We start from the raw sequence: 144,179 nt of genomic DNA, 5'->3' as shown, positions 1-144,179 counted from the left end.
AGCAGTTGGAGGCCACGGAAGGAGTGTTGTATGGCATTGAAGCTCGTTTGGAGGTTTGTTATTTTTATTTAATTTATTTCACCTTTATTTAACCAGGTAAGCCAGTTGAGAACAAGTTCTCATTTACAAATGCGACCTGGCCAAGATAAAGCAAAGCAGTGCGATAAAAACAACAACACAGAGTTACATATAGGGTAAAACAAAACATAAAGTCAAAAATACAACAGAAGATATATATACAGTGTGTGCAAATGTAGCAAGTTATGGAGGTAAGGCAATGAAGGGCCAGATGTATACAAAATGGTGTCGTCTGCGTAGAGGTGGATCTGAGAGTCATCAGCAGCAAGAGCGACATCATTGATATACACAGAGAAAAGAGTCGGCCCAAGAATTTAACCCTGTGGCACCCCCATAGAGACTGCCAGAGGTCCAGACAACAGGCCCTCCGATTTGACACATTGAAATCTATCTGAGAAGTAGTTGGTGAACCAGGCGAGGCAGTCATTTGAGAAACCAAGGCTATTTAGTCTGCCAATAAGAATGCGGTGATTGACAGAGTCAAAAGCCTTGGCTAGGTCAATAAAGACGGCTGCACAGTACTGTCTTTTATTAATCGCGGTTATTATATTGTTTAGGACCTTGAGCATGGCTGAGGTGCACCCATGACCAGCTCGGAAACCAGATTGCATAGCGGAGAAGGTACGGTGGGATTCGAAATGGTCGGTGATCTGTTTGTTAACTTGGCTTTCAAATACTTTCGAAAGGCAGGGCAGGATGGATATAGGTCTGTAACAGTTTGGATCTAGAGTGTCACCCCCTTTGAAGAGGGGGATGAATGCGGCAGCTTTCCAATCTCTGGGGATCTCAGATGATACAAAAGAGAGGTTGAACAGGCTAGTAATAGGGGTTGCAACAATTTCAGCTGCTAATTTTAGAAAGAAAGGGTCCAGATTGTCTAGCCCAGCTGATTTGTAGGGGTCCAGATTTTGCAGCTCTTTCAGGACATCAGCTATCTGAATTTGGGTGAAGGAGAAGCGGGTGGGGGGGGGGTGGCATGGGCAAGTTGCAGCGGAGGGTGCAGAGCTGGTGGCCTGGGTAGGGGTAGCCAGGTGAAAAGCATGGCCAGCCATAGCAAAATGCTTATTGAAATTCTCGATTATTGTAGATTTATCGGTGGTGACAGTGTATCCTAGCCTCAGTGCAGGAAACTGATTGTGTATATTGGTTCCTGACTTCCCTGAAAAGTTGCATATCGCGGGTGCTGTTCGATGTTAATGCAGTACGCCACAGGGTGTTTTTGTGCTGGTCAAGGGCAGTCAAGTCTGGGGTGAACCAGGGGCTATATCTGTTCTTAGTTCTGCATTTTTTGAATGGGGCATGCTTATTTAAGATGGAGAGGAAAGCACTTTTGAAGAACATCCAGGCATCCTCTACTGACGGAATGAGATCAATATCCATCCAGGATACCCGGGCCCGGTCAATTAGAAAGGCCTGCTCGCTGAAGTGTTTTAGGGAGCATTTGACAGTGATGAGGGGTGGTTGTTTGACCGCGGACCCATTACGGACGCAGGCAATGAGGCAGTGATTGCTGAGATCCTGGTTGAAGACAGCGGAGGTGTATTTAGAGGGTAAATTAGTCAGGATGATATCTATGAGGGTGCCCATGTTTACGGATTTAGGGTTGTACCTGGTAGATTCCTTGATCATTTGTGTGAGATTGAGGGCATTTAGTTTAGATTGTAGGATGGCCGGGGTGTTAAGCATATCCCAGTTTAGGTCACCAAGCAGTACGAACTCTGAGGATAGATGGGGGGCAAGCAATTTACATATGGTGTCCAGGCACAACTGGGGGCTGAGGGTGGTCTGTAGCAAGCAGCAACAGTGAGAGACTTATTTCTGGAAAGGTGGATTTTTAGAAGTAGAAGCTCAAACTGTTTGGGCACAGACCTGGATAGTATGTTAGAGCTCTGCAGGCTAACTCTACAGTAGATTGCAACTCCACCCCCTTTGGCAGTTCTATCTAGATGTAAAATGTTGTAGTTGGGGATGGACATTTCTGAATTTTTGGTGGCCTTCCTAAGCCAGGATTCAGACACTGCTAGAAGATCAGGGTTGACAGAGTGTGCTAACGCAGTGAATAACTCAAACTTGAGGAGGAGGCTTCTGATGTTGACATGCAAGAATCCAAGGCTTTTACGGTTACAGAAGTCAACAAATGATAGCACCTGGGGAGTAGAAGTGATACTGGGGGCTACAGGGCCTGGGTTAACCTCTACATCACCAGAGGAACAGAGGAATAGAATAAGGATACGGCTAAAGGCTTTAAGAACTGGTCTTCTAGTGCGTTGGTACAGAGAATAAAAGGGTCAGATTCCGGGCGTTGTAGAATAGATTCAGATTCATTATGTACAGACAAGGATATGGAAGGATATGAGTACAGTGGAGGTACACCTAAGCATTGGTTAACGATGAAAGAGGTAGCATCAATGGAGGTACCGATTGAGCCGGTCTCCACGTGTATGGGGGGTGGGACAAAGGAGCTCTCTGAGGCTGGTTGAGCGGGACTGGAGGTTCTACAGTGAAATAGTACAATAAGAACTAGCCCAAATAGCAATAGGCAAGGTATATTGACATGGGAGAGAGGCATAACGCAATCACAGGTGTTATTCGAGAGGGCTAAGACAACAACTGGTAATGACGACGAAAGTTTGGGCTGAGGCTAAACAGATAAACAGGATAGGGTACCGTGTAAAGGAACAGTCCAGCAGGCATCAGCTGTGTAGCTGAGTGATCATAAGGTCCAGTGAACAGCAATAGCTAAGTCCGGGAGCAGTTTGTAGGCTGCTACAGCACAGGCGAGCAGAGCAGGAGGCACGGCTGTTGATTGCGCGTGCTAGCGTGCCGGGGCTAGCAGATGGATCTTCGTGGTCGTCGCAATGGGAAGCCTGTTGAAACCACATCAGACGATTACGTCGGCAGACCAGTCGTGATGGATCGGTGGGGCTCCGTGTCGACACTAGGAGGTCCCGTCCGGTTGACAGAGAGGTAGATAGCCGGGAGATGGGCCTGGCTCGAGGCTAGCTCAAGGCTAACTGGTGCATCGGGACAGTGGTGAATTAGCCAACAACAGCCATTCGGTTGCAGCTAGCTAGTTGCGATGATCCGGTGTTAAGGTCCAGTGACTCAGTGATTCCGGCAGAAAATCCGATATGCTCTGGGTGAATAGCACGCTGTGCAGACCGATAATTGTCCAGGCTAGAGCTGGCTGGTAGGTAGTGCAGGCCACGGACAGTGGTGAAGACCGCTAACGGTGGCTAATAGCAAGTAGCTAGTTAGCTGGCTAGTTTCAGCCGTAGGTTCTTGATAAAAATAAATAAATAATAGAATCCGTTCCACATTGGGTGAGGCGGGTTGCAGGAAAGTATATTTGGTTAAAGGATGGGAAGTGAGATAGAGAAGTATATACGAAAAAAAGACAAAAAAACAAAAAAACAGGCTATTTACACGAGGACACAACACAATTCACGACCACACTGCTAAGCTATCTCGTGTTTTTTTTGGTATCTGTACTTTACTATTTATATTTTTGAAAACTTTTACTTTACGACATTCCTAAAGAAAATAATATAGTCTTTATTCCATACATTTTCCCTGACACCCAAAAGACTTGTTACATTTTGATTGCTTAGCAGGAGAGAAAAATGGTCTAATTCACACACTTATCAAGAGAACATCCCTCATCATCCCTACTGCCTCTGATCTGGCAGACTCACTAAACACATGCTTCGTTTGTAAATTGTCTGGTTGTTGTAGTGTGCCCTCGACTATCCGTAAATTAAAAAAAACAAGACAGTTGTGCCATCTGGTTTGCTTAATATAAGCAATATGAAATGATTTATACTTTTACTTTTGATAATTAATTATATTTTTACAATTATATTTACTTTTGATACTTAAGTATATTTAAAACCAAATACTTTTACTCAAGTAGTATTTTACTGGGTGTCTTTCACTTTTACTTGAGTCATTTTCTATTAAGGTATCTTTACTTTTACTCAAGTATGACAATTGGGTACTTTTTCCACCACTGCTCACATACTGTAGTACCAATAAGAACTCATACAGTATACATAAGAGCTAATGCTGTATACATAAGAGCCTGAAGGACCAAAGAGTGCACATGGTCCCTCATTATTATATCTATCCACTATGTAGGCCTCATAGTTTAATCTTGATTTCACCAAAGATGTTTACAAGTTTGAGTGATGCAGCTCAACTTGAATGCACATGCACATTATATATACAGTGGGGAGAACAAGTATTTGATACACTGCCGATTTTGCAGGTTTTCCTACTTACAAAGCATGTAGAGGTCTGTAATTTTTATCATATGTACACTTCAACTGTGAGAGACGGAATCTAAAACAAAAATCCAGAAAATCACATTGTATGATTTTTAAGTAATTAATTTGCATTTTATTGCATGACATAAGTATTTGATACATCAGAAAAGCAGAACTTAATATTTGGTACAGAAACCTTTGTTTGCAATTACAGAGATCATACGTTTCTTGTAGGTCTTGACCAGGTTTGCACACACTGCAGCAGGGATTTTGGCCCACTCCTCCATACAGCTCTCCAGATCCTTCAGGTTTCGGGGCTGTCGCTGGGCAATACGGACTTTCAGCTCCCCTCCAAAGATTTTCTATTGGGTTCAGGTCTGGAGACTGGCTAGGCCACTCCAGGACCTTGAGATGCTTCTTACGGAGCCACTCCTTAGTTGCCCTGGCTGTGTGTTTCGGGTCGTTGTCATGCTGGAAGACCCAGCCACGACCCATCTTCAATGCTCTTACTGAGGGAAGGAGGTTGTTGGCCAAGATCTCGTGATACATGGCCCCATCCATCCTCCCCTCAATACGTTGCAGTCGTCCTGTCCCCTTTGCAGAAAAGCATCCCCAAAGAATGATGTTTCCACCTCCATGCTTCACGGTTGGGATGGTGTTCTTGGGGTTGTACTCATCCTTCTTCTTCCTCCAAACACGGCGATTGGAGTTTAGACCAAAAAGCTCTATTTTTGTCTCATCAGACCACATGACCTTCTCCCATTCCTCCTCTGGATCATCCAGATGGTCATTGGCAAACTTCAGACGGGCATGGACATGCGCTGGCTTGAGCAGGGGAACCTTGCGTGCGCTGCAGGATTTTAATCCATGACGGCGTAGTGTGTTACTAATGGTTTTCTTTGAGACTGTGGTCCCAGCTCTCTTCAGGTCATTGACCAGGTCCTGCCGTGTAGTTCTGGGCTGATCCCTCACCTTCCTCATGATCATTGATGCCCCACGAGGTGAGATCTTGCATGGAGCCCCAGACCGAGGGTGATTGACCGTCATCTTGATCTTCTTCCATTTTCTAATAATTGCGCCAACAGTTGTTGCCTTCTCACCAAGCTGCTTGCCTATTGTCCTGTAGCCCATCCCAGCCTTGTGCAGGTCTACATTTTTATCCCTGATGTCCTTACACAGCTCTCTGGTCTTGGCCATTGTGGAGAGGTTGGAGTCTGTTTGATTGAGTGTGTGGACAGGTGTCTTTTATACAGGTAACAAGTTCAAACAGGTGCAGTTAATACAGGTAATTAGTGGAGAACAGGAGGGCTTCTTAAAGAAAAACTAACAGGTCTGTGAGAGCCGGAATTCTTACTGGTTGGTAGGTGATCAAATACTTATGTCATGCAATAAAATGCAAATTAATTACTTAAAAATCATACAATGTGATTTTCTGGATTTTTGTTTTAGATTCCGTCTCTCACCGTTGAAGTGTACCTATGATAAAAATTACAGACCTCTACATGCTTTGTAAGTAGGAAAACCTGCAAAATCAGCAGTGTATCAAATACTTGTTCTCCCCACTGTATACAGTTGAAGTCGGAAGTTTACATACACCTTAGCCAAATACATTTAAACTCAGTTTTTCACAATTCCTGACATTTAATCCTAGTAAACATTCCCTGTTTTAGGTCAGTTAGGATCACCACTTTATTTTAAGAATGTGAAATGTCAGAATAATAGTAGAGAGAATGATTTATTTCAGCTTTTATTTCTTTCATCACATTCCCAGTGGGTCAGAAGTTTACATTCACTCAATTAGTATTTGGTATCATTGCCTTTAAATTGTTTAACTTGGGTCAAATGTTTCGGGTAGCCTTCCACAAGCTTCCAACGATAAGTTGGGTGAATTTTGGCCCATTCCTCCTGACAGAGCTGGTGTAACTGTGTCCGGTTTTTAGGCCTCCTTGCTCGCACACGCCTTTTCAGTTCTGCCCACAAATGTTCTATAGGATTGAGGTCAGGGCTTTGTGATGGCCACTCCAATACCTTGACTTTGTTGTCCTTAAGCCATTTTGCCACAACTTTGGATGTATGTTTGGGGTCATTGTCCATTTGGAAGACCCATTTGCGATCAAGCTTTAACTTCCTGACTGATGTCTTGAGATGTTGCTTCAATATATCCACATAATTTTCCTTTATCATGATGACATCTATTTTGTGAAGCGCACCAGTCCCTCCTGCGGCAAAGCACCCCCACAGCAGTTTACATACACTTAGGTTGGAGTCATTAAAACTAGTTTCCAACCACTCCACAAATGTCTTGTTAACAAACTATAGTTTTGGCAAGTCGGTTAGGACATCTACTTTGTGCATGACACAAGTAACGTTTCCAACAATTGTTTACAGACAGATTATTTAACTTAGAATTCACTGTATCACAATTCCAGTGGTACAGCACTAAGTTGACTGTGCCTTTAAACGGCTTGGAAAATTCCAGAAAATTATTCATGGCTTTAGAAGCTTCTGATAGGCTAACTGACATAATTCGAGTCAATTGGAGGTGTACCTGTGGATGTATTTCAAGGCCTACATTCAAACTTAGTGCCTCTTTGCTTGACATCATAGGAAAATCAAAAGAAATCAGCCAAGACCTCAGAAAAAAAATTGTAGACCTCCACAAGTCTGATTCATCCTTGAGAGCAATTTCCAAACGCCTTAAGGCACCACGTTTATCTGAACAAACAATAGTACGCAAGTATAAACACCATGGGACCACGCAGCCGTCATACCGCTCAGGAAGGAGACGCGTTCTGTCTCCTAGAGATAACGTGCTTTGGTGCGAAAAGGGCAAATCAATCCCAGAACAACAGCAAAGGACCTTGTGAAGATGCTGGAGGAAACAGGTACAAAAGTATCTATATCCACAGTAAAACGAGTCCTATATCGACATAACCTGAAAGGCTGCTCAGCAAGGACGAAGCCACTGCTCCAAAACCGCCATAAAAAAGCCAGACTACGGTTTGCAACTGCACATGGGGACAAAAGATTGTACTTTTTTGAGAAATGTCCTCTGGTCTGATGAAACAAAAATAGAACTGTTTGGCCATAATGACCATCGTTATGTTTGGAGGAAAAAGGGGATAGCTGAAGAACACCATCCCAACCGTGAAGCACGGGGGTGGCCGCATCATGCTGTGGGGGTGCTTTGCTGCAGGAGGGACTGGTGCACTTCACAAAATAGATGGCATCATTACGTTTTAGTCATTTAGCAGACGCTCTTATCCAGAGCGACTTACAGTTAGTGAGTGCATACATTTTCTTTTTCATACTGGCCCCCCGTGGGAATCGAACCCACAACCCTGGCGTTACAAACGCCATGCTTTACCAACTGAGCTACACGGGACTAATCCTTCATGAGGAAGGAAAATGATGTGTATATATTGAAGCAACATCTCAAGACATCAGTCAGGAAGTTAAAGCTTGGTCGCAAATGGGTCTTCCAAATGGACAATGACCCCAAACATACATCCAAAGTTGTGGCAAAATGGCTTAAGGACAACAAAGTCAAGGTATTGGAGTGGCCATCACAAAGCCCTGACCTCATTCCTATAAAACATTTGTGGGCAGAACTGAAAAGGCGTGTGCGAGCAAGGAGGTCTACAAACCTGACTCAGTTACACCAGCTCTGTCAGGTGGAATGGGCCAAAATTCACCCAACTTATTGTCGGAAGCTTGTGGAAGGCTACCCGAAACATTTGACCCAAGTTAAACAATTTAAAGGCAATGCTACCAAATACTAATTGAGTGAATGCAAACTTCTGACCCACTGGGAATGTGATGAAATAAATAAAAGCTTAAATAAATCACTCTCTACTATTATTCTGACATTTCACATTCTTAAAATAAATTGGTGATCCTAACTGACCTAAAACAGTGAATGTTTACTAGGATTAAATGTCAGGAATTGTGAAAAACTGAGTTTAAATGTATTTGGCTAAGGTGTATATAAACTTCCGACTTCAACTGTAGCTTGCTTGCCAACAGCCGCCATCAGGGAATGAGTATGTATTACCTGGTTGACTAAATAGACCGCCATATTATGGTTGAGTGAGTCTAATTGTTGCAATATCAGCTGATGCAAATAGTCTGGTTTCCTGTCTGAACTTGTCTTCGCTCAGTTTAGATAGAAGGCTTTCCGAACATACAATATACTGTAAGCCATATAGCTGAACATCACCAACGCGTACCACACACATATACAAATACAACATTAACATGAGTACACAAGTTGAATATCACATTACTATCAATTATGTATCAATATTTTGATTAAAAGGCAAACAATGAGAATTTCTCACAAAAAAAATACAATAGACATTTACAGCTATTCAAAGTGAAAATACCTGTTAGGAAGTTGAAACTTAAGTAGAAAACAGTGACACGTAGAGTAAGACAAATACTACGTCACTTGGTAAAAATGAATAGTTGTTTTTCCAACCACAAGACGTACTCATTACTCCGTATCAGTATGAAGACAATGTACTCAGACCATAATGGTTTTAACCTACTAGCTATCTCAACTGAAACCATAGAATAATAACATGTAATGTAAAAAATGGCTTATATCCTAGGTAATGCATGATGTACCTGATAAGGTTTAGGCGTCTAAAATATTTGTACCCATGATAAAATGTAATAAGTCTTAACAAACTGTTGTCGTTTAACGTTCAAGCTCTTTTGACTTTTTGGCAGACTCCATGCACAGGAACAGCTTCATGAGTGGTCTACAGCATTGTTTAGAACTAAAACCAATATAAATCTTATCACCTGAAAAAAAGTATAGGTAGAACTCCATTACTATCAACTGTACACCTTATGGACTAAAACAGGGATATTCAACTGCCGGCCCGTTTAGTAATTTAGACTGGCCCTTTGATCAATTCTGAACATTCATAAAAGATTTGCACCAAAATCCGACGTCCAGTGCCAAAGTGAAAAGCACTATGGTTGTTGTCTGTTATTTATTGAGATGCTTCGTTTTCAGATGATTTTCAAATCACCTAATTACTTTCAAGAATCTTTTAATAGTTAAAATGGTGAGCAAGCATTGAGCGTTTTCCTTTTCAATGATGAGCACATTTTTTGGTTGCAACTCAACTCACGTTGATTGAGCACTTTCCACTTCTTCCCTAACTACTTTTAGCAACATTTAATTGGAAGAAATGTGCTTTATTGGTGTGTGTGCATCGCATGTGGAAAATGTCCAGCCCCCCTGCAATGAACCTTTTTTACATCTGGCCCCCGTAAGAATATAGTTGAATAGCCCTGGACAAAAACATTGTCTGTTCCCTCCTTCCCGCTGGTCTTATGTTGAAAGACGAATACTGTCCATATAGAGATTTTATTCACACACATACGCATGGTATGGCGCAACACACTCGCACACAGAGATACAGTAATTTACTACTAAGACTTGCATTGAGGCTAGAACTGTGAAATACAGCAGAACAGGCTTTTCAATTCTGAGAAAGCAAAGAAGCAATATTCAGAGAAAGCATTTGAAGAAGCTACTCAGTGTTCCAACTTCCTGCTTTGGTAGACACAGAATAGGGGTCTGATTCTACTAGCTGAGTCTCTGGCGGAGAAGTGTGATTCCTGGCCATGTCTACATAGACCGAGTCAGGAAAGACCTGGGGTGTGTATCCTCCCTGGTTACAGCACCTCTTCACCTGTGAAACAGGAATGTTGCTTCATTAATATCTTCTAATGTGCTACAAGCAATCAATAATTTTTACTAATTCAACCACTTATTAATTATTTTTGGACATTGTTTAAAAAAATTATGCATCTACTGTATATTGCCCTTTGTCCATTTCAGTCACTGCAATGACTGGCATTGAAAGGACATTGTGTTTTGACAGAGTTTAGAACAACATGTAGATCTGCATACTGTTATTATGACCCAATGTGTTTAGTAGGACTAGGACAACTTTGTAAATAAGGGAAAATATTTTGACAGAGTTTGACACATACACGTGATTGACCCATCGCCTGGAAAACCTTCAGCACACTCACCTGAGGAGCGACCCAGATGACGAAGATGACAGTACACAGCAGGGTGGTCAAGATGCTGGTGATGATGATGATGTTTACCCAGCCAGATAGGCACGGCTTCTCGTCGGCTGGGTGAAAGGGGGTCAGCGTTACCGCAGTAGCTGTAGGGCATGGCAGCTGTAGGGCATTGTCTATGGAAGACATCACCAAATGGGAAAATCAAATCAGTATGCTGCAGCACCCACACAGAATAACTATCAGAGACAGACTTATACAAAATAAAAGTTACTGAAGAACAGTGTTTCTTAACTTTTTTGTACGGGACCAGCAGGCTATGGTTGTTTAGATTGAAACTAACACTTGAGAGCTAACTAAATTGGTCTGAAACACCTCAGGGACCGCTGCCAGTCCATGAACCACAGATTGAGAAACACTAGTCTGGATTCTGTGAAATGTACTGTCCATTGAGAAGAGTAAAACATATCACATCCCCTAGAGTGTAAACATACACCTACCATTCACCACGACCTGAGTGGAGCCTCTTCCTTGGTTGATATCATTTTCGAATCTGGCTTCATTGAATTTTGTGTAAACACACCAGTAGACTCCTGTGTCCTCTATGGTCAGGTTACTGATGGTGATGGTCAATTGGTCCACAGGTCCCTCAGTCATCACTCTGTCCCAGTAGCCTTTCCTGGGGGTCAGCTTGGAGTCACGCTGGTGGTAATACAGCACCTCAATGTCCTTGTCCAGCCCAACATACAGGTACATTCCATCCTGGTCTTTTAGAGTGGTGGAGCAATTCATGGTAAACTGCTCCCCTGTATTCACCCTAAGGATGGTTTCTATGGAAAAGAGAGGGAAGAAAGAGAAACCATGCTTGTTAGATTAGGTGATACATATGTCCAATACTGATGATTTAACACAGAATCAACCTTGATTGGTGGGAAGAAACAGCTTTCCTTACCTGCTGCTGTTGTCAGTTCATTGAGTGACAAGTGGAACAACAGCAAACACCTCAGCAGTGACATCACCATCACCACAGCTGGCTGTGTACTGCTGTCTGTCTCTGTCTGACATCTACTTATAAAGACAGGAAATAGGATACATCTGACATCACAGTCCCTCACAGTCAACCACACCTGCATGCATTACTGCAGTGATTCCTAACCTTTTGCGATTACTGTACCACCAACTGAATGTTGCTCTGCCCGGAGTACCCCTGAAGTACGCCCTCATGAATTTAAGCAGTAAGCCTATGTTCTAATGAGCCTTCTTAAGTACCCCCTGTGGATAGACCAAGTACCCCCAGAGGTCCTAGCACCCCTGGCTGAGAACCACTGCATTACTGAACACTATACACCATCAGATCCTTCTGTAAATCAACGTTATGGCATTCACATAACTACAGGCATGTTAAAGCATATTCAAGTTACATCATGTTGTGTTCATGTTATTCATCTTTCAGATGTCCATTTTTCTCAATGTTAATCAAACTCAGCTCATATCTCTTCTCACGCTTTGCATCAGAATTTGAATGTGAGGAGAGAATTCCCTCTAGTGGACATGTTGCCTTCTGTTCAGTGTCACATCTCTAACTTGAATTCAATCAAACCAGGGTTGTAAAACATGTGGAGGAACCACCTAAAATGGACCAATAAGAAACATTTGTTTTTGTTTTCCGTTGCAAACGGTTTTGTTAAGTTTTTACGTTTAAGCTAACGTGCGCTAATGTGATTAGCATGACTGTTGTAAGTAACAGCAAACTTTCCAGGACATAGACAGGTTTCATATAGGCAGAAAGCTTACATTCTTGTTAATCTAACTGCACTGTCCAATTTACAGTAGCTATTACAGTGAAAAAATACCATGCTATTGTTTGAGGAGAGCGCACAACAACAAAAAACGTATCACGGCAACTGGTTTGATATATTCACATCTGAAGGTAAATAATGTACTTACATTCAGTAATCTTGCTCTGATCCTAAGGGTCCCAGAGATAAAATGTAGCATCGTTTTGTTTGAAAAAAATCAATTTTTATATTCAAATGTAGGAACTGGGTTCTACAGTTTGAACCCCTGCTGTCTCTGGCTCCACACCCACCCCGCCCGGCCATCTAGATGTGTGAAAGTTAGTGTATAAGCTAATGATCCATCATGTATGAAATTCCTGGGAGTGTGTAAAGTTACATTTTGTATTACCATGTAAATATCATTTTTGTATGTTCTCTATAGTTATGTACTTGAAAATGTATCAATTGACCAATTCGCCAGGTTTGGGCAGACTTGATACAAAATAGTCCAATATTGCAACGCTTAACTGGATCAATCGGAAACGTTGCACACACTGCTGCTTTCTAGTGGCCACAATCTAAATTGCGCCTAAACTGCAATATTATATTGTGGCCTTTCTCTTGCATTTCAAAGATGATGGAACAAACAAACAAAATAGAAAACGCATGTTTTTTTGTTTTTTATTATATTTGACCCTCACGGTCGAGAACATTCTGGGCCACAACTGAGCGGTTGGGATTGGACCCGCAATCAGTGAAGACGGACGCGAGCCTGCGTTTAAATGTGAACTGACAGGTAAGCAATCCGCTCAGCCATAACATTTGTTAACGTTACTTGTTTTTGTTTAAAACGTGATTTGTTAACTTAGTAAACGGGTAAGCTACCTAGACTCAATGGATTGAATATTTTACCGATGGTAACATTGCTTGTCTGGCCAATAAAACTAATTTAGCAAGAGCTAGAATAGCTAACGTTAACACTGATGAAGTTATTTAATGTTGCCTGTGTGGCCGTTTTACAAAAGTAAGTCAATTATCAGCGAATTCGCAGTTTCAACGCAAAGATACGTATGTTAAAGCCAAACCGCCACCATAGGTCACAAAATCAGTCACTTACCCAAAGTTAACTTCTGGGTATAGCCATTATGATGTTAGCTTACGTAAGCCACGCTAGCTCACGGTTAGTATAACAATATTACAAAGCCTACATTGACTTAAGATCACTTGGCTAATAAGACCCATGTAAGTCGTTAGCTAAGTAACATATATGAAAGGGGGCATAACTTACTTGAGATGAAAATGAACACATCTAGTGCAAGGGAGTAAGTTTATTAATCTATGTACTAGGTTGCTATCTTTAGGTTACTGGTTTTGAGCTAACTTTACTACAGGCTAGCATCTAGCTAGATGTGTGCGCCTCTAGTTAGTTGCCGCCATACTTTCCTGTGGATGCAATTCAATAGTTAGCTAGCTAACAATGGTGGAAAAAGTACCCAATTGTCATACTTGAGTAAAAGTAAAAATATGTTACTAGAAAATGACTCAAGTGAAAGTCACCCAGTAAAATACTACTTGAGTAAAAGTCTCCATTGCACTAAGAACACACTCTAGAGGTCCAACCATTCCCTCACTGCACCCAGTGTCTGAAAGCTATATTTGAACAGTTCAGCATTGCCACAACTACTGGGGACAACTGTGTTATGGTTAACGGAGACCTTGGACTGGTACAGAACATCCTACGAGATGATCGCACAGGGGAGGAGTACATTATTTTCAGGAAGTTCTTGACATTAGAGTCAATCTTCTCCAGTCCCCTGGATTCATAAGACATTGGCATCTATAAAGCACGCCATCTTCAACTAAGAGACCAAGTTCACCACCTATTGGACATGATGATAAAATGTTTTGATCCCAATGTGCACAGATTGCTCAGCCACGCCCTTGCTGCATAGTCATTAGAGGTTTAGTGTGTTTTGTTTGACCTATTTACTGAATTTCCCAAACTCTTATTTTTCTATTGTCCTACAGAGATCTATATTGTTTCCTAATGGCACAGTATCACATTGTGGAGTTTCTGGATTATTCAGTTAGGCTTGTTAGTAGTACATGGATACAGGAGGACTCATCCAAAACTTTATGGCCACCTTATACCGATCCGAACAAATGCAAGAGAGCTTTAATGACTCATGAAGTACCTGGTGAAACACATATTTCATATGAGATGACAACTTTAGTCACAGCAGGTAGGCATTTTTTCTAAATTCTTTCTGCAAGTAGGGTCACCCACAAAAATACAATAGGAACATGCAAATAGCACTAGATTTTTGACCCATATGGTGTGCTGAAAGAATAACGTCTTGAACAGCATAATGTCATATTAAGCGATGAATATATTTGTTATACAGTACATCCCACAAAGTGCGAACAGCTGCCAAATTAAATTAATTTGTCTTTCTTAGTTGATTATGAAAAGGCAAGATTCAAAGCTAGAGAAGCAGAGACCAAAATGGTTTTACTAAGCGACCCAGAAGAACTTGAATGGTCAAGACTGTAAGATCTATTTATTGTTTCCATACCCTCTGATTTATTAGGACAATACAGTATATCTTGAATAATTATAGACACCTCATGAAAATTGTGTTATGTGATGCACTTCAACTGTGTGTGTCCTGCATGTGGTATGATATTTACACAAGTTGTGGGCAATTTTTGGCTTGCGAGTGCTATAAAATAAATAGCGGTTATAATTACAGCAAAGTTATGTGAAGCATCTTTACGTTCATATTTTTGTGGTGAAATCATTTTCTATTTTCACCAGACAAAACAAGGCAACAGACTTTTCCAAGTGCAAGTCACCTGTGTCCAGTTGTGTCTGTGCTTCTAGTCCCACCACCAACAAATACATTTGCCAATACCTTCACCTCCCAGTAACTCTCCGTCTACCAGCAACCCTATGAACCCTGTGAGCCACTCACTTCCTTTGAGTCACCCCCAATCTGCGAGACTCAAAGTCATCTTCTAGTGCTGAGAGACCCGCTGCCTCCGAGCCACCCGCTGCCTGCTAGCCACTCTCTGTCTGCAGGTATGTCTTGCAAAATTCTTTGCTAAGCCTAAATTATAAAAATAACGCAATTAGGCTTTCAGCCTCGCTGAGTACATGTGGCCAAAGTTTGTGATTAGATGCTTTCTTGTCAGGTATTGATAGGTACTTGGTCAATGCGCTTGAAGAAATTAAGGACAGACTGACAACCTGAGAGAATGGTGTCAGGTCTCTCTCGATCAAGTACAGCAGAGGCCACTTTATCTGACGACATCAGCCTACCCTTACAAAACTATGATGAACTTGATGAAAAATGGAGGACCACCAAAGTCGAAAAGACTTGGTAAACTCACTCAATACAGTAATTAGTCCTCTGTAGCTCAATTGGTAGAGCATGGCGCTTGTAACGTCAGGGTATAGGGTTCGATCCCCAGGACCACCCATACGTAAAATTGTATGCGCACATGACAGTAAGTCGCTTTGGATAAAAGCTTCTGCTAAATGGCATTATTATTATTATTATTATTATTATTATTATTATTATTAATTACTTTGGTACTAATAGTGTCTCTTTCCATTACATTTTAGTTTTTATTTATTTCCCTTAATTTTAGATTACATATCTGGGGACCATTGGAGGTTGTGATGTCCAAGTGACAACAAGAAGGATAATGGCAGCACTGATAAGTCATGCTCTGACAAGACAGCTCAACTGGAAAGGCACGAATGACAAAAGACCCTTTCACAACCTGGGGCTATGGAAGGTTGTTGCAGGTACATCTGGGGGAATCTCACAAACATTTTCACATTCTTTCGAGCACTTAGACATCTGTGATTTAAATGTGTGAAACTGCAACTGTTTCAACTCCATCTCCGACTATGGCCTGAAATGGTCATTATGTAGAATATCAATGTGTCGCCATGGGAACCTTGTCGGCTATAGCAAGCATAACACATGCTGCTTATGTGGGGGGTGAGTCTATCGTAGCAGAAACCACATTTGACACTGTCTTCCTACTAGACACCCGTAGCTTTCTTGTGATATATGGCGATCCTACGATCTGACCACTGCATTATGTCTGTATACTCTAGGGTCTTCAACTGGACCTGTCACTGGGTCCGCAGAGTCTGGTCATCATATTGCATACCATACCCAGTTCATTGTTAAAATTTGAATTTTTTTTCAGATGTAGTCAGGAAAAGCCCTATTCAACCCAGGCCTCAAGATGCAACAGTTGAAGGGGAGATCAAGATCTGGTTGAGGAACTCGCGTGACCTTGCAGGTGGACGCAAGGAGCGGTTTGAAAGACATCGGAGGCAACAGACACAAGACTTTGGGGAAGAGTGAGCTCAGTAAATTTGCTATTCGAGAACTGACTGGTAGAGGTGAGTTGACATTAAACTTGGGTCCGGCAACCGAACGTTTAGACTTGAACCTCAAGGACTAGGCTGATACTTGGCTGTTACGTATCTGTACACAGACAGCCTCCGAGACAAAGTAGTTCCAGTGTTCTCTCTCTCCAGGTTTCCACCCCTACTCTTTCTCCTGTGTGACCTCTACTGTGTAGAATGTTTTATTCGAAACCAAGTTATTTGCCATCTACAGACCATGTGTCATAAAATATTACACGGAATGTGCAGGTTTACCTCCACCTGTTGCCCATGCAAAATATATGAAATTGAGGGACACCGATTAACATATGTCACGAACCTGATTGTGAGGTCAGTGAGTGTGGGGTTTGTAGTTGATTTAGAATTGGTACTGTAGTAGAAAGGTAAATAATGATCATTAGAAAAACTACCACAGTAGCTACTTCACATTAACTGCCATACAGTCACTCTGTTCTATTTTTTTTCCCATTTTTTACTACCAATTCTAAAACGACCAACCTCACATTCACTCACTATCCTATACCCTAAAAGAGACTTGTCTCACACTAACAGAGGGTATAGTTCAAGTGGGTGACTGTGTGGTGCTCACTGCAGAGTTGTCAGTGAGGTGGCCTTTCACTCACTCCAACAGACTGAGAGATTCCAATGGGAGGAGCTAACTACACACTCAGACAAGACTGGTGAAAGAGAGCAAGGGGAGCACAAGCAAATCTGAGCTGTTGCTAGCGTGGAACCCCGTATTATGGGCATATTCAACAGCGTTTAAGAAATATATTACCTTCAACAGTGTTATCTTGTGATCAAGCCATCAAAGTTTTGTGATTATTGGTGTCGTAAAAATGTTAGCTAACAGGTTAGCAATTAGCATGTTTGACATTTCAGTGGAAATACTATTATCAGCTTTTTGATAAACGGTTTAGCAAAAAAAAAATACGTCCCCGTATTATCGGCATACGGCCCCCAGTATTTGGACACCTTACTATTTTGTTCAATTACAAGATATATCAGTTTAATTTTGTTGAAAAAAGAGACACCAACCTCGTATCCGAAGTGTTTACTAGATAGTTGACTAGTTGGCTAGCCTTCTGGTAAAAAATTATGACTTGCCTGTCAACTTTTCACTGCGTAGCCCGGTGCGCCCTCCTGTGGACTCTTAAAAAATTGTTCTTCACCAACATATTCAGTGTTGTAACCAAAAAATGTCTCATCATTTGTTTTACAGATTAATCTTATGTTTTGAGAAAGTAGATAACAGTTGAATACTAAAATATAAGTATTAATAATTTACATCAAATAAAACTTTAATTTCAGTTATGTGCATTGACATAAACAATGAAAACACTGTTGGAGTTTGTGTTGCAGAGGTGCACTTGGAAAGTAAAGGAAGAAATACACAAGATGAGTTGAATAAATATATTACATTTTAGAATTTTTTTTCTTTGTACAAATAAATTATTTCATATGAACACAAACAAAACAAACAATTAAATCTCGACCTCCATCCCTATATTGTCACAAATCACAATAAAAATCCAGCTCCACCGCTACCTCTTGATCCCACTGCAGACACCAGCAGTGGAACCAGTGCTGGCAGAAGTCACAGCACACCCATGGCACCTCGGATCTACACTCCTGAGAGGAGATTGCAGGCGGATCATGCTCCCCGCAGCGAGCACAGCAGGTGGTGTCTTCTTTTATTTAAAAAATAATAATAAAAATTGATTAATATGGTTTTGCAAAATGTAGAAGTTCTTCAACAACAATAGTAATTGATACAACTGAGAGCGAGAGAGAGTAACAGATTATGAAGTACCTGAGAGCGGTGCCATGGGTGGTGTGACAGATGTGACCGGTGGAGCTTTTCTCTTCCTTTTCTATGCTGCAGTTTGAGAAAAAGTACTGTTAGACAGAGCATGTTTCATGAAAACCCTTTTCAACTTTTTTACATCAATACCTCTGGAGGAAGCTGCAGGGGTTTTGGAGGAGGTGGAGATGACTTGAGGGCTGGTGCTATGGACTGTAGATATGTAAAGAGTTATTTTTTTTTACATTGCTGTTTTATAAAACAGATAAGTCATTTTTTTCGTAATTTAACATGTGTTTACCTGTGGAGGTGGCGGTATTCAAATTGCAGGGGGCAGGGACACCAGACAAGGCTGCTATGGTGGTGTGACCAGGGGAGACAGAGGAGGCAGTTGGTACAGAGGAGGCTGTGTTGGTGGTGACAGACGGGGGGTGGTGTGGTGGTGGTGGACAAAACCGCCGACGATGGCTTGGAGGAGCTGGTGTTTGTAATGGTGGGGTTGAGAGGCCGACGATGGTGTGGCCGGGAGAGTAGGCACGTGGCCTTCTTCTGCAGCTGGGGACTCCGGCGGCTCCTACAGGTGTTGCACACTGGGAGGCACTGGTATTGGTGATACAACCGTCAGGAGTGGTTCCAGCAGGTGGTCCAGCAGAGGCGATGGCATCAATGGTCTCATCCATGGCAGACCTCTCCTGTGCCCTCTGTGTTCTGAGGGCTGCCTGACGCTCTTTCTCCTCTGCCTCGGCCCTCTCCTTCTCACCCCTCTCCTGCCACTGGCGCGTGTATTCCTCCCCGGTGAGGCATGTGGCGACCACAGGGAGTCTTCTGTATCGGTTCAGCCGATACTTCAGGACAGTAAGGATGTGCCCCAGGTCCTTCGCTATCAGCCCCCCCTCTATTAGGGGGTGCTCTTCTAGAGCTTGGGCTGGAGCAGGGGCTGAGGGTCTTCACTGGGGAGGAGGTGCTGATGGACGGCACAGTGCTGCTGGTTCCAGGAGAGGCGGTGGTGGGACCCGGTAGGTACCGAGACGGCATTAAACGGGACCCTTCAATGGCTGAAAGGTCAAAAGGGAAGAGGCCACACTTCTTAAACCCTTCCACCACATAGCGCATGTCCTTGCATCGCTGGTACGGGTAGCGGAATACTCTGGCAAATTCTGATTTGTTTACCATGTAGGAGTGGTCAAAATGGCTAAGGTCTCCAGCTACCTTGGAGAACTCAGCCTTTAAAGGGCCAAAGTATGCCACGTCCAGCGTCTGCAGAACATGGGTTCAGTGTGGTGGAAGACATAGAAGTATAACCCCTTCCCTTAGTGCCGCCGCGAGCACCTCCGGGTCCATGTGGCTCTTGTGCCCATCGAAGAGGAGAAGGAGAGGGCGCTCCTTCACTGCATGCTTAATGAAGTGCTGAAACCACTTCCTGAACAGGTCCCTGTCAATGTAGCCAGTGTTTGACAGTCCATACAAGGCTTGGGGGGAGGGGGGGGCTCCCAGTGTGTAGTGGCCACCGGGGAAACACTTGGGGTAGATGATATAAACGGGGGGACGTCCTCCCCAGCTGTGTTGAAGCAGGCCAGCACTGTGATGTGCTCCTTGGTCCCCGGAGCCTGCTGGTACACATGTTTTGCGCCCCGGGGAGCCAGCACTTTGTGCCTGCTCTGGTGTGTGGTCTGTCGCGCAGTCGAATTTTACAATATGCAGCGTGTTCCACAAAATGTGTACATGTAAAACTTTTTTGAAAACTCTCAAAACTTAACTTACATAAATTGCACTGAAAATCGGTGGTCAGCTAGTTAGAAGGGTGTTGTTAGTCGCAAAACTTACCATTATTTTCCAGTCCATTTAAATGTTGAGCTCGAGGTGATTTAGTCCAACCGCTAAAGAGTGTCCATAGTTAGGCGGTGTCCGATGTTGGGGGAGAATTAGCTACACAGTAGAGGTCAAAGGAGAAACAGTAGGGGTGTAAACCTGGAGAGAGATAACACTGGAACTACTTTGTCTCAGAGGCTGTCTGTGTACAGATACGTAACAGCCAAGTATCAGCCTAGTCCTTGAGGTTCAACTCTAAACGTTTGGTTGCTGGACCCAAGCTCAAGGTCAAAATGGGGATTGTGTTTAAATTGTAGCCCCACAGTCAACCTCTGCTTTTTCTGATGTGAACACAGCCTGAGAAACTGTCTGTCAGCTCTCACAGCTGCTGGACAGAGTATACATGAGAATCATACGTTCTGTATACTGTCCAGCAGCTGATATGTTTGTAAATGTCTGGTGTGTCTCTGTATATTTAAACCATGAAATGTTCATGTTATGTTAATGAAATATCAATGTTGTGCATGTTGAAGTTGTAAACTCACTTTGAAAGCACACTCTTAATTAATATTTTATTGTACTTTGAAGCTAAAGACTCCATTCAAGTCTTAAATACTCAATGTTATACTTATTTCTTTGAAAAACGATTGTATATTTATATTCATTTTATTATATTAGCCAATTGTTAGAAAATCTTGCCCTTTTAATTGTATTGTATTTACTGGATATTAACCTAAGACTCCATTAAGACCCTGAGGTACTAAACTGTTATTTAATATTGACAAAATCTATTGAATTTGAACATGTGGTATTTAATGTTTATTAAATTTATGGGACTTAAAATATATATTTTATACCTGCAAAATTAACAGGTTTACTGCAGCTGTTTGGGTAGAATGCGGGTAATATTTGGGAATTGATCATTAGGCCATCAAACTTTAATTTGGACCGTAATGGGCCCAACGAGGGCAGGCCTAATAACATAAGGGCTTCTTGTGGGCTGGTACTGGGCTGCCCTCACTTACTTGGTGCTGAATAAGGGCTGCCAGCAATTAGGTGGCAACTATTTGCCCATGAGCAAAAACCCATGGGCCCAGTACCAGCCCAAGGCGGGCCTTTATTACAGCCCAAAGTGGACCCCTACGGTGCCAACCTGGGTGTGTTTGCTGGGATGGGTTTCCTGCTGTTGGTTCCTTGAGCTAAAGTTATTCAAACAGTTAACATTTTAGAACGCAGATTAGCCTCCCCATCAATTATGATTTTAATATGTTTAAAGAGTGTAATAATTAAAAATAACAATTGAAAACCTTCTGTGACAGTCTGTCACTGGCCGCTGGCAGCATTTGGTAAACTATCACACCCACACACACTCATCTCCCCCCCGCTCCGTTTTCAGCTATGTTAGCAATGTGGGTCCACACACAAGTTAACTTAGTGATCTCAGTTAATACATTACACACATTATTCTTACCCTCCCTTCAGTAACAGTTTGGTATGGTATAAGGAATACGCAGACAGGCTTTCATGTTTAATTTAAGTGACGTTTAATGTACTTATCAATGTTGTGGATGAGTGCTCTGTTTGTTTGGCTTCTTCTCTCGGTCCGGGTATGCTGGAATCAGGACCGAGCTGCTGCTTCGATGAGGTTTAACGGCGGTTGGCATCCAATAAATGTTTCATTACCGCCACCTACTAGACTGGAGTATAACACCCTTATACTTTGCTTAAAATAAAAATACAACAAATACCCTACCATCTAACACTACACTCAATTTTTATTTTATTTTCATTAATAAATACCATACTCCACTATTTAAATCTATTTAGTACTACTTCAGGCCAACAGCCTGAAAGGATGGGACACCACCACTTAACACACCCTGTAACTCTTCTGACATGAAGTCTTGCACACCCAGAGACCTCTGCAGCTGCCACCACAACTTCTATTTTCTGCGACTTAGGTTCCATCCCTGCAGTACAGTTGATAACCATTGCTATAAATGTCCAAAATCCAATTTTACTGAAACATATCGCTTATTGGTTTATCCCTCTGTACTGGTACAGATCTACCACTCACACCACTCCTCTCAGGATCCCTCCCCCTTGACCCATTTTCCTCTACTTTTTTCACTGCCTCAGCATATGACAACTTCTGCACTACTCTAACCCTGTAAACCTCATCCTGCCTCTGTCGCACGGGACATTTCTGATCCCCAGATCAGACTCAACATCAAAACTCAAAAGAACAGACAATGACTCTTCTGTTTCTCCACTCACGCAACCCTTTCTGCGTCGCACCAAACGACGAGCATCACAAACACCGGGAATCTTCCCCTTCAGTTGGTCAACTTTCACATTTACCGCTACCCCAGTAATCACTCCTTTCAATGGCGCCCTTTTCTTGAGCGCAAAACAATTCACATCTCTTGTCCCCATTCGTTTAACACGGAGCGCCTGCTCCCTCTGACTAACAAAAACAATTATCATAAGACCACTTCTGGTTACCCATTAGGACCCGAGCTAGGCAATCGGGCTGGCTTTGTAGTGCCTGTCCCGAAAGGCGAGTTCATGTGAATGGGCATATTGGAAGACACCATGTCAGTAGTGATGGGGTTCTGTAAATGATAAACCGATTGCAAAGGTTAAAAAAATATAATTCATGATATGTTTAGCTGAGTGGAAAATGTAGGCTTTGATGTTTGTAATGGCTTAATTAATTAATGAGTTTGGTTAAGATCTGAGCTGTTGGTGGGGCAGCACTGTTTTGCTGTCCCCATAATGTATACTTTTGGTGGCAGGACTGTTTTTCTTTCGGAATCACTATGTAAATAAACACACTTGCACTGAAGTACTTTTGCAGCTCCGCCATCATTTTATTTGGTATAGTATGTTTCAGTTAAGGTTTTTCAGTTTAGCCTTCTGGCCTACTCTAGGCCACACCTTGCTTTCATTCCATTTACAAAACCTTCCGTGTAACAACTTTCTCACTGCCCTACAGCAGTCCCTTCTAAGTATATAGAGAAGTATAGAAGAGTAGTAGAGAAGTAGCCCTGTAGCAGCCATTACCTCTAAATCAAGCAAAAACTAAATAGTGAACTGCTCACATAGAGAAATAATCCCTCCTATAACTGTGAGTAATGATCTTAACAGCCTCATTTCTGGTTTAGACCAATTAGTATATTGCATTTCTATTGCATGGTTGGTCCTTTTGGGTCCAGTATTTGTTCTGTTTAGTGATAATTAACGTAGAATGTAAACAATAGGTCCATATGATCCCCAATGATATCCCCAAATCAAAACGTGTGTCTGTGCCCATTAACGCATCACATGCCCAACATTCTGACATTATTTATAACAACTTTTTTTATTCCTGCACAAAGCCAAATGCTTTATTAGCAAAGTAACCTCCTTGTGTCTCAAGTGGTTTATTTATCATCATTTTTTAATTACTGCAATCAAAAGTTGCTTGTTACCAATTAGAGAGATCAGAACATCGACCCGGCCTACCAGAGGGGGGTGCTGAGAAGTATTTGTAAAAAATGTTTTTATTGCAATTGAATTACTGCAGCACCCCTATTTCCCGCAGCTATGATGGCGATAGCAGCCTTGTTTTAGTTTTTAGGTCTACCCCTGGTCCCGAGTCACTCATCTCTGAAATTAGTGTATTATAACATTTTACTGTCACTTTAATAATGTTTACATACTGTATTCTAGTCAAGTCCATCCTATTCAACTATTGCTGTACATATACTATTCTATCCACGTATTCTTCAGATATGCTATATATTCTATCCACGTACTGTCCATAATGTCTATACATCCCATTACATATATATAGTGTGTATATATATATATATATATATATATATAACTCAGCAAAAAAAGAAACGTCCTCTCAATGTCAACTGCGTTTATTTTCAGCAAACTTAACATGTGTAAATATTTTTATGAAAATAACAAGATTCAACAACTGAGACATAAACTGAACAAGTTCCACAGACATGTGACTAACAGAAATTGAATAATGTGTCCCTGAACAAAGGGGGGGTCAAAATCAAAAGTAACAGTCAGTATCTGGTGTGGCCACCAGCTGCATTAAGTACTGCAGTGCATCTCCTCCTCATGGACTGCATCAGATTTGCCAGTTCTTGTTGTGAGATGTTACCACACTCTTCCACCAATGCACCTGCAAGTTCACAGACATTTCTGGGGGGAATGGCCCTAGCCCTCACCCTCCGATCCAACAGGTCCCAGACGTGCTCAATGGTATTGAGATCCGGGCTCTTTGCTGGCCATGGCAGAACACTGACATTCCTGTCTTGCAGGAAATTACGCACAGAATGAGCAGTATGGCTGGTGGCATTGTCATGCTGGAGGGTCATGTCAGGATGAGCCTGCAGGAAGGGTACCACATGAGGGAGGAGGATCCTCCCTGTAACGCACAGCGTTGAGATTGCGCTCCAGAGTACAGGCCTCGGTGTAATGCTCATTCCTTCAACGATAAACGCAAATCCGACCATCACCCCTGGTGAGACAAAACCGCGACTCGCCAGTGAAGAGCACTTTTTGCCAGTCCTGTCTGGTCCAGCGACAGTGGGTTTGAGCCTATAGGCGACGTTGTTGTCGGTGAAGTCTGGTGAGGACCTGCCTTAAAACAGGCCTACAAGCCCTCAGTCCAGCCTCTCTCAGCCTATTGCGGACAGTCTGAGCACTGATGGAGGGATTGTGCGTTCCTGGTGTAACTCGGGCAGTTGTTGTTGCCATCCTGTACCTGTCCCGCAGGTGTGATGTTCGGATGTACCGATCCTGTGCAGGTGTTGTTACACGTGGTCTGCCACTGCGAGGACGATCAGCTGTCCGTCCTGTCTCACTGTAGCGCTGTCTTAGGCGCCTCACAGTATGGACATTGTAATTTATTGCCCTGGCCACATCTGCAGTCCTCATGCCTCCTTGCAGCATGCCTAAGGCACGTTCACGCAGATGAGCCTGGGCATCTTTCTTTTGGTGTTTTTCAGAGTCAGTAGAAAGGCCTCTTTAGTGTCCTAAGTTTTCATAACTGTGACCTTAGTTGCCTACCATCTCAGTTGATAGAGCATGGCGTTTGCAATGCCAGGGTTGTGGGTTCGATTCCCACAGGGGGTATGAAAAAAATAATAATAATGTAAGTCGCTCTGGATAAGAGCGTCTGCTAAATGACGTAAATGTAAATGTAAGCTGTTAGTGTCTTAACGACCGTTCCACAGGTGCATGTTCATTAATTGTTTATGGTCCATTGAACAAGCATGGGAAACAGTGTTTAAACCCTTTACAATGAAGATCTGTGAAGTTATTTGGATTTTTACTAATTATCTTTGAAAGACAGGGTCCTGAAAAAGGGACGTTTCTTTTTTTGCTGAGTTTACTAATACTATGCATGCCAGTCTCTCTTAGCTATGAGTTGAGGAAACACTGACTGCAACACTTCTTGTTTTTAGAAGAAACGATGTTGGAAATTCCAAATTGTTTGCATAGTCAAACAAACACAAACACACACACTTACCCCAACAGACATGCCACCAGGGGTCTTTTCACAGTCCCCAGGTCCAGAACAAGGAAACATACAGTATTATACAGAGCCATGAGTGTATGGAACTCCCTTCCATCTTCTATAGTGCAAGTGAACAGCAAAAAAATTATAAAGCAACACCTCACAGCACAATGCCTTTCCCCCATGTGACCTACTTGTTGTGTGTATGTACTGACATAACTGATAGATGCACACACACACCACGTTAATGTTTTTAAATGTATGTAAATTGTAAAGTCTTTTGTCTGTAATGTATTTTTCGTTATGTGTCAGACCCCAGTAAAAGTAGCTGTCGCAGTTGGATTCGGCTAATGGGGATCCTAATAAATCAAATCAAATAGGACAGTGGAGACCGAATTTCAATATTGAAACAATTTTGCAAATGTCGAGAGACAGACAGCAACGTTTGTACACACCCCCGTTGTTGCAAACCAAATGTTAGGCTATAAGCAAGGGGAAATAATGTCTAGATGCTTTTTACAGTGGCGATCAAGCTAATTAATTGGCTGGCTGGGCTGATGGGACAGTGGATGTGCAGGGATTTCTCAGATGGAACAGAAAACAAGATGCCCATTTTTGCGTCATAGGTCTAACCGTGCTAAACCGGTTCTTTAGTATGGCTTAGAGCGTGTGTCAACCAATCACAATGCTTGTTTTGACCAACCTGTTTTAGAAGACACAATACCACCTCGGCCATAAGTATTCTGATTAAGAATACGATTTATACGTTCAGAAAAAGTTTTACTTTTAAGACACACGTCTTTCTCAACGTGTCTCTCCAAAATAAATAACTAGTAGAGTGTATGAGAATAGGGGTACATCCTGCGCTCCATATTCATATGCTCTGTGTGTTTGGTCACTCACTGTGGTTGAGAAGCACATGGTTTCGGGTATGGTTTCGCATGTGTCTGCTGCCACCACATCAGAAGCCACTGTCACCAGCAGCACACTGAGGTCTGGCTTACAGGATAAGTGTCTGTGTGACACTTATAGAGTACTTGACTTATGGTTAGTGATGAGCGGCAGGCGAAGTGAGTAGTCATGCTGTACTTCGCTCCGCAGGTAATATGACACATTACATTACAATGGAACGATTTGATTAGTGTAATGTTAGCTAGCTACATAGTTGTATTTGTATCAAAGATAAAGGTGTAGTATAGAGAAACTATCGAGGTTAGCTAGCCATCTACATTCGTTCGCAGCGACGCCGTTTTTCAAACAAAGTCAACACCGCAGCCATTGCTAGCTAGCCAACACTACCAGCTAGCAGTACTGTAGCAACTAAATACAATATCCTTTTAGCTAGCTACATTCGTTCGCAGTGACGACGTTTTTCAAACAAAGTCAACACCGCAGCCATTGCTAGCTAGCCAACGCTACCAGCTAGCAGTACTGTAGCAACTAAATACAATATAATTTTAGCCAGCTACATTAGTTTGCAGCGATGCCGTTTTTCAAACAAAGTCAACACAGCAGCCATTGCTAGCTAGCCAACACTACCAGCTAGCAGTACTGTAGCAACTAAATACAATATCATTTTAGCCAGCTACATTCGTTCGCAGCGACGCCGTTTTTCAAACAAAGTCAACACCACAGCCATTGCTAGCTAGCCAACACTACCAGCTAGCAGTACTGTAGCAGCTAAATACAATATAATTTTTGTCAATGAGAATTTTGCAACATAAAGCTTCCCTTTCTGAACATTCGAGATGTGTAGTCCACTTGTGTAGCTAGCATGACTGACTTTGTGCTAGCTAGCCAACGTTTAATTATTGCTGCGTTATGAAAGGAACTAGACACGGACACAAATTATCTGTTTAGTGTGTTAACACACTATTGGTAGTTTGTTGTAACCAAGTATTGGTGCTAAACCGTGTGTTATTGGATGCTAGCATGCTAGTTAGCTATGGCGTCATAGGATACGGTGCCCTGGGCGGTTTTCATGGAAGAATACTGTACCAAGTTAGCTAGCTGAATAAAGTAAGTTAGAGTCTATTCCTAGAAACATTGAACCGCTGTAGTTTACAACAATTATAATTTCTAAAGTGGAAGTTGGGAGAGTTATATTTGGGAGTTGTGGTGAGGGAGGCCCCGCTCTCTCCTTTCCCAGATGTTTAGTTAATTTCATTCCGATCTCCTCTGCATTATTGTAGCCATTTGCTGCAGCCTGTCAACTATGCCTCTGCCTATCCCTGTTCTCTCCTCTCCGCACAGGCTACACAAACGCCTCACACCGCGTGGATGCTGCCTCTCTAACCTGGTGGTCCCTGCACGCACCACCCACCTGGAGTTCCAGGTCTCAGGCAGCCTCTGGAACTGCCGTTCTGCTGCCAACAAGGCAGAGTTCATCCCAGCCTATGCTACCCTCCAGTCCCTCGACTTCTTGGCGCTGACGGAAACATGGATTACCACTGAAAACCCTGCTACTCCTACTGCTCTCTCCTCGTCTGACCATGTGTTCTCGCATACCCCGAGAGCATCTGGTCAGCGGGGTGGTGGCACAGGAATCCTCATCTCTCCCAAGTGGACATTCTCAATTTTTCCCCTAACCCATCTGTCTATCTCCTCATTTGAATTCCATGCTGTCACAGTCACTAGCCCATTTAAGCTTAATATCCTTGTCATCTATCGCCCTCCAGGTTCCCTTGGAGAGTTCATCAATGAGCTTGACGCCTTGATAAGTTCCTTTCCTGAGGATGGCTCACCCCTCACAGTTCTGGGGGATTTCAACCTCCCTACGTCTACATTTGACTCATTTCTCTCTGCCTCCTTCTTTCCACTCCTCTCCTCTTTTGACCTCACCCTCTCACCGTCCCCCCCTACTCACAAGGCAGGCAATATGCTTGACCTCATCTTTACTAGATGCTGTTCTTCTACTAATCTCACTGCAACTCCCCTCCATGTCTCCGACCACTACTTTGTATCCTTTTCTCTCTCGCTCTCCTCCAACACTACTCACTCTGCCCCTACACAGATGGTAATGCGCCGCCGCAACCTTCGCTCTCTCTCTCCCGCTACTCTCTCCTCTTCCATCCTATCATCTCTTCCCTCTGCTCAATCCTTCTCCCTCCAATCTCCTGATTCTGCCTCCTCAACCCTCCTCTCCTCCCTTTCTGCATCCTTTGACTCTCTATGTCCCCTATCCTCCCGGCCAGCTCGGTCCCCCCCTCCAGCTCCGTGGCTTGATGACTCATTGCGAGCTCACAGAACAGAGCTCCGGGCAGCTGAGCGGAAATGGAAGAAAACTAGACTCCCTGCGGACCTGGCATCTTTTCACTCCCTCCTCTCTACATTTTCTTCATCTGTTTCTGCTGCTAAGGCCACTTTCTACCACTCTAAATTCCAAGCATCTGCCTCTAACCCTAGGAAGCTCTTTGCCACCTTCTCCTCCCTGCTGAATCCTCCTCCCCCCCCTCCCTCTCTGTGGATGACTTCGTCAACCATTTTGAAAAGAAGGTTGACGACATCCGATCCTCGTTTGTTAAGTCAAATGACACTGCTGGTCCTGCTCACACTGCCCTACCCTATGCTTTGACTTCTTTCTCCCCTCTCTCTCCAGATAAAATCTTGCGACTTGTGACGGCTGGCCGCCCAACAACCTGCCCGCTTGACCCTATCCCCTCCTCTCTTCTCCAGACCATCTCCGGTGACCTTCTCCCTTACCTCACCTCGCTGATCAACTCATCCTTGACCGCTGGCTATGTCCCTTCCGTCTTCAAGAGAGTGAGTGTTGCACCCCTTCTCAAAAAAACAACACTCGATCCCTCTGATGTCAACAACTACAGACCAGTATCCCTTCTTTCTTTTCTCTCCAAAACTATTGAGCGTGCCGTCTTTAGCCAACTCTCTTGCTATCTCTCTCAGAATGACCTTCTTGATCCAAACCAGTCAGGTTTCAAGACTGGTCATTCAACTGAGACTGCTCTTCTCTGTGTCACGGAGGCTCTCCGCACTGCTAAAGCTAACTCTCTCTCCTCTGCTCTTGTCCTTCTAGACCTGTCTGCTGCCTTTGATACTGTGAACCATCAGATCCTCCTCTCCACCCTCTCCGAGCTGGGCATCTCCGGCGCGGCTCACTCTTGGATTGCGTCCTACCTGACCGGTCGCTCCTACCAAGTGGCGTGGCGAGAAGCTGTCTCCCGCACCACGTGCTCTCACCACTGGTGTCCCCCAGGGCTCAGTTCTAGGCCCCTCTCCTATTCTCGCTATACACCAAGTCACTTGGCTCTGTCATATCCTCACATGGCCTCTCCTATCATTGCTACGCAGACGACACACAACTAATCTTCTCCTTTCCCCCTTCTGATAACCAGGTGGCGAATCTCATCTCTGCATGTCTGGCAGACATATCAGTATGGATGACGGATCACCACCTCAAGCTGAACCTTGGCAAGACGGAGCTGCTCTTCCTCCCGGGGAAGGACTGCCCGTTCCATGATCTCGCCATCACGGTTGACAACTCCGTTGTGTCCTCCTCCCAGAGTGCGAAGAGCCGTGGCGTGACCCTGGACAACACCCTGTCGTTCTCCGCTAACATCAAGGCGGTGACCCGATCCTGTAGGTTCATGCTCTACAACATTCGGAGAGTACGACCCTGCCTTACACAGGAAGCGGCACAGGTCCTAATCCAGGCACTTGTCATCTCCCGTCTGGATTACTGCAACTCGCTGTTGGCTGGGCTCCCTGCCTGTGCCATTAAACCCCTACAACTCATCCAGAATGCCGCAGCCCGTCTGGTGTTCAACCTGCCCAAGTTCTCTCACGTCACCCCGCTCCTCCGCACACTACACTGGCTTCCAGTTGAAGCTCGCATCTGCTACAAGACCATGGTGCTTGCCTACGGAGCTGTGAGGGGAACGGCACCTCCGTACCTTCAGGCTCTGATCAGTCCCTACACCCAAACGAGGGCATTGAGCTTCATCCACCTCTGGCCTGCTGGCTCCCCTACCTCTGCTGAAGCACAGTTCCCGCTCAGCCCAGTCAAAACTGTTCGCTGCTCTGGCACCCCAATGGTGGAACAAGCTCCCTCACGACGCCAGGACAGCGGAGTCACTCACCACCTTCCGGAGACATTTGAAACCCCACCTCTTTAAGGAACACCTGGGATAGGATAAAGTAATCCTTCTACCCCCCCACCTTACCCCACCCCACCCCCCAATTTTTATTTATTTATTAATTAAAGTAATTGTAAAGTGGTTATCCCACTGGCTATAAGGTGAATGCACCAATTTGTAAGTCGCTCTGGATAAGAGCGTCTGCCAAATGACGTAAATGTAAATGTAAATGTAAAAACAACCTCATGATGCTGCTCATGTATATTGAAACTATTTATTGACAAGAGTAGCTTAAAAGTGATTAGATAGAAACATATAATATACTATAAGTAAGCCATAAAGCTGAACATCACCAATGTGTACCACATACATATATACAACATAAACATGAATACACATGTTGAATATCACATGACTTTATAAATGATCTATCAATATTTTGATTAAAAGGCAGTAAACAGTGAGAATTATATTCGTCTCCCTCAAAAAAATTCCTTACACATTAACAGGTATTCAAAGTGAAAATACCTGTTAGGAAGTTGAAACATAAGTAAAAAACTGTGACTCGTAGAGTAAAATGGTAAAAATGAATAATTGTTTTTCCAACCACAAGACGCACTCATTACTCCGTATCAGTATGAAAACAATTTACTCAGACCAATAGTAACAGACATAATTGATTTGGTTAAAGCTACTCTTTCAACAAAAATAATATAATAATACATTATGTAAAAATGGCTTATGTACTGTATAAACAGTGCATGTGGTACCTGAAAAAAGTTCAGGCTGCTAAAATAATAATATAAATATAATAAAAGTTTTAATAAACTGTTCTTGTTTTTACTTTGACGCTCTTTTGACACTGTGGCAGACACCATGCGCAGAAACAACTTCCTGAATGGTTGGACGGAAGGTACTGTAGTTGAGTGTTCCAGTGACCTAAAAACACTACAGCCTACGCCATTGTTTAGAGCTGAAACCAATATAAATCATATGACCTGATGTACTGTTATTGAAAAAAGTTGTACTGTATGTAGGCATCCATTGCTATCAACTGTACACCTTGCAGACTAAAACGTTGGCTGTTCCCTCCTCCCCGCTGGACTTCTGTTGAAAGACGAATACTTTCCATATAGAGATTTTAATTAAAAACACGCATGCACGGTATGGCGACACGCACACACGCACGCACACACACACAACCACTAAGTCTTGCATCGAGAATAGAATTGTGAAATATAGCTAGACAGGCTTTTCAATTCTGAGAAAGCAAAGAAGCAATATTCAGAGAAAGCATTTGAAGCTGCTACTCAGTGGTCCTACGTCCTCCTTTGGTAGACACAGAATATGGGTCTGATTCTACCTGCTGTGTGGCTGGTGGAGGAAAGCGATTCTTGCCCATGTCTACATAGACCGAGTCAGGAAAGACCTGGGGTGTGTATCCTCCCCTCTTCACCTGTGAAACAGGAATGTTGCTTCATTCATATCTTCTAATGCGCTACAAGCAATCAATAATTTTTACTAATTCAACCACTTTAATTATTCTTGGACATTGATTAAAAAGATAATGCATCTGAATTGCCCGTTGTCCATTTCAGTCACTACGATGACTGGCATTGAAAGGACATTGTGTTTTGACAGAGTTTAGAACAAAATGTAGATCTGCATACTGTTATTATGCTCCCAAAGTGTTTAGTAGGACTAGGACAACTTGTTAATAAAGGACAATGTTTTGACAGAGTTTGACAGATACATGTGATTGACCCATCACCCAGGCAACCTTCAGCACACTCACCTGTGGAGAGACCCAGATGACGAAGATGACAGCACACAGCAGGATGGTCAAGGTGCTGGTGATGATGATGATGTTTACCCAGCCAGATAGGCACGGCTTTTCGTCGGCTGAGTGAAAGGGGGTCAGCGTTACCGCAGTAGCTGTAGGGCATGGCAGCTGTAGGGCATTGTCTATGTAAGACTTCACCAAATGGGGAAATCTAATCAGAATGCTGCTGCACTCACACAGAATAACTATCATAGACAGAATTTTACAAAAGAAAAGCCACTGAAGAACGGTGTTTCTCAACTTATTTGTATCTGGACTAGCAGGCTATGGTTGTTTGGATTGAAACTAACACTTGAGAGCTAACTAAATCGGTCTGGAACACCTCAGGAACCGCTGCCAGTCCATGAACCACAGATTGATTAACACTAGTCTGGATTCTAGATTACACAATTTATGTCTGCATGTGAAATTGACTGTCCATTGAGAAGAGTAAAACACATCACATCTAGAGTGTAAACATAAACCTACCATTCACCACAACCAGAGTGGAGCCTCTAGCTTGGTTGATAACATTTTCAAACGTGGATTTGTTGACTTTTGTGTAAAGACACCAGTAGACTCCTGTGTCCTCTATGGTCAGGTTAATGATGGTGATGGTCAGTTGGTCCGCTCTTGTTGTTTACGGGTCTCGTCCCCGTGTATTGTGTAGAGGTTACACCTCGCTCTTTTGTTTGGTGTATATATACGTGTTTGTTTTGGACTTCGAATAGAGGCAGCCCAGGGAGAATAGAGGCAGGCACAGTAGTATATATTGAAACAACAAATCCTTTTCATGTTTACAGTTTCATTCCATTTTCAAAAGTATCATAATCAACCACCAGCTGAACATTTCTATGTTACACTTGAAACTGCTACCAATTCTCTCAGATTAATAATTGAATCTTGTCCATTGTTTTTCAGGTTTACAGTTGCGTTCCATTCCACTGCCTTCATGGAGGCGAGTCCTGAGCAACATATAGATATAGATCTGAACGTTCCACCAGCAGATAGCGCGAGATAAGAACAAAGGAGAAAGAGGAAGGACAAAAACTAAAACATCGGTGGTAGGAGCGACAGGCTGGCGTCTGGTAATAAGAATGGTTATTGTACAGTCTTGCGAAACCCTCTTTCAGAAGAGAAACAATTTTTACTACATGTTTTCAGAAAAGTGCAGTGCAGGTTCGCACAACCTTAGTATTGAACAGTGTGTAAAGTTAGTGATTAGATGGTCTGGTGTTACAGTATAGTAATAACAACCACTATGGTAGAATCTACAGTATTAGAAACGTGGAATGTTTACCCATGCACCTTGTGGTATAGTGTGTAGAGTGATCAGATTACCTAGTATTACAGTATACCAATGTTCTACAGTGGTAGAATCTAGAGTATAGTGACACCATGGCAACCCTGTATAGAAACATTGATATATAGGGCAGTTACAGATAATTTGTAATCAACCACAGACCTTAAAGGCTGCCATCATCAGTAGATTATGAAGAAACAAATGCCTCAATCAGATTGACCTGAGTGCCAAAGTGACTGGAATGCTGGTCCTGTGGACTGTCACTGTTTAGACCTGCAGAGAGGGAGAGGGAGAGGGAAGGAAGGAAGGAGAGAGAGAGAGTGAAAGAGAGTGAGAGACCAGAAAGACAGACAGACAGACACACAAACAGACAAAGAAGGCGAGAGAGAGAAAGATAGAGAGAATGAGAGAGAAAGAGCATATTGTTACAAAATAATAGAAAGTAAAAACAGGAGAGACACCACTAATCATTACAAGGAGCAAGGACAGCATGTAAACTACATGATAACTACAAGGTTAACTACAAGATAATCAATCATTTAAAAAACATGTCCCCCATGAAGCTATGATGCTGAATAGAAAGAGAGCTATTATAAATACAGTAGATGTAGATAGAATATATTTTAGGTAGATATATTCATTATAGATGTACAATATGAATATAGATATATTCATTATAGATATAAATATAGATATATTCATTATAGATGTACAATATAAATATAGATATATTAGATGTAGATACAACATACAGTAAGAATAACTTTTCCTTCTGCCTCCTCATCGTGATGTCTGTATGTTGGATGGACACTGTGACCTATAACCGACAAGGACAAGTCAGAAGCTGATCTGTGACATATTGTGGAGGAATGTCATCTAACATTTAAATCTCCAGAGGAGCATTGCATCCTCCAAAGTTCAGTGAAATTAAGAGTTGGGCAGAAAGAGAAAAGTTAGTCAAGAGACTTGCAAGACAGCAAGTCTTCCCTCAGTGCAGATAGGCCCATATTTCACCCAACATTACATTATTTATTTTTTTATTTTTTATTTCACCTTTATTTAACCAGGTAAGCCAGTTGAGAACAAGTTCTCATTTCCAACTGCGAACTGGCCAAGATAAAGCAAAGCAAGGCGATAAAAACAACAACAACACAGAGTTACATATGGAAAAAACAAAACGTACAGTCAATAACACAATGCAAAATCTATATACAGTGTGTGCAAATGTAGTAAGTTATGGAGGTAAGGCAATAAATACGCCATAATGCAAAATAATTACAATTTAGTATTAACACTGGAATGATAGATGTGCAGAAGATCATGTGCAAATAGAGACACTGGGGTGCAAATGAGCAAAATAAATAACAATATGGGGATGAGGTAGTTGGGTGGGCTAATTACAGATGGGCTGTGTACAGTGGGTTTGGCGACGAATATGTAGTGAGGGCCAGCTGTCACGATCGTCGACTGAAGCGGACCAAGGCGCAGCGTGATAAGCGTACATTATTTTAATGAGTACACAAACGAACAAAACAATAAACGATACGTGAAGTCCTAGGGTTAAACACAAACCTTACGGATCAAGATCCCACAATACAAAAGTGCCAACAGACTGCCTAAGTATGGTTCCCAATCAGAGACAACGAGAATCAGCTGCCTCTGATTGGGAACCACCCTGGCCAACATAGAAATACAACGATCTAGAACAGAAACCTAGAAAACTATAACATAGAACCTACACACCCTGGCTCAACATTAAAGAGTCCCCAGAGCCAGGGCGTGACACCAGCCAACAAGAGCGTACAGGTCACAATGGTGGGTAGTATATGAGGCTTTGGTGACAAAACGGATGGCACTGTTATAGACTACATCCAATTTGCTGAGTATAGTGTTGGAGGCTATTTTGTAAATGACATTGCCGAAGTCAATGATCGGTAGGATAGTCAGTTTTACGAGGGCATGTTTGGCAGCATGAGTGAAGGAGGCTTTGTTGCGAAATAGGAAGCCGATTCTAGATTTAACTTTGGATTGGAGATGCTTAATGTGAGTCTGGAAGGAGAGTTTACGGTCTAACCAGACACCTAGGTATTTATAGTTGTCCACATATTCTAAGTCAGACCTGCCGACAGTAGTGATTCTATTCGGGCCGGTGGGTGCAAGCAGTGTTCGATTGAAGAGCATGCATTTAGTTTTACTAGCGTTTAAGAGCAGTTGGAGGCTACAGAAGGAGTGTTGTATGGCATTGAAGCTCGTTTGGAGGTTTGTTAACATAGTGTCCAATGAAGGGCCAGATGTATGCAAAATGGTGTCGTCTGCGTAGAGGTGGATCTGAGAGTCACCAGCAGCAAGAGCGACATCATTGATATACACAGAGAATAGAGTAGGCCTGAGAATTTAACCCTGTGGCACCCCCATGGAGACTGCCAGAGGTCCAGACAACAGGCCCTCACATTGAACTCTATCTGAGAAGTAGTTGGTGAACCAGGCGAGGCAGTCATTTGAGAAACCAAGGCTATTTAGTCTGCCAATAAGAATGCAGTGATTGACAGAGTCGAAAGCCTTGGCCAGGTCGATGAAGACGGCTGCACAGTACTGTCTTTTATTGATCGCGGTTATAATATCGTTTAGGACCTTGAGCATGGCTGAGGTGCACCCATGACCAGCTCGGAAACCAGATTGTATAGCGGAGAAGGTATGGTGGGATTCAAAATGGTCGGTGATCTGTTTGTTAACTTGGCTTTCAAAAACTTTTGAAAGGCAGGGCAGGATGGATATAGGTCTGTAACAGTTTGGATCTAGAGTGTCACCCCCTTTGAAGAGGGGGATGACCGCGGCAGCTTTCCAATCTCTGGGAATCTCAGACGATACGAAAGAGAGGTTGAACAGGCTAGTAATAGGGGTTGCGACAATTTCGGCAGCTATTTTTAGAAAGAAAGGATCCAGATTGTCTAGGCCAGCTGATTTGTAGGGGTCCAGATTTTGCAGCTCTTTCAGAACATCAGCTGTTTGAATTTGGGTGAAGGAGAAGCGGGGGGGGCATGGGCAAGTTGCAGCGGAGGGTGCAGAGCTGGAAGCGTGACAACAGACAGACATGTGTTCCGGGTGAGTGGCCACTGTTTCACAGTTTTACTGACTAAGGCTGAGTGGCTAGTTTCACAAACCAAAAACATGTGAATGCTTTCCTGGTCAAATGTCTGTTTGTGCTACTCTTGCCAACTCCATAGATCATTGTCAAGACAAAGATGCTAGGCATGACGATGAGTGACGAGTTGGCATGATAGCCCAAACAGACTGGCAATTTGGTTATGTGAATGCATTATGAAGCGTTGTTTTTGTCTTGTAATCATTTGTTGAGTTATACTTTTTATCAAATATTCCAAATATGATGTAGGTCATTATAAAGTATACAGTGGGGAGAACAAGTATTTGATACACTGCCGATTTTGCAGGTTTTCCTACTTACAAAGCATGTAGAGGTCTGTAATTTTTAGCATAGGTACACTTCAACTGTGAGAGACAGAATCTAAAACAAAAATCCAGAAAATCACATTGTATGATTTTTAAGTAATTCATTTGCATTTTATTGCATGACATAAGTATTTGATACATCAGAAAAGCAAAACTTAATATTTGGTAAAGAAACCTTTGTTTGCAATTACAGAGATCATACGTTTCCTGTAGGTCTTGACCAGGTTTGCACACACTGCAGCAGGGATTTTGACCCACTCCTCCATACAGACCTTCTCCAGATCCTTCAGGTTTCGGGGCTGTCGCTGGGCAATACGGACTTTCAGCTCCCTCCAAAGATTTTCTATTGGGTTCAGGTCTGGAGACTGGCTAGGCCATTCCAGGACCTTGAGATGCTTCTTACGGAGCCACTCCTTAGTTGCCCTGGCTGTGTCTTTCGGGTCGTTGTCATGCTGGAAGACCCAGCCACGACCCATCTTCAATGCTCTTACTGAGGGAAGGAGGTTGTTGGCCAAGATCTCACGATACATGGCCCCATCCATCCTCCCCTCAATACGGTGCAGTCGTCCTGTCCCCTTTGCAGAAAAGCATCCCCAAAGAATGATGTTTCCACCTCCATGCTTCACGGTTGGGATGGTGTTCTTGGGTTTGTACTCATCCTTCTTCTTCCTCCAAACACGGCGAGTGGAGTTTAGACCAAAAAGCTATATTTTTGTCTCATCAGACCACATGACCTTCTCCCATTCCTCCTCTGGATCATCCAGATGGTCATTGGCAAACTTCAGACGGGCCTGGACTTACGCTGGCTTGAGCAGGGGGACCTTGCGTGCGCTGCAGGATTTTAATCCATGACGGCGTAGTGTGTTACTAATGGTTTTCTTTGAGACTGTGGTCCCAGCTCTCTTCAGGTCATTGGCCAGGTCCTGCCGTGTAGTTCTGGGCTGATCCCTCACCTTCCTCATGATCATTGATGCCCCACGAGGTGAGATCTTGCATGGAGCCCCAGACCGAGGGTGATTGACCGTCATCTTGAACTTCTTCAATTTTCTAATAATTGCGCCAACAGTTGTTGCCTTCTCACCAAGCTGCTTGCCTATTGTCCTGTAGCCCATCCCAGCCTTGTGCAGGTCTACAATTTTATCCCTGATGTCCTTACACAGCTCTCTGGTCTTGGCCATTGTGGAGAGGTTGGAGTCTGTTTGTTTGAGTGTGTGGACAGGTGTCTTTTATACAGGTAACGAGTTCAAACAGGTGCAGTTAATACAGGTAATGAGTGGAGAACAGGAGGGCTTCTTAAATAAAAACTAACAGGTCTGTGAGAGCAGGAATTCTTACTGGTTGGTAGGTGATCAAATACTTATGTCATGCAATAAAATGCAAATTAATTACTTAAAAAATCATACAATGTGATTTTCTGGATTTTTGTTTTAGATTCCGTCTCTCACAGACAGTTGAAGTGTACCTATAATAGAAATTACAGACCTTTACATGCTTTGTAAGTAGGAAAACCTGCAAAATCGGCAGTGTATCAAATACTTGTTCTCCCCACTGTATGTATTGCTTTTACAGGGAATTCTGTGAACTGTCTAGGAAAGATGGGAAACCATAAACCCAAAGTGACAAATAAAAATTATATATTTTAATAAATACTGAATATTGAAGGACATACTCATTAATGGCAAAGTGGACTGCCTTCGAGCCCCTGTGAAAAAATGACAGAAAACCAACTATTACAATTTAGCTTAAAACAAACTATACTGAACAAAAATATAAACACAACATGTAAAGTCTTGGTCCCATGTTTCATGAGCTGAAATAAAAGATCCCAGAAATGTTCTATATGCACAAAAAGCTTATTTCTCTCAAATGTTGTACACATTTGTTTACATGCGTGTTAGTGAGCATTTCTCCTTTGCCAAGATAATTACATTTACATAATTTAGCAGACGCTCTTATTCAGAGCGACTTACAAATTGTCAATCCACCTGACAGGTGTGGCATATCAAGAAGATGATTGAACAGCATGATCACTACACAGGTGCACCTTGTGCTGGGGACAATAAAAGGCCACTCTAAAATGTGCAATTTTGTCACACATCACAAGTGGCGACTCGTCATTCAGGGCACACCTGTTTTGAGCGCCAAATTTGACCAAAAAACAAAACCAAAAAAAAAAATAGTTTTGGGGGGGGGGGCAGTTGCCTGTTTTGCATGTTATTTTGGCATTAATACGTGTCACATATCAGTTTGCAAACAATGTAAATTGTTTTTTACAAATCATTGAATTAATAAAGCTGCATACAAACATGGTCTCTTTTTTGCTTTCTTGAGTAAGGCAGCTCCAAAATGCAGGTGTTTCAGCCTAGCTCAGTGCTTTCTGTTGTGGTGGGGCAGCCAGCAGAAAATACGGAGCGTAGGGGATGGTAATGTTCTCTAGTTGCGCCGTGATTGGCTCAGTGTTCTGTCACTAATGGGAACACTATGTCATTGCCAAATCAAAGGGTAGAGCTCGAGAATTCAAGCCCCTTAGGTGCTGCCATAGATTTACATTAGAAGTCAATGGAAGTCTTGACTCCCGAGTGGCGCAGTGGTCTAAGGCAGTGCTAGCTGTGCCACTAGAGATCCTGGTTTGAGTCCAGGCTCTGTCGCAGCCGGCCGCGACCGGGAGACCCATGGGCAGCGCACAATTGGTCCAGCGTCGTCCAAGGTAGGGGAGGGTTTGGCCAGCAGGGATGTGGGTTCGTTTCCCACGGGGGCCAGTATATAAAAATAAAAATAAACATGTATGCATTCACTAACTGTAAGTCGCTCTGGATAAGAGTGTCTGCTAAATGATGTAAATGTAAGTGCCCATCCAAGAAGGCTCAAGGTCATTGGCCACTGATAAAATGAAGTCAAATCACATTATATCTACAGTAGCTTTGATTGGACTGATCATGTCAACATCGTACTTTCTAAATCTTAGCTATCAGTTGTCATCATGAATCAAGTCAACAATCTACTGGCAAATCCTTTTTAATCCTTGTCATATGAGAAATCATGAAGAGGAATTATAGATAAAACATATCGTGCTCTATAGCCATTGGACATAAACATTTCACAACAAGTTGGAAATCACAAATTCAACAATGAGTGGGTTGGAAGGAATCAGTGGCTAACTGCAAGCATTGCAAAGCAATCACTAGCCTGCTATTTAGTGGAGTGGGTGAGTGGTCCCAATTCTGGGTTTAAGTCTCTTTTCCAAGTTTAAAATGATAAACATTTAACATTGGCCATGCTGTCAATCCAGCATGATTTCTGCCGCGCTCAAAACAACTGTTAACTCGGAACTGGGAAATCTGATTTCTGTGAGTTCATGACAACTGGTAACTTGGGAAAAAACTAGCTCCTACTGTGAAAATATGATTTGAACGGTCATCCAACTCGGAATTGTAAATCGGGAACTCTGGCCTCTTTCTAGAGCTAAGACCTGAAGATCACTGACGTCATCATGATTCGACCTTTAAAGCACCATAAATCCAGATAATGCCAGACTTTGATGACAAAATTATCCCAAGAAGGACTGCCGCGCCACGTTCCTGTTCAAGTGAGCACAACAAGGTGTAGATTATGTGGTGACGTAGTGTCCCCATGAGTGACAGAACACTGAGCCAATCACGGCGCAACTAGAGAAGATTACCAATGCCTACGTCTTTTCTTCTGGCTGGCCCTCCACCACAGAAAGCACTTAGCTAGGCTGAAACACCTCAATTTTGGAGCTGCCTTACTCAAGAAAGCAAAAAAGAGACCATGTTTGTATGCAGCTTTATTAACTCAATAAAACATTTTAATTACATTGTTTGCAAACTGATATGTGACACGTATTAATGTCAAAATAACACGCAAAATGTTTTAATTGTTTTGCTAAACAGGTGGGGCTCGCCGCTGTGGCATTCACGAGCAATGACTAAAATAGTCGAATATTATAGAATACAGTATATACACATATGAGTTGAGTAATGCAAGATATGTAAACATTATTAAAGTGACTAGTGTTCCATTTCTTAAAGTGGCCAGTGATTTCTAGTCTATGTCGATAGGCAGCAGCCTCTAATGTGCTAGTGATGGCTATTTAACAGTCTGATGGCCTTGAGATAGAAGCTGTTTTTCAGTCTCTCGGTCCCAGCTTTGATGCACCTGTACTGAGCTCGCCTTCTGGATGATAGCGGGGTGAACAGGCAGTGGCTCGGGTGGTTGATGTCCTTGATGATCTTTTTAGCCTTCCTGTGACATCGGGTGCTGTAGGTGTCCTGGAGGGCGGATAGTTTGCCCCCGGTGATGCATAAGGCAGACCGCACCACCCTCTGGAGAGCCCTGCGGTTGCAGGCGGTGGTTGCCGTACCAGACGGTGATACAGCCCACCAGGTTGCTCTCAATTGTGCATCTGTAAAAGTTTCCGAGGGTTTTTTGTGCCAAGCCACATTTCTTCAGCCTCCTGAGGTTGAAGAGGCTCTGTTGGCCTTTTTCACCACACTGTCTGTGTGGGTGGACCATTTCAGTTTGTCAGTGATGTGTACGCCAAGGAACTTGAAGCTTTCTACCTTCTCCACTACGGTCCCGTCGATGTGGATAGGGGGGTGCACCCTCTGATGTTTCCTGAAGTCCACGATCATCTCCTTTGTTTTGTTGACATTAAGTGAAAGGTTATTTTCCTGGCACAACACTCCCAGAGCCCTCACCTCCTCCCTGTAGGCTGTCTCGTCATTGTTGGTAATCAAGCCTTCTACTGTTGTGTCGTCTGCAAACTTGATGATTGAGTTGGAGGCGTGCTTGGCCACGCAGTCATGGGTGAACAGGGAGTACAGGAGTGAGCTGAGCATGCACCCTTGTGGGGCCCCAGTGTTAAGGATAAGCGAAGTGGAGGTGTTGTTTCCTACCTTCACCACCTGGGGGCGGCCCGTCAGGAAGGCCAGGACTCAGTTGCACAGGGCGGGGTTCAGACCCAGGGCCTCGAGCTTAATGATGAGCTTGGAGGGTACTATGGTGTTGAATGCTGAGCTATAGTCATTGAACAGCATTCTTACATAGGTATTCCTCTTGTCCAGATGGGATAGTGTGTAGTGTGATGGCGATTGCATCGTCTGTGGATCTATTGGGGCGGTAAGAAAATTGAAGTGGGTCTAGGGTGACAGGTAAGGTAGAGGTGATACAATCCTTGACTAGTCTCTCAAAGCACTTCATGATGACAGAGGTGAGTGCTACGGGGCGATAGTCATTTAGTTCAGTTACCTTTGCTTTCTTGGGTACAGGAACAATGGTGGCCATCTTGAAGCATGTGGGGACAGCAGACTGGGATAGGGAGAGATTGAATATGTCCATAAATACACCAGCCAGCAGGTCTGCGCATACTCTGAGGATGCAGCTAGGGATGCCGTCTGGGCCAGCAACCTTGCGAGGGTTAACAAGCTTAAATGTCTTACTCACATCAGCCACAGAGAAGGAGAGCCCACAGTCCTTGGTAGTGGGCCGCGTTGGTGGCACTGTGTTATCCTCAAAGCGGGCGAAGAAGGTGTTTAGCTTGTCCGGAAGCAAGACGTCGGTGTCGGCGACGTGGCTGGTTTTCCTTTTGTAGTCCGTGATTGTCTGTAGACCCTGCCATATACGCCTCGTGTCTGAGCCGTTGAATTGCGACTCCACTTTGTCTCTATACTGACGTTTTGCCTGTTTGATTGCCTTGTGGAGTAATGGTTGAGGGTTTTAGCTGTGCGAGTACAATAGTCGATAGAAATTCGGCAGCCTAGTCCTCAAATCAGTCATAACACCTGATGAAGGTTTTGATCCGAAACACATGAAAATAAATAAGTTGTTGTATTGTATTGTATTCTTCTATTGCCCTCCAAGAGTGGCTGAATATCTCACATGTTCAGTTTGCTTATTTCATGAACCTGTGTTGAAAGGTGTTTATCTTTTTGTAATCACACTTGGTTGAACTGTAGACAGTACAGGACTCACCTGTGACACTGAGGCTGGTTGTAGCTGTGGCATCACCACTGTCTGTTTCCACCATGCATTCATACTCCCCCTTGTCGGCCATCTTGGTATTTGTCAACAACAAGGACACATTCATATTCTTCTTGTTCCAGGATGGCACAGCAAATTTAAATCCAAGTGTTGAGTTATTTTCTTCTTTATGGTATTCCAACAAAGATGCATCACCTCCCACTCTCTTCCAGGTCACTGTCAAGATGGTCGTGTTCTGAACAGTTTTGACATTACACTACAGCAGTGACTGCTGATCATGAACCCCATGGTATTCTTCTTTACACTCCAGTTTGACAAAAGCTGTAAGTAAAATATCATTACAGAGAAAAATTGGCATTAATACAAAAGAGAATTACTGTTATAGTAGTCAGTTGTATCATAATGTGACCAATCTTATTGAACTTTTAGTAAAAAATATACAGTTCTCCCAAACCATAAAGTTAACAATCAGCTGAAAACAATATATCTATTTTTGTGTTTTTTATAACCATTATGGCATTTATGGCACAACTTACTCTCAGAGGAATTTCCAGCTCTGATACATGCAAAATGGATTGCAAGAAACAGCAAGCTGGTAGCTGAAGTCATCTTTGGTTCCTGAGAAAGAAGAGAGAAATGTACAATGACAACACTTGTCACAGCAGTATGAGGTAAGTCTATAGACTGCATGAGGTAGGTCGTTAGACTGCCTGTCACTCACAATGGCTCTGGACTGTCATTTGAAAATAAAGACATAGAAAGTTGCTAACAGAAACAAATCCAGATCGACTAAAGTAAAGTACTGAATAGGTCTTAACTAGCCCTTCTGTAGCTCAGTTGGTAGAGCATGGCGCTTGCTAAATGACTAAAATGTAAATGTAACTATACTGAATAAAAATATAAACGCAATATGCAACCATTTTATTGAGTTACAGTTCATATGACGAAATCAGTCAATTTAAATACATTCATTAGGACCTAATCTATGGATTTCACATGACTGGGAGTACAGATATGCATCTGTTGATCACAGATACCTTAAAAAAAAAAAAAAGGGCCTCATCACAGTATTTCTGTGCATTCAAATTGCCATCGATAAAATGCATTTGTGTTCGTTGTCCGTAGCTTATACCTGCCCATACATAACCCCACAGCCTCCATGGGGCACTCTGTTCACAACGCTGACATCAGCAAACCGCTCGCCAACACGACGCAATACACGTGGTCTGCAGTTGTGAGGCCGGTTGGTGGTATTGCCAAATTCCCTAAAACAAAATTTGAGAGAAATAATATTTTTGTGTGTATGGAACATTTCTGGGATCTTATATTTCAACTCATGAAACATGGGACCAACACTTTACATGTTGCGTTTATATTTCTGTTCAGTGTAAGTACATTGTGAATGAGGGCCTAACATAGGCAAAACAGGCAACGGTCCCCTATTTAGCTATCTACTGGTCACCTCACATCTAGATTGTCAACATGCCTGTTTCAACTATTTATCTGGCAGACAAATGCAATAAAATGTGAACATTATACAAATAGACAAAAGAGCATAACATTTTAGTCATTTAGCAGACACTCTTATCCAGAGTGACTTAACAGTTCATCTTAAGATACACTATATATACAAAAGTATGTGGACACCCCTTCAAATTAGTGGATTCAGCTATTTCAGCCACACCTGTTGCTGAAAGGTGTACAAAATCGAGCACACAGCCATTCACTCTACATAGACAAACATTGTAAAGCTCGCCACCATTGGACTCTGGAGCAGTGGAAACACGTTCTCTGGAGTGATGAATCACGCTTCACCATTTGGCAGTCTAACAGACAAATCTGGGTTTGGCGGATGCCAGGAGAACGCTACCTGCCTGAATGCATAGTGCCAACTATAAAGTTTGGTGGAGGAGGATAATGGTCTGTGGCTGTCTTTCAGGGTTCGGGCTAGGACCCTTAGTTCCAGTGAAGGGAAATCTTAATGCTCCAGCATACAATGACATTCTAGACAATTCTGTGCTTCCAACATTGTGGCAACAGTTTGGGGAAGGCCCTTTCTTGTTTCAGCATGACAATGCCCCCATGCACAAAGCGAGGTCCATACCGAAATGGTTTGTTGAGATCGGTGTGGAAGAACTTGACTGGCCTGCACAGAGCCCTGACCTCAACCCCATTGAACACCTTTGGGATAAATTGGAACGCCGACTGCAAGCCAGGCCTAATCCCCCAACATCAGTGCCAGACCTCACTAATGTTATTGTGACTGAATGGAAGCAAGTCCCTGCAGCAATGTTCCAACATTGCTGGAAAGCCTTCCCGGAAGAGTGGAGGCTGTTATAGCAGCAAAGGGGGGGTCCAACTCCGTATTAATGCCCATGATTCTGCAATGAGATGTTCGACGAGCAGGTGTCCACATACTTTTGGTCATGTAGTGTAGCTAGGTGGGACAACCACATATCACAGTCATAGTAAATACATGTTTCCTCAATAAAGTAGCTATCAGCAAAGTCAGAGCTAGTAAGGCGGGAAAAAGTCAAGGGCAAGTGTTATTTCACAAAAGGCTTTTTTTTTTTTACACACTGAAGGAAACACATTCTATTATTAAGGAAACTGTGTGGGAGATGACAGTACTGTTAAATTAATTAAAGTGGCCACTAAAGCTGTTGGAGTTATTCTCCCCCACAATATCCTCATTGCGTCTGCAGCCAATGCAGCTGAAGAATGCCCAAAGGAATAAACAGCTGCAATGGGATAATAAGGAATTTGTTCCTCCCTGGTGAAGGCTCCTGGAAGGACCTTTTATGGAAAGATGCATGAAATAGGCCTGCATATGCGAAAAGTCATGCAATGATCAAGGGATTAAAGTATTCAGTACCCCGCTCTTCAATTTAATTTAACACACTTCTTGTACTCCAACTGGTCTTTGATTCTAAAACTTTTTCAAGTAGATTTCAACATTTTCCCCCCAAAAAATTATAGTGATCTAGGCTATGTCTGTGCCTTTCTGTTCACAGCAGGGTTGGGCTCAATTCAGAATTCAATTGAGAATGCTTAATAAAAACAGAATTAATCTTGATTGGAGGGAAAAAACTGTTTGCCTTACCTGCTGCTGTGGTCAATTCCTTGAATGAGAAGTAGAACAACAGCAAACATCTCAGCAGTGACATCACCATCACCACACCTGGCTGTGTACTGCTGTCTGTCTCTGTCTGACATCTACTTATAAAGACAGGAAATAGGATACATCTGACATCACAGTCCCTCACAGTCAACCACACCGGCATGTATTACTGCAGTCTAATTTAGAATTCTAAATTGAATACAATTCTATATACAGTGGGGAGAACAAGTATTTGATACACTGCCGATTTTGCAGGTTTTCCTACTTACAAAGCATGTAGAGGTCTGTACTTTTTATCATAGGTACACTTCAACTGTGAGAGACGGAATCTAAAACAAAAATCCAGAAAATCACATTGTATGATTTTTAAGTAATTAATTTGCATTGTCCTTACACAGCGCTCTGGTCTTGGCCATTGTGGAGAGGTTGGAGTCTGTTTAATTGAGTGTGTGGACAGGTGTCTTTTATACAGGTAACGAGTTCAAACAGGTGCAGTTAATACAGGTAATGAGTAGTGAACAGGAGGGCTTCTTAAAGAAAAACTAACTGGTCTGTGAGAGCTGGAATTCTTACTGGTTGGTAGGTGATCAAATACTTACGTCATGCAATAAAATGCAAATTAATTACTTAAAAATCATACAATGTGATTTTCTGGATTTTTGTTTTAGATTCCGTCTCTCACAGTTGAAGTGTACCTATGATAAAAATTACAGACCTCTACATGCTTTGTAAGTAGGAAAACCTGCAAAATCGGCAGTGTATCAAATACTTGTTCTCCCCACTGTATATGTTATTATAATTTCAATGGTTTATTGTGTTAGACTAAAAATATGGTGAGTGGAGAGTTTAGATGGATTACATTGTTATAAAAACACAACAGACCCAACTATAAATCAACTTTATTGTATTCACATATCTACAGTTATGTTAAAGCATATCAACATTACATCATGTTGTGTTCATGTTATTCATCTTTCAGATGTCCATTTTCTCAATATTAATATAACTCAGCTCATATCTCTTCTCACGCTTTGCATCAGAATTTGAATGTGAGGAGAGAATTCCCTCTAGTGGACATGTTGCCTTCTGTTCAGTGTCACATCTCTAACTTGAATTCAATCAAACCAGGGTTTTACTCACAAGGGACGAAATGAAAGCCGATGTAGAGGGACCACCTGAAGTTAAGATAAGAATACGAAACATTTGTTTTTGTTTTCCATTGCGAATTGTTTTGCTACTGTGTACTAATGTACTGTCGCTGGGCAAAAAAAATTGTCTTCAGGTACATAATGATGAAAAAAATATATATCTTTGTGCAGTAATTATATACATTTTCCTCACAATGGGTTTCCCGCTTTTGGTTCCTTAAAACGTATTAAAACAGTTTAGATCTTAGAACATGAAAGAATGCAGATTAGCCTCCCCATCAATGATTTTCATTTGTTTAAAAACTGTAGTAATTAAAAACAACAATTGAAAATCTCCCATTCATTCTATTTACAAAACTTTCCATGTAACAACTTTCTTACTGCCCTATATTTAATGTACAGTATCAAGGTGTGAGATTTGAACAGGAATTTCACAGTGTGAAATATACCCAAAATTATTATACAAAAGATGATTTACATGTTTTATCTGAACAAAGTAAAAAAGCTTTAATCTCAATGATCTCATTAATAACAAACAAAGTCACATATAAAAACATACAAAATGTAGCAACAATAAAGTCTGTTATATGGGGTAAAGGGCGGAGTAGGCCTCAAGCAGGCATATCTATCGGCCGAAAACAGGACCTTGTCTTTTTTTTTTACCTATTAACAAATCACATGATAATCACTTCATATACAGACAGGAGTCTGCTCTCATCTCGGCCTCTTACATTACGAAATAACATGTCTTATTTTTGTTAGAAATGGGAAATAAACGTAACTTTACACACAAACATCTCAAGCCACCATAGTAGATCTAAGCAAAGATCAACAACAAAAAAGTCCCTGACTAGTGCCATGCAGGCTGGCATAGAAATAGGTTAATCATATCTTTATCTACAGTGCCAACTGCGAAGTATGCACATAAGCAAGAAGGAGCAGATACTGTAGAAGATTTGGCAGGAATTGTGGGAGGTGGAGTCTTGTTGTGGACGGCATTCACCTCAAGTTGCCACAATAGAACAACAGATTTCTCTGTCGATATGTAATGCCATCACCAGCAACATGATATCAGAAAAACCAAGGGAACTGAAACAATCATTATATAACTATAAGACAATAGCTGCCTCTTGCATAACACAAAATATTTTAAAATGGTTTTCCAAAATTATCATAATCAACCACCAGGTGAAAATGTCCATGTTAAATTGAAACTGATACCAATTCTATCCGATTAATAATTGACTCTAGTCCATTGTTTTTCATGTTTACTGTTGCGTTCCATTAAACTGACCTCATGGAGGCGAGCCCTGGGCAAGACATAGATATAGACACAGATCAGACATAGATATAGACACAGATCAGACATAGATATAGACACAGATCAGACATAGATATAGACACAGATCAGACATAGATATAGACACAGATCAGACATAGATATAGACACAGATCAGACATAGATATAGACACAGATCCTGATTTTCCACCAGCAGAAAAAGGAAGGACAAAACAAAAGAAACTGCTGCAGTAGAACTGTTGAAGCAACAGGCTGGCTGTTGGTAACAAGGTTGGTTAATGTTTAGAGATTACACAAAGTCATAGGTTGAATTCCAAATGGCACCCTATTCTTTCTAGTCAAAAGTAATGCACTATTTAGCCTAACATTTCTTCCCATACACATTGTAGCAGAATCAAAGCTCAGGGAGCATAGTACCAGACACAGTAGTATCCATCAAAACCTGATGATCAACAAATCTTTGGTGAAATGAAACATGTCATGTTGTACAGTCTTACGAAACCAATTTTACTTAATGTTTATGGAAAAGTGCAGTGTTCACTCATTAACAATGTTCCCTCTAAGCTGCACGTGGGTGCACAGATCCCCGGGAATGCCGTGCAGAAGAAATATCAGCCCATGCAGAGAAGCACGAGATGGAATTTCACTTAAATTTATCGTTTTCCCCGTTAGTTAACATTATCAACGTTTCCCTTTACTGTGGGAATTGTGATCGAATCAACGCAATAATAGCTACTTTCAATGCAACTTACCGAAATAAAATTAACTTTATTTTGTAAAGTGCTTTCTTGCATCAAACACAACATTTTCAGTCACCTCCTTGTCTGAAGGACAAGTGGATAAACAGGTTAATGTCTCATTGAATGTAGACCCACATTGAACACCACACATTGGCTGCTACTGTAGGCTGAACAATAGAACAGCTATTTCCATGTTAAAATGTTATGGGATGCATTTCCTCCATTGTTTTTTATGGTAGGCCACTCTGGTAGGCCTACATTATGATAGCCACACTAGCCTACTTGACCACTGTTAAAACAAACTTAAAACGGGTACAGCCTCAGTGTTCACAGTAAACGCGCGCCAGAAGTTGCACAGAATTTTTGCAACGTTCAAGTTTGTGCTCAGCAGACCTGAAATTTGCTCTGTCATGAAAAAAACATTGCTGTATAGAACCATTCATGTTAGGCTTTTAAACTCATCAACCACAGTCATCAACCACAGTGCTTAATTAAAGGCTGGTATTAATCAGTAGATTAAGAAGAAACAAATGCCTCAATCAGAATGACCTGAGTGCCAAAGTGACTGTCATCGGACACTTAACAGGAAACAGTCCACCAAACGATAGTGATGGTGACAAGCCCCTTATTGATCGTCAAGGAAACAGTTCCTTCCAGAGACTGCCAGTTAACGAATCAGTTACTAGAGACTGGAATGCTGGTCCTATGAACTGTCACTGTTTAGACCTGGAGAGAGGGAGCGGGAGGGAGGGAAAGAGAAAGAGAGTGAAAGAAAAAGAGCGACAGAGACAGACAGAGAAGGCGAGAGAGAGAAAGATGGAGAGAATGAGAGAGAAAGAGCATATTGTTACAAAATAGAAAGTAAAAACAGGAGAGACACCACTAATCATTACAAGGAGCAAGGACAGCATGTAAACTACAAGATAACTACAAGGTTAACTACAAGATAATCAATCATTTAAAAAAAACATGTCCCCATGAAGCTATGATACTGAATAGAAAGAGTGCTATTATAAATACAGTAGATGTAGATACAATATACTTTAGATAGATATATTAATTATAGATGTACAATATAAATATAGATATATTAATTGTAGATTGAACACATGGACACAGTACCTTTTGCTTCAACATCTTCATCATGCCTGGTATCTGTTTGGTGGCCACCTAAAAAAGAAAAAGACTAAGTCAGTGATCGTGATGTCTGTCTGTTGGATGGCCACTGTGACCTATAACCGACAAGGACAAGTCAGAAGCTGATCTGTGACATATTGTGGAGGAATGTCATCTAACATTTAAATCTCCAGAGGAGCATTGCCTCCTCCAAAGTTCAGTGGAATTAAGAGTTGGGCAGAAAGTGATGGAGATTCTTTAGTGGACTATGAGATAAAACTGGGTTAATCACGAACATAGAGTTAGAGTTCTTTGTTATTGGGCCAGGGACTTAATTGGATCAATTGACCCCTGTGGTCCTCTGTAGCTCAGCTGGTAGAGCACGGCGCTTGTAAAGCCAAGGTAGTGGTTTCGATCCCCGGGACACTTATATTTAAATTTACGTCATTTAGCAGACGCTCTTATCCAGAGCGACTTACATTATTATTTTTTCATACCCCCTGTGGGAATCGAACCCACAACCCTGGCGTTGCAAACGCCATGCTCTATCAACTGAGCTACATCCTTGCCGGCCATTCCCTCCCCTACCCTGGACGACGCTGGGCCAATTGCGCGCCGCCCCATGGGTCTCCCGGTCATGGCCGGCTACGACAGAGCCTGGATTCGAACCAGGATCTCTAGTGGCACAGCTAGCAGGGACCACCCATACACAAAAATGTATGCACGCATGACTGTAAGTCGCTTTGGATAAAAGCGTCTGCTAAATGGCATATTATTATTATTATTTCACTGTGTGTGTGGGTTTGTGTATGTTTCAAGCCGGGGTTGAACAGAGTTTAAACTAAACATTAGTGTTTTTGCAAGATAAGGGATTGATTGATGGTATTATTATTGATTATGAACTGAATGAAAGTCGAATTTAGCCGCCACCATAGACAAAGGGAGTGGGTGGAGTAATAAAAGAGCAGGAAACTGAAGAGGGAGGGACTATACAGCTAGGGTGTGTGGAGGGCACTATATAAGATGGAGAGAGGGCGGGGGAGGCTACTCTGCAGACCAGCTTCCTTTTATTGAAATTCAATAAAGTAAATCTTCATTCAACAAAAACTATGTAAGAACTTTCATTGTTAATAAAGTATAGTGATGAATTTCCACAACAAAAGAGAAAAGTTAGTCGAGACAGCAAGTCTTCCCTCATAGTGCAGATAGGCCCATATTTCACTCAACATTGCATATTAGTAAGACCCAAATAAATAATCTCCCTTCACCACAGCCACGCAGCTAAACTACCTTAGTTGGGACAGGGGTGAGTCAATTCTTACGATTTCCCCATGAGAACAGTACAAAAGCGGAGTCATCATCATCGCCAACTGGTTTGGTAAACAATTAGTAATAATCCAGCCTCCATTTTATACTCCACTTGTGACGCATGTGATGAAACACTTCCCTTTGACCTACATTCAATCACCCTAGTAGTCATGTTTAATAGGATAGCTAAGACAGATACTGTGTGTACAGCATATCAGATATTATACTGGGACAGATACAGGGATGGACTGGGACCAGAAATCAGGCCCATGTTTGCCCCTGGAGGCCCCCATACCTGCCCTAGACTGATAGGCAGACACTGTGTGTACAGCATATCATAAATAAGGGCCCAATGCAAACAAAGTATCTCCCTCTGAAGCTACAGTAAAAAGGGACAGATAGAGGATGTGGTTAGTGAGTAGATTTGGAAGGGTGACAACAGACAGACGTGTTCCGGGTGAGTGGCCACGGTTTCACAGTTTTACTGTCCAAGGCTGAGTGGCTAGTTTCACAAACCAAAAGCATGTGAATGCTAGCCTGGTCAAATAGCTGTTTGTACTACTCTTGCCAACTCCATAGATCATTGTCAAGACAAAGATGTTACGCATGACGATGAGTGAGGAGTTGGCATGATAGCCCAAACAGACTGGCACTCAGGCTATGTGAATGCATTATGGAGTATTGCTTTTGACTTGGAAAATGTAATCATTTGTTGAGTTATCATTTTGATCAAATAGTCAAAATATGATGTTGGTCATTATAAAGTATATGTATTGCTTTTACAGGGAATTCTGTGAACTGTCTAGAAAATATGGGAAACCATAAACCCAAAGTGATAAATAAATATAAACTATTCAATATTTAAATAAATACTGAATATCGAAGGACATACTCATTAATGGCAAGGTGGACTGCCTTCGAGCTCCTGTAAAAAAAGACACAAAACCTACTATTACAATTTATCTTCAAACAAATTAAATAAAAAAGATCATAATTAAACCAAAAGTGATGTTGATGAACAATAGATAGCCTACTAGTGCAGTTAGTACTTAATCCATTAATAGATAATAGTATTATTATAATATTATACACTGAGTATACAAAACATTTAGGACACCTGCTCTTTCCATGACATAGACTGACCAGGTGAATCCAGGTTAAAGCTATGATCCCTTATTGATGTTTAAATCGACTTCAATCAGTGTATGGGAAAAACAAAAGATTTAAGTGTCTTTGAATGGGGTATGGTAGTAGGTACCAGGCGCAACTGTAGAACTGCAAAGCTACTGGGTTTTTCAAGCTCAACAGTTTCCCTGTGTATCAAGAATGGTCCATACTTCTCCCATGGGCAAAGAAATTCAAAAGTGGTGATGATATTAATTAATAGTAATTTCGATCCGAATGTGCAAATTATCCAAATAGATACACAAGGTAGATGGATATTTTAAATATGTTATTGGACCATAAACAGATATGGCTCATTAACCTTTATGGACCAAATAATGATGATCCACACTTCTTTGACAATATATATAATAAATTATCAACCCTGCAAGCAATTCAAGACAATATTATTATGGTGGGGGATTATAATACTGTTTTAAATAGCTCAATGGACCATAAAGGAAATCACACTACAAACAATCACCCACATGCGCTTAAGGAAATCGTGAATGTCATGGATACATTAGAACTAGTAGATATATGGAGGCTTAAATATCCTGATCTAGTGAGATATACATGGCGGAGACTCAATCAAGCTAGTCGTCTTGACTTCTTTCTTATCTCATTCTCGTTGGCACCAAAAGTTTAAAAAGTATTGATAGGGGACAGAATGCGGTCGGACCATCATATAATTGGCATATACATTACTCTTACTGAATTTCCACGTGGGCGAGGATATTGGAAATTTAATCAAAGCCTTTTGGATGATAATTAATTTTTAACTAGGACAAAGGAATTTATAACTGACTTTTTCCGACATAACATAGGTACAGCAAATCCCCTTATTGTATGGGACACCTTTAAATGTGCCTTTAGAGGCCATGCAATTCAGTACTCATCTCGAAAACAAAAGCAATTTAGGTCAAAAGAGTTTATACTAACAAAGGAAATAGAAAGTCTAACAGAACAGATAGATGGCAACAAAAACTGTAACATAGAGGCTCAGAATAAATTAGAGGAAAAACAAAAAGAAATGGAGAAACTTATTCAAGAAAGATCAAGTGTAATATATTATAAAAATAAAGCAAACTGGATGGAATATGGGGAAAAATGCACAAAATTATTTTTTAATCTTCAACATAGGAATGCTACCAAAAATAAATGTATGAAACTGGTTACAATTGACGGAGTCACCCATGATTCACCAAATTATATATATTTTGAAGGAGGAAACAAAGTACTTTAAGCATATGTTTTCGTTTCAGTCGCCTCCATCTCCTCTAACTGAAGTTAATTGTAGAGATTTTTTTTTCTATTGATAATGTAAAATTAACAGCCATACAGGAAGACTCATGTGAAGGTGAAATTACAGGAGGAACTTCTGGATGCAATTAAAGACTTTAAGTCCAGGAAAACTCCAGGGTTGGATGGCATACCAGTCGAGGTATACCAAACCTTTTTTGATATACTAAGAGGACCGTTATTAGCACGTTTTAACCACTCCTATGTAAATGGTAGATTATCTGACACTCAAGAAGAAGGTCTGATGTCATTATTACTGAAACAGGATACAAGTGGAAAATATAAAGATCTAGTCCATTAAAAAAATTGGAGGCCCCTTACACTTCAGTGTTGTGATGCAAAAATTCTAGCAAAATGTATAGCGCATAGAATTAAAAAGGTATTGTCGGATATTATTCATTCTAATCAGACAGGTTCTTCACATGGAATATACATTGGAGATAATATAAGGCAAGTATTGGAAACAATAGAACATTATGGAAAATCTGGGAAACCACACCTGCTATTCATAGCAGACTTCGAAAAGGCATTTGATAAAGTACGACTGGGGTTTATATATAAATGCCTGGAGCATTTCAATTTTGGAGAATCTCTTATAAAATGGGTCAAAATCATGTATAGTAACCCTAGGTGTAAAATAGTAAATAATGGCTATTTCTCAGAAAGTTTTAATCTGTCAAGAGGAGTGAAACAAGGTTGTCCACTATCGGCATATCTATTTAGTGGCCATCGAGATGATAGCTATTAAAATCAGAACCAACAATAATATCAGAGGATTAGAAATCCAGGGCTTAAAAACAAAGGTGTCATTGTACGCTGATGATTCATGTTGTTTTCTTTTAAATCCACAACTAGAATCCTACCAATGATATAATATACGAAGATTATACCTTTTCTACACAGCCTCATAGAGGATCTAGATACATTTTCTAACCTCTCTGGATTACAACCAAATTATGACAAATGTACTATATTACGTATTGGATCACTAAAAAATACAATTTTTACATTACAATGTAGTTTACCAATAAAATGGTCTGATGGTGATGTGGATATAGTCGGAATACATATCCCAAAGGAAATAAATGATCTCACTTCAATAAATTATAATAGAAAGTTAGCAAAAATAGATAAGATCTTGCTACCATGGAAAGGTAAATACCTGTCAATTTGTGGAAGAATCACCCTGATTAACTCTTTAGTATTATCCCAGTTTACCTATTTGCTTATGGTCTTGCCTATGCCTAGCGAACTGTTTTTTTAATTATATGAGAAAAAAATATTCAATTTTATTTGGACCGGCAAGCCAAACAAAATTAAACGGGCCTATTTATATAATGAATATGAATTCGGAGGACAGAAATTATTAAATATTAAAGCATTAGACCAATCACTAAAAGCTTCAGTCATACAAAAGTTATACTTAAATCCGAACTGGTTCTCTAGCAAATTAGTAAGATTGTCTCACCCAATGTTCAAGAATGGCCTTTTTCCCATTATTCAGATTACAACCACTCACTTTCAGTTATTTGAAAAGGAAATAATCTCCCAAATATCACTATTTCTAAAACAAGCCACAGAAAGTTGGTTGCAATTTCAATTTAATCCTCCAGAAATGACAGAACAAATAATGCAACAAATATTGTGGTTAAACTCAAATATGCTAATTGACAAAAAAACTTTTTCTTTGACAAAATGTTTAAAAAAGGTATAATCTTCGTATATTATATCATTGGTAGGACTGGTGGAGTTATGTCGCACATGCAGCTAACAAAAACATATGAAAATGTCTGCTCTACCCAAAATTACAACCAAATAATTGCAGCCTTACCGCAAAAATGGAAGAGGAAAGTGGAAGGGGAAGAAAGTAAGGACCTTGTCTGTCAGCCTTGCATTAAATAACATAATTGGTTAAGGAAAACTGTGATAAATAAAAAAGTATATCAGTTTCATTTAAGGACCAAAGGATTGACAGCCGTCCCATATAGATTGCAAAATAGTTGGGAAGAGATTTTTGACGTACCGATCCCATGGCATAGTGTTTATGAACTGATACGCAAAACGACACCGGATTAAAAAATTTGAATCTTTCAATTTAAATTATTATATAAAATTATTGCTACCAATAGAATGTTATTTATATGGGGGATACAATCTTCCCAGCTCTGCAGATTTTGCTGCGAAGAGACAGAATCATTAGATCATTTGTTTTGGTACTGTCCATTTGTAGCTTGTTTTTGGACACAGGTCCAGGAATGGCTAAAGGATTGCAATATTTACCTGGAGCTAACCTTGCAGATAGCATTACTGGGTGATCTGAAAAGTCATAGTCAATCGAGCAATAATATAATAATACTTTTAGCAAAAATGTTTATTTTTAATTCACAATCTGTTGAAACAATGAGAATAGAAAGGTTCAGAATTTTTGTACAGTTGAAATATATATGGCAAATAGAAATCCTATATGGATGGTGTTAAGAGATGGATGGGAGGTGTTGAATGGAGTTGAAGGATGGGACTAATAACAACTAACAACAAAATAATAACAATATATTAACTAATAATGTAAGCATACTGTGCCATAATAAGTATATAGGTTTTATGTTGGGAGCTTTTGGGAAAGAGCACAGTTAGAAAGATATGGCATATAGAAGCAAACCGGATGGACATCATGAAAATGATCGGAGAGGTTGAGAGTAGAAGAAGTTCAGGAGAAAAAAACAAACAAAATATAATTATTGTAAAATTGACTGTGTCCATAAAATATAGATAGTAAGTATAAGCTGGATGTAGAGGCCTAACCATTGTTGTTCACTAGTTTACCCCAAGTAGGGAAAGGGTAGCGGGGTTGGAAAGTAATAAAGGGGAATATATATATAAAAAACATGGGGGATTGGAAGTGATGCAGACAATTACATTGATGGAACTTACAATCTATCTGCAGTATTTTTTTAAATAAATAAATTAAACAAACAAACAAACAAAAAATATGAATGGTCCACCACTTTGTACAGGTTAATCTAGCACCAGCTAGCATGACAAACAGATACATGATCAGATACATTATCAAAGCTCCATGTAATGATATTTGTTTATACAATAATATAATATAATATGCCATTTAGCAGACGCTTTTATCCAAAGCGACTTACAGTCATGCGTGCATATTTTTATTTTATTTTTTTGTGTATGGGTGGTCCCGGGGATCGAACCCACTACCTTGGCGTTACAAGCGCCGTGCTCTACCAGCTGTTATACACACACACACAACAGTCTCTACTGTATGAGTATGACAATTCATGTACTTACGTTGGGCGGAGCGCCTCCTAAATATCAGCAGCGCAGTAAGGAGTCCAACGATCAGAGATCCTATGACTACAACCGGGGCAAGCCACTTGGGGGTGGACACAGAATCCAAGTCGTCAGCTTTCCTACCTGGACAGACAAAATTGACAAAAATTGGGAGTTACAAAATAAATAGGCAATTCATATGAAGTCAAGAGAAAAAGGTTAGCTATGCTTGGGTCAAAGTCAGAATCAGGGCATTTCAGACACACAGACTTGAGCTCTGTTCTAATCTAAATGCATCTTAATAACCTTTTACTGCAGTGGGCTAAATCAGGATCACACAGAGAGATTATTGGTAGTCTTAAACAAATCTAGAAGACTGGAATATAACAAAACCGTTTGACATAGAAACACTGGATTTTCGTTGTTTTTTAAAATAATATCACATAAATACTTCAAAATTCACAAAAGGTTACGTTAACTGATGAAGATTATCTCATAGAACAAAACGTATAAGATCTCCTAAGCCTATGTTTACCACAGACCTTATTTTTGGCGTTTATCCAAAAACCCTACAAAAACTCCACTCATTTACTCCATAGCCTTTGTCCAACGAACAATGGTGGAGTTAGTGCCTACAAAAAGACACCACTACTATTGCACTCTATTGTTTCTTATCCAAACCAAGACAAGCATTTTCCTGTTGTTCGAGTTTCAAGGAAGGTGTTCAGTCAGATTCGGGAGCATGTTATGGCCTGATCTAGGGCAGTGTTATAATTCTCTGTATCTACTCCACTCTTCAGTGACATGTTGTTCTCTCATTATAAGGCTGACTTTTATTGCGTTCAGAAATCTGATAAAGACGTCGTAAAAAAGACCTATGCTAATAAAAGTAGACTAGATTAAGGCTGAATTGTTTACAATTATCAGGGTCAGGATGAGGGAATAAGATAAACTGGCAGGTTTTAGACTTCGCCCTGCTTTCACAAAGGATGATATCACCAACATATTCATACCATTAGGTAGCAGCCATGGCAGAACGTACCTAAGTCTCGGGACACAAACTGGATCTCAAATGATGCCTTCCCCTCCAGGGCTCCATTGACATTGAGCACTTTGCACGTGTAGTTCGTGTAACTGGATGTTGCCTTCAGCACTGTGAATTTACTGGCGAGGCTAAACAGACCATCGTCAGTCTCTTTGGCCACCAGTTCAGCACTGCGCGTCCAATTGTTGCCAGACTGATCAAACCACCAGATCAACCCTTTCTGGTGCCCGCCTGTAGAGTTGCAGAAAATGGTCACATCTGTGTTCTCTTGGATGTTGGTGTCAGGGATGGAGCTCATGGTTGGAGTTTTGTATTTAGCTGGAAGAGAGAGAGAGTAAGGGGAAATTATATTATACATGTGGGTGCTATTTGGTACATCAGTAGTTATACAACGTCAGCGGGTAAACATTGTCTAGACGGACTTTGCACCTTTTCAACGTCAATCCAACGATTATAACTTGGAATGAGATTACAGTAGGAGTGATTTTAATAAACTGGAATGACCTTTCTTTTATCACTCAGATGTTCTAATTGAGTCTGTGTACATTATTTGTAAACATTGATTGCATGCCATAGGCAGAATGGCATTATGGAGGCTATTTGTGGACGTGGTACTACTGTGTACCATTTGAGCACTGTCATTCTGAAACAGAAAGTAAACAACGCTCCTGCTGTGCTGTCCAATCACACACTTACAAATAGATCTGAACTCCCCCTGAACATATTCCAGAATATATATCCTTATCAACTTTGTATCATAACTGTATGGAAGAGCTTTCTCAGAAATGAAAAGTCTGTTCTACTGTATTTCACAATTCTATCCTCGATGCAAGACTTAGTGGTTGTATGGTTGTGTGCGCGCGTGTGTGTGACAACAATGGAAGTTGAATAGAACTTTCCAAAGGATTTCAGCATATGGGTATCATAACCTATGAGCCGAGACACATAAAAAAAAATAAGTTGTCTATTCTTCTATTGCACTCCAAGCTTGGCTGAATATCTCACATGTTTAGTTTGCTCCTTTCAAGAACCGGTGTTGAAAAATTTGTATATTTTCCTAAAATGACACTGTAGACAGTCTATGACTCACCTGTGACACTGAGGCTGGTTGTAGCTGTGGCATCACCACTGTCTGTTTCCACCATGCATTCATACTCCCCATTGTCGGCCATCTTGGTATTTGTCAACAACAAGGACACATTCATATTCTTCTTGTTCCAGGATGGCTCAGCAAATTTAAACCCAGGGATTGCGTCCATTTTATCTTTATGGTATTCCAACAAATTAGCAGCAGCAGCTCCCACTCTCTTCCAGGTCACCGTTATGATGGTCACATCCTCAACCACTGGTTTGACAATGCACTCTACAATTGACTGCTGACCATAAACCCCATGGTATTCTGTTTTACACTCCAGTTTGACAAATGCTGTTAGTAAAATATCAGAGAAAAAAATTTACATTAATACAAGAGAGAATTACTGTTATTGTAGTCAGTTTTATCATGTGACCAATCTTATTGAACTTTTGGTTAAAAAAAGAATACACAGTTCTCCCAAACCACAGAGAAAGGTAACAATCATCAGAAAACTATTTTTTAATATAACATTTTATAACCATTATTATGGCATTCATGGCACAACTTACTCTCAGAGGAATTTCCAGCTCTGATACAGGCAAAATGGATCACTAAAAACAGCAAGCTGGTAGCTGAAGTCATCTTTGGTTCCTGAGAAAGAAGAGAGAAATGTACAATGACAACACTTATCACATCAGTATGAGGTCAGTCTATAGACTGTGTAAAGTAGGTTAATAGACTGCCTGTCACTCACAATGGCTCTGGACTGTCATCCGAAAATAAACATAAAACAGTTGCTAACAGAAACCAGACAGAAATTAATTATAATCCAGTGCTGAATATGTCTTAACCAGTGCTTGACTGTCCGGAACTGTCCGGAACGCCATACTGCCAATTCTAATTTTGGGGGATTTGCGTACAAGCTCCTCTGTAAAAACAAAGTAGCCTATCGCTGGCCCAGATTCACACACCGAAGAAAAAAAGGTTAATCAAACCGGATTTGTTTTTGGGTGTATTTTATTAGGATCCCCATTAGCTGTTGCAAAAGCAGCAGCTACTCTTCCTGGGGTCCACACAAAACATGAAACATTACATAATACAGAACATTAATAGACAAGAACTACATACATTTTGTTTTTAAAGGCACACGTAGCCTACATATCAATACATACACACAAACTATCTAGGTCAAATATGGGAGAGGCGTTGTGCCGTGAGGTGTTATCTGTTTTTTGAAACCAGGTTTGCTGTTCATTTGAGCAATATGAGATGGAACGGAGTTCCATGCAATAATGGCTCTATATAATACTGTACGCTTTCTTGAATTTGTTCTGGAATTGGGGACTGTGAAAAGACCCCTGGTGGCATGTCTGGTGGGGTAAGTGTGTGTGTCAGAGCTGTGTGTAAATTGACTATGCAAACAATTTGGGATTTTCAACACATTAATGTTTCTTATAAAAAGAAGAAGTGATGCAGTCAGTCTCTCCTCAACTCTTAGCCAAGAGAGACTGGCATGCATAGTAGTTATATTAGCCCTCTGATTACAATGAAGAGCAAGATGTGCCGCTCTGTTTTGGGCCAGCTGCAGCTTAACTAGGTATTTCCTTGTAGCACTGGACCACACGACTGGACAATAATCAAGATTAGACAAAACTAGCTTGCTTTTTGGAGTGTGGTGTCAAAAAATCTGAGCATCTCTTTATTACAGACAGACCTCTCCCCATCTTTACAACCATTGAATCTATATGTTTTGACCATGATAGTTTACAGTCTAAGGTAAAGCCAAGTAATTTAGTCTCCTCAACTTGTTCAACAGCCACACCATTCATTACCAGATTCAGCTGAGGTCTACAACATAGGGAATGATTTGTACCAAATACAATGCTCTTAGTTTTAGAGATGTTCAGGACACACTATCACACCTCCTCCATGCTTCACGGTGGGAACCACACATGTGGATCACCCTACTCTGCGTCTCACAAAGACACGGCAGTTGGAACCAAAAATCTCACATTTGGACTCATCAGACCAAAGGACAGATTTCCATCGGTCTAATGTCCATTGCTCGTGTTTCTTGGCCCTCTTCTTATTATTGGTGTTCTTTAGTAGTGGTTTCTTTGAAGCAATTCGACCATGAAGGCCTGATTCACACAGTCTCCTCTGAACAGTTGATGTTGAGATGTGTCTGTTACTTGAACTCTGTGAAGCATTTATTTGGGCTGCAATTTCTGAGGCTGGTAACTCTAATGAATTTATACTCTGTAGCAGAGGTAACTCTGGGTCTTCCTTTCCTGTGGCGGTCCTCATGAGAGCCAGTTTCATCATAGCACTTGATGGTTTTTGCGACTGCACTTGAAGAAACTTTCAAAGTTCTTGACATTTTCTTGATTGACTGACCTTCAAGTCTTAAAGTAATGATAGACTGTCGTTCCTCTTTGCTTATTTGAGCTGTTCTTGCCATAATATGGACTTGGTATTTTACCAAATAGGGCTATCTTCTGTGTACCACCCCTACCTTGTCACAACGCAACTGACTGGCTCAAATGCATTAAGAAGGAAATAAATTCCACAAATGAACTTTTAACAAGGCACAACTGTTAATTGAAATGAATTCCAGGTGACTACCTCATGAAGCTGGTTGAGAGAATGCCAAGAGTGTGCAAAGCTGTCATCAAGGCAAAGGGTGGCTATTTGAAGAATCTCAAATATAAAATATATTTTGATTTGTTTAACACTTTTTTGGTTACTACATGATTCCATGTGTTATTTCATAGTTTTGATGTCTTCACTATTATTCTACAATGTAGAAAATAGTAAAAAAGAAAGAAAAACCCTGAAATGAGTAGGTTTGTCCAAACTTTTGACTGGTACTGTATAAAATAATGACAGACAGACTAACTAGATCACCAATTTAAAACATAACTTGTCGCAGTTATCTCGCTAGGTAACTATAGCTAACTAAGCATTCATTTCGTTGTTGCCCTTCCACCGACACTGTAGAGCCTAAATAGATCTACACTGTTGGAAAGCGGGGATTCCCTTCTATTAAACAATAGCCATGTAATTGCGACAACGTTAAAAATATTCTAAGAATAGCTTAATTGACAAATAACTGGCTGTGCATTGATCTCCCCCGAAACATGAATATTTGAGCCTAATATATAAACATGTCTAGTTAGATACCTTGCTTTGAAATAACCTACCTTATCCATTTGATCCCTGATTTATAGAATGATGGAATCATTTTATAAAGACAAAAGTATTTGGTTGTAATGTTGAAAAAGCCACGCCTGCACACCCAGGAGCTCTCCAGATGGAGGGTTGACCACCTGTTGACAACAGTGCAGTTCTATGTGGGGGGGCTAAGTCCCTTGATCAAGGGCACAACGGCAGGAGGAGGTAGGTCTACATGGGATCAGATACAGCAGCTTTCCAGTGTCAATAATGCTTACTTTTTCATGTAGACTATAATAATAGTCATGGAAATTTGGTTAAAAGTGATGGAGAATTAATGGAAAATGTGTATAAACCGTTAACAGTGCATAATCAGAGGTCTCTATAACATAATGTAATTTGTGAATTTCAGTGAACATAGTCTAATGGACCGACTTGGAAAAAGACAGCTCCTGCACTTCTTCCATCCCAAGTCAAGCACTGGTCTTAACTAAGTGCATTGTGAATATGGGCCTCACATAGGCAACTGTCCCCTATTTAGCTATCTACTGGTCACCTCCCATCTGGATTGTTAACACGTCTGTTTCAACTATTTATTCGGCAAACAAATGCAATATAATCTGAACATTATACAAATACACAAAAGAGAATAACATTCACTGAAGGAAACACATTCTATTATTAAGGAAACAATGTGTGGGAGATGACAGTAATGTTAAATGAATTCAAGTGGCCACTAAAGCTGTTGGAATTATTCTCCCCCACAATATCCTCATTGCTTCTGGAGCCAATGCAGCTGATTTATGCCCAAATGAATAAACAGCTGCAATGGGAGAATAAGGGATTTGTTCCTCCCTACAGAAGGCTACTGGAGGGACCTTTTATGGAAAGATGCATGAAATAGGGCTAAAGATGCTAAAATGCATGCAATAATCGAGGGACAAATGTGCAGTACCCACCTCTTCAATTCTTTATTTAGCACACTGGTTGTACTCAACCTGGTCTTTTATAGTATTACACTTTATTGTGATATAGGCAGTGAGTGTATTGCCTTGCACCTTTGTGTTCCCAGATGGTTGTGATGCAATTATCAAATTCCCTTTTTACTAAATTAGACATTGTATGGGTGTAATGTGAATTGAAAAAAATCTTATCTGGCATAAACCAACCAGTTATTGAATACATGTTACAGTAGAATCCCAGTACAGCTCACTTAAAGAGGAAGTAAAGGAGAAGGAAGTTCTATAACTATAATTCAGCTTATTAACTCAGCACTTAACTTGTTTGTGGTTTAGGGACAAAAACGAACAAACAATTCCATTTGGTATACTTGACGTGGAGAAAGCGACTAAATGTTTGATAACACAAAAGGAAACATAAGATGCATTTGAAGGACTCAGAACATTCACTATGCAAATAGATAAAGAAGTCGTATAGCTTGTTCGACTAGGGAAAGTCCACCATGTATTTTGAGGGTACTATTAGCCCTAAGCAAAGAAACATTACTAATACCTCACAAATCTACCCCTCGTGAAGCATAGCCTAACAGTACCCATAATGGTTTTGTCAGTGGCAAACAACTCACAACAACCGCCTGTAGACAATCCGAGTTTTTCTCAACTCCTCCATGAGTACATGGAGTTGAGAAACCCAACTGTAGGCAGGCTAAACTTTTAAATAGTTGAACATACAAATATTTGTATTTCGAACACAGTAACATTTCCAACATAAAGCCCAATGGCATAACATTTTATTTTATCACGAGTGCTTGACAGTGACCGTCGTGGACTCGTGGTTTAATCTGTAAACCAATATCAACGGGCAACAATTAAGGATATTTATTCAGAAAAACAAAACATAGGCTACAGACACGGAAAACGTTAAAATCTTACCGCGCAAACCCTTCAGGCTGTTGACGTTTAGAAGATGTCGAAGGTCTGAGTGAATCTCATAAAGATCGTAACATTGACAGGCAACAGAATGTATGCCTACTTTCGCTTTTGCTGTTATTAGTATGGGTGACGTGCCTTCAGAAAAGGATCGACACCTCTGGACTTTTCCACATTGTGTTGCGTTACAGCCTGAATTTAAAATGGATCAAATATCGTTTTTTTGGCACTGGCCTACACACAATACCGCATAATGTCAAAGTGGAATTATGTTTTTTTGACATTTTTACAAGTTAATAAAAAATGAATAGCTTAAATGTCTTGAGTCAATAAGTATTCAACCCCTTTGTTATGGCAAGCTTAAATACATTCAGGAGTAAAAATGTGCTTAACAAGTCACATAATAAGTTGCATGGACTCACTCTGTATGCAATAATAGTGTTTAACTGAGGAAGGGGACCAACAACATTGTACTTACTCTCCACAATACTAACCTAATTGACAGAGTGAAAAGAAGGAAGCCTGTACAGAAGAAAAATATTCCAAAACATGAATCCTGTTTGCAACCACACCCCCCGCTATGGGCGGGCCATAGGGGGCCGGGCCCGCCCCCCAAAATGCTTGTGCCCCCCCCCACTTGAGGCACAGATCTCTTAAAAAGATTAGTTTAATTTTATATTATAATAGTTGCTAATTTTGTGTTGCATTAATGTTGCATTCTTTATCATTAAAACATTAAAAATATAAAGAAACAATGGTGTGATTTTGTTTGATTGATGGGAATCTACACTGCAACAGCCTATCACGGCCTTAATAAAAAGAAAGTTAGGCTACGTACGTGACGTAGCCTACGTCAGTGTAGCCGCTCAACAGTTACAGCAAATTTTTTAAAGCTGGATGAGTTTTCGCCGGCTTACTCGCTTCAGTTCGTCATGGATATCCGTAAGTGGTTGAAAAGCCCACCAACAGTCTCCTCTGCCAAATTGGATACGACACCGACGCCTCCTGATGTTGTAGTTGGAGAAGGAGACCCTGGACGACAGTCTGAGCCTGATGCTAGTAGCTCCGTGGAGTCCGACCCTGGGCCTGGCAGGACCTGCAGGTCAAGTGCAACCGCGAATGGGGCAGCATTTGGGCCACAACTGCCTGTTGAATCAGTGGGTGTGAGTGACCTGGGCATGGACAAACCCAAACAGGTTGTGTTGAGGAAATATCCAGTCAAAATGTTTGGTTCAAAAAAACGATCATTTTCCTCTAGCTGGTATTTGAACAGGGACTGGCTTGAGTACTCGGTGGAAAAGGACTCCGCATTTTTTTTATGCCTGCAGGAAATTCAAATCTGTATCATCGGACGCGGACCTTCTCCATTAAGGGATTTAATGATTGGAAACATGCAATTGGAACAGGCAAGGGCTTAAATAAGCATGCAGCTTCAAAAGAACATTTAGCCTGTGAAGCAATGTGGAGAGATTCAGAAAAACGTAGAGAGACAGGAAAATTGATTTCCACTCTCTTAAATTCAGAGCAACTGGCTCGCAACAGATACTACATGTCAGCTGTAATTGATATGCTGGAGTTTTTACTGGTGAATCAATTGCCGTTACGTGGAGATAATGCTGGTTTTGCCAGTGTGCTAGATGATAATAGCTCAATGGGGCTGTTTTTGTCTCTCTTTGAGTACACCATGCACAAAGATCCCGAACTGACACGGATTACAAAAACAATCCCACAGAATGCACGCTATACCAGCCCACAGATACAAAACGAGATTATCGAAATGATGAGCAAACTCGTGACAGAGGAGATAGTGAGACAAGTCGGCGATAGCTGGTATTCAATTAAAGTGGATGGCACACGGGATCCTTTAGGCCAAGAAAACATATCTGTAGTTGTGCGTTTTGTTGACAAAAACTATGGTCTGTGTGAGCGCCTCTTGGTAATGGCCACATCTGAGAAAGGTGATGCAGAGGCTCTGACAGGTGTCATCATTGATGAGCTCACCAGCGCCGGACTCAGCACGGACAAAATCCTGAGTCAAGTTTATGATGGCGCATCACTCATGTCTGGCAGGCATGGTGGTGTGCAGAAATTGCTCCAAAACAAGCTGTATCGTAACATACAATATATTCACTGCTTTAATCACCAACTTCATCTGGTTGTGATTCAAGCCATGTCCAGTGAAGCAGCTGTCAATGATTTTTTTGGAGTATGCAACATGCTGTACAACTTCATCAGGAAGCCAACCATGGCTATTCTGTACAAAGGCGATACCCTGAAACCACTTGGCAACGGTCAAAGTTGTGGTGAAGAGTTTTCACGACATATCCACATTACTGACCGAGGTGGAAAACACACGAGGCCTTGGAGCAGATGTGCGCGTCGAGGCTACGGGGCTGCTTCGTGCCATTACGCAGCGCAGTTTTCTTTTCATTGCGCACCTTGTTATGAAACTGTTGTCACTTTTCGAGCCGCCTAACAGACTACTACAGGCCGAAGATATGGACTTGTTCACTGCGGTGACACTTGTGAACAGCGCTTCTGACTGCGTGAAGACACTGCGCACAGAAAACAAGTTTTCTGCATTGTGAGATCTCTGCGCTCCTCCAGCATTGGCCACCGAGGCTGTGCCGGTGACCGACCCTGGTCCAAGCAAGAGAAGACGCACAATTAATAAGAACCTCCGCGGATTTGCAGTTGAAGAAACAGTTGGTCAGCCACAAAGTGACATAGATGAAAAGACTGAGTTCATGAGATTGTTTTACAGTGTTATCGATGCTGTGCAAGGAGAGATGAATGCGCGTTTTGGAGAGCGCAGTAGCGAGCTCATTGGCGCACTGGCTGCTTTGAACCCAGAGACCGAGGATAATTTCCTGGACCCATCAAAGGTAACCCCTCTCCTGGTATTCGCTGGAACTGATGTGGTTGAATCTGAATATACTGTGGCTCGTGAGTTCCTGGAGAAGAAAATGACTGACACCCCGGTTCCCCCCGAAGATGGAAAATGGACAATAGCCAACATCCTCAGCACATTCAACTGTTGACTCCAGGCTATGTCGACTGTTTTCACAGCCTACACACTTGCCCTAACTTTAGGAGCTTCCACAGCAATGTGTGAAAACTCATTTTCCACGCTCAAAAGCGTCTTCTCAGAGCATCGGCGCAGTATGCTGCACAGACGCAAGGCCCAGCTGATTCAGCTTGCTTTGGACCTCACTCACAGGTTTAAGTCCAAGTGGAAGGATACTTTGATGAGGAGGTTCTGCTCGGAGAAACGCCGCTTCCCGCTGTACTGACAGGAGGGACTGGAGAGAGGACAGCGCTGCCTCCACTCAAAGTACCGGTAGGTTCAAAGTCTCTGTGTGTGTGTATGTATATGCGTGCGTGTGTGTGTGTGTGTCTCATGGCAATGCATATCCCTCTGTTGACTGCTTTAAAATGCAATGTTTGAGAGATGCTTCTAGTGTTACATCTAATATGTTGTATAGTCAAGTGTTTTATGGATATTCATAACATGTAATGTGTAATGTAATATGTAATGTGGTGTAGGCTATAGGCTACCTGGTCATATTGCTGTTGGTTATGTTTAATGTGATGATTACGTGCTGCGCAAATAGAGTATAAGATTATTATAAATATACGTACTGTAGGCTAATAATAATTGTGCCCTGCCCTCCCATGCATTTCATATGCCCCCCTTAAGACTGAGGTCTGGCGACGGGTCTGTTTATAACAAGGCACTAAAGTAATACTGCAAAAAATGTGGCAGAGCAATTCACTTTTGGTCCTGAATACAAAGTGTTATGTTTGAGGCAAATCCAATACAACACATTACTGAGTACCACTCTCCATATTTTCAAGCATAGTGGTGGCTTTATCATATTATGGGTATGCTTGTCATTGTTAAGGACTAGGGAATTTTTCAGGATAAAAAAGAAACGCAATGGAGCTAAGCACAGGCAAAATCCTAGAGGAAAACCTGGCTCACTCTGCTTTCCATCAGACACTGGGAGATTAATTCACCTTTCAGAAGGACAATAACCTAAAACACAAGGCCAAATCTACACTGGAGTTGCTTACCAAAAAGACAGTGAATTGTCCTTAGTGGCCGAGTTGTAATTTTGACTTAAATATTCTTGAAAATCTAGCAATGATCAACAACCAATTTGAAGAATTTTGAAAAGAATAATGGGCAAAGTTGCACAATCCAGGTGTGGAAAGCTATTGGAGACTTACCCAGAAAGACTCACAGCTGTAATCACTGCCAAATGTGTTTCTACAAAGTATTGACTCAGAGGTGTGAATACTTATGTAAATGTTGTATTTCTGTATTTCATTTTCAATAAATTAGCAAAAATGTCTAAAAACATGTTTTCACTTTGTCATTATGGGGATTGTGTGTAGATGGGTGAGAATTGTTTTGTTGAAATCAGGCTGTAACACAACAAAATGTGGAATAAGTAAAGGGGTATGAATACTTCCTGAAGGAACTGTATATTAACTTTTCTATTCATTTAACAAATATCTAGGTAGAAACCTTCCCAGTCAATGGTAGAAACAAACTAATTGTAGAGTATGCTACAATCAAGACCGTAGCCCCCTTCAAAAGGTTGTCCACTGTACATAAAATGTGATTGACATTCTGACTTGAAAGAAATATTGCAATGCAATGCCACCCCTTTCACTTGGCACCTATGCAGCACTTGCACTAGAGAAAAATATTCAGTAGCTGCCAGGGCATTTTTGCAGTTAATAAATTGCTTTCCTGCAGTCAAATTACCGAAAATAGCTTCTGGATTTCAGGACAGGGATTACTCACCTCGTACTGGACGAAGATTTTTTCTTTAACGACTCAGACGCAAAGGATTTTCTTCAGACACCCGACAAGGCCCAAATCCCTGTCATTTGCATGAGAAAGAGACGAAGACATCGGGGACGTAGGACAGGTGCCTTGTAAGGATCCTACGGCGAGTGGGTAATCTGCCTCTACCATCAGTCCTATTAGCCAGGGTAATCTGCCTCTACCATCAGTCCTATTAGCCAACGTACAATCATTGGATAACAAAATAGACTAAACTATGATTACGGATATTCTACCAACAGGACATTAAAAACTGTAATATCTTATGTTTCACAAGTCATGGCAGAACGACGACATGGATAACATACCGCTGGCGGGATATACGCTGCATCGGCAAGATAGAACAGCTGCCTCCGGTAAAACAAGGGGTGGAGGTCTGTGTATATTTGTAAACAACAGCTGGTGCACAAATCTAATATTAAGGAAGTCTCAAGGTTTTGCTCGCCTGAGGTAGAGTGTCTAATGAAAAGCTGTAGACCACTATTTACCATGAGAGTTTTCATCCATATTTTTCGTAGCTGTCTATTTACCACCACAAACTGATGCTGGCACTAAGACCGCACTCAATGAGATGTACAGTGGGGAAAACAGTATTTAGTCAGCCACCAATTGTGCAAGTTCTCCCACTTAAAAAGATGAGAGACGCCTGTAATTTTCATCATAGGTACACGTCAACTATGACAGACAAATTGAGAGAAAAAAATCCAGAAAATCACATTGAAGGATTTTTTATGAATTTATTTGCAAATTATGGTGGAAAATAGGTATTTGGTCACCTACAAACAAGTAAGATTTCTGGCTCTCACAGACCTGTAACTTCTTCTTTAAGAGGCTCCTCTGTCCTCCACTCGTTACCTGTATTAATGGCACCTGTTTGAACTTGTTATCAGTATAAAAGACACCTGTCCACAACCTCAAACAGTCACACTCCAAACTCCACCATGGCCAAGACCAAAGAGCTGTCAAAGGACACCAGAAACAAAATTGTAGACCTGCACCAGGCTGGGAAGACTGAATCTGCAATAGGTAAGCAGCTTGGTTTGAAGAAATCAACTGTGGGAGCAATTATTAGGAATTGGAAGACATACAAGACCACTGATAGTCTCCCTCGATCTGGGGCTCCATGCAAGATCTCACCCTGTGGGGTCAAAATGATCACAAGAACGGTGAGCAAAAATCCCAGAACCACACGGGGGGACCTAGTGAATGACCTGCAGAGAGCTGGGACCAAAGTAACAAAGCCTACCATCAGTAACACACTACGCCGCCAGGGACTCAAATCCTGCAGTGCCAGACGTGTCCCCCTGCTTAAGCCAGTACATGTCCAGGCCCGTCTGAAGTTTGCTAGAGTGCATTTGGATGATCCAATGACCTGTGTCATTGCCAACAAAGGGTATATAACAAAGTATTGAGAAACTTTTGTTATTGACCAAATACTTATTTTCCACCATAATTTGCAAATAAATTCATTATGTGATTTTCTGGAATTTTTTTCCTAATTTTGTCTGTCATAGTTGACGTGTACCTATGATGAAAATTACAGGCCTCTCTCATCTTTTTAAGTGGGAGAACATGCACAATTGGTGGCTGACTAAATACTTTTTTTCCCCACTGTAGTTTTATCTTATCTTGATTATTGTCTAGTCATATGGTCAAGTGCTGCAAAGAAAGACCTAGTTAAGCTGCAGATGGCACAGAACAGAGCGGCACGTTTTGTTCTTCATTGTAATCAGAGGGCTAATACTAATACTATGCATGCCAGTCTCTCTTGGCTAAGAGTTGAGGAAACACTGATTGCGTCACTTCTTGTTTTTAGAAGAAACAATGTGTTGGAAATTCCAAACTGTTTGCATAGTCAACTTACACACAGCACAAACACACACATTACCCCAACAGACATGCCACCAGGGGCCTTTTCACAGTCCCCAGGTCCAGAACAAGGAAACGTACAGGGTTATACAGAGCCATGAGTGCATGGAACTCCCTTCCATCTTATATAATACAAGTGAACAGCAGAAAACTAATAAAGCAACACCTCACAGCACAATGCCTCTCCCCCATGTGACCTACTAGTTGTGTGTATGTACTGACATAACTGATAGATGCACACACCCACCACGTTAATGTTTTTAGATGTATGTAAATTGTAAAGTATTTTGTCTGTAATGTCTTTTTGTTATGTGTCGGACCCCAGTAAAAGTAGCTGTCGCCGTTGGATTCGGCTAATGGGGATCCTAATAAATCAAATAGGACAGTGGAGATCGAACAATTGTCGAGAGACAGACAGCAACGTTTGTACACACCCCCGTTGTTGCAAACCAAATGTTAGGCTATAAGCAAGGGGAAATAATGTCTAGATGCTTTTTACAGTGGCGATCAAGCTAATTAATTGGCTGGCTGGGCTGATGGGACAGTGGATGTGCAGGGATTTCTCAGATGGAACAGAAAACAAGATGCCCATTTTTGCATCATAGGTCTAACCGTGCTAAACCGGTTCTTTAGTATTGCTTAGCGCGCATGTCAACCAATCACAATGGTTGTTATGACCAACCCGTTTTAGAATACACAATACCACCTCGGCCTTAAGTATTCTGATTAAGAATACAATTTATACGTTCAGAAAAAGTTTTACTTTGCTCTGTGTGTTTGGTCACTCACTGTGGTTGGTTTCTGAAAATGATGGGTGTGTTAAAGAGAAGCACATATGTTCCCCTAGGGTGTTGGGTATGGTTTCGCATGTGTCTGCTGCCACCACATCAGAAGCCACTGTCACCAGCAGCACACTGAGGTCTGGCTTACAGGATAAGTGTCTGTGTGACACTTATAGAGTACTTGACTTATGGTTATGCTTGGAGAATATAGTATGTCAAAAACAACATAATAATGTTGCTCATGTATATTGAAACTATTTATTGACAAGAGTAGCTTAAAAGTGATTAGATAGAAAGCCTCTCAAACATATAATATAAGTAAGCCATATAGCTGAACATCACCAATGTGTAACACATACATATATACAACATAAACATGAATACACATGTTGAATATCACATGGCTTTATAATAATTATCTATCAATATTTTGATTAAAAGGCAGTAAACAGTGAGAATTATATTTGTCTCCCTCAAAAACATACCTTACACATTAACAGGTATTCAAAATGAAAATACCTGTTAGGAAGTTGAAACATAAGTAGAAAACAGTGACTCGTAGAGTAAGACAAATACTACGTCACTTGGTAAAAATGAATAATAGTTTTTCCAACCACAAGACGTCCTCATTACTCCGTATCAGTATGAAGACAATGTACTCAGACCAATAGTAACAGACAGACATTGATTTGGTTAAAGCTACTCTTTCAACTAAAATAATACATTATGTAAAAATGTCTTATGTCCTGTATAAAGCAATGCATGTGGTACCTGAAAAAAGTTCAGGCTGCTAAAATAATAATAGAAATATAATAAAAGTTTTAATAAACTGTTCTTGTTTTTACTTTGACGCTCTTTTGACACTGTGGCAGACACCATGCGCAGAAACAACTTCCTGAATGGTTGGACGGAAGGTACTGTAGTTGAGTGTTCCAGTGACCTAAAAACACTACAGCCTACAGCATTGTTTAGAGCTGAAACCAATATAAATCATATGACCTGATGTACTGTTATTGAAAAAAATTGTAAGATGAATAGTTTCCATAGAGATTTTAATTAAAAACATGCATGCAATGTAATGCGACACACACGCACGCACGCACACACACACAAACAACCATACAACCACTAAGTATTGCGTCGAGGATAGAATTGTGAAACATAGCTAGACAGGCTTTTCAATTCTGAGAAAGCAAAGAAGCAATATTCCGAGAAAGCATTTGAAGCTGCTACTCAGTGGTCCTACGTCCTCCTTTGGTATACACAGAATAGGGGTCTGATTCTACCTGCTGTGTGGCTGGTGGAGGAAAGCGATTCTTGCCCATGTCTACATAGATCGAGTCAGGAAAGACCTGGGGTGTGTATCCTCCCTGGTTACAGCACCTCTTCACCTGTGAAACAGGAATGTTGCTTCATTGATATCTTCTAATGTGCTACAAGCAATCAATAATTTTTACTAATTCAACCACTTTAATTATTCTTGGACATTGATTAAAAAAAGAATGCATCTGAATTGCCCTTTGTCCATTTCAGTCACTACGATGACTGGCATTGAAAGGACATTGTGTTTTGACAGAGTTTAGAACAAAATGCAAATCTGCATGCTAGTATTATGCTCCCAAAGTGTTTAGTAGGACTAGGACAACTTGTTAATAAAGGACAATGTTTTGACAGAGTTTGACAGATACATGGGATTGACCCATCACCCAGGCAACCTTCAGCACACTCACCTGTGGAGTGACCCAGATGAGGAAGATGACAGCACACAGCAGGATGGTCAAGGTGCTGGTGATGATGATGATGTTTACCCAGCCAGATAGGAACGGCTTCTCGTCGGCTGGGTGAAAGGGGGTCAGCAATACCGCAGTAGCATTGTCTATGTAAGACAGTAGGGCATTGTCTATGTAAGACATCACCAAATGGGGAAATCTAATTAGTATGCTGCAGCACTCACACAGAATAACTATCAGAGACAGAATTTTACAAAATAAAAGCCACTGAAGAACAGTGTTTCTCAACATTTTTATTTATTTAATTTTATTTCACCTTTATTTAACCAGGTAAGCCAGTTGAGAACAATTTCTCATTTACAACTGCGACCTGGCCAAGATAAAGAAAAGCAGTGCGATAAAAACAACAACACAGAGTTACATATGGGGTAAAACAAAACATAAAGTCCAAAATACAACAGAAAATATATATACAGTGTGTGCAAATGTAGCAAGTTATGGAGGTAAGGAAATAAATAGGCCATAGTGCAAAATAATTACAATTAGTATTGACACTGGAATGATAGATGTGCAAGAGATGATGTGCAAATAGAGATACTGGGGTGCAAATGAGCAAAATAAATAACAATATGGGGATGAGGTAGTTAGGTGGGCTAATTTCAGATGGGCTGTGTACAGGTACAGTGATCGGTAAGGTGCTCTGACAACTGATGCTTAAAGTTAGTGAGGGAGATAAGAGTCTCCAGCTTCAGAGATTTTTGCAGTTCGTTCCAGTCATTGGCAGCAGAGAACTGGAAGGAATGGCGGCCAAAGGAGGTGTTGGCTTTGGGGATGACCAGTGAGATATACCTGCTGGAGCGCATACTATGGGTGGGTGTTGCTATGGTGACCAATGAGCTAAGATAAGGCAGGGATTTGCCTAGCAGTGATTTATAGATGGCCTGGAGCCAGTGGGTTTGGCGACGAATATGTAGTGAGGGCCAGCCAACAAGAGCGTACAGGTCACAGTGGTGGGTAGTATATGGGGCTTTGGTGACAAAACGGATGGCACTGTGAAAGACTACATCCAATTTGCTGAGTAGAGTGTTGGAGGCTATTTTGTAAATGACATCGCCGAAGCCAAGGATCGGTAGGATAGTCAGTTTTACGAGGGCATGTTTGTGAAGGAGGCTTTGTTGCGAAATAGGAAGCCGATTCTGGATTTAACTATGTTTTGGAGATGCTTTATGTGAGTCTGGAAGGAGAGTTTACAGTCTAACCAGACACCTAGGTATTTGTAGTTGTCCACATACTCTAGGTCAGACCCGTCGAGAGTAGTGATTCTAGTCGGGTGGGCGGGTGCCAGCAGCGTTCGATTGAAGAGCATGCATTTAGTTTTACTTGTGTTTAAGAGCAGTTGGAGGCTACGGAAGAAGTGTTGTATGGCATTGAAGCTTGTTTGGAGGTTTGTTAACACAGTGTCCAATGAAGGGCCAGATGTATACAAAATGGTGTCGTCTGCGTAGAGGTGGATCTGAGAATCACCAGCAGCAAGAGCGACATCACTGATATACACAGAGAAAAGTGTCGGCCCAAGAATTGAACCCTGTGGCACCCCCATAGAGACTGCCATAGGTCCAGACAACAGGCCCTCCGATTTGACACATTGAACTCTATCTGAGAAGTAGTTGGTGAACCAGGCGAGGCAGTCATTTGAGAAACCAAGGCTATTTAGTCTGCCAATAAGAATGCGGTGGTTGACAGAGTCGAAAGCCTTGGCCAGGTCGATGAAGACGGCTGCACAGTACTGTCTATTATCGATCGCGGTTATAATATCGTTTAGGACCTTGAGCATGGCTGAGGTGCACCCATGACCAGCTCGGAAACCGGACTGCATAGCGGAGAAGGTGGTAGTGGTAGCCAGGTGGAAAGCATGGCCAGCCATAGCAAAATGCTTGTTGAAATTCTCGATTATTATAGATTTATCGGTGGTGATAGTGTTTCCTAGCCTCAGTGCAGTGGGCAGCTGGGAGGAGGTGCTCTTATTCTCCATGGACTTTATAGTGTCCCAAAACTTTTTGGAGTTAGTGCTACAGGATGCAAATATCTCTTTGAAAAAGCTAGCCTTTGCTTTCCTAACTGCTTGTGTATATTGGTTCCTAACTTCCCTGAAAAGTTGCATATCGCAGGGGCTATTCGATGCTAATGCAGTACGCCACAGGATGTTTTTGTGCTGGTCAAGGGCAGTCAAGTCTGAGGAGAACCAGGGGCTATATCTGTTCTTAGTTCTGAATTTTTTGAATGGGGCATGCTTATTTAAGGTAAAGCACTTTTAAAGAACAACCAGGCGTCCTCTACTGACGGAATGAGATCGATATCCATCCAGGATACCTGGGCCAGGTCAATTAGGAAGGCCTGCTCGCTAAAGTGTTTTAGGGAGCGTTTGACAGTGATGAGGGGTGGTCGTTTGACCGCAGACCCGTTACGGACGCAGGCAATAAGGCAGTGATCGCTGAGATCCTGGTTGAAGACAGTGGAGGTGTATTTAGAAGTTAGTCAGGATGATATCTATAAGGGTGCCCATGTTTACAGATTTAGGGTTGTACCTGGTAGGTTCCTTGATAATTTGTGTGAGATTGAGGGCATCTAGTTTGGATTGTAGAATGGCCGGGGTGTTAAGCATATCCCAGTTTAGGTCACCAAGCAGTACAAACTCTGAGGATAGATGGGGGGCAATCAATTCACATATGGTGTCCAGGGCACAGCTGGGGGCTGAAGGGGGTCTGTAGCAAGCGGCAACAGTGAGAGACTTATTTCTGGAAAGGTGGATTTTTAGAAGTAGGAGCTCAAACTGTTTGGGCACAGACCTGGATAGTATGATAGAGCTCTGCAGGCTATCGCTACAGTAGATTGCAACTCCACCCCCTTTGGCAGTTCTATCTAGATGTAAAATGTTGTAGTTGGGGATGGACATTTCTGAATTTTTGGTGGCCTTCCTAAGCCAGGATTCAGACACTGCTAGAACATCAGGGTTGGCGGAGTGTGCTAACGCAGTGAATAACTCAAACTTAAGGAGGAGGCTTCTGATGTTAACATGCAAAAAAACAATGCTTTTACGGTTACAGAAGTCAACAAATGATAGCTCCTGGGGAGTAGGAGTGATACTGGGGGCTGCAGGGCCTGGGTTAACCTCTACATCACCAGAGGAACAGAGGAGGGCTAGAATAAGGATACGGCTAAAGGCTTTAAGAACTGGTCTTCTAGTTCGTTGGGTACAGAGAGTAAAGGGGGCAGATTTCTGGGCGTTGTAGAATAGATTCAGGGCATTATGTACAGACAAGAATATGGAAGCATATGAGTACAGTGGAGGTAATCCTAAGCGTTGGGTAAAAATGAAAGAGATTGCGTCACTGGAGGTACCGATTGAGCCGGTCTCTGCGGGTATGGGAGGTGGAACAAAGGAGCTATTTGAGGCAGTTTGAGAGGGACTTGGGGCTTTACAGTGAAATTGTATAATAAGAACTAACTGGAACAGCAATAGGCAAGGCATATTGACATGGGAGAGAGGCATAAAGCAATCACAGGTGTTATTCGAGAGAGCTAAGACAACAACTGGTAATGGCGATGAAAGTTTGGGCTGAGGCTAAACAGATAAACAGGACAGGGTACTGTGTAAAGGAACAGTCCAGCAGGCATCAGCTGTGCAGCTGAGTGATCATAATGTCCAGTGAACAGCAATATGTGAGTCCGAGAGCAGTTCGAATTGGTGCTACAGCACTGGCTAGCAGGAAGCACGGCTGTTGTTTGCGTGTGCTAGCGGGCTGGGGCTAGAAGATGGATCTTCGTGGTCGTCGAAACGGGAAGCCTGTTGAAACCACAGACGATTACGTCGGCAGACCAGTCATAATGGATCGGCGGGGCTCCGTGTCGACTCTAGGAGGTCCCGTCCGGTTGACAGAGAGGTAGATAGCCGGGAGATGGGCCTGACTCGAGGCTAGCTCAAGGCTGATTAGCCAACAACAACATACATTTGGTTGCAGCTAGCTAGTTGCGATGATCCGGAGTTAAAGGTCCAGTGATTCAGTGATTCCTGCAGAAAAACCAATATGTTCTGGGTCGATAACGCGCTGTGCAAACAGTGCAGACTGGCCGATAATAGTCCAGGCTAGAGCTGGCTGGTAGGTAGTGCAGGCCACGGACAATGGTGAAAAAACACTAACGGTGGCTAATAGCAACTTATTTGTATCTGGATCAGCAGGCTATGGTTGTTTAGATTGAAACTAACACTTGAGAGCTAACTAAATCGGTCTGGAACATCTCAGGAACCGCTGCCAGTCCATGAACCACAGATTGAGAAACACTAGTCTAGATTACACCATTTTTGTCTGCATGTGAAATTGACTGTCCATTGAGAAGAGTAAAACACATCACCACAACCAGAGTGGAGCCTCTGCCTTGTTTGATATCATTTTCAAACGTGGCTTTATTTAATTTTGTGTAAACACACCAGTAGACTCCTGTGTCCTCGATGGTCAGGTTATTGACGGTGATGGTCAGTTGGTCCACAGGTCCCTCAGTCTTCACTCTGTCCCAGTAGCCTTTCCTGGGTGGACATCTTGGAGTCACGCTGATGGTAATACAGCACCTCAATGTCCTTGTCCAGCCCAACATACAGGTACATTCCATCCTGGTCTTTTAGAGTGGTGGAGCAATTCATGGTAAACTGCGCCCCTGTATTCACCCTAAGGATGGTTTCTATAGAAAAGAGGTGAACGAAAAGGTAAACCATGATTCAGAGATGCAGTGTAATACATAGATTAAGATTTTGCTACTCAAAACAAAACATCATAGCTGAAAGGCTGAACCCGTTTTCCCCCCAGAAAGGGTTAAACACCAAAAACAAAGCTCAAATTGTATTTTATCTACATACATATCTACATACATAGTAGGGCACTATACCCTACTATGTCATTTTAGTCTCCAAATGTTTAATACCCATCTGAAAAAACAGGTGCAAACTTTGCACATAGTGTAAACTTTGCTCCTGGTGCAAAAAGGCTTAACAGAGCCCAAACCGGTGATTCTACATTCAATTATGTGAGAAAAAACACAGTTTGTCTTATTACCTGCTGCTGTGGTTGATGCACTGAGACAGATCAACAGCAGATACCAGCGCAGTAACATATCCATCACTTAACCCCTGGGTACTGCTGTCTCTCTGTCGTTATGACTTTTAAAGACAGAGGAAGTGGTATCAATGTCCTCAAAGCCCCTTCTCAACAACCACTCCCTCCTCAACCATCAGTACTGAACATTACACATAATCTAAACAAAAATCCTTAATTTAATTCTATTTTTGAGATATGTGTAATCATGTTATCATAGCGTCAATGGGTGTATTGTCGTAGCCTACAATAGTACTGCACTTTGTCTGGGGAAATGATTAATATTCAACTCATTCTGTCATTCAGCAGGGTACCATTTCCTGTAATATCACCATATGACCACTGGATCATTTTCAATACTACCTTTATTGATCTTTTTGCTGTTACATTACCCAACTTGACACACGTCACAGGCTGGGAGCAGCCCCTGGAGATCTAGGGTAAAAGGGCCTTGCTGAAGGGTACAACAGTGGAAAGTAGCTCATGTGATATTGAAGCCAGCAACACTCTGGCTGCCAGTTCACTCAGTTATTGAGGAGAGACAGCCCTCTAGTGTCAAGCCATAAAAAAACAGAAGGCAGAAAGAAACAAAGGTTTTATACCATTCCTCAGAAGAGTGTATTCATATAAAGTTATTAACAAGTAATCAATTAGATTTTAACTAACAAGACTGTTTTCTCCCTCAAAAGATGTAACCTGCTTGTCTGATGACTCAAACTGAATTATTCCACTGCTGTATCATTCGCTACATACTTCAGTCTGAGACTGCCATCATTGAAGTAATTTGTGATGACGTCAAAATGAGAGGTGTTGTACAAAACAAAGTCATCAGCGATAGGATCATCTCTAACCAATTAGAGTACCAGATGGGCACGGCTTCTTGACGGCTGGGTGAAAAGGGGTCAGCGTTACCGCAGTAGCTGGAGGACATGGAAGATTTAGGGAGAAATCAACGATGGGGAAAATCCGATCAGTGGGCTTTGGGACTCATACATAATAACTCTATCAGACACACAATTGTACCAAAAATAACCAATAAAGGACAGTGTTTCTTAACTGTTTTTTTATCCAGGACCAACAGGCTTTGGTTGCTTATTTGAAACTAGCACGAGAGCTTACTAAATCACCCTGGAACACCTCAGGGACCGCTGCCAGTTTATGAACCACAGATTGAGAAACACTAGTCTGGATTCTAGATTACAAGCAATTTTTTCTACATGTGAAATTACTGTCCATTGAGAAGAGTAAAACACATCACATCTACTATTATAAACATACACCTGCCATTCACCACTACCAGAGTGGAGCCTCTTCCTTGGTTCATACCATTTTCAAACTAGGCTTTGTTGACTTTTGGGTAAACACATCAGCAGACACCAGTGATGGTAATGGTCAGTTGGTCCCTCAGTCTTCACTCTGTCCCAGTAGTGTTTCCTGGGGGTTTACGCTAGTAATAATACAGCACCTCCCGGTCCCTGTCCAGTCTAACATACAGGTACATTCAATCCTGGTCTTTTAGGGAGGTAGAGCAATTCATGGTAACCTGCTCCCCTGTCTTCACCCGGAGAATGTTTTCTATGGAAAAGAGGTGGAAGAAACAGAAACCATGATTCGGTGCAATGTAATACATAGATTTCTTACAACAAAAAAAACGTCATAGTTGAACTTTAATGTCTGCACCCGTTTTTCCCCCAGAAAGGTTTAAATACCTTCTAAAAGCAAGCATTATTATATATTTTTACTTTCTTTGGGAAGTAATATGTGACTCTGTCACTTTTAATTGAGCTAATCACTTTCCGAAAAAGATGTTCAACTAAATTGATACTTCATGGTTCAAATAAATTAAAATATTATTTAAAAAATAATATTTTTTTGCAGAATAACATTTGTGTTGAGGGTCAGCGTGGCGGAGAGGTTGTAGCTTACTCTCACCACCTGGGGTCGGCCCATCAGGAAGTCCAGGATCCAGTTGCAGATGGAGTTGTTCAGTCCAAGGGTCCTGAACTTGTAATCTGTAGATCTGTTGGGGCGGTATGCAAACTGGAGTGGGTCTAGGGCACGGTTCCCCAACTGGCGGCCCGAATTTGGCCTGCGGGTGGTTTTATTTGGCCCCCTATGTTTTCTGAGAAAAATAAATCTATATATACACGGTGCATTCGGAAAGTATTCAGACCCCGTGACTTTTTCCACATTTTGTTACGTTACAGCCTTATTCTAACATGGATTAAATTGTTTTTTTTCCTCCCTCATCAATCTACACACAATAGTCCTTTACGTGCCTTTTGGCAAACACCAAGTGGGCTGTCATGTGTCTTTTACTGAGGAGTGGTTTCCGTCTGGCCACTCTACCACAAAGGCCTGATTGGTGGAGTGCTGCAGAGATGGTTGTCCTTCTGGAAGGTTCTCCCATCTCCACAGAGGAACTCTGGAGCTCTGTCAGAGTGACCATCGGGTTCTTGGTCTCCCCCGATTGCTCAGTTTGGCCAGCTCTAGGAAGAGTCTTGGTGGTTCCAGATCTGTGCCTCTATACTTAACTCTATTTCTTGAACTGCATTGTTGGTTAAGGGCTTGTAAGTAAGCATTTCACAATAAGGTCTACTACACCTGTTGTATTCGGCACATGTGACAAATACAATTTGATTTGATTTGATTTTAATCCTGCCTCGGAGCTCTACGGACAATTCCTTTGACCTCATGGCTTGGTTTTTGAGCTGACATGCACTGTCAACTGTGGGACCTTATATAGATAGGTGTGTGCCTTTTCCAATCAATTGAATTTACCACACGTGGACTCCAATCAAGTTGTAGAAACATCTTAAGGATGATCAATGGAAACAGGATGCACCTGAGCTCAATTTCATAACAAAGGTTCTGAATACTAATGTCAATAAGGTATTTCAGTTTTTTCTTTTATATAAAATTGCAACAATTTCTAAAAACCTGTTTTTGCTTTGTCATTATGGGGTATTGTGTGTAGATTGATGGGTTTCAAAAAAGTATTTAATATATTTTAGAATAAGGCTGTAACATAACAAAATATTGAAAAAAGGAAGCGGTCTGAATACTTTCCGAATGCACTGTATGTATATATTTATATATATTTTTTTCATTGTTGGACATAAAAGACTGTAAAAACACCAGGAAATCAGCTCCAAGTGATTTTAATTTAAGAGCCACGTGATCGTATATAAATGTAAGCAAGGTATGAAATGCTACTTTTTTTGTCAAACATTATGTCTGTTTGGGCTTCTTGCAGTCAATTTGCAGTCTACAAATTATTTGTAATTATGTTCCGGCCCTCCGACCATCTGCTCAAGAAGAAATCGGGCTGAGGCTGAATCTAGCTGATGAACCCTGGTCTAGGGTTTCTGGGATGATGGAGGGGATATGTGCCATGCTGCAAAGGCATCGGTTTCCTCCTAAACTAGCTTTAATTGCGACCAGGCCTAAAAACCTGGGAAAATATGTGTACTGTCCTAAATAAAATAAAAATGTTCTACCACCATGCTAGGGTGGTTAATGCTACTCCCGGAGGTTTCATACAGCATTCAACCAATCAGGTTGCACCATTCTATTGTTTACCCCTTGGTTGAACTCACCTGTGACAATGACTCACCTGTGACTATGGCATCACCATCGTCTGTGACCACCATGAATTCATACTCCCCCGTGTCTGCCATCTTGGTATTTGTCAACAACATGAAGACGTTCATATTCTTGTTGTTCCAGGATGGCTCAGCAAATTTAAATCCAGAGGTTGGGTTAATTTTGTCTTTATGGTATTCCAACAAAGCATCAGCTTCACCATCAGCATCAGCTCTCACCTTCTTCCAGTTCACCGCTATGATGTTATAACCTTAACCCTATCCCTTGTTCTAACCCTAACCATAACCATAGCAAGCAGTTACTTATCAACAGATAGTTTGTTGATAGTGTGACTATCTGTAGATCATCTATATGGGACTATCCAAATAAAGTGTGGCCTACATTTCTTTTATCTCTATCACATGTTCTAATTTAGTCTGTGTACACTATTGTGTAAACACTGTGATTGCATGCCATGGGCAGAAAGAAAATATGGAGGCTAGTTGTGGAAATTTCAACTGGTCCTACTGCGTGCCATTCGAGCACTGTCATTCTGAAACAGAAAGTAACTATGGCTCATGCTGTGCTGTCCAATCACAACAATGCAGGATATTCAGCCACTCTTGGAGGACAATGGAAATAGAATAGAACTGCATTCCAATTCATTTCGACATGTGGGCATCATAACACCCTGATGAAGACTGTACAGTGTCTTCGGAAAGTATTCAGACCCCTTGACTTTTTCCAAATTTTGTTAGGTTACAGCCTTATTCTACATTTTATTAAATTGTTTTTTTCCCTAATCAATCTACACACAATACCCCATAGTGACAAAGCAAAAACAGGTTTTTAGAAATGTTTGTCTAATTTATTACAAATAAAAATATTACATTTACATAAGTATTCAGACCCTTTACTCAGTATTTTGTTGAAGCACCTTTGGCAGCAATTACAGCCTCAAGTCTTCTTGGGTATGACTCTACAAGCTTGGCACACCTGTATTTGGGGAGTTTATCCCATTCTTCTCTGCAGATCCTCTCAAGCTCTGTCAGGTTGGATGGGGAGCGTTGCTGCACAGCTATTTTCAGGTCTCTCCAGAGATGTTCAATCGGGTTCAAGTCCGGGCTCTGGCTGGGCCACTCAAGGACATTCAGAGACTTGTCCCGAAGCCACTGCTGTATTGTCTTGGCTGTGTGCTTAGGGTCGTTGTCCTGTTGGAAGGTGAACCTTCGCCCCAGTCTGAGGTCCTGAGCACTGGAGCAGGTTTTCATCAAGGATCTCTCTGTACTTTGCTCCGTTCATCTTTGCCTCGATCCTGACTAGTCTCCCAGTCCCTGCCGCTGACAAACATCCCCACAGCACGATGCTGCCATCACCATGCTTCACTGTAGGGATGGTGCCAGGTTTCCTTTAGATGTGATGCTTGGCATTCAGGCCAAATAGTTCAATCTTGGTTTCATCAGACCAGAGAATCTTGTTTCTCATGGTCTGAGAGTCTGTAAGTGCCTTTTGGCAAACTCCAAGTGGGCTGTCATGTGCCTTTTACTGAGGAGTGGCTTCCGTCTGGCCACTCTACCATTAAGGCCTGATTGGTGGAGTCCTGCAGAGATGGTTGTCCTTCTGGAAGGTTCTCCCATCTCCACAGAGGAACTCTGGAGCTTTGTCAGAGTGACCATCGGGTTCTTGGTCACCTCCCTGACCAAGGCCCTTCTCCCCCGATTGCTCAGTTTGGCCAGGTGGACGGCTCTAGGAAGAGTCTTGGTGGTTCCAAACTTCTTCCATTTAAGAATGATTGAGGCCACTGTGTTCTTGGGGACCTTCAATGCTGCAAAAATGTTTTGGTACCCTTCCCCAGATCTGTGCCTCGACAAAATCCTGTCTAGTAGCTCTACGGACAATTCCTTCGACCTCATGGCTTGGTTTTTGCTCTGACATGCACTGTCAACTGTGGGACCGTATATAGACAGGTGTGTGCCTTTCCAAATCATGTCCAATCAATTGAATGTACCACAGGTGGACTCCAATCAAGTTGTAGAAACATCTCAAGGATGATCAATAGAAACAGGATGCACCTGAGCTCAATTTCGAGTCTCATAGCAAAGGGTCTGAATACTTATGTAAATAGGGTATTTCTGTTTTTAATTTTTGATACATTTGAAACATTTTCTAAAAACCTGTTTTCGCTTTGCCTTTATGGTGTATTGTGTGGAGATTGCTGAGGATTGTATTTTTTATCATCCATTTTAGAATGAGGCTGTAACGTATCAAAATGTGGAAAAAGTCAAGGGGTCTCCTTTCCGTAGGCACTGTAGATCTGAATTTACCACCATCAAATAGCGCAAGACAAGAAGAAAGGAGACAGAGGAAGGACAAAAACATAAACATCTGTGGTAGGAGCGACAGGCTGACCTTTGGTAATAAGAGTGGTTATATGTTACATTCCAGGCCAAATATTATAAAACACAAAGTCAAGTCAAAGGTTGCATTCCAAATGGCACCCTATTCCCTCTGGTCAAAAGTAATGCATTATATAGGGAATTGGGTGCCATTTGGGACTCAAACAAAGAGAATAGAAACAATGTGGTGGGGACTCACATTCTTCCCATAGACATTGTAGCAGAATCAAAGCCCAGGGAGAATAGTGGCAGGCAGGTATCTATTGAAACAACAATTATTTTTCACATTTACAGTTTCATTCCATTGCACTTCCTGGAGGTGATCCCTGAGCAAGATATAGATATAGATATAGATCTGGACGTTCCACCAGTAGATAGTGCAAGACAAGAACAAAGGAGAAAGAGGAAGTACAAAAACAAAAAACATCTGTGGCAGGAGCGACAGGCTGGCTTCTGGTAATAAGAGTGTAAGCCAAAGGTTACATTCCAAATGGCACCCTATTCCCTCTGGTCAAAAGTAATGCACTATATAGGGAATTGGGTGCCATTTGGGACTCAAACAAAGAGAATAGAAACAATGTGGTGAGGACTCACATTCTTCCCATATATTGAATGTTCGCACAACCTTAGTATAGAACAGTGTGTAAAGTTATAGTGATTAGATGGTCTGGTGTTACAGTATAGTAATAACAACCACTATGGTAGAATCTACAGTATTAGAAACGTGGAATGTTTACCCATGCACCTTGTGGTATAGTGTGTACAATGATCAGATTACCTGATTATGAAGAAACAAATGCATCAATCAGAATGACCTGAGTGCCAAAGTGACTGTCATCGGACACTTAACAGGAAACAGTCCATCAAAGGATAGTGATGGTGACAAGCCCCTTTTTGATCGTCAAGGAAACAGTCCCTTCTAGAGACTGCCAGCTAACGAATCAGTTACTAGAGACTGGAATGCTGATCCTGTGGACTGTCCCTGTTTAGACCTGGAGAGAGGGAGAGAGAGGGAAGGAGGGAGAGAGAGTGAAATAGAGTGAAAGAGAAAGAGACAGACAGACACACAAACAGACAGAGAAGATGAGAGAGAGAAAGATAGAGAGAAAGAGCATATTGTTACAAAATAATAGAAAGTAAAAACAGGAGAGACACCACTAATCATTACAAGGAACAAGGACAGCATGTAAACTACAAAATAATCAATCATTTAAAAAAACATGTCCCCCATGAAGCTATGATGCTGAATAGAAAGAGAGCTATTATAAATACAGTAGATGTAGATACAATATATTTTAGGTAGATATATTCATTATATATGTACAATATAAATATAGATATATTCATTATTGTCACACCCTGGCTCTGGGGACTCTATATGTTGAGCCAGGGTGTGTAGATTCTATGTGTTCTTGTTCTATGTCGGTATTCTAGAGTTGTGTTTTCTATGTTGGCCAGTATGGTTCTCAATCAGAGGCAACGAGTATCAGCTGTTGCTTGTTGTCTCTGATTGGGAGCCATACTTAAGCAGCCAGTTTACCCACAGTAGTTGTGGGATCTTGTTCCGTGTTGGTTGTGTTTAACCGAGGACGTCACGTTATCGTTTTGTTCTTGTTATCACTATCGATAATAAAGTATGTTCGTTCATCACGCTGCGCCTTGGTCTACTCCGTTCAACGATCGTGACAATTATAGATGTACAGTAGAGATATAGACCTATTAGATGTAGATACAACATACAGTAAGAATAACTTTTCCTTCTGCCTCCTCATTGTGATGTCTGTCTGTTGGATGGACACTGTGACCTATAACTGACAAGGACAAGTCAGAAGCTGATCTGTGACATATTGTGGAGGAATGTCATCTAACATTTAAATCTCCAGAGGAGCATTGCATCCTCCAAAGTTCAGTGAAATTAAGAGTTGGGCAGAAAGAGAAAAGTTAGTCAAGAGACTTGCAAGACAGCAAGTGTTCAGATAGGCCCATATTTCACCTAACATTACATAATAGTAAGACCCAAATAAATAATCTCCCTTCACCACAGCCATGCAAATAAACTACCTTAATTAGGACAGGTAGGAGTCAATTCTTAAGATTTCCCCATGAGAACAGTACAAAAGCGGAGCCATCATCATCGCCAACTGGTTTGGTAAACAATTTATAATCATCCAACCTCCATTTTATACTCCACTTGTGACGGACGAAACACTTCCCTTTGACTTACATTCAATCACCCTAGTAGTCATGTTTAATAGGATAGCTAAGACAGATACTGTGTGTACAGCATATCAGATATTATACTGGGACAGATACAGGGATGGACTGGGACCAGAAACCAGGCCCGTGTTTGCCCCTGGAGGCCCCCATACCTGCCCTAGACTGATAGGACAGACACTGTGTGTACAGCATATCAGACATAAGGGCCCAATGCAAACAAAGTATCTCCCTCTGAAGCTACAGTAAAGAGGAACAGAGAAAGGGTGTGGTGAGTGAGGAGATTTGGAAGGGTGACAACAGACAGACATGTGTTCCGGGTGAGTGGCCACTGTTTCACAGTTTTACTGACTAAGGCTGAGTGGCTAGTTTCACAAACCAAAAACATGTGAATGCTAGCCTGGTCAAATGTCTGTTTGTGCTACTCTTGCCAACTCCATAGCTCATTGTCAAGACAAAGATGCTAAGCATGACGATGAGTGACGAGTTGGCATGATAGCCCAAACAGACTGGCAGTTTGGCTATGTGAATGCATTATGAAGTGTTGTTTTTGTCTTGTAATCATTTGTTGAGTTATAACTTTTATCAAATATTCCAAATATGATGTAGGTCATTATAAAGTATATGCATTGCTTTTACAGGGAATTCTGTGAACTGTCTAGGAAAGATGGGAAACCATGAACCCAAGGTGACAAATTAAAATTACATATTTTAATAAATACTGAATATTGAAGGACATACTCATTAATGGCAAAGTGGACTGCCTTCGAGCCCCTGGGAAAAAATTACACAAAACCTACTATTACAATTTAGCATAAAACAAACTATACTGAACAAAAATATAAACGCAACATGTAAAGACTTTGTCCCATGTTTCATGAGCTGAAATAAAATATCCCAGAAATGTTCCATATGCACAAAAAGCTTATTTCTCTCAAATGTTGTGCACACATATGTTTACATGCTGTTAGTGAGCATTTCTCCTTTGCCAAAATAATCCATCCACCTGACAGGTGTGGCATATCAAGAAGCTGATTAAACAGCATGATCATTACACAGGTGCACCTTGTAATGGGGACAGTAAAAGGCCACTCTAAAATGTGCAATTTTGTCACACATCACAATGCCACAGATGTCTCAAGTTTTGAGGGAGCATGCATTTGGCATGTTGACTGCAGGAATTTCCATCAGAGCAGTTGCCAGATAATTTAATGTTCATTTCTCTACCATAACCCACCTCCAACGTCGTTTTAGAGAATTTGGCAGTACGTCCAACCGGCCTCACAACCGCAGACAACATGTAACCACGACAGCCCAGGACCTCCACATCCGGCTTCCTCACCTGCGGGATCATCTGAGACCAGCCAACCGGACAGCTGATGAAATTTAGGAGTATTTCTGTCTGTAATAAAGCCCTTTTGTGGGGAAAAACTCATTTTGATTGGCTGGTCCTGGCTCCCCAGTGGGTGGGCCTGGCTTACAAGTGGGGGGGCCTATTCCCTCCCAGGCTCACCCATGGCTGCGCCCCTGCCCAGTCATGTGAAATCCATAGATTAGGGCCTAATGAATTTATTTCAATTGATTTCAACTGATTTCCTTATACTGTAACTTAGTAAAATCCTTGAAATATTTGCATGTTGATGAACAATAAATAGCCTACTATTGCAGTTATCCATTAATAGATAATAGTATTATTGACTTGGATTGAGCATCAACTACACTGTTTTTCATGGTTAGTATAAGCCTATGCCACACATGGCTGAAAGCCACTGATCATATAGTAAAGATGTCTTCTGATGTTTAACTACTGTACATGAAGACTGGCTGAGCCTGGAGTATTTTCACTATGATGTTTGACTACTGAGGTACTTGGCAGTGCTACTTTAAGGTATGCTTCCCCCATTCATAGCCAAAATGGATGGCTGCCAACTGCCAAAGCATGCAGTCCCACTATACAGGTTCATCTAGCACCAACTAGCACATTGTTACACGCACATTGAGAGATCAATGTGCGTGTAACAGCGCCGGAGAAGATGGCTGCCGTTTTACAGCCCTCTAACCATTTGTACTATTATGTGTGTTTTTCCGCGTTATTTGTAATTTATTTTGTACATAATGTTTCTGCCATCGTCTCTTATAACCAAAAAGAGCTTCTGGATATCAGGACAGCGATTACTCACCTCGTATTGGACGAAGATTTTTTCTTCAACGAGGCGGCCGCGAAGGATATCATACAGACACCCGACAAGGCCCAAATCCCTGTCATTCGCGTGAGGAAGAGACGGAGATATCGTGGGACGTAGATCGGGGTGCCTTGTAAGGATCCGACGGCGAGCGAGTAAACTGCCTCTTCCATCAATCCTATTAGCCAATCTTCAATCATTGGATAACAAATTGGATGACCTAAGATTACGGTTATCCTACCAACGGGACATTAAAAACTGTAATATCCTATGTTTCACCGAGTCGTGGCTGAACGACGACAATGATAACATACAGCTAGCGGCCTATACGCTACATCGGCAGGATAGAACGGCTGACTCCGGTAAGACAAGGGGTGGCAGTCTGTGTATATTTGTAAACAACAGCTGGTGCACAAAATCAAATACTAAGGAAGTCTCAAGGTTTTGCTCGCCTGAGGTAGAGTGTCTAATGAAAAGCTGTAGACCACTATTTACCATGAGAGTTTTCATCTATATTTTTCATAGCTGTCTATTTACCATCACAAACCAATGCTGGCATTAAGATTGCACTGAATGAGTTGTACAAGGCCATAAATCAACAGGAAAACGCTCATCCAGATGCAGCGCTCCTAGTGGCCGGGGACTTTAATGCAGGGAAACTTAAATCCGTTCTACCTCATTTCTACCAGCATGTTAAATGTGCAACCAGAGGAAAAAAAAACTCTAGACCACCTTTACTCCACACACAGAGACGCATACAAAGCTCTCCCTTGCCCTCCATTTGGCAAATCTGACCATAACTCTATCCTCCTGATTCCTGCTTATAAGCAAAAACTAAAGCAGGAAGCACCAGTGACTCGGTTAATAAAAAAGTGGTCAGATGACGCAGATGCTAAGCTACAGGATTGTTTTGCTAGCACAGACTGGAACATGTTCCGGTATTCTTCAGACAGCATTGAGGAGTACACCACATCAGTCACTGGCTTCATCAATAAGTGCATCGATGATGTCGTCCCCACAGTGACCGTACGTACCCCAACCAGAAGCCATGGATTACAGGAAACATCCGCACTGAGCTAAAGGGTAGAGCTGCCGCTTTCAAGGAACGGGACTCTAACCTGACGCTTATAAGAAATCCCGCTATGCCCTCCGACGAACCATCAAACAGGCAAAGAGTCAATACAGGGCTAAGATTGAATCGTACTACACTGGCTCTGGCGCCGTCGGATGTGGCAGGGCTCGAAAACTATTACAGACTACAAAGGGAAGCACAGCCGCGAGCTGCCCAGTGACACAAGCCTCACCAGACGAGCTAAACCACTTCTATGCTCGCCCGAGGCAAGCAACACTGAAGCATGCATGAGAGCAGCAGCTGTTCCGGATGACTATGTGATCACGCTCTCCGTAGCCGATGTGAGTAAGACTTTTAAGCAGGTCAACATTCACAAGGCCGCAGGGCCAGACGGATTACCAGGACGTGTACTCCGAGCATGTGCTGACCAACTGGCAAGTGTCTTCACTGACATTTTCAACATGTCCCTGACTGAGTCTGTAATACCAACATGTTTCAAGCAGACCACCATAGTACCCGTGCCCAAGGACTCTAAGATAACCTGCCTAAATGACTACCGATCCGTAGCACTGACGTCTGTAGCCATGAAGTGCTTTGAAAGGCTGGTCATGGCTCACATCAACAACATTATCCCAGAAACCCTAGACCCACTCCAATTTGCATACCGCCCCAACAGATCCACAGATGATGCAATCTCTATTGCACTCCACACTGCCCTTTCCCACCTGGACAAGAGGAACACCTACGTGAGAATGCTATTCATTGACTACAGCTCAGCATTCAACACCATAGTGCCCTCTAAGCTCATCACTAAGCTAAGGATCCTGGGACTAAACACCTCCCTCTGCAACTGGATCCTGGACTTCCTGACGGGCCGCCCCCAGGTGGTAAGGGTAGGTAACAACACATCTGCCACACTGATCCTCAACACGGGGGCCCCTCAGGGGTGCGTGCTCAGTCCCCTCCTGTACTCTCTGTTCACCCATGACTGCATGGCCAGGCATGACTCCAACACCATCATTAAGTTTGCCGATGACACAACAGTGGTAGGCCTGATCACCGACAACGATGAGACAGCCTATAGGGAGGAGGTCAGAGACCTGGCCGTGTGGTGCCAGGACAACAACCTCTCCCTCAACTTGACCAAGACAAAGGAGATGATTGTGGACTACAGGAAAAAAAAGAGGACTGAGCACGCCCCCATTCTCATCGACGGGGCTGTAGTGGAACAGGTTGAGAGCGTCTAGTTCCTTGGTGTCCACATCACCAACGAACTATCATGGTCCAAACACACCAAGACAGTCGTGAAGAGGGCACGACAAAGCCTATTCCCCCTCAGGAGACTGAAAAGATTTGGCATGCTGTCACGGTTTCGGCCGAGGCTGCCTCTCTCCCTTGTTCGGGCAGGCTTCGGGCGTTCGTCGTCTCCGGAATTCTAGCTGCCACCGATAGATGTTTCATGTTCGTTTGCTTTTGTCTGTTTGTTTACACACCTGTTTCTGTTTTACGTAATTAGTGTCCTATAAGTTTCTCGTTGTGTTTGTCTAGTGTTGTGTATGATTGTTTCCGCCAGTGTTGTGTTTGCTCGGTTGAGCGTATTTTCTCCACTGTGCTGGAGCTTATTTGCACTTGTGTGTGCAACGTTCATTTTGTCGCACCTGTTTTGTGCGCATTTGCCTTTCGCCTTAGGGCGTATTTTGCTGTCGGGCTTAGTTGTACTTTTGCCTGTGTTTGGGCCAGGAATACAGCTTTTGGAACATACAGTCTGCGTCCTGCGTTTGATTCCTACACTACACCTCCAACACACCGTGACAGAATCATACACCTACCAATGGAATCAGCAGGAGCCGAAGCAGCCCAGACGAGACTGGAAGCCCAGGTTCGGGACCAGCAAGAACAGCTCCTGCAGATGGGGACTGCCCTGCAGGAGGTGATTACCACACTCCGAGGCTGGGGTTCGCCTCCACCGCCACCCGCCCTGCCAGCACCATCGGCCAGCCCGCCCATTCCAGTGCCGGAACCTCGAGGAGTCCGACTATCGCTCCCGAGGGCCTACGACGGGACCGCGGCTGGGTGTCAGGGATTCCTGCTCCAGGTAGAGCTATACCTGGCAACTGTGCACCCGGCACCTTCAGGGCATGAGAGCGTATCCGCCCTGATCTCCTGCCTGGCCGGAAAAGCGTTGGAGTGGGCCAACGCGGAGTGGAGGAAGATCGACGCCACGACGATTACGTACACCGAGTTCTCCCGCCGCTTCAGGGCGGTGTTTGACCATCCCCCGGAGGGGAAAGCGGCGGGGGAGCGTTTGGTCTTCCTCCGGCAGGGGAGGAGGAGTGCCCAGGAATTCGCACTCGAATTCCGTACTCTAGCGGCAGATGCAGGGCGGAATGATCGGGCCCTCATCGATATATACCGATGCAGCCTACGAGAGGACGTCCGTCGGGAGCTGGCTTGTAGGGACACCAGCCTCACTTTCGACCAGCTGGTTGATATGTCCATCAGGCTGGATAACCTGCTGGCTACCCGCGGACGTCCTGCGGAGGGTCCGTCCATTCCACCCTCCAGCGCCTCCGAGCCTTGTCCTATGGAGCTCGGGGGCGCTGGCGCTAGAGAGAGGAGGAGTCGGCAGGCTAGGGGGTCCATCCACTGCACCCACTGTGGTCGGGGAGGACACACCGCGGCTAGGTGCTGGGGATGGCCTCCTAGGGGAGAAGACGACAGGTCCCGCACTGGGGATTCCCTCCAGGTGAGTAGGCGCCCCACTCACCCAGAGCTCACTGTTGCCCATTTTTGTATGCCTGTACGTTTTCCACAGGTAGCACCTCATTCCCAGCATAAGGCGCTGGTAGATTCAGGCGCAGCTGGGAATTTTATTGATAAAAAGTTTTGTTTAGCGTTAGGGATTCCCCTCATTCCTGTTGAAGTTCCTTTTCCCGTTCACGCCCTAGATAGTCGTCCGTTGGGTACGGGCTTAATCAGGAGGTCACGGCGCCACTTAGGATGTGTGCGCAGGGGGGATCATCAGGAGATGATTCAGCTGTTCCTGATTGACTCTCCTGCGTATCCGGTGGTGCTGGGCATGCCCTGGTTGAGTACCCATAACCCAGTTATTTCGTGGCAGGAGAGGGCTCTGATGGAGTGGTCTGCTCAGTGTGTGGGTAGATGTTTGGGCGTTTCCGTAGGGGGCTACCTCGGTGGAGAGTCCAAACCAGGTGCCCGCATTGCACATTCCACCTGAGTATGGGGATTTGGCTATTGCGTTTAGTAAGGCGAGGGCGACGCGGTTGCCACCCCATAGGCAGGGGGATTGTGCGATAAACCTCCAGGCAGGAGCTGCGCTCCCACGGAGCCATGTGTATCCTTTGTCTCAGGAGGAGAAGAAAGCTATGGAGGTTTACATAGACGAATCGCTGAGACAAGGATACATACGGCCGTCCACTTCCCCCGCGTCCTCGAGTTTCTTTTTCGTGAAGAAAAAGGATGGTGGTTTGCGCCCGTGCATCGATTACCGTGGTCTCAATCAGATTACGGTGAAGTATAGTTATCCACTCCCGCTGATTGCGACCATGACTGAGTCGTTGCATGGGGCGCGTTTCTTCACGAAATTAGATCTCAGGAGCGCGTACAACTTGGTGCGCATCAGGGAGGGGGTGATGAATGGAAAACAGCCTTTAGTACCACCTCGGGCCATTACGAGTATCTGGTCATGCCATACGGGTTGATGAACGCTCCATCAGTTTTCCAATCATTTGTGGATGAGATCTTCAGGGACATGCAGGGGCAGGGGGTGGTGGTGTACATTGATGACATTCTCGTGTACTCACCTACCCGTGTCGAGCATGTGGCCCTGGTGCGCAGGGTGTTGCGGAGGCTGGTGGAGCACGACCTGTATGTGAAGGCAGAGAAGTGTCTGTTTTTCCAGGAGTCGGTCTCTTTTTTGGGTTATCAGTTGTCTGCGTCAGGGGTGAAGATGGAGGTAGACCGGGTGTCGGCCGTGCGTAAATTGGCAAACACCAACCACTGTGAAGGAGGTGCAGCAGTTTTTGGGGTTTGCAAATTACTACAGGAGGTTTATCCGGGGTTTTGGACAGGTGGCAGCTCCCATCACGTCTCTGTTGAAGGGGGTCCGTGCGTCTGCAGTGGTCGGCCGAGGCGGACAGGGCCTTTGGGAGGCTGAAGGACCTGTTTACCTCGGCCCCGGTGCTGGCGCATCCGGATCCCTCTTTGCCGTTCCAAGTAGAGGTGGACGCGTCGGAGGCCGGTTTAGGAGCCGTGCTTTCACAACGATCTGGCGCACCACCTAAACTCCGCCCCTGTGCTTTTTATTCTAAGAAGCTCAGTCCGGCGGAGCGGAACTATGACGTAGGAGACAGGGAGCTGTTAGCCGTGGTACAGGCTCTAAAGGTGTGGAGGCACTGGCTTGAGGGGGCTCAACACCCTTTCCTCATTTTGACGGACCACCGTAACCTGGAGTACATCCGGGCGGCGAGGAGGCTGAACCCTCGCCAGGCAAGATGGAGTATGTTCTTGACCAGGTTTACTTTTAAGATCACGTACATCCCTGGGTCACAGAATGGCAAGGCAGATGCGCTGTCTCGGCGGTATGACGCGGAGGAGAGGTCCGTGGAGCCCACTCCCATACTGCCGGAGTCGTGTCTGGTGGCACCGGTAGTGTGGGAGGTCGATGCCGAACTCGAGCGGCGTTCACGACCGACCCTAGTCCACCACAGTGCCCGGAGGGTCGAAGTACGTTCCGCTCGAGGTTCAGGATCGATTGATCTATTGGGCTCACACGTCACCCTCCTCTGGACATCCGGGTATCGGCCGGACAGTGCACTGTCTTAGTGCCAAGTACTGGTGGCCTACGTTGGCAAGGGATGTGAGGGTTTATGTTTCCTCCTGCTCGGTGTGCGCCCAGTGTAAGGCGCCTAGACATCTACCTAGGGGTAAGTTGCTACCCCTGCCCGTTCCACAACGGCCATGGTCCCACCTCTCAGTGGACTTTATAACAGACCTTCCCCTCTCCCAAGGGAATACTACCATCCTGGTCGTTGTGGACCGGTTCTCTAAGGCCTGTCGTTTGCTCCCCATGCCGGGTCTTCCTACGGCCCTGCAAACTGCCGAGGCACTGTTTACCCATGTGTTCCGGCACTCACGGGGTACCCGAGGACATTGTGGCTGATCGGGGTCCCCAATTCACCTCCAGAGTCTGGAGAGCGTTTATGGAGCGGTTGGGGGTCTCGGTGAGCCTCACCTCGGGTTACCACCCGGAGAGCAATGGGCAGGTGGAACGCAGAAACCAGGATGTGGGTAGGTTTCTCAGAACATACTGCCGGGACCGGCCGGAGGAGTGGTCAAGGTACGTTCCCTGGGCCGAGATGGCCCAGAATTCCCTACGCCATTCCTCCACTAACCTAACTCCATTTCAATGTGTGTTAGGTTACCAGCCGGTTCTGGCACCCCTGGCAGCAGAGCCAGATCGAGGCTCCTGCGGTGGATGAGTGGGCACGGCGCTCGGAGGAGACTTGGAACGCTGCACACGTCCACCTGCAGCGGGCCCTCCGACGTCAGAAGGCGAGCGCTGATCTCCACCGCAGTGAGGCACCGGTGTACGCACCTGGTGATCGAGTCTGGCTCTCTACCAGAAACCCTACCCCCTCCGCCTGCCCTGTCGGAAACTGGGTCGGCGGTTTGTAGGGCCATTTAAAGTCCTGAGAAGGTTGAACGAGGTATGTTATAGTTTACAGCTACCTGTGGAGTATAAGTGTATTAACCCCTCATTCCATGTGTCCCTTCTCAGGCCGGTGGTAGCGGGCCCACTCCAAGAAGATGAGATCTTGGAGACTCCTCCGCCCCCGTTGGACATCGAGGGGGCACCGGCGTACTCCGTGAGATCCATCTTGGATTCGAGACGTCGGATGGGGGGTCTCCAGTATCTAGTGGAGTGGGAGGGGTACGGTCCGGAGGAGCGGTGCTGGGTGCCGAGGAGAGACGTGTTGGACCCGTCGCTCCTGACGGAGTTCCATCGGAGGCATCCGACGCGCCCTGCGCCGCGTCCTCCTGGTCGTCCCCGAGGCCGGAGTCGGCGCACGTCTGGAGCCGCGCGTCAAGGGGGGGGTACTGTCACGGTTTCGGCCGAGGCTGCCTCTCTCCCTTGTTCGGGCAGGCTTCGGCGTTCGTCGTCTCCGGAATTCTAGCTGCCACCGATAGATGTTTCATGTTCGTTTGCTTTTGTCTGTTTGTTTACACACCTGTTTCTGTTTTACGTAATTAGTGTCCTATAAGTTTCTCGTTGTGTTTGTCTAGTGTTGTGTATGATTGTTTCCGTCAGTGTTGTGTTTGCTCGGTTGAGCGTATTTTCTCCACTGTGCTGGAGCTTATTTGCACTTGTGTGTGCAACGTTCATTTTGTCGCACCTGTTTTGTGCGCATTTGCCTTTCGCCTTAGGGCGTATTTTGCTGTCGGGCTTAGTTGTACTTTTGCCTGTGTTTGGGCCAGGAATACAGCTTTTGGAACATACAGTCTGCGTCCTGCGTTTGATTCCTACACTACACCTCCAACACACCGTGACACATGCGTCCTCAGATCCTCAAAAAATTCTACAGCTGCACCATCGAGAGCATCCTGACTGGTTGCATCACCGCCTGGTATGGCAACTGCTTGGCCTCCGACCGCACGGCACTACAGAGGGTAGTGCGTACGGCCCAGTACATCACTGGGGCCAAGCTTCCTGCCATCCAGGACCTCTATACCAGGCGGTGTCAGAGGAAGGCCCTCAAAATTGTCAAAGACTCCAGCCACCCTAGTCATAGACTGTTCTCCCCTGCTACCGCATCGACAAGCGGTACCGAGTGCCAAGTCTAGGTCCAAAAGACTTCTCAACAGCTTCTACCCCCAAGCCATAAGACTCCTGAACCGCTAATCATGGCTACCCGGACTATTTGCACTGCCCCCCCACCCCATCCTTTTTACGCTGCTGCTACTCTGTTAATTATTTATGCATAGTCACTTTAACTCTACCCACATGTACATATTACTTCAACTATCTCAACTAGCCGGTGCCCCCGCACATTGACTCTGCACCGGTACCAGTGGCGGCTCCTGAAAAAATTCTCAGGAGGGGCAATTTTTCTGATGATTTAGGTGACCTACACACATTTTAAAAAAGATATGTCCAGCAACAACATGAAGACAGGGGCAGCATATAAGTCAATACCAGAAGCATTTATTGACTGATCTGGGGAGATGGATTCCAGTTTCTGTGACAGATTATAAATAATCTCTGATGCCTTTGTTATATTAGCTTTTGGTTGAATGTACTGTCGTAGTAAATATATAATGTTATAGCTTGGTCTGACTAAAATCTTGTGCATGACCCATTTTGTGTTGGGCCTTTGTATTCAATACAATGAACAAGAGTCCTATCTTGTCAGCCTTGTCAGCAGGTGGCTAAGGATAACACCCACGCCATAGGTCTCTCAGTTCTTCCAACTCACGAGTTCTTGCCCTGAGGACACACACACACACACCCACACACACACACACACACACACACACACACACACACACACACACACACACACACACACACACACACACACACATCATCACTGATAAACACACACATCATCACTGATAACAAACACACACACACACACACACACACACACACACACTGATAACAAACACACACACACACACACAAATCCTCTTCTCTTAGGCTGAACATCTGAAGACAGAGAACCCGACTCAGAGCCAATGCAACAGTGACACTAGCCTGGAGGTGACCTCGCCCAACTCATCAGGACCAATCAGAAGATCAGAACTACTAGATTCAACCTACTTCATTTTATTGTATAAAATGTCAGCACACAATGTTTAGGGGGCTCTTCTGATAAACTCCCTACGAGTTTGACGAACGGGTCCGTGCACGCGATTCCAGATATCTTTACCTCTGAATAAACTGCCTTATATTATACAATTATCCACCTTGTCCAAAAGTCTCTACTTGGTCTCCGTTCTCCAGTAAACTTGTTTTATCAACAATAGTAAGGTTCAATGACACAGAAAGCAGTTCAATGTCGGGGTACAGAGTCGCTCTCTTACCAGGATCGCGGTCCGCTCTGACCAGGGTGAAGCCGGCCGGCTCCACCTCTCTGTCCGGGACTCTGTCATCCAGCCAAGTCTCCCAGCTGTATTGGGATTCCGCTGCCAGCAGCGTTTTCATTATTTAGTCCGTTCGTAGCGGGTATGTACATGATCAACAAGATCAGTCCAAAACCGAAGATCAGTCCAAAGCAGAATGTTTGCAGAATGTTTGTAAACTAAGTCTACAAATTAAAAACATAAAATAACGCCACACTGCAGGTCGCAACATAGACGCTGCTAGCCGCCATTGTCTTAGTTACGTTCAACGTTACGTCACGTATGACGAAAGCGCGTAAGTGCATGCCCACAGACACCCATAGAGAATGTATTGAAAGCTTTGAAATGTGAAAAAAATAGATTTTACATGACAGGCTATGAGAGACTTCTGGGCGATTTTCAACCTGACTGAAATCGCCCAAAAACGGGCGGGGCCATTTGAAGCACGACTTTAGCCTGATTTGACATTTAGTGGCTGGCAGATCAGACGTGAACACTGATAACTGCTGTTGCCGTGATATAATTGATTAGAAAAAAAATCCCTTCCTTTTCCCGTTTGGCAGTGCGTCGCCCATATCGCCCTATTGAACAAGCCGTCCCTGACCGGTACCCCCCTGTATATACAGTGGGGAAAAAAAGTATTTAGTCAGCCACCAATTGTGCAAGTTCTCCCACTTAAAAAGATGAGAGAGGCCTGTAATTTTAATCATAGGTACACGTCAACTATGACAGACAAAATGAGAATTTTTTTCTCCAGAAAATCACATTGTAGGATTTTTAATGAATTTATTGGCATATGATGGTGGAAAATAAGTATTTGGTCAATAACAAAAGTTTCTCAATACGTTGTTATATACCCTTTGTTGGCAATGACACAGGTCAAACGTTTTCTGTAAGTCTTCACAAGGTTTTCACACACTGTTGTGGTATTTTGGCCCATTCCTCCATGCAGATCTCCTCTAGAGCAGTGATGTTTTGGGGCTGTCGCTGGGCAACACAGACTTTCAACTCCCTCCAAAGATTTTCTATGGGGTTGAGATCTGGAGACTGGCTCGGCCACTCCAGGACCTTGAAATGCTTCTTACGAAGCCACTCCTTCGTTGCCCGGGCGGTGTGTTTGGGATCATTGTCATGCTGAAAGACCCAGCCACGTTTCATCTTCAATGCCCTTGCTGATGGAAGGAGGGTTTCACTCAAAATCTCACGATACATGGCCCCATTCATTCTTTCCTTTACGGATCAGTCGTCCTGGTCCCTTTGCAGAAAAACAGCCCCAAAGCATGATGTTTCCAACCCCATGCTTCACAGTAGGTATGGTGTTCTTTGGATGCAACTCAGCATTCTTTGTCCTCCAAACATGACGAGTTGAGTTTTTACCAAAAAGTTATATTTTGGTTTCATCTGACCATATGACATTCTCCCAATCCTCTTCTGGATCATCCAAATGCACTTCAGACGGGCCTGGACATGTACTGGCTTAAGCAGGGGGACACGTCTCGCACTGCAGGATTTGAGTCCCTGGCGGCGTAGTGTGTTACTGATGGTAGGCTTTGTTACTTTGGTCCCAGCTCTCTGCAGGTCATTCACTAGGTCCCCCCGTGTGGTTCTGGGATTTTTGCTCACCGTTCTTGTGATCATTTTGACCCCACGGGGTGAGATCTTGCGTGGATCCCCAGATCGAGGGAGATTATCAGTGGTCTTGTATGTCTTCCATTTCCTAATAATTGCTCCCACAGTTGATTTCTTCAAACCAAGCTGCTTACCTATTGCAGATTCAGTCTTCCCAGCCTGGTGCAGGTCTACAATTTTGTTTTTGGTGTCTTTTGACAGCTCTTTGGTCTTGGCCATTGTGGAGTTTGGAGTGTGACTGTTTGAGGTTGTGGACAGGTGTCTTTTATACTGATAACAAGTTCAAACAGGTGCCATTAATACAGGTAACGAGTGGAGGACAGAGGAGCCTCTTAAAGAAGAAGTTACAGGTCTGTGAGAGCCAGAAATCTTGCTTGTTTGTAGGTGACCAAATACTTATTTTTCCACCATAATTTGCAAATAAATTCATTAAAAATCCTACAATGGGATTTTCTGGATTTTTTTTTCTCAATTTGTCTGTCATAGTTGACGTGTACCTATGATGAAAATTACAGGCCTCTCTCATCTTTTTAAGTGGGAGAACTTGCACAATTGGTGGCTGACTAAATACTTTTTTCCCCCACTGTATAGCCTCCCTACTGTTATTTTATTTTATTTCTGCTCTTTTTTTCTCAACACTTTTTTTGTTGTTGTTTTATTTTTACTTTTTTTGTTTAAAATAAATGCACTGTTGGTTAAGGGCTGTAAGTAAGCATTTCACTGTAATGTCTGCACCTGTTGTATTCGGCGCATGTGACCAATACAATTTGATTTGATTTGATTTGATCACACACATCTGATCAGCCAGGCCCATGTAGCACACAGGCTGTCATCAGTTTGTACTGTATGAGTATGACAATTCATGTACTTACGTTGGGTGGTGCGCCTCTTAAATATCAGCAACGCAGCAAGGAGTCCAATGGTCAGAGATCCTATGACCCCAACCGGGGCAAGCCACTTGGTGGTGGAGTCAGAAGCAAAATCCTCTTTTGAACCTTCAACTGCAGGGAGAAAATAAACCATTTGCAAATTAATGTGTTCTTGAATTAAATACAGGTAGTGCTATATCTGTGACCATTTTTTACATTTTAGTCATTTAGCAGACGCTCTTATCCAGAGCGACTTACAGTTAGTGAGTGTATACATTTTCATACTGCCCCCGTGGGAAACGAACCCACAACCCTTGCGTTGCAAGCGCCATGCTCTACCAACTGAACTACAGGGGGACCAGATACAGATGCACAAAGTCCATGACTGAGAACAAATCAAATCAGATTGATTATTTTTACATATCTAATCCAGCAGACCTGGATTCAGTCAACCAGAGTTCACTGTCATTTCTACTAAATAAAAGTTCAAATTACTGTCTGTGTGTGTATACACATTTATTTTCTCAAATATCAAATCCAGAGGAAAAGCTTAGCTATGCTTGTTCAAAGTCAGTATCAGGGCATTTCACTTGTTCCAACTTCATTTTCTGCAGAGTAATTTTTTGGATTATTTTGATATCTTAAAATAAACACACATACTAAAGCGCTGTTCTAATCTAAATATAATCTTAATTTACTTCCCATTGCTAAGACTAATTAGTTTTGGCATCAGATGGATAATTTTTATTTGGAAATTCCCAGCCAGGCAGGTAAAGATTAAAAATTAAAACATTAAAATTAAAAGGCAGGTCAGAAAAAACATTCAAAATGGCTGCCAGAGGTGAGAAACACAACTGCAGAGGCAGAATGTTCTGGTAAGAAGATATTATGACTGCAATGAATCATGATAAGAGGGAGCATTAGAGACAGATTGGAGACTATCAGCTCTGATTTGTTGTCATGAGAATTTCTATCTCTAATACTAAGCTTTGAATAATTCCTAGAGGTTGTAAGACTCTAGTTAATTAAGAATTAAACAGCTTCTCCAGTGTGTAAGAAATCAGCCATTTTTATTCATGAGAGCTCTCACGCTCAAAACACACACAGCCTTTTTACAGTGGGGAAAAACAGTATTTAGTCAGCCACCAATTGTGCAAGTTCTCCCACTTAAAAAGATGAGAGAGGCCTGTAATTTTCATCATAGGTACACGTCAACTATGACAGACAAATTGAGGAAAAAAAATCCAGAAAATCACATTGTAGGATTTTTTATGAATTTATTTGCAAATTATGGTGGAAAATAAGTATTTGGTCACCTACAAACAAGCAAGATTTCTGGCTCTCACAGACCTGTAACTTCTTCTTTAAGAGGCTCCTCTGTCCTCCACTCGTTACCTGTATTAATGGCACCTGTTTGAACTTGTTATCAGTATAAAAGACACCTGTCCACAACCTCAAACAGTCACACTCCAAACTCCACTATGGCCAAGACCAAAGAGCTGTCAAAGGACACCAGAAACAAAATTGTAGACCTGCACCAGGCTGGGAAGACTGAATCTGCAATAGGTAAGCAGCTTGGTTTGAAGAAATCAACTGTGGGAGCAATTATTAGGAAATGGAAGACATACAAGACCACTGATAATCTCCCTCGATCTGGGGATCCATGCAAGATCTCACCCCGTGGGGTCAAAATGATCACAAGAACGGTGAGCAAAAATCCCAGAACCACACGGGGGAACCTAGTGAATGACCTGCAGAGAGCTGGGACCAAAGTAACAAAGCCTACCATCAGTAACACACTATGCCGCCAGGGACTCAAATCCTGCAGTGCCAGACGTGTCCCCCTGCTTAAGCCAGTACATGTCCAGGCCCGTCTGAAGTTTGCTAGAGTGCATTTGGATGATCCAGAAGTGGATTGGGAGAATGTCATACGGTCAGATGAAACCAAAATATAACTTTTTGGTAAAAACTCAACTCGTCGTGTTTGGAGGACAAAGAATGCTGAGTTGTATCCAAAGAACACCATACCTACTGTGAAGCATGGGGGTGGAAACATCATGCTTTGGGGCTGTTTTTTCTGCAAAGGGACCAGGACGACTGATCCGTGTAAAGGAAAGAATGAATGGGGCCATGTATCGTGAGATTTTGAGTGAAAACCTCCTTCCATCAGCAAGGGCATTGAAGATGAAACGTGGCTGGGTCTTTCAGCATGATAATGATCCCAAACACACCGCCCGGGCAACGAAGGAGTGGCTTCGTAAGAAGCATTTCAAGGTCCTGGAGTGGCCTAGCCAGTCTCCAGATCTCAACCCCATAGAAAATCTTTGGAGGGAGTTGAAAGTCCGTGTTGCCCAGCGACAGCCCCAAAACATCACTGCTCTAGAGGGGATCTGCATGGAGGAATGGGCCAAAATACCACAACAGTGTGTGAAAACCTTGTGAAGACTTACAGAAAACGTTTGACCTGTGTCATTGCCAACAAAGGGTATATAACAAAGTATTGAGAAACTTTTGTTATTGACCAAATACTTATTTTCCACCATAATTTGCAAATAAATTCATAAAAAATCCTACAATGTGATTTTCTGGAGAAAAAAATTCTCATTTTGTCTGTCATAGTTGACGTGTACCTATGATGAAAATTACAGGCCTCTCTCATCTTTTTAAGTGGGAGAACTTGCACAATTGGTGGCTGACTAAATACTTTTTTTCCTTCACACAAAGGAACTTTGCTCCGCCCACCTTTAGGCATCCTGTGACTTTCCACAGTATAGTTTTCAGCAGTTTCTAAGTCCCCTCTTACTATGGTATGTTGGCCTCCAACAGTTTCTACCCATATTACCAGTTAGTGGTTTCATTGTCTTTATAACTCTAACACAGTTATACACAGTTTCGGGGTGGAACAATTTTTGTCATTACCCTAAACATACAAATGTTCCTATCATTTGTCAACTAGCACAGGTAGTTGCAACTCCACTATCATTATTTCATTATTAACCTTGTAATTTCCTATAGTCTCATCAGAACACAAGCAGACTAGGTTAAGCAAACATTGAAGATCTTCTGGATTCATGTTGAAACATGCATGGATTGTTTCTTACCCAAACCAAGACATTCATTTTCTTTTTTTCAAGTTTCAAGGAAGATGCTCTGTCAGATTGGCCTGATCTAGGGCAGTGTTAGGATTCTTTGATCTACTCCACTCTTGTGATGTTGTTCTCTCATTATAAGGCTGACTTTCATTGTGCTCACACGTGATAAAGACGTCGTAAAAAGGCCTATGCTAATAAAAGTAGACTAGATTGAGGCTGAATTGTTTACAATTATCAGTGGTCCTCTGCAGCTCAGTTGGTAGAGCACGGCGCTTGTAACGCCAGGGTAGTGGGTTCGATCCCCGGGACCACCCATACACAAAAATGTATGCGCGCATAACTGTAAGTCGCTTTGGATAAAAGTGTCTGCTAAATGGCATATTATTATTATTATTATTATCAGGGTTTGGATGAGGTAATAAGGGAGACTGGCAGGTTTTGGACTTGGCCCTGCTTTCACTAAGGATGACATCAAAAACATCATTCATTCAAACTGTGTATACCGACCACGATGGCAGAACGTACCTGCTGAACGTACAAACAGGATCTCAAATGATGCCTTCCCTTCCTGGACTCCATTGGTGTTGTGCACTGTGCATGAGTAGTTTGTGGAACCACTGTATGTAGCATTCAGAACTGTTAGTTTACTGGAGAGGCTAAACAGTTAGTCGTCGGTCTCTTTGGCCACCAGTTCAGCACTCTCTGTGCAGTTTGTGCTAAACTCGTCAAACCACCAGATCAACCCTTTCTGGTGCCCGCATGTAGAGTTGAAGAAAATGGTCACATTCGTGTTCTGTTTGATGCTGTTCTCAGGACTGGAACTCATGGTTGGAGATTTGTACATAGCTGGAAGAGAGAGAGGAAGATACATTATATTATGTACATGTGGGTGCTGTTCGCAACAGTAGTTAAGAACGTCAGTGGGTAAACATTGTTAAGACAGACTACACCTTTTCAACATCAATTCAATGGTTATAACTTGGAATGAGATTACTGTAGGAATGTTTTTTAATAAACTTGAATGACCTTTCTTTTATTACTCACATGTTCTAATTGAGTCTGTGTACATTATTTGTAAACACTGATTGCATGCCATGGGCACAATGGCATTATGGAGGCTAGTTGTGGACGTTGTACTACTGTGTACCATTTGAGCACTATCATTCTGAAACAGAAATTAAACAACGCTCCTGCTGTGCTGTCCAATCACACACTTACAAATAGATCTGAACTCCCCCTGAACATATTCCAGAATAAACATCCTTATCAACTTTATATCATAACTGTTGAAATTGTGTGTGTGACAACAATGGAAATTCAATAGAACTTAATTTGAACGCATTTCGGCATGTGGGCATCCAATCAAATCAAATCAAAATGTATTTGTCACATACACGTGTTTAGCAGATGTTATTGCAGGTGTAGTGAAATGCTTGTGCTTCTAGCTCCGACCGTGCAGTAATATCTAACAAGTAATATCTAACAATTTCACAATATATACCCAATACACACAAACTAAGTAAGGGATGGAATTAAGAATATATACATACAGTGGGGAGAACAAGTATTTGATACACTGCCGATTTTGCAGGTTTTCCTACTTACAAAGCATGTAGAGGTCTGTAATTTTTATCATAGGTACACTTCAACTGTGAGAGATGGAATCTAAAACAAAAATCCAGAAAATCACATTGTATGATTTTTAAGTAATTAATTTGCCTTTTATTGCATGACATAAGTATTTGATCACCTACCAACCAGTAAGAATTCCGGCTCTCACAGACCTGTTAGTTTTTCTTTAAGAAGCCCTCCTGTTCTCCACTCATTAACTGTATTAACTGCACTTGTTTGAACTCGTTACCTGTATAAAAGACACCTGTCCACACACTCAATCAAACAGACTCCAACCTCTCCACAATGGCCAAGACCAGAGAGCTGTGTAAGGACATCAGGGATAACATTGTAGACCTGCACAAGGCTGGGATGGGCTACAGGACAATAGGCAAGCAGCTTGGTGAGAAGGCAACAACTGTTGGTGCAATTATTAGAAAATGGAAGAAGTTCAAGATGACGGTCAATCACCCTCGGTCTGGGGCTCCATGCAAGATCTCACCTCATGGGGCATCAATGATCATGAGGAAGGTGAGGGATCAGCCCAGAACTACATGGCAGGACCTGGTCAATGACCTGAAGAGAGCTGGGAGCACAGTCTCAAAGAAAACCATTAGTAACACATTACGCCGTCATGGATTAAAATCCTGCAGCGCACGCAAGGTCCCCCTGCTCAAGCCAGCGCATGTCCTGTCTGAAGTTTGCCAATGACCATCTGGATGATCCAAAGGAGGAATGGGAGAAGGTCATGTGGTCTGATGAGACAAAAATAGAGCTTTTTGGTCTAAACTCCACTCGCCGTGTTTGGAGGAAGAAGAAGGATGAGTACAACCCCAAGAACACCATCCCAACCGTGAAGCATGGAGGTGAAAACATCATTCTTTGGGGATGCTTTTCTGCAAAGGGGACAGGACGACTGCACCGTATTGAGGGGAGGATGGATGGGGCCATGTATCGCGAGATCTTGGCCAACAACCTCCTTCCCTCAGTAAGAGCATTGAAGATGGGTCGTGGCTGGGTCTTCCAGCATGACAACGACCCGAAACACACAGCCAGGGCAACTAAGGAGTGGCTCCGTAAGAAGCATCTCAAGGTCCTGGAGTGGCCTAGCCAGTCTCCAGACCTGAACCCAATAGAAAATCTTTGGAGGGAGCTGAAAGTCTGTATTGCCCAGCAACAGCCCCGAAACCTGAAGGATCTGGAGAAGGTCTGTATGGAGGAGTGGGCCAAAATCCCTGCTGCAATGTGTGCAAACCTGGTCAAGACCTACAGGAAACGTATGATCTCTGTAATTGCAAACAAAGGTTTCTGTACCAAATATTAAGTTCTGCTTTTCTGATGTATCAAATACTTATGTCATGCAATAAAATGCAAATTAATTACCAAAAAATCTGTCTCTCATAGTTGAAGTGTACCTATGATAAAAATGACAGACCTCTACATGCTTTGTAAGTAGGAAAACCTGCAAAATCGGCAGTGTATCAAATACTTGTTCTCCCCACTGTATATGGACGAGCAATGACAGAGTGGCATGGACTAAGATACAGTCGAATATTATAGAATACAATATATACATGAGATGAGTAATGCAAGATATGTAAACATTATTAAAGTGACTAGTGTTCCATTTCTTAAAGTGGCCAGTGATTTCTAGTCTATGTCGATAGGCAGCAGCCTTTAATGTGCTAGTGATGGCTATTTAACAGTCTGATGGCCTTGAGATAGAAGCTGGAGGGCGGGTAGTGTGCCCCCGGTAATGCGTTGGGTAGACCGCACCACCCTCTGGAGAGCCCTGTGGTTGCGGGCGGTGCAGTTGCCGTACCAGGCGGTGATACAGCCCGACAGGATGCTCTCAATTGTGCATCTGTAAAAGTTTGTGAGGGTTTTAGGTGCCAAGCCACATTTCTTCAGCCTCCTGAGGTTGAAGAGGCTCTGTTGCGCCTTCTTCACCACACTGTCTGTGTGGGTGGACCATTTAAGTTTGTCAGTGATGTGTACGCCAAGGAACTTGAAGCTTTCTACCTTCTCCACTACGGTCCTGTCGATGTGGATAGGGGATGCACCCTCTGATGTTTCCTGAAGTCCACGATCATCTCCTTTGTTTTGTTGACATTGAGTGAGAGGTTATTTTCCTGGCACAACACTCCCAGAGCCCTCACCTCCTCCCTGTAGGCTGTCTCGTCATTGTTGGTAATCAAGCTTTCTACTGTTGTGTCGTCTGCAAACTTGATGATTGAGTTGGAGGCGTGCTTGGCCACGCAGTCATGGGTGAACAGGGAGTACAGGAGTGGGATGAGCATGCACCCTTGTGGGGCCCCAGTGTTGAGGATCAGCGAAGTGGAGGTGTTGTTTCCTACTGTTACGGATACAGGTATCCTGTGTTTTTGTGTGTTTCTCTCCTTCTGCCCTAATCACAGGTGTCCTGTATGTTCCTGATTGGTGGTCGTTGAGGTGTCTGCTGATTGGACCAATCAGTGAACATTCCTGTGCATTGCACCACCTGTTACTCGTTTGTTCAATCACACATCCCATTGTATAAAAACCAGTCTTGTGTTTGTTGAGGGGGAGAGAGAATATTTCCGTATGTGAGTATGGACACGGTGGTGTCCTGGTTTTGATTACTCACTAAGTTGCTGTTTACTATGATTGGTACTTCTGTTAGACTACTGTTTTGTATGTGAGTAATGGATACTGTGATGTCCTTTGTTTAGAGTACTCACTAAGTTGCTGGTTACTCTGTTTGGGTACTATTGTGTGTTTCTGGGAAAAGGGGAGTTTGAGCTAGCTGCCCTTGGGCATACATTTCCCGTAGAAAGAACTGTCTATAAACACTAGTTAGACCTGAGCGGACCACCCACTGTATTTTTGTATGGTAGCAGTAGCCTAGCGGTTCTTCAGGCAGGCTAGATCAGTTTAGGGGTTTTACACTATTGTTTCATTTCTTGGGTCCTGCTCAGCCCTTTTTCCCAAACCCTTACCGTGTGTTCTGAAATAAACCATTTGTGTTTGACGGTAGTTCATGGTTGTTGTGTCACATTTGTTCTCACTGCTCCATGCCACACTCCTAATTTGCATAATTTATGTTACGGGTCTCATGTCCATCCACCCTAGACGTTTAGAGCCACGGGGTTCGTAACACCTACCTTCACCACCTGGGGGCGGCCCGTCAGGAAGTCCAGGACTCAGTTGCACAGGTTGGGGTTCAGACCCAGGGCCTCGAGCTTAATGATGAGCTTGGAGGGTACTATGGTGTTGAATGCTGAGCTATAGTCAATGAACAGTATTCTTACATAGGTATTCCTCTTGTCCAGATAGGATAGGGCAGAGTGCAGTGTGATGGCGATTGCATCGTCTGTGGATCTATTGGGGCGGTAAGCAAATTGAAGTGGGTCTAGGGTGACAGGTAAGTTAGAGGTGATATAATCCTTGACTAGTCTCTCAAAGCACTTCATGATGACAGAGGTGAGTGCTACGGGGCGATAGTCATTTAGTTCAGCTACCTTTGCTTTCTTGGGTACAGGAACAATGGTGTTCATCTTGAAGCATTTGGGGACAGCAGATTGGGATAGGGAGAGTTTGAATAGGTCTGTAAACACACCAGCCAGCAGGTCTGCGCATGCTCTGAGGACGCAGCTAGGGATGCCGTCTGGGCCGGCAGCCTTGCGAGGGTTAACACGCTTAAATGTCTTACTCACGTCGGCCACGGAGAAGGAGAGCCCACAGTCCTTGGTAGTGGGCCGCGTTGGTGGCACTGTGTTATCCTCAAAGTGGGCGAAGAAGGTGTTTAGCTTGTCCGGAAGCATGACATCGGTGTCGGCGATGTGGCTGGTTTTCCTTTTGTAGTCCATGATTGTCTGTAGACCCTGCCACATACGCCTCGTGTATGAGCTGTTGAATTGCGACTCCACTTTGTCTCTATACTGGCGTTTTGCCTGTTTGATTGACTTGCGGAGTAATGGTTGAGGGTTTTAGCTGCGCGAGTACAACAGTTGATATGTTGATAAAACTTCGGCAGCCTAGTCCTCAAATCAGTCATAACACCCTGATGAAGGCTTTGATCCGAAACACATAAAATAAATAAGTTGTTGTATTGTATTGTATTGTATTCTTCTATTGCCCTCCAAGAGTGGCTGAATATCTCACATGTTCAGTTTGCTTCTTTCATGAACCTGTGTTGAAAGGTGTTTATCTTTTTGTAATAAAACTTGGTTGAACTGTAGACAGTACAGGACTCACCTGTGACACTGAGGCTGGTTGTAGCTGTGGCATCACCACCACTGTCCACTATGCATTCATACGCCCCCTTGTCGGCCATCTTGGTATTTGTCAACAACAAGGACACATTCATATTCTTCTTGTTCCAGGATGGCACGGCAAATTTAAATCCAAGGGTTGAGTTATTTTCTTCTTTATGGTATTCCAACAAAGATGCATCACCTCCCAATCTCTTCCAGGTCACTGTCAAGATGGTCACATTCTGAACAGTTTTGACATTACACACCAGCAGTGACTGCTGATCATGAACCCCATGGTATTCTTCTTTACACTACAGTTTGACAAAAGCTATAAGTAAATATCATTACAGAGAAAAATTGACATTAATACAAAAGAGAATTACTGTTATAGTAGTCAGTTTTATCATAATGTGACCAATCTTATTGAACTTTTAGTAAAAAATAATATACAGTTCTCCCAAACCACAAAGTTAACAATCAGCTGAAAACAATACATCTAGTTTTGTGTTTTTGTATATAACATTTTATAACCATTATTATGGCATAACTTACTCTCAGAGGAATTTCCAGCTCTGATACAGGCAAAATGGATCACTAAAAACAGCAAGCTGGTAGCTGAAGTCATCTTTGGTTCCTGAGAAAGAGTCACAGCAGTATGAGGTAAGTCTATAGACTGTATGAGGTAGGTCTTTAGACTGCCTGTCACCCACAATGGTTCTGGACTGTCATCCAAAAATAAAGACATAAAAAAGTTGCAAACAGAAACAAATCCAGATCGACTAAAGTAAAGTACTGAATAGGTCTTAACTATACTGAATAGAAATATGAAGGCAATATGCAACCATTTCAAAGATTTTATTGAGTTACAGTTTATAAGATGAAATCAGTCAATTTAAATACACTGCTCAAAAAAATAAAGGGAACACTTAAACAACACATCCTAGATCTGAATTAATGAAATAATCTTATTAAATACTTTTTTCTTTACATAGTTGAATGTGCTGACAACAAAATCACGCAAAAATTATCAATGGAAATCAAATTGATCAACCCATGGAGGTCTGGATTTGGAGTCACCCTCAAAATTAAAGTGGAAAACCACACTACAGGCTGATCCAACTTTGATGTAATGTCCTTAAAACAAGTGAAAATGAGGCTCAGTAGTGTGTGTGGCCTCCACGTGCCTGTATGACCTCCCTACAACGCCTGGGCATGTCCCTGATGAGGTGGCGGATGGTCTCCTGAGGGATCTCCTCCCAGACCTGGACTAAAGCATCCGCCAACTCCTGGACAGTCTGTGGTGCAACGTGGCGTTGGTGGATGGAGCGAGACATGATGTCCCAGATTCAGGTCTGGGGAACGGGCGGGCCAGTCCACAGCATCAATGCCTTCCTCTTGCAGGAACTGCTGACACACTCCAGCCACATGAGGTCTAGCATTGTCTTGCATTAGGAGGAACCCAGGGCCAACCGCACCAGCATATGGTCTCACAAGGGGTCTGAGAATCTCATCTCGGTACCTAATGGCAGTCAGGCTACCTCTGGCGAGCACATGGAGGGTTACCCGCTTTTGGTTCCTTAAAACAGTTTAGATCTTAGAACATGAAAGAATACAGATTAGCCTCCCCATCAATTTTGATTTTCATTTGTTTAAAGATTGTTGTTTTTAATTACTACAATTCAAAAGCTTCCTTTCATTCTATTTACAAAACTTTCTGTGTAAAAACGTTCTTACTGCCCTATATTTAATTAACAGTATCAAGGTGTGAGATTTGAATAGGAATTTCACAGTGCGAAATACATCCAAAAATATCATACAAAAGATGATTTACATGTTTTATCTGAACAAAGTAAAAAAGCTTTAATCTCAATGATCTCATTAATAACAAACAAAGTCACATATAAAAACATACAAAATGTAGCAACAATAAAGTCTGTTATATGGGGTAAAGTGCGGAGTAGGCCTCAAGCAGGCATATCTATCGGCCGAAAACAGGACATTGTCTTTTTTTTTAACCTATTAACAAATCTCATGATAATCACTTCATATACAGACAGGAGTCTGCTCTCATCTCGGCCTCTTACATTATGAAATAACATGTCTTATTTTTGTTAGAAATGGGAAATAAATGTAACTTTACACACAAACATCTCAAGCCACCATAGTAGATTTAAGCAAAGATCAACAACAAAAAAGTCCCTGACTAGTGCCATGCAGGCTGGCATAGAAATAGGTTAATCATATCTTTATCTACAGTGCCAACTGCGAAGTATGCACATAAGCAAAAAGGAGCAGATACTGTAGAAGATTTGGCAGGAATTGTGGGAGGTGGAGTCTTGTTGTGGACAGCATTCGCCTCAAGTTGCCACAATAGAACAACAGATTTCTCTGTTGATATGTAATGCTATCACCAGCAACATGATATCAGAAAAAGGGAACTGAAACAATCATTATATAACTATAAGACAATAGCTGCCTCTTGCATAACACAAAATGTTTCTAAATGGTTTTCCAAAATTATCATAATCAACCACCAGGTGAAAATGTCCATGTTCAATTGAAACTGATACCAATTCTCTCAGATTAATAATTGACTCTAGTCCATTGTTTTTCATGTTTACTGTTGCGTTCCATTAAACTGACCTCATGGAGGCGAGCCCTGGGCAAGACATAGATATAGACACAGATCAGACATAGATATAGACACAGATCAGACATAGATATAGACACAGATCCTGATTTTCCACCAGCAGAAAAAGGAAGGACAAAACAAAAGAAACTGCTGCAGTACAACTGTTGAAGCAACAGGCTGGCTGTTGGTAACAAGGTTGGTTAATGTTTAGAGATTACACAAAGTCATAGGTTGAATTCCAAATGGCACCCTATTCTTTCTAGTCAAAAGTAATGCACTATTTAGCCTAACATTTCTTCCCATACACATTGTAGCATAATCAAAGCTCAGGGAGCATAGTACCAGGCACAGTAGTATCCATCAAAACCTGATTGTCTGAAGGACAAGTGGATAAACAGGTTAATGTCAAGCCCTGCATGTTTTTTTCTAAAGTTTCATTGAATGTAGGCCTACATTGAACACCACACATTGGCTGCTACTGTAGGATATTTCCATGTTAAAATGTTATGGGATGCATTTGCTCCATTGTTTTTTATGGTAGGCCACTCTGGTAGGCCTACATTATGATAGCCATACTAGCCTACTTGACCACTGTTAAAACTAACTTAAAACGGGTACAGCCTCAGTGTTCACAGTAAAAGCACGCCAGAAGTTGCACAGAATTTTTGCAACGTTCAAGTTTGCTGGTATTATCAGTAGATTATGAAGAAACAAATGCCTCAATCAGAATGACCTGAGTGCCAAAGTGACTGTCATCGGACACTTAACAGGAAACAGTCCATCAAAGGATAGTGATGGTGACAAGCCCCTTTTTGATCGTCAAGGAAACAGTCCCTTTCAGAGACTGCCAGTTAACGAATCAGTTACTAGAGACTGGAATGCTGATCCTGTGGACTGTCCCTGTTTAGACCTGGAGAGAGGGAGAGGGAGGGAAGGAGGGAGAGAGAGTGAAATAGAGTGAAAGAAAAAGAGACCGACAGACAGACAGACAGACAGAGAAGGTGAGAGAGAGAAAGATAGAGAGAATGAGAGAGAAAGAGCATATTGTTACAAAATAATAGAAAGTAAAAACAGGAGAGACACCACTAATCATTACAAGGAACAAGGACAGCATGTAAACTACAAGATAACTACAAGGTTAACTACAAGATAATCAATCATTTAAAAAATGAAGCTATGATGCTGAATAGAAAGAGAGCTATTATAAATACAGTAGATGTAGATACAATTACTTTAGATAGATATATTAATTGTAGATTGAACACATGGACACAGTACCTTTTGCTTCAACATCTTCATCATGCCTGGTATCTGTTTGGTGGCCACCTAAAAAAGAAAAAGACAGTCAGTGATCATGATGTCTGTATGTCTCATCGTGATGTCTGTCTGTTGGATGGCCACTGTGACCTATAACCGACAAGGACAAGTGAGAAGCTGATCTGTGAGATATTGTGGAGGAATGTCATCTAACATTTAAATCTCCAGAGGAGCATTGCCTCCTCCAAAGTTCAGTGGAATTAACAGTTGGGCAGAAAGAGAAAAGTTAGTCAAGACAGCAAGTCTTCCCTCACAGTGCAGGTAGGCCCAATTTTTTTCCTTTGATCCTTTATTATATTCACACTCCCCCCTGTTTGCGTTGTTTCCAACGCAAACAACATTTAGAAATTTAGAACGGAATCTCATCACACAGCAATCACAGCATGGCACACACAGGTTCTTCACGGTGCATTCCCTCAACGCACACACAGCCACACATAATAGTAAGACGCAAATAAATAATCTCCCTTCACCACAGCCATGCAGCTAAACTACCTTAATTAGGACAGGGGTGAGTCAATTCTTACGATTTCCCCATGAGAACAGTACAAAAGAGGAGCCATCATCATTGGCAACTGGTTTGGTAAACAATTTGTAATCATCCAGCCTCCATTTTATACTCCACTTGTGACGTGTGGTATCTGAACTTCTATAACTTTGGCTGAGGTTTTCATATTGTGGGTTAGATTAACTTTACTCTACTTTGCTGAAACATCTGGAAAGTGTTACTATAGGGGCCCCCTAAAACAGAAGAGATTCTGCTATGTGGAGGCCAGGGATTGGTCTATTCAAATCACGCCACCTTATGTTACATAAAGCATAGGATATATATACCATGTTTTAACAAAAGAATGGGAGAGTGATCATATTTGGGATTGGTTTTGTTGCTCTCCAGATTCTGCAGAGTCTGTAAATTGATGCTGAAATCTTTGATATAATAAACTTTTATAAATAAGTACAGTGTCAGCGGATTCCTTATCAACACATCATCGCAGCATCGTTGTTCGGACACCACAGTTGCGTCTGTTTCAACGTTCCATCATGGGCTCCGAGCTGACTCCCGCTCCAGAGGCCGGCAGATAAGGTGAGCTTTCTCACAACTTTGGGCGCTGGTCAGTTCGTGTGGCTGTGTGTGCGTTGAGGGAATGCACCGTGAAGAACCTGTGTGTGCCATGCTGTGATTGCTGTGTGATGAGATTCCGTTCTAAATTTCTAAATGTTGTTTGCGTTGGAAACAACGCAAACAGGGGGGAGTGTGAATATAATAAAGGATCAAAGGAAAAAAATTAATTGATAACACTGGGCCCAGGGAAATTTGGCTTGAATAAAATTAAAGGGAAAAAGGAATAAAATAAAGGAATAAAATAAGGAACTAAGGAAAACAGGAATAAGGATTAGGACGCCGCTGATCTACGGAAGCCCTCAAATGAGGCGATCATTAGATGGGCCGCAAATCCTGGAAAGTCACTAGGTGAATTTTCGGGTCCATTCCAAGGAACTGGGAGATTGTAGAATACAAAATTCAATTGTATGTTACCTTTCGATATATAGTTGACGAGCTATATGTCTGAAGTAGCCTCTCATTGAATATCTGCAACTCAAGGCAACCAAAATTTTGGAAGAAAAGGAATAAAGGAAAAGGAGCGGCGGAAGCATGCTTTAGGAACTGTATGAATGAATGCATTCTTGTTGATTGGATAGTTTTCATGTGTGTATGAGAGACAGAGTGTGTATGTGTGTGTGGAAAGAAAGATGTCTCTGCTGTGTTTCAGCTGAATGGATTGTGCATAGATTTATATGCTCGACTCATGCTATGATAAGATTTTATGTTAGATATATATACATATATATGTTTTGGTTGAGAACAGGGGTTTTAGTTTTTTGTAAGGAAATCTTTCTTTTTTCTTTTGTTCTCCTGTGGTGTGAGAGACGAGAAGGAGGAGACAGAGAGAGAGGAGGTGCTGACCAGTGCATCACGCGACAGCGTGCGCTGTCCTGGATCCAGTCCAATTAAGGCCAGTACTGTTCTATCCACAAACTTACTTTCCCTTACAGGATATTATAGACACATTTCTCGATGAAGGGCATTTATCTGTTTGTGTATGCCTAAAACATTTCATGTTGTGACCATTTAGCAGGGGACTTGGCAACAGACTGATCAATTGATGTAATTGAGAATTACACATTGGAGTTTTCTTTGTGCATGGGTTGTTTTGATTAGAGTTGTGTTGGAAATCCAGCACTGAGATTATTCTGTAAAATTAAGGTGATTGGGTGCTTATTAAGCAATTGGTTTGTGGGCGCTGTAGTGTTGCTGGATTACAAGTCTTTCTTTTTCGATTGCTCTGAAGTTGACTAGTTTCCTTTATCGAATGTGGTAAGATTGCCACTAATCAATAATTTGGTAGAATAAAAAAAAAAAATAGGAGGGTAAGATAAGCTACATAGCTTAAAGTATTTTTTGGTTTACAAATTAATTCGTTTAAAATAATAATAATAATAAAATAATTCACAATAAAGGAATATAAAAGAGTTGTTACAATGCGGAAAAAGGACATCAAAACTACGAAAGTAATTACTCCTGTTGATGTAGTACAAAAGAGTAACCCTCTAGTTAATGGTATTGCAAGGTTATCTGGAAAATGGCATAAACGTTGGCCTGACATTGAACAACCATGGCCAGTGGAAGGGACTCTTAACCCAGACGTAATTAAAATAATGCAAGTGCTTGTGTCCACATATAAGGCAGATCAAAAGAAGGGGAAAAAAGGGGAACATCATAAAGAAAAGAGACAAAGAGAGCTGGGTGTTCTTAAGTTGTTTGAAAATGAGGGACAAAAACTGATAAAAGATACAAAAGATAAGAGACAGAGGTATAGAGAAAATGGCAAAAGAGGCGAAGATAACAGAAAAACTAATGGCAGAAGTCAATACACCTTTCTCACATACGGATTCAGCAAAAAGACCCCCACCTTACGAGGAAGAAGTAGAGTTTAAGGACGTCTATCCTCAGCTTCCAGTGATCATTCAGGAGGGTGATTATTGCATCAGAGATGAAGATGAACGAATAATAGAGAGAGGACAAGCAGAAACGACCATAAAGATTTACATTTACGTCATTTAGCAGACGCTCTTATCCAGAGCGACTTACAGTTAGTGAGTGCATACATTATTTTTTGTATTTTTCAAACCCACAACCCTGGCGTTGCAAACACCATGCTCTACCAACTGAGCTACATCCCTGCCGGCCATTCCCTCCCCTACCCTGGACGACGCTAGGCCAATTGTGCGCCGCCCCATGGGTCTCCCGGTCGCGGCCGGCTACGACAGAACCTGGATTCGAACCAGGATCTCTAGTGGCACAGCTGGCACTGCGATGCAGTGCCTTAGACCACTGCGCCACTCGGGAGGATGAATCCAAACTCCAAAAGTAAACGACACGTCTGGAATCTAAGGGTAGAGTGAGGTTCAGGAGGATGGAATTTGAAGATGATGATGATCAGAGTGATTCAGAAGAGATCATGGGTGGATATGACCCTGTGATCAGACGGAGGTTGGCCAGAGCGGAAAGAAGGGGTGATAGAAGTTGGAAGAAGAAGGATACAAGAGATCCGACCTCTGATGAAAGTGAAGATGGAGACAGCGATGAAGATTTGGAGATTAAAGGTGCTTCATGTTCAAGAGGATTTTATCCTACAATGACTAGCACAGAAGAAATAGAAAGAGATATGGATCGATGCATATCATGCTTGGATAAGTCAAATAATTTAGAAGAAGTAAGAGAATTGGAAGAACAACTCGAGAAGCTGAAGATACAGAAGGAAAAACTGCTGAAAAAATGATCCCAAAAATTGGAGAGGAAGTATACATTGCGCCCAAGAAAAGGGAGCACAAGTAAGAAGATGATGCCAGTGATAATCTGAGGACAGAACCTGGAGTATAAGCCTCTGCAGAATACCGATATGTCAGATATACTTGAGAAGCTGCCTACTCTTCAAGATGGAGCACATCCTTGGATTTCAAAGTTGGAAGAAATTACGGTGGGAACACAGTCTGCCATAGGAGACATTAAGATACTTTTGGCTAATCTCCTTGGGATTCCAGGTATGGAAGACATTTTTCAGAGAGCTGGACTTAATCGATATGTGGGGACTGCGGTGAATGATCCTGAGTTGTTAGCTGCAAGTAGAAATCGGCTGTGGAGAGCACTGAAAGATACGTTTCCAACAAATGTGCATCCTGACAACATTCTGATTGACCCACTAGGACAACAAGAAAATCCGAGAGCCTCTGTGTCAAGAGCTCATCAAGTGTGGAGAAATATTACCGGAAATGATCCAGATGTGAGTCAAATGGAGCAGTCAATTTTGCGAGCTAAACTGCAGATGGGGCTGCCCTCACCAGTAAGTTGGTGGGTGGCAGAGGTGGTTGGACTTGGAAGCATGGCAAAAGGTATCTATACAGATCATATAGCCCATCAAGTGGATCTATACAGGAAAAAGGAACACAACCAGAAAGAACAGGACCAAGAAACTCTCAGAAAACTCAATCAAATACAACTGGTGGAGAATAAGAAGAAGGAGAAGAAACAGGCTTTGGTTATGCAGAATCAGTGTTCACCAAATCAACAATCACTGCCACAGCTTCAACCGAACCAGGTCCAACCGCAATTGTCCCAGCCACCACTAGTGGTACCAGTTGTTTCATATCCACAGCCAGTTTCCGGACAGACACAGAATTGGAGAGGAAGAGGACGAGAAGGTTTAGGAAGAGGAAGAGGAGGAAGATTTAATCCATACTTCCAGCAATCTTCAGAAGTGTGTTATAATTGTGGACAGGTTGGTCACTTTGCCCGTGAGTGTAATGGGCCAGGAGGAAACACCATAGGAAATTTCAGAGGAAGATACAGGGGCCAGTCAAGATCATTTGGAGGACCGGTGAACCCTTATAGGGGCCCGGAGCCAGGATTCTAGAGGTGCCCAGAAGATCCGAAAGGGGGGTGTCAGCTGGTAGCATCAGTACCGGAAAAAGATCCAACAATTGAGGTGAAAGTAAACAACCGACCATTGGAAGTGATGGCGGATAGCGGAGCTGCTTTCACCTGTGTTCGGCCTGAAGATGCTACACATCTCCCCATGTCCAATCAACTGATTCGGACAATCGGGTTTGAGGGAGTGAAACAGCTGATTCCTCTTACGGAACCAATTGAGCTCTGCTATAAAAATCAGAAAACTACAATACCCATATTGGTATCGGAACATACACCTATTGCATTGTTGGGAAGAGATGCATTGTGTAGATTGAATTGTACAATAAAATGTACGCCAGACGGCTGTCTGGTAGAAGTGCTAAAAGAAACGGTTTACCAATTGTTGATGACGACAGAGATTGACTCTTCTTCAGTATTTTGGATTGGAAATCTCAGTGCAGATTTTTTGAAGCCGGCTAAAATATGGGAGAAATTCATTGTGGCAAACATGCCAGATGTGAGGCTTCCGGAATATCCATTTCATTGTACGCTCAAGTATTTCAAGAATGCTGCCCAATCGAACTCAGAGGAATGGTTGAGTCATCAACCAAAGAAAGTTCAACTCAGCTCATGTTGCATAATTTTAGGACCACAAGGAGCAGCTATGAAGATAAACACAAACTATTATCTGGATAAAGAATTTGAGATTGAGAAGAGTGTGCCACATGTGACCGTGTTGGTTTCTGAAGACTATGAGCAGAAGCATATAGGAGAAATGATGACAGAAGCAGAGAAAGCTGTTTTTGTACCGATGAAAGAGAATTTGGCGATTTGGAGGAGTGAAGATCAGCGATTTCTCAAAATCATGATTTCGGCTCAAGGACAAGGACAGCCACAAGCTGTACGGATGACACATGAATCTATTTGCAGTGCGAAGATGGATTCAGACCCTATGAAAGAGGAGATGTTGCAACAAGTTCCAGAATGTTTGTAGTCTCAACACAGTACCGATATTGGACTTGTGAAATCAGCCCAACCGGTGAAAGTTGAACTTCGACCAGGAGCCAGACCTCCTTGGAAGAATCGGTATCCATTGAAAGATGAAGCAATCCAAGGGACCGAACCACAAATTGAAGGACTTTCGAAAGCAGGTGTTTTGAAGACAATAAAAAAATCCTCAGAGTAACACGCCTTTGTTGCCTGTGAAGAACCCCGATGAGACTTATCGTATGGTTCATGATTTGAGAGCAGTGAATGAAGTAGAAACTGATTTTCCAGCAGAAGTGCCAGACCCGCATACCTTGTTAGCCCACATTCCTCCTGATGCGACACATTTCACGGTGTTAGACTTATGTGGTGCATTTTTTTGTGTTCCACTTAGTGTAGAAAGTCAGGGTTTATTTGGGTTCACATATAATGGACAGTTCTATGAGTACAGGCGATTGCCACGAGGGTTCAAACATAGTCCTCACATTTTCAATAAAGTACTGAAGGACGATTTGGTAGGGATAGATCAGATATTGCAAAGCACTGTCATTCAGTACGTGGATGATATAATTATCTGTTCACAGAATGAGGAAACATGTCATAAAGACTCAATTAAATTGCTACAGATATTGGCAGAAAAGGGCATAAGGTTTCACAGAAAAGGTTGCAATATTGCCAGGAGAAGGTCGTTTATTTGGGTCACAAAATAACGCATGGACACAGAAGCATTTCTGACAGTCAATTGGAAGCTATTCGTAAGGCTCCGAAGCCTAGAACTGTCAGAGAGATGATGACATTTCTTGGTATTGCTGGTTATTCTTCAGCCTGGGTTGAGGGCTATGCTAGTTTGACGGGACCTTTGAGAGCTATGGTTAAAGATACTGGGAATGGTCAACTCCATAGCAATCTTTCCTGGACACAGGAAGTCCTTGTAGCATTTGAAACGATCAAACAGCGGTTACAAGAGGCACCAGCACTCACACTACCAGACTACTCTAAGAATTTCTTGCTATATGTGTCTACTTCTACTGGAGGTAAATATGCATGTGCAGTTCTTTGTCAGCCGACAGGTACAGGGACGAATCCTCAACCTATTTCCTACTACTCTACTGCCTATTCAGAAGTAGAACTAGGGCTACCACTGTGCTACAGAGCAATGGTGGGAGTATAGTTAATGTATGACAAAGCATCATCTGTTACGATGGGTTACCCAGTAACAATTCTTACCCATCATAGTCTCAGAAATCTTCTGAACTATGGAAAATATACATTAACTATGCCTAGGCTCAGAGACTATCATAGGCTCTTAGAGTAGGAAGATGTCACCCTAGTGAGGTGTGATACGGTGAATCCAGCCGAGAATTTGCCAACTTCAGAGGATGGTGAGCCACATGATTGTGTTCAAGAAGCAGAGAAATACTTGAGGCTTAGATCAGATTTGCAAGCCCTTCCATTACTTGAGACAGACCTGGAGTATTGGACTGATGGGTCTTGTTATCGTGTGGGAGATAAATTGTGTGCTGGCTATGCAGTAGTTAAAGCCCAAGGAACTGGATTTGTTGTTGAAAAGGCTGAAGTAATACCACAGCCTGCGTCCGCACAACTTGCTGAACTTGTGGGGCTAACAGAAGCGTGTTTGTTAGCAGAAGGAAAGCGAGTGACGATATATACTGATTCTGCATATGCACATAATGTATGTCATTTGTTTGGAGCGTGTGTGGAAAGGTCGAGGGTTTAAGAAAATGGATGGTTCTCCGATACAACATCATGCGCAATTAATGAAACTGTTGCATGCTATGATGAAGCCTAAAGAGATAGCGATAGCTAAGTGTGCAGCTCATAAAACAGATGTGTCAAAAGTCACACAAGGGAACAAAGCTGCTGATGAAGCTGCAAAAGCCGTCACAGGAGCGGACAAATTGGGCAAGGTTTTTCTGGTCACTCATGGAGTGGACTTGGAAGACAAAATTACGCTTAAGGATGTGATTTTGATGCAGGAAGCTGCTTCTACGATTGACAAACAGTTATGGCTAGACAGAGGTGCCGTCAAAGATGCTACGGGTCTTTGGAGAAACCATGAGGGGTTGATAGTAGTGCCTCTAGACCTATTAGGTCTGATGATTCAGGAAGCACATGGGTTAGCTCATGTTGCAAGGGGGGAGGTTAGGAGAAAGATCACAAAGGAGTATGGTTTTTGGGCACCATATTTGCTTGAGCAGGTTGACTATGTCATAGGCAGGTGCACAATCTGTCTGAAAAATAATGTTTGCAGGGGTGTGACTGTTCTTCCTGGTCACATTCCAACACCGAGAGGTCCTATGCGTGAGTTGGTTATCGACTTTGTTGATATGATAAAACCAGTTGAAGGGAAAAGATACATGCTGGTGGTTGTGGATAGATTTTCACGATGGCCGGAGGCCTGTCCAACCAAGCGAAAAGACGCTCAGTCGGTTGCCAAGTTCTTGTGTAAAGAAGTCATAAGCAGGTGGGGACTTCCCGATCAAATATCCTCAGATATTGGGAAAGAGTTTGTGGATAAATCAGTGAAATTGATTTTGCAAAATTGGGAATTAAGCAACGTCTAGGAGCAGTTTATCACCCACAATGTCAAGGGAATTGTGAAAAAATGAATGTTGTTTTGAAAAATCGCATTGTCAAGATTTGCCAGCATACGGGTCTAAACTGGATAGCGGCGCTCCCTTTAGCATTAATGGTGTGTCGCTCAAGTGAGTTGCGTGATCTACTTATGACACCCCATGAACTGGTCACAGGAAGAAGGATGCCTACGCCTTGTTTGCGAACAAGCGGAAAGGGTCCAAGTTTGGCTCTTTTGGAAGATGAAATGAGAGCATATGTTACATATATGGCCAATTTTCATAAAAAGTTATCCACATATGTTTCTGACAGGCAAAGAAAAGAAGAGGTGCAGGAGAAGCTCGATGAGCAAAAAAGGAGTACAGTGCAACCTGGGGACAAGGTGTTCGTGAAGGTATTTAGAAGGAAGTGGTATAACGAACGCCGTGAGGGACCATTTGAAGTTGTTCGTAGTACTGGAACGGCTGTCCAGGTTAAAGGGTCTCCAACGTGGTATCATTTGTCATATTGTGTTAAAGCGCCTAGAGAAGAGGTGCCACGCGCAGAGAGCCAAGATGTTGAAGGCTCAAGAGAGCAGGATGAAGATAGGGAAGAACAGACAGAAGGAGAGATGCATGACAATATCCAGAGTCAAAACCCAGAAGGAGAGATTGTCCATGCTGTGGACAACGTTGATGATCATGTGTACACTTCTGATGATGTCAGACACGACTCTGCAATGGATGGACAGGAAAGGAGATTTGGGGACATTGATTTTCAATACGTCCCAGAAACAACAGGGCATATTTCAGTGGAATGTGAAACCGCAGAGATCACCAAGGGCAACTCTGTTACAGGAGAAGCCGGTGATTCGGATAGACAAAGTAGCCCCAGACCAGTTCAGAAAAAAGTTAGACCAAAACGTTACGAAAACTAGGGTTGAAGTAACTCTAGGAAAGTCTTTGTTATTGACTTTTGCGAAGGCTATGATATTGAGATGTTGTGATGCCTGGAGTTGTGATGCCTGGAGACAACACTCAGATGCCGTTGTTAACCGTGACTGATCTAGATGGAGATGAACAAGTGGTACTGGATGGAGTATTGATGGATAGATATCCATTTTGAATATCTGATTGTGCGATAATTTTCAAATTTCTTTGCATATTGTTGTGATATTTAGTGTTTTCTTATGAATCAAAGGGGGAAATGGAATGTGATTCATTTTTATATATCATTTTTATATATCATTTTTATTTATTATTTTTGATATTTATGTTTTAATTTTCATGTGTTGCTTTGCAAAAGATACTGGTTGGTGTTTTCTTTTCTTCCAGAAGCATATGGGGAATGTGCAGAGTGGGATTCAAATACTCAAACATGGACAATATGAATGGACTGGAGGAAGCTGAACAAGGACGGTGTGGAAATGTTCAGATTTCATCATCGACGTTGCATTGAAAGTCGATACTGCTGAGGAGCTGCAGTGTAGTGGACTACATTCCAGTGTCTGCACTGATATATATACATATTTGCATGTGTAATACATAATTTGTGTCATATTCTTTCTGTATTCATGTTTTGAAGAATTATGTTTTCTGTTGTTGGGTACATGTGGGGACCTCAGATGTTTTTCTTTTTTCTTTGACGCTTAGGGATATTGGGTCTAGGCAGGGACAGAGAGAATCCACGGGAGGGTCCGATGGGTCGACCAGCCTGAATGTGGAATTTTTTTGGGATTTTATTTTGTTTTCTGAGGCTTTCACGTGTATTCGATTGCACCATAGCTTAAAATGCATTGATAAAGATGTATAAATTGATCTGGAGTACTTAGGTGGTCGCCTGGGGCAGAGGGGCCATGAGAGAATTTTCCTATCTTGATTGATTGATGGATATTTGGAAAGAAAGCTGCCAGACAGGTTTTTCGCTCTTACACTCCATAAAAATGTGTTCACACTCCATAAACTTTGTTTTATTGCTAAAGTTACACAAGAAGCCTGATGTAATAAAAATTGTTATTTGTCATAATCCTATTATTTTTGTTTTCGAGGCTTAATTAGTCTCGAAGGGGGGAAATATGTGGTATCTGAACTTCTATAACTTTGGCTGAGGTTTTCATATTGTGGGTTAGATGAAATGTACTCTACTTTGCTGAAACATCTGGAAAGTGTTACTATAGGGGCCCCCTAAAACAGAGGAGATTCTGCTATGTGGAGGCCAGGGATTGGTCTATTCAAATCATGCCACCTTATGTTACATAAAGCATCGGATATATATACCATGTTTTAACAAAATAATGGGAGAGTGATCATATTTGGGATTGGTTTCATTGCTCTCCAGATTCTGCAGAGTCTGTAAATTGATGCTGAAATCTTTGATATAATAAACTTTTATAAATAAGTACAGTGTCAGCGGATTCCTTATCAACACATCATTGCAGCATCGTTGTTCGGACACCACAGACGCATGTGATGAAACACTTCCCTTTGACTTACATTCAATCACTATAGTAGTGATGTTTAATAGGATAGCTAAGACAGATACTGTGTGTACAGCATATCAGATATTGTACAGAGACAGATACAGGGACGGACTGGGACCAGAAACCAGGCCCGTGTTTGCCCCTGGAGGCCCCCATACCTGCCCTAGACTGATAGGACAGACACTGTGTGTACAGCATATCAGATATTATACTGGGACAGATACAGGGACGGACTGGGACCAGAAATCAGGTCCATGTTTGCCCCTGGAGGCCCCCATACCTGCCCTAGACTGATATGCTGTACACACAGTGTCTGCCTATCATAAATAAGGGCCCAATGCAAACAAAGTATCTCCCTCTGAAGCTACAGTAAAGAGGGACAGATAGAGGATGTGGTTAGTGAGTAGATTTGGAAGGGTGACAACAGACAGACGTGTTCCGGGTGAGTGGCCACGGTTTCACAGTTTTAATGTCCAAGGCTGAGTGGCTAGTTTCACAAACCAAAAGCATGTGAATGCTAGCCTGGTCAAATAGCTGTTTGTACTACTGTTGCCAACTCCATAGCTCATTGTCAAGACAAAGATGTTACGCATGACGATGAGTGACAAGGAGTTGGCATGATAGCCCAAACAGACTTGCACTCAGGCTATGTGAATGCATTATGGAGTATTGCTTTTGCCTTGGAAAATTGAATAATTTGTTGAGTTATAATTTTGATCAAAAGTCCAAATATGATGTTGGTCATTATAAAGTATATGTATTGCTTTTACAGGGAATTCTGTGAACTGTCTAGGAAAGATGGGAAACAATAAACCCAAAGTGATAAATAAATCAAATATTCAACATTTAAATAAATACTGAATATCGAAGGACATACTCATTAATGGCAAGTTGGACTGCCTTCGAGCTCCTGTAAAAAAAGACACAAAACCTAATATTACAATTTATCTTAAAACAAATTACATTAAAAAGATCATAATTAAACCAAAAGCGATGTTGATGAACAATAGATAGCCTACTAGTGCAGTTAGTACTTAATCCATTAATAGATAATAGTATTATTATAATATTTTACACTGAGTATACAAAACATTTAGGACACCTGCTCTTTCCATGACATAAACTGACCAGGTGAATCCAGGTGAAAGCTATGATCCCTTATTGATGTCACCTGTTTAAATTGACTTCAATCAATGTAGATGAAGGGGAGGAGACAGGTTAAAGAAAGATTTAAGCCTTGATACAATTGAGACATGGATTCTGTATGTGCCACTCAGAGAGTGAATGGGCAAGACAAAATATTTAAGTGCCTTTGAATGGGGTATGGTAGTAGGTACCAGGCACAACTGTAGAACTGCAAATCTACTGGGTTTATCACGCTCAACAGTTTCCTGTGTGTATCAAGAATGGTCCACCACCCAAAGGACAACCAGCCAACTTGACACAACTGTGGGAAGCATTGGAGTCAACATGGGCCAACATCCATGTGGAACTCTATCGACAACTTGTAGAGTCCATCCCCTGACAAATTGAAGCTGTTCTGAGGGCAAAAGGAGTTTGCAACTCAATAATAGGAAGGTGTTCCTAATGTTAGGTATACTCAGTGTATATTATAATAGTGTAATGGATTGTATTAAGTACTGACTATACTGTTATTCATGGTTAATAGTATGCCACAACATGCCACTGATTTGACTACTCTAAACAATTGGCTGAGTTACCAGACAACATTACAGGTTGTGTAATCCCCCATGCAAAGCCAAAATGGATGGCTGCCAGAGCATGCAGGCTTGGCAGAGGAAGGGCCTCTGTACAGATTAATCTAGCACCAGCTAGCATGACAAACAGATACATGATCAGATACATGATCAAAGCTCCATGTAATGATATTTGTTTATGGACTTATACAGACACAACAGTCTCTACTGTATGAGTATGACAATTCATGTACTTACGTTGGGCGGAGCGCTTCTTAAAAAACAGCGTCCAAAAGATTCCAAAGATCAGAGATCCTATGACTACAACCGGGGCAAGCCAATTGGTGTTGGAAACAGAGTTGTCAGCTTTACTACCTGGACAGACAAAATTGACAAAAATTGGGAGTTACAAAATAAATAGGCAATTCATATGAAGTCAAGAGAAAAAGGTTAGCTATAAAAAGGGTCAAAGTCAGAATCAGGGCATTTCAGACACACAGACTTGAGCTCTGTTCTAATCTAAATGCATCTTAATAACCTTTTACTGCAGTGGGCTAAATCAGAGTCACTCAGAGAGATTATTGGTAGTCTTAAACAAATCTAGAAGACTGGAATATAACAAAACCGTTTGACATAGAAACACAGGATTTTCGTTGTTTTTTTAAATAATACTTTATTTATTAATTGTGAAATTCTGAAAAATATTAATAACATTCCACCCATGAGGCCAAAGAGGGCGCTTTTGGTCACTGACTGCAGGAAAGAGCTACTTTACTTCCCATTGCTAAGAACAATTAGTTTTGGCATTAGATGGATCCTTTTTCTTAAAAAGTTCCCAGCCAGGCTAAAGAACAACAGCTGGAGGACTGCAGGTCAGAAAAAAATATTTTTAATGGCTGCCAGAGATGAGAAACAACTGCAGAGACAGAATGTTCTGGTAAGAAGGTATTATGACTGCACTTATGAATCATTATAAGAGGGGGCATTAGAGACAGATTGGAGACTATCAGCTCTAATTTGCAACTAGCGCAGGTTGTTACAACTCCACTATCATTATTTCCCTATGGACCTATTGGATCAGATTAACCAAGTAATTTCCTATAGGCTCATCAGATGGCTTTATTTTGGAAGATGTTAACCACTTAGCTAGATAGCTAACTAGCTACTAAATGAGCAAACCAAAGCATTTGCCACATTTTAGACAGTAAACGTAATAGTTATAAGATATCTCGCTGGCAAACATTTAGTTGTAAATTCCATACTGTAACTAGATCACCTGGGGTGTGCTGCACAACAGTGAGTGACTCACAAGGCTCTGGTCTCTCATCGTAGTGTGCTTGTGAACAAACACCACGTGGCTGGGGACTACCGGTAAGCTTCATAATGAAACATTATGTAACAGGTGAAATAAAGAACACGATCTTCTTTATCTCCTAACGTATAAGTTGACTTGAGAGATTTACTTAAAAAGTAGTAACAAATATTCACATTTATTTTTAAAACTTCAAAGAAATAGTATTAAGGGTATTGAAAAATCATCCTGTGGCTATTTCCAAATAATCCATTATACGGTATATACGGTATACCGCCCAAGCCTAATTGGGACACAGTGTGTCCTACTGACCTAGGTAAGGCAGGGGTTGGGTTAAATGCGGAAGACACATTTTGGTTGAATGCATTCAGTTGTACAACTGACTAGGTATCCCCTTTCCCTGTGGTACTGCTTGGCCAATTGATCTAATTTCCTGTTGGTAACGCTAGGCTAGCTGTCTCTCTCCAGGTGGTTGAATTATATTGTGTATGATGTTATTATTTTCTGTGATGTTATTGAGTTCTGCTGGAAGGTCAATGTGAAGCTTATGAATGTCTGCTGCTATTCCCATTAACCATGAGGAGCTAAGGGACAGACACTGTTCATCCAATTTGTAAGTCGCTCTGGATAAGAAAGAAAAAATTTAAGATTCTAGATTCCTGTTGAAACAAGCATGAATAGAGCTTGCCAGCTTGTAGTCCTAAAACCCGGAAATGAGTTACCCTTGGTTCGTTCAGCCATTCCTATGGCAAAAATTAAAGGGGAAAGAATACGGTTTTGAGATAAACACCGAAAATAAGGTCTGAGGTTAACACAGGTTTAGGAGGTCTTATACGTTTTGTTCTATGAGATAATATCAGTCGGTTAACATGACCTGTACTATCATTCCAGTGTTAATACTAATTGTAATTATTTTGCACTATAGCCTATTTATTGCCTTACCTCCATAACTTGCTACATTTGCACACACTGTATATATATTTTCTGTTGTATTTTTGACTTTATGTTTTGTTTTACCCCATATGTAACTCTGTGTGTTTTTATCGCACTGCTTTGCTTTATCTTGGCCAGATCACAGTTGTAAATGAGAACTTGTTCTCAACTGGCTTACCTGGTTAAATAAAGGTGAAATAAATAAATAAAATAAAAATGAATTATGAAGCCTTTATGTGCATTATTAAATTACATAAATGCTTCAAAATTCACAAAAGGTTACATTACCTGATGAAGATTATCTCATAGAACAAAACGTATAAGATCTCCTAAGCCTATGTTTACCACAGACCTTATTTTTGGCATTTATCCAAAAACTCCACTAATTTACTCCATAGCCTTTGTCCAACGAACCATGGTGGAGTTATTGCCTACAAAAAGACACCACTACTATTGCGCTCTATTGTTTCTTATCCAAAACAAGACAAGCATTTTCCTGTTGTTCGAGTTTCAAGGAAGATGTTTAGTCAGATTCGGGAGCATGTTATGGCCTGACCTAGGGCAGTGTTATAATTCTCTGTATCTACTCCACTCTTCAGTGACATGTTGTTCTCTCATTATAAAGCTGACTTTTATTGCGTTCAGAAATGTGATAAAGACGGCGTAAATAACATCTATGCTATTAAAAGTAGACTAGATTGAGGCTGGTGATGTTTTGAGGTTGAGGTTTTACAATTATCAGGGTCAGGATGAGGGAATAAGATAAACTGGCAGGTTTTAGACTTCGCCCTGCTTTCACAAAGGATGACATCACCAACATATTCATACCATTAGGTAGCAGCCATGGCAGAACGTACCTAAGTCTCGGGGCACAAACTGGATCTCAAATGATGCCTTCCCCTCCAGGGCTCCATTGATATTGAGCACTTTGCACGTGTAGTTCGTGTAACTGGATGTTGCCTTCAGCACTGTGAATTTACTGGCGAGGCTAAACAGACCATCGTCGGTCTCTTTGGCAACCAGTTCAGCACTCTCTGTGCAGTTTGTGCCAAACTCGTCAAACCACAAGATCAACCCTTTCTGGTGCCCGCCTGTAGAGTTGCAGTAAATGGTCACATTCGTGTTCTCGTGGATGTTGGTGTCAGGGAAGGAGCTCATGGTTGGAGTTTTGTACTTAGCTGGAAGAGAGAGAGAGAAAGGGGAAATTATATTATACATGTGGGTGCTATTTGGTACATCAGTAGTTATACAACGTCAGTGGGTAAACATTATCTAGACGGACTTTGCACCTTTTCAACGTCAATCCAACGATTATAACTTGGAATGAGATTACAGTAGGAGTGATTTTAATAAACTGGAATGACCTTTCTTTTATCACTCAGATGTTCTAATTGAGTCTGTGTACATTATTTGTAAACACTGATTGCATGCCATGGGCAGAATGGCATTATGGAGGCTATTTGTGGACGTTGTACTACTGTGTACCATTTGAGCCCTGTCATTCTGAAACAGAGAGTAAACAACGCTCCTGCTGTGCTGTCCAATCACACACTTACAAATAGATCTGAACTCCCCCTGAGAATATTCCAGAATAAACATCCTTATCAACTTTGTATCATAACTGTATGGAAGTGCTTTCTCAGAAATGAAAAGTCTGTTCTACTGTATTTCACAATTCTATCCTCGATGCAAGACTTAGTGGTTGTATGGTTGTGTGCACGTGTGTGTGTGTGTGTGTGTGTGTATGTGTGTGTGTGTGTGTGTGACAACAATCAAAGTTGAATAGAACTTAATTCTAAAGGATTTCAGCGTATGGGCATCATAACCTATGAGCCGAGACACGTTAATAAAATAGGTTGTCTATTTGTCTATTGCACTCCAAGCTTGGCTGAATATCTCACATGTTTAGTTTGCTCCTTTCACGAACCGGTGTTGAAAAATTTGTTTATTATCCTAAAATGACACTGTAGACAGTCTATGACTCACATGTGACACTGAGGTTGGGTGTAGCTTTGGCAGGCCCAACATCTGTTTCCACCTCGCATTCATACTCCCCATTGTCGGCCATCTTGGTATTTGTCAACAACAAGGACACATTCATATTCGTCTTGTTCCAGGATGGCTCAGCAAATTTAAACCCAGGGATTGCGTTCATTTTATCTGTATGGTATTCCAACAAATTAGCAGCAGCTTTAGCAGCAGCTCCCACTCTCTTCCAGGTCACCATTATGATGGTCACATTCTCAACCACTGGTTTGACAATGCACTCTACAATTGACTGCTGACCATAAACCCCATGGTATTCTGTTTTACACTCCAGTTTGACAAATGCTGTTAGTAAAATATCAGAGAAAAAATTTGACATTAATACAAGAGAGAATTACTGTTATTGTAGTCAGTTTTATCATGTGACCAATCTTATTGAACATTTGGTTTAAAAAATAATACACAGTTCTCCCAAACCACAGAGAAAGGTAACAATCATCTGAAAACTATTTTTGTATATAACATTTTATAACCAATATTATGGCATTCATGGCACAACTTACTCTCAGAGGAATTTCCAGCTCTGATACAGGCAAAATGGATCACTAAAAACAGCAAGCTGGTAGCTGAAGTCATCTTTTGGATTCCTGAGTAGGAAGAAAGAAATGTACAATGACAACACTTATCACATCAGTATGAGGTCAGTCTATAGACTGTGTAAGGTAGGTTAATAGACTGCCTGTCACTCACAATGGCTCTGGACTATCATCTGAAAATAAACATAAAACAGTTGCTAACAGAAACCAGACAGAAATTAATTATAATCCAGTGCTGAATATGTCTTAACCAGTGCTTGACTGTCCGGAACTGTCCGGAACGCCATACTGGCAATTCTAATTTTGGGTGATTTGCGTACAAGCTCCTCTGTAAAAACAAAGTAGCCTATCGCTGGCCCAGATTCACACACCGAAGAAAAAAAGGTTAATCAAACCTGATTTGTTTTTGGGTGTATTTTATTAGGATCCCCATTAGCTGTTGCAAAAGCAGCAGCTACTCTTCCTGTGGTCCACACAAAACATTACATAATACAGAACTTGAATAGACAAGAACTATATAAAACATTTTTTAAAGGCACACGTAGCCTACATATCAATACATACACACAAACTATCTAGGTCAAATAGGGGAGCGGTGTTGTGCAGTGAGGTGTTGCTTCATCTGTTTTTTGAAACCAGGTTTGCTGTTTATTTGAGCAATATGAGATGGAACAGTGTTCCAAGCAATAATGGCTCTATATAATACTGTACACTTTCTTGAATTTGTTCTGGATTTGGGGACTGTGAAAAGACCCCTGGTGGCATGTCTGGTGGGGTAAGTGTGTGTGTGTCAGAGCTGTGTGTAAATTCACTATGCAAACAATTTGGGATTTTCAACACATTAATGTTTCTTATAAAAAGAAGAAGTGAGCAGTCAGTCTCTCCTCAACTCTTAGCCAAGAGAGACTAGCATGAATAGTATTTATATCAGTCCTCTGATTACAATGAAGAGCAAGAAGTGCCGCTCTGTTCTGGGCCAGCTGCAGCTTAACTAGGTCTTTCCTTGCAGCACTGGACCACACGACTGGACAATAATCAAGATTAGACAAAACTAGAGCCTGCAGAACTTGCTTTTTGGAGTGTTGTGTCAAAAGATCAGAGCATCTCTTTATTACAGACAGACCTCTCCCCATCTTTATAACCATTGAATCTATATGTTTTGACCAATCTAAGGTAACGCCAAATAATTTAGTCTCCTCAACTTGTTCAACAGCCACACCATTCATTACCAGATTCAGCTGAGGTCTACAACATAGGGAATGATTTGTACCAAATACAATGCTCTTAGTTTTAGAGATGTTCAGGACACACCATCACACCTCCTCCTTCATGCTTCACGGTGGGAACCACACATGCGGAGATCATCCTACACAAAGACACGGCAGTTGGAACCAAAAATTTGAAATTTGGACACATCAGACCAAAGGACAGATTTCCACCGGTCTAATGTCCATTGTTCGTGTTTCTTGGCCCAAGCAAGTCTCTTCTTCTTATTGGTGTCCTTTAGTAGTGGTTTCTTTGCAGCAATTCGACCATGAAGGCCTGATTCACTCAGTCTCTTCTGAACAGTTGATGTTGAGATGTGTCTGTTACTTGAACTCTGTGAAGCATTTATTTGGGCTGCAATTTCTGAGGCTGGTAACTCTAATGAACTTATCCTCTGCAGCAGAGGTAACTCTGGGTCTTCCGTTCCTGTGGCGGTCCTCATGAGAGCCAGTTTCATCATAACACTTGATGGTTTTTGCGACTGCACATTAAGAAACTTTCAAAGTCCTTGAAATGTTCCTGATTGACTGACCTTCAAGTCTTAAAGTAATGATAGACTGTCGTTCCTCTTTGCTTATTTGAGCTGTTCTTGCCATAATATGGACTTGGTCTTTTACCAAATAGGGCTATCTTCTGTATACCACCCCTACCCTGTCACAACACAACTGACTGGCTCAAATGCATTAAGAAGGAAAGAAATTCCAAAAATAACTTTTAACAAGGCACAACTGTTAATTGAAATGCATTCCAGGTGACTACCTCATGAAGCTGGTTGAGAGAATGCCAAGAGTGTGCAAAGCTGTCATCAAGGCAAAGGGTGGTTATTTGAAGAATCTCAAATATAAAATATGATTTGTTTAACACTTTTTTGGTTACTACATGATTCCATATGTGTTATTTCATAGTTTTGATGTCTTCACTATTATTCTACAGTGTAGAAAATAGTAAAAATAAAGAAAAACCCTGGAATGAGTAGGTGTGCCCAAACTTTTGACTGGTACTGTATAAAATAATGACAGACAGACTAACTAGATCACCAATTTAAAACATAACTTGTAGCAGTTATCTCGCTAGTTAACTATAGCTAACTAAGCATTCATTTCGTTGTTGCCCTTCCACCGACACTGTAGAGCCTAAATAGATCTACACTGTTGGAAAGCGGGGATTCCCTTCTATTAAACAGTAGCCATGTAATTGCGACAACGTTAGAAAATATTCTAAGAACAGCTTAATTGATAAATAACTGGCTGTGCATTGATCTCCCCCGAAACATGAATATTTGAGCCTTATATATAAACATGTCTAGTTAGATACCTTGCTTTGAAGTAGCCTACCTCATCCATTTGATCCCAGATTTATAGAATGAGGGAATCATTTTATAAAGACAAAAGTATTTGGTTGTAATGTTGAAAAAGCCAAGTCGGCACACCCAGGAGCTCTCCAGATGGAGGGTTGACCACCTGTTGACAACATGTGACTAACAGTGCAGTTCTATGTGGGGGGGGCTAAGTACCTTGATCAAGGGCACAACGGCAGGAGGAGGTGGGTCTACATGGGATCAGACACAGCAGCTTTCCAGTGTCAATAATGCTTACTTTTTCTTGTAGGCTATAATAATAGTCATGGAAATGTGGTTAAAAGTGATGGAGAATTAATGGAAAATGTGTATAAACTGTTAACAGTGAATAATCAGAGGTCTCTATAGCATAATGTAATTTGTGAATTTCAGTGAACATAGTCTAATGGACCAACTTGGAAAAAGACAGCTCCTGCCCTACTTCCATCCCAAGTCAAGCACTGGTCTTAACTAAGTGCATTGTGAATATGGGCCTCACATAGGCAACTGTCCCCTATTTAGCTATCTACTGGTCACCTCCCATCTGGATTGTTAACACGTCTGTTTCAACTATTTCTTCGGCAAACAAATGCAATACAATCTGAACATTATACAAATACACAAAAGAGCATAACATTCACTGAAGGAAACACATTATATTATTAAGGAAACTGTGTGGGAGATGACAGTAATGTTAAAATAATTAAAGTGGCCACTAAAGCTGTTGGAGTTATTCTCCCCCACAATATCCTCATTGCTTCGGGAGCAAATGAAGCTGATTTATGCCCAAAGGAATAAACAGCTGCAATGGGAGAATAAGGGATTTGTTCCTCCCTACAGAAGGCTACTGGAGGGACCTTTTATGGAAAGATGCATGAAATAGGGCTACAGATGCTAAAATGCATGCAATAATCGAGGGACAAATGTGCAGTATCCCCCTCTTCAATTGTTTATTTAGCACACTGGTTGTACTCCACCTGGTCTTTTGTTTTAAACTTTTTAAAGCATTTATATTTAAAAAAAAGATTTACATGTTTTTTATTGTGATATATGCTGTGTATTGCCTTGCACCTTTGTGTCCCCAGATGGTTGTAATGCAATTTCCAAATTCCTTTTTTACTAACCTAGACATTGGCTTGTATGGGAGTAATGTCAATAGGAAAATATATCTGGAGTAAACCAACCAATTATTGAATACATTTAGCAGTAGATTCCCAGTAAACCTCACTTAAAGGGGAAGTAAATTAGAAGGAAGTTATGTAACTACAATTCAGCCTATGAACTTAGCACTTCATTTGGTTGTGGTTTGAGGACGAAAACAAACAAAAAATTCCATATAGTATACTTGACATGTGGTGAAAGCTCCAAAATGTTGGATACGCAAAATGAAACATAACCTGCTTGCAAATGCCAGACTCAGACCTTTCACTTTTACTATTTATTGTTTCTGCAGTGAGGATTCACCCTCTTTATATAATTATGTTGTAACTTATCTGCATTAAACCGTTGTTTAAGCTCAACAAGCAGTAGTAGCAGTATGCAAATCAGGGAGCCAAATGGACGGTTCTTTTTTATCGGTAAACGCACACTTGTAATGCAATATATATGGTCAACAATTAATAAGCTTTCATTATTATTAAGAAAAGCTAGGCTACAGACACAGAACAAGTCCAAATCTTACCGCATAAACGATTCAGGCTGTTACCGTTCAGAAGGTCTGAGTGAATCTGATAAACCATTACATTGAGAGGCTGTTTAAACTTTCAGTTTCGATTTGACGCATTGGATTCAAAACATTCTATTCATTGACATGTGGTTTTACTCCCCTGCGGCTTAGTTCTCAGGGTCATTGCAGTACGCAAGCTTCTCAACCGCGGCAAGGTGAAAGTTCAGCAAAGGGTTGGTCTTTATACATTAGTGAATTTATATAAAATAGAAAAAGTTATTAAACAAGGGTCTGTTGTAGCCATTTTTACATTTAACAGACGTTCTTATCCAGAGCGATTTACAGGAGCATTTAGTGTTAAGGGCCTTGCTCAAGGGCACATTAACAGATTTTTCACTTAGTCGCCTCGGGGATTCGTACCAGCAACCTTTCGATAACTGGACCAATTGTCTGAACCACTTGGCTACCTGCCTAGACTCACGTCTTCTCTGCTTTCCTCATGTGAAAATAAAAGTTCCCCACAAGTTATCTGCTTGTTTGTGCATATATGGCAGCGCACGTGCAGGAATTCGATTTTGACACGAGGAAAGCAGGAGGAAGTTGGTCTATCAGGCAAGGGATAGCATCTTGACGTCGGGACTAGGCGACCTCATGGACGGTCTTGACTTGCCTCAATTCTAGACCATAGAAGTTACAGTGGGAAAAAAAGTATTTAGTCAGCCACGAATTGTGCAAGTTCTCCCACTTAAAAAGATGAGAGAGGCCTGTAATTTTCATCATAGGTACACGTCAACTATGACAGACAAATTGAGATTTTTTTCTCCAGAAAATCACATTGTAGGATTTTTATGAATTTATTTGCAAATTATGGTGGAAATAAGTATTTGGTCACCTACAAACAAGCAAGATTTCTGGCTCTCACAGACCTGTAACTTCTTCTTTAAGAGGCTCCTCTGTCCTCCACTCGTTACCTGTATTAATGGCACCTGTTTGAACTTGTTATCAGTATAAAAGACACCTGTCCACAACCTCAAACAGTCACACTCCAAACTCCACTATGGCCAAGACCAAAGAGCTGTCAAAGGACACCAGAAACAAAATTGTAGACCTGCACCAGGCTGGGAAGACTGAATCTGCAATAGGTAAGCAGCTTGGTTTGAAGAAATCAACTGTGGGAGCAATTATTAGGAAATGGAAGACATACAAGACCACTGATAATCTCCCTCGATCTGGGGCTCCACGCAAGATCTCACCCCGTGGGGTCAAAATGATCACAAGAACGGTGAGCAAAAATCCCAGAACCACACGGGGGGACCTAGTGAATGACCTGCAGAGAGCTGGGACCAAAGTAACAAAGCCTACCATCAGTAACACACTACGCCGACAGGAACTCAAATCCTGCAGTGCAAGACGTGTCCCCCTGCTTAAGCCAGTACATGTCCAGGCCCGTCTGAAGTTTGCTAGAGTGCATTTGGATGATCCAGAAGAGGATTGGGAGAATGTCATATGGTCAGATGAAACCAAAATATAACTTTTTGGTAAAAACTCAACTCAGTCGTGTTTGGAGGACAAAGAATGCTGAGTTGCATCCAAAGAACACCATACCTACTGTGAAGCATGGGGGTGGAAACATCATGCTTTGGGGCTGTTTTTCTGCAAAGGGACCAGGACGACTGATCCATGTAAAGGAAAGAATGAATGGGGCCATGTATCGTGAGATTTTGAGTGAAAACCTCCTTCCATCAGCAAGGGCATTGAAGATGAAACGTGGCTGGGTCTTTCAGCATGACAATGATCCCAAACACACCGCCCGGGCAACGAAGGAGTGGCTTCGTAAGAAGCATTTCAAGGTCCTGGAGTGGCCTAGCCAGTCTCCAGATCTCAACCCCATAGAAAATCTTTGGAGGGAGTTGAAAGTCCGTGTTGCCCAGCGACAGCCCCAAAACATCACTGCTCTAGAGGAGATCTGCATGGAGGAATGGGCCAAAATACCAGCAACAGTGTGTGAAAACCTTGTGAAGACTTACAGAAAACATTTGACCTGTGTCATTGCCAACAAAGGGTATATAACAAAGTATTGAGAAACGTTTGTTATTGACCAAATACTTATTTTCCACCATAATTTGCAAATAAATTAACTAAAAATCCTACAATGTGATTTTCTGGATTATTTTTTTCTCATTTTGTCTGTCATAGTTGACGTGTACCTATGATGAAAATTACAGGCCTCTCTCATCTTTTTAAGTGGGAGAACTTGCACAATTGGTGGCTGACTAAATACTTTTTTTCCCCCACTGTATCTGTAACGGGTACAAATGTGTCCCAGACCAGACCAAGGCACTCAAAATGCAGACTAGAATGCAGACCGAAACCATTATATTTATGCCTGCTGCATGCATAAAACTGTACATTCAAGCCTATAATTGTTGCCTATAATTCAGCTATTTTTACATGGCTCTGCAGTTGTTGAGATGGATTGTTTGAATATGTTCTTATTGAAATAATTATCATTTGATGTTACCAGAATGTGTTGTGATAAAACGGAGGAGACAGGCATCAAATACAGATGCAGTAGTGCACCAGGGCTACTATAAATGAAATTATATTATTTAATTGTTGCGGTAAACATATGTCACAAGACTGCAGGCGGACGCAGTCTCGAATTAATCTTAGTAGAAGATGGCAGCGCCGTCGGGAGGAGTCGATTCAGGCTATACAAACGCCTCACACCGCGTGGCTGCTGCCTCTCTAACCTGGTGGTCCCTGCACGCACCACCCACGTGGAGTTCCAGGTCTCAGGCAGCCTCTGGAACTGCGGTTCTGCTGCCAACAAGGCAGAGTTCATCTCAGCCTATGCTACCCTCCAGTCCCTCGACTTCTTGGCGCTGACGGAAACATGGATTACCACTGAAAACACTGCTACTCCTACTGCTCTCTCCTCGTCTGACCATGTGTTCTCGCATACCCCGAGAGCATCTGGTCAGCGGGGTGGTGGCACAGGAATCCTCATCTCTCCCAAGTGGACATTATCTATTTTTCCCCTGACCCATCTGTCTATCTCCTCATTTGAATTCCATGCTGTCACAGTCACTAGCCCATTTAAGCTTAATATCCTTGTCATTTATCGCCCTCCAGGTTCCCTTGGAGAGTTCATCAATGAGCTTGACGCCTTGATAAGTTCCTTTCCTGAGGATGGCTCACCCCTCACAGTTCTGGGGGACTTCAACCTCCCTACGTCTACCTTTGACTAATTTCTCTCTGCCTCCTTCTTTCCACTCCTCTCCTCTTTTGACCGCACCCTCTCGCCGTCCCCCCCTACTCACAAGGCAGGCAATACGCTTGACCTCATCTTTACTAGATGCTGTTCTTCTACTAATCTCACTGCAACTCCCCTCCATGTCTCCGACCACTACTTTGTATCCTTTTCTCTCTGCTCTCCTCCAACACTACTCACTCTGCCCCTACTCAGATGGTAATGTGCCGTCGCAACCTTCGCTCTCTCTCTCCCGCTACTCTCTCCTCTTCCATCCTATCATCTCTTCCCTCTGCTCAATCCTTCTCCCACTAATCTCCTGATTCTGCCTCCTCAACCCTCCTCTCCTCCCTTTCTGCATCCTTTGACTCTCTATGTCCCCTATCCTCCCGGCCGGCTCGGTCCTCCCCTCCAGCTCCGTGGCTTGATGACTCATTGCGAGCTCACAGAACAGGGCTCCGGGCAGCCGAGCGGAAATGGAGGAAAACTAGACTCCCTGCGGACCTGGCATCTTTTCACTCCCTCCTCTCTACATTTTCTTCATCTGTTTCTGCTGCTAAGGCCACTTTCTACCACTCTAAATTCCAAGCATCTGCCTCTAACCCTAGGAAGCTCTTTGCCACCTTCTCCTCCCTGCTGAATCCTCGTCCCCCTCCCCCCACCTCCCTCTCTGTGGATGACTTCATCAACCATTTTGAAAAGAAGGTTGACGACATCCGATCCTCGTTTGTTAAGTCAAATCACACTGCTGGTCCTGCTCACACTGCCCTACCCTATGCTTTGACTTATTTCTCCCCTCTCTCTCCAGATAAAATCTTGCGACTTGTGACGGCCGGCCGCCCAACAACCTGCCCGCTTGACCCTATCCCCTCCTCTCTTCTCCAGACCATCTCCGGTGACCTTCTCCCTTACCTCACCTCGCTGATCAACTCATCCTTGACCGCTGACTATGTCCCTTCCGTCTTCAAGAGAGCGAGAGTTGCACCCCTTCTCAAAAAACCAACACTCGATCCCTCTGATGTCAACAACTACAGACCAGTATCCCTTCTTTCATTTCTCTCCAAAACTCTTGAGCGTGCCGTCTTTAGCCAACTCTCTTGCTATCTCTCTCAGAATGACCTTCTTGATCCAAACCAGTCAGGTTTCAAGACTGGTCATTCAACTGAGACTGCTCTTCTCTATGTCATGGAGGCTCTCCGCACTGCTAAAGCTAACTCTCTCTCCTCTGCTCTTGTCCTTCTAGACCTGTCTGCTGCCTTTGATACTGTGAACCATCAGAATCTCCTCTCCACCCTCTCCGAGCTGGGCATCTCTGGCGCGGCTCACTCTTGGATTGCGTCATACCTGACCGGTCGCTCATACCAAGTGGCGTGGCGAGAAGCTGTCTCCGCACCACGTGCTCTCACCACTGGTGTCCCCCAGGGCTCAGTTCTAGGCCCTCTCCTATTCTCGCTATACACCAAGTCACTTGGCTCTGTCATATCCTCACATGGCCTCTCCTATCATTGCTACGCAGACGACACACAACTAATCTTCTCCTTTCCCCCTTCTGATAACCAGGTGGCAAATCACATCTCTGCATGTCTGGCAGACATATCAGTGTGGATGACGGATCACCACCTCAAGCTGAACCTTGGCAAGACAGAGCTGCTCTTCCTCCCGGGGAAGGACTGCCCGTTCCATGATCTAGCCATCACGGTTGACAACTCCGTTGTGTCCTCCTCCCAGAGTGCGAAGAGCCTTGGCGTGACCCTGGACAACACCCTGTTGTTCTCCGCTAACATCAAGGCGGTGACCCGATCCTGTAGGTTCATGCTCTACAACATTCGGAGAGTACGACCCTGCCTTACACAGGAAGCGGCACAGGTCCTAATCCAGGCACTTGTCATCTCCCCTCTGGATTACTGCAACTCGCTGTTGGCTGGGCTCCCTGCCTGTGCCATTAAACCCCTACAACTCATCCAGAATGCCGCAGCCCGTCTGGTGTTCAACCTTCCCAAGTTCTCTCACGTCACCCCCCTCCTCCGCACACTCCACTGGCTTCCAGTTGAAGCTCGCATCTGCTACAAGACTATGGTGCTTGCCTACGGGCTGTGAGGGGAACGCACCTCCATACCTTCAGGCTCTGATCAGTCCCTACACGCAAACAAGGGCATTGCGTTCATCCACCTCTGGCCTGCTGGCTCCCCTACCTCTGCGGAAGCACAGTTCTCGCTCAGCCCAGTCAAAACTGTTCGCTGCTCTGGCACCCCAATGGTGGAACAAGCTCCCTCACGATGCCAGGACAGCGGAGTCACTCACCACCTTCCGGAGACATTTGAAACCCCACCTCTTTAAGGAATACCTGGGATAGGATAAAGTAATCCTTCTACCCCCCCTTACCCCCCTACCCCCCCAAAAAAAAATAATAATAATAAAAACATTGTAAAGTGGTTATCCCACTGGCTATAAGGTGAATGCACCAATTTGTAAGTCGCTCTGGTTAAGAGCGTCTGCTAAATGACGTAAATGTAAATGTAAATGTAATTTAACAAAGGGCAGATGGACAGCATTAAATTAATTGGACAGATGGATGCTTGTATAGGCCTACAGTTGGAGCATACTTGTCACACCCTGGCTCTGGGACTCATTATGTTGAGCCAGGGTGTGTTTATTCTATGTGTTATATGGCGATGTTGGGGGTTCTAGTTTGTTTTATTCTATGTTTGACTGAGTGACTCCCAATCAGAGGCAACGAGTGTCAGCTGTTTGCTGGTTGTCTCTGATTGGGAGCCATATTTAACTGTCTGTGTTTCACTTTGGGTTTGTGGGTTTTTGTTCCGTGTTCGGTCATTGTCACCGTGGACTTCACGAGTCGTGTTTTGTTTTGTATTTAGAAACTTTAACTAATTAAAGTCATGTTTGTTTCTCACGCTGCGCTTTGGTCTACTCATTACTACGACGATCGTGACAGAAAAACCCACCAAACCAGGACCAAGCAGCGTGTCCAGGAACACACGCAGGAGGTAACGCTGGTGGATGTCCTCCTCGGCTGGGGGCAGATTACGAAGGAGGAGGCCGTCCGGTACCGGAAGGCGATGAAGGGGGAGACCCAGGCAGGAGAGGAGCAGCGGCGTCAGCAGTGCCATCGTCGGACGGACGAGAGGCACCCAGCCCGGCCTGTCCCTGCTCCACGCACTAAACCTACGGTGCGCGTCGCCAGCCCGGTCCGGCCTGTTCCTGCCACCCGCACCAAGTCTACGGTGCGCGTCGCCAGCCCGACCCGGCCTGTTCCTGCCACCCGCACCAAGTCTACGGTGCGCGTCGCCAGCCCGACCCGGCCTGTTCCTGCCACTCGCACCAAACCTACGGTGCGCGTCGCCAGCCCGGTCCGGCCTGTTCCTGCCACCCGCACCAAGTCTACGGTGCGCGTCGCCAGCCCGACCCGGCCTGTTCCTGCCACCCGCACCAAGCCTATGGTGTGCGTCGACAGCCCGGCCCGGCCTGTCCCTGCTCCATGCACTAAACCTACGGTGCGCGTCGCCAGCCCGGTCCGGCCTGTTCCTGCCACCCGCACCAAGTCTACGGTGCGTGTCGCCAGCCCGACCCGGCCTGTTCCTGCCACTCGCACCAAACCTACGGTGCGCGTCGCCAGCCCGGTCCGGCCTGTTCCTGCCACCCGCACCAAGTCTACGGTGCGCGTCGCCAGGCCGACCCGGCCTGTTCCTGCCACTCGCACCAAACCTACGGTGCGCGTCGCCAGCCCGACCCGGCCTGTTCCTGCCACTCGCACCAAACCTACGGTGCGCGTCGCCAGCCCGGTCCGGCCTGTTCCTGCCACTCGCACTAAGCCAGGGGTGCGAAAAGTCAGCCTGGTAAGGCCCGTTCCTCTTCCACGCATCAAGCCAGGGGTGCGAGTCGACAGACTGGACCAGGGGTACTATGGGGGGTGTAGTGGAGGGTGGTGGTCAAGGCCGGAGCCAGAACCGCCGCCGAGGAGGTATGCCCGCCCAGCCCTCCCCTGGTTTGTTTAGTTGAGGCGCGGTCGCAGTCCGCGCCTTTGAGGAGTACTGTCACACCCTGGCTCTGGGACTCATTATGTTGAGCCAGGGTGTGTTTATTCTATGTGTTATATGTCGATGTTGGGGGTTCTAGTTTGTTTTATTCTATGTTTGACTGAGTGACTCCCAATCAGAGGCAACGAGTGTCAGCTGTTTGCTGGTTGTCTCTGATTGGGAGCCATATTTAACTGTCTGTGTTTCACTTTGGGTTTGTGGGTTTTTGTTCCGTGTTCGGTCATTGTCACCGTGGACTTCACGAGTCGTGTTTTGTTTTGTATTTAGAAACTTTAACTAATTAAAGTCATGTTTGTTTCTCACGCTGCGCCTTGGTCTACTCATTACTACGACGATCGTGACAATACTGTTCTAGAGCCAATTCATCCAAACACTGGTTTACTTTTGAATTCTCAGTAAAGATCAGAAATGTAGTGTGTTAATGTTTTTTTTATTTTATTTTTTTTGGGGGGGGTAGATCAGCTTAATATTGCAGATAGATTGTAACTTCCATCAATTTAATTTTCTGCATCACTTCCAATCCACCATGTTTTATATATATATATATATATATATATATATATATATATATATATATATATATATATATATATATATATATATA

At 42.6% G+C, this 144,179-nt stretch overlaps 3 protein-coding genes and 1 long non-coding RNA gene across 7 annotated transcripts; all 4 read right to left on the bottom strand.

Annotated features, from left to right (window-relative positions):
* Positions 1 to 9,742: 9,742 nt before the first annotated feature.
* Positions 9,743 to 11,441, bottom strand: LOC121553982. Its single transcript, XM_045217240.1, has 4 exons — positions 11,347 to 11,441; positions 10,895 to 11,224; positions 10,401 to 10,570; positions 9,743 to 10,054 (listed from the first exon to the last, which is right to left on the bottom strand). The coding sequence occupies exons 1-4, from the start codon at positions 11,414 to 11,416 to the stop codon at positions 9,893 to 9,895; spliced, it is 732 nt and encodes a 243-aa protein (XP_045073175.1). The 5' UTR covers positions 11,417 to 11,441; the 3' UTR covers positions 9,743 to 9,892.
* Positions 11,442 to 33,873: 22,432 nt separating this feature from the next.
* Positions 33,874 to 136,352, bottom strand: LOC123486052. Of its 3 annotated transcripts, XM_045217236.1 has the most exons (8): positions 136,283 to 136,352; positions 131,967 to 132,050; positions 131,404 to 131,748; positions 130,275 to 130,595; positions 127,431 to 127,547; positions 126,353 to 126,385; positions 114,428 to 114,475; positions 113,740 to 114,059 (listed from the first exon to the last, which is right to left on the bottom strand). In XM_045217236.1, the coding sequence occupies exons 1-8, from the start codon at positions 136,338 to 136,340 to the stop codon at positions 114,016 to 114,018; spliced, it is 1,050 nt and encodes a 349-aa protein (XP_045073171.1). In that variant the 5' UTR covers positions 136,341 to 136,352; the 3' UTR covers positions 113,740 to 114,015. The 3 variants fall into 3 exon arrangements, with proteins under 3 accessions (XP_045073170.1, XP_045073171.1, XP_045073172.1); XM_045217235.1 differs by lacking the exons at positions 113,740 to 114,059; positions 126,353 to 126,385 and adding an exon at positions 33,874 to 34,235; XM_045217237.1 differs by lacking the exon at positions 126,353 to 126,385.
* Positions 43,436 to 46,602, bottom strand: LOC123486054. Its single transcript, XR_006659230.1, has 3 exons — positions 46,534 to 46,602; positions 43,967 to 44,048; positions 43,436 to 43,751 (listed from the first exon to the last, which is right to left on the bottom strand). It is a non-coding gene; the product is annotated as an uncharacterized LOC123486054 (long non-coding RNA).
* On the bottom strand, positions 50,082 to 65,247 carry LOC123486053. Of its 2 annotated transcripts, XM_045217238.1 has the most exons (8): positions 65,107 to 65,247; positions 60,610 to 60,691; positions 60,056 to 60,391; positions 58,963 to 59,283; positions 57,939 to 58,064; positions 53,056 to 53,088; positions 50,862 to 50,909; positions 50,082 to 50,465 (listed from the first exon to the last, which is right to left on the bottom strand). In XM_045217238.1, exons 2-8 carry the CDS (start codon positions 60,680 to 60,682, stop codon positions 50,443 to 50,445), a joined length of 960 nt encoding a protein of 319 aa, XP_045073173.1. In that variant the 5' UTR covers positions 60,683 to 60,691; positions 65,107 to 65,247; the 3' UTR covers positions 50,082 to 50,442. The 2 variants fall into 2 exon arrangements, with proteins under 2 accessions (XP_045073173.1, XP_045073174.1); XM_045217239.1 differs by lacking the exon at positions 53,056 to 53,088.
* Positions 136,353 to 144,179: the final 7,827 nt, after the last annotated feature.

The sequence above is a fragment of the Coregonus clupeaformis genome, unplaced genomic scaffold (genome assembly GCF_020615455.1).
Source record: "Coregonus clupeaformis isolate EN_2021a unplaced genomic scaffold, ASM2061545v1 scaf0976, whole genome shotgun sequence".
Taxonomy (NCBI): domain Eukaryota; kingdom Metazoa; phylum Chordata; class Actinopteri; order Salmoniformes; family Salmonidae; genus Coregonus; species Coregonus clupeaformis.
Note: the sequence above shows the minus strand (reverse complement) of the source record. Positions and strands in the feature narration are given on the sequence as shown.

Coding starts and splice junctions, on each gene's coding strand:
- LOC121553982 (XM_045217240.1), bottom strand. CDS start 11,416: ATGGTGATGTCACTGCTGAGGTGTTTGCTGTTGTTCCACTTGTCACTC. Junction 10,571..10,894: donor CACTCAGGTCGTGGTGAATG/GTAGGTGTATGT, acceptor TGTCTTCCATAG/ACAATGCCCTACAGCTGCCA. Junction 10,055..10,400: donor TCATCTGGGTCGCTCCTCAG/GTGAGTGTGCTG, acceptor CCTGTTTCACAG/GTGAAGAGGTGCTGTAACCA.
- LOC123486052 (XM_045217235.1), bottom strand. CDS start 136,340: ATGGTTTATCAGATTCACTCAGACCTTCTGAACGGTAACAGCCTGAAT. Junction 130,596..131,403: donor ACCCAACCTCAGTGTCACAT/GTGAGTCATAGA, acceptor TCTCTCTTCCAG/CTAAGTACAAAACTCCAACC. Junction 34,236..114,427: donor TGAAGATGTTGAAGCAAAAG/GTACTGTGTCCA, acceptor CCCTCTCTGCAG/GTCTAAACAGTGACAGTCCA.
- LOC123486053 (XM_045217238.1), bottom strand. CDS start 60,682: ATGACTTCAGCTACCAGCTTGCTGTTTTTAGTGATCCATTTTGCCTGT. Junction 53,089..57,938: donor TAGGAGGCGCTCCGCCCAAC/GTAAGTACATGA, acceptor CTTTTTTTACAG/GAGCTCGAAGGCAGTCCACC. Junction 50,910..53,055: donor GTCCACCTTGCCATTAATGA/GTATGTCCTTCG, acceptor TTTCTTTTTTAG/GTGGCCACCAAACAGATACC.